General features: G+C 40.5%; 4 protein-coding genes and 1 long non-coding RNA gene across 14 annotated transcripts in view; 1 reads left to right on the forward strand and 4 right to left on the reverse strand.

Moving 5' to 3' along the window:
• Positions 1–1,061, reverse strand: part of LOC123020480 — a 9,401-nt gene extending 8,340 nt beyond the window's left edge. For all 3 annotated transcript variants that reach the window (XR_006414116.1, XR_006414118.1, XR_006414117.1), the window contains exon 1: positions 85–1,061. This is a non-coding gene — a long non-coding RNA (uncharacterized LOC123020480). The remainder of the gene's footprint in view (positions 1–84) is intronic.
• A 1,004-nt stretch (positions 1,062–2,065) lies between these two features.
• Positions 2,066–15,231, reverse strand: PDP1 (pyruvate dehydrogenase phosphatase catalytic subunit 1). Of its 4 annotated transcripts, XM_044424278.1 has the most exons (3): positions 14,684–14,960; positions 12,528–12,562; positions 2,066–6,163 (listed from the first exon to the last, which is right to left on the reverse strand). In XM_044424278.1, the coding sequence occupies exons 2-3, from the start codon at positions 12,556–12,558 to the stop codon at positions 4,509–4,511; spliced, it is 1,686 nt and encodes a 561-aa protein (XP_044280213.1). In that variant the 5' UTR covers positions 12,559–12,562; positions 14,684–14,960; the 3' UTR covers positions 2,066–4,508. The 4 variants fall into 4 exon arrangements, with proteins under 4 accessions (XP_044280213.1, XP_044280211.1, XP_044280214.1 ...); XM_044424276.1 differs by lacking the exons at positions 12,528–12,562; positions 14,684–14,960 and adding an exon at positions 15,142–15,231; XM_044424279.1 differs by lacking the exon at positions 12,528–12,562.
• A 14,267-nt stretch (positions 15,232–29,498) lies between these two features.
• On the reverse strand, positions 29,499–60,247 carry TMEM67 (transmembrane protein 67). Its single transcript, XM_044423772.1, has 28 exons — positions 60,061–60,247; positions 56,389–56,477; positions 56,191–56,284; positions 54,486–54,585; positions 53,705–53,774; positions 53,237–53,311; positions 52,352–52,414; positions 49,751–49,905; positions 49,541–49,649; positions 48,615–48,701; positions 47,453–47,518; positions 46,497–46,656; positions 44,427–44,550; positions 43,821–43,926; positions 43,356–43,412; positions 43,076–43,174; positions 40,642–40,740; positions 40,188–40,274; positions 38,926–39,025; positions 37,970–38,109; positions 36,884–37,024; positions 35,659–35,739; positions 34,803–34,919; positions 33,959–34,075; positions 33,421–33,525; positions 32,710–32,812; positions 31,431–31,573; positions 29,499–29,735 (listed from the first exon to the last, which is right to left on the reverse strand). The coding sequence occupies exons 1-28, from the start codon at positions 60,245–60,247 to the stop codon at positions 29,655–29,657; spliced, it is 2,955 nt and encodes a 984-aa protein (XP_044279707.1). The 3' UTR covers positions 29,499–29,654.
• CIBAR1 (CBY1 interacting BAR domain containing 1) lies at positions 56,246–85,700 on the reverse strand. 5 transcript variants are annotated; one of them, XR_006414042.1, is made up of 10 exons: positions 84,959–85,030; positions 84,489–84,723; positions 81,580–81,648; positions 80,075–80,176; positions 79,736–79,741; positions 78,460–78,564; positions 77,670–77,783; positions 74,936–75,055; positions 56,389–56,477; positions 56,246–56,284 (listed from the first exon to the last, which is right to left on the reverse strand). XR_006414042.1 is itself a non-coding variant. In XM_044423775.1 (10 exons), exons 1-9 carry the CDS (start codon positions 84,991–84,993, stop codon positions 72,265–72,267), a joined length of 891 nt encoding a protein of 296 aa, XP_044279710.1. In that variant the 5' UTR covers positions 84,994–85,013; the 3' UTR covers positions 67,193–67,364; positions 72,254–72,264. The 5 variants fall into 5 exon arrangements, 4 of the variants coding, with proteins under 4 accessions (XP_044279710.1, XP_044279711.1, XP_044279709.1 ...); XM_044423775.1 differs by lacking the exons at positions 56,246–56,284; positions 56,389–56,477 and adding exons at positions 67,193–67,364; positions 72,254–72,369 and having other exon boundaries at positions 84,959–85,013; XM_044423776.1 differs by lacking the exons at positions 56,246–56,284; positions 56,389–56,477; positions 84,959–85,030 and adding exons at positions 69,792–72,369; positions 85,561–85,700.
• On the forward strand, positions 61,824–68,373 carry RBM12B (RNA binding motif protein 12B). Its single transcript, XM_044423773.1, has 3 exons — positions 61,824–62,161; positions 65,017–65,060; positions 65,632–68,373. Exon 3 carries the CDS (start codon positions 65,660–65,662, stop codon positions 67,895–67,897), a length of 2,238 nt encoding a protein of 745 aa, XP_044279708.1. The 5' UTR covers positions 61,824–62,161; positions 65,017–65,060; positions 65,632–65,659; the 3' UTR covers positions 67,898–68,373.
• Positions 85,701–144,179: the final 58,479 nt, after the last annotated feature.

Raw genomic sequence — 144,179 nt, forward strand, 5'->3', positions numbered from 1 at the left:
GTTTTCGAGTAAAATTATTTTACTCTAAGCTCAGAGTGCTCTTTCCATCAATATGATATACTCCAATACAAGAGACATACATACCCAGAAGGACAATACCATTTCCTCCATAATCTGTTTCTCAAATGAGAAGTAAGTAGCCTTCAGTAAAGTCTGGCTTACATAAAACAGTAATTAGATTAGTGGTTGTCATAATAGATAGCATTGTTTACTAACTACAACTTTAGCTTTCCTGTCATCTGATGCACTTGCTGAAGGGTAGGGAGGGGAAGCAGAGCACTACTGTTCCCTCACTGCAATTTATTTTTAGCTATGATATATATCAACTTGCTCATCCAAGGAATCCTGATGGATTAAGTAAGGGTAGCCTTGTAAAATGTCATGTCTGAGCTTATGCATGCAGGAGGCAGGGGGACAATTTCTGTTTGTCCAGAGCAGAATAGAGACCTCCTCATATGTGCCGGAAACTTTTTAAGTGACAGGCAACTTCTAAAGGTGACCCTTTATGGAGATTGGGAAGCCAGAGACTAGTAGGTAAAGCTTGTCTAGTATTCAGTTTTGCTTCAGGCACACAGCAAAGTATGAAGACTAATTACTTGCATATCCTAGGAAAATAACTGAAAAACAGACTTGAACTAGCTTCATCAAATTAAGGCTACAATCCCAAGCACAGATACTTTGGAGTAGAAATACATCTTAATGCAGTAGGTCTAGCTTGCTTTGCAGCAAGCTTACCTTAGTTACATTAAATATTTGGGAATTATACAGAACATTGTTCTGTGAACTAGGACCTGTCTAACAATCACATAAAGCTATTAAAGGAGACTTAGAAAAATTAGAAGCCTTCTGGCATTTTGGTGCTCAGCAAGTTTACAGCAAGTTAACCAATGAGTAACTATTTTTCTACTCCATTTTCCTTCTGGAAAGTAAACAGGAAATTTAGATTAATTTAAACAATGTAACAACAAACACTATTGAAGTTTGCTCTACACTGTATTTGAAATGTAGTGATATTCAGTTTGCACAGAGGAAAAATATGGTCATTTTATATTTACAGTAAGAACATAAATGAAATGGGACAGGCTTTCCTAGTAAAGGAATTAGCCAGGAAGCAGCAATATGGGAGCTCTTTAAGAAACAAACCAGTGTGTATTTTTTCCCTTAAAATGTGTCATAGCTCCACTATGGTTAAATTGTAATACTATTCTATAGATTTAGTACATCTATGGGTGTCCCATTTTTAAAAATGACATCTTTTCAGAATTTTGTTCTAGATATTGGCTCTAAGGAAAATATGTGGAGACAATTTTTACCACTGTGTCAGTTGTGTACACATGCACCTCATCTTAATTTCTCTGATGGGAACAGTGAAGTCTGGTGACTTGTATATCAGTGGGGTTCCTCACCCATTGCAGCTTTTATTCTGAGCTTGATAGAGGTTCATGGTGGTGAACCTATTTTGGTGAGAGTTTAGCATCATGGTTAGCCTCTATGAAGCACAAAATTTAAGTCACAATGGAAAAGGAGCCAAGTTGACACATGAGTCACCAACCTTCCCTGCATGGGAGCCATTGCCCTGAGAAAGTTAATTGTACTGACATGGTTTTAAAACTGAAACAACACTAAAACTACGTATTTGGTTGGGAAATTATGGAGTTTTAATGGTGCAGCAGCAGCAATGGATCTGAAATGTATCAGGCAAAAGCATGTGTCTAATTGGATGGGAAAGTCAGAAAACTGCTCCAAACATTCATCAATATAGTTAAACAGCACAGTCTGATCTAGATTAATAGTTGTCCCAACAGACATTAGTTCTTCTGGGCATTATAAAGAAAGTGGGGACAATGATTTTATCTAATAAATGGAAGATAATTTGCAAACAGAGTTTGTGCGATAGGACACATTCCTCTTACAGCGAATTTGAAGAAAAAAAAAAGAGAATGGAGGAAGCTGAATCAGTGGAGAGAGCAAAAATGATAAAAAAGTATAGTCCATTACTGTCCGTTCACTCTGACACCACTCATTTATTCCAGCTACAAGGCAGGTTGAGCCAGGACACTGTCACTGAATATTTGTAATTCTACACATTTATTTTTCCAATAGTGGATAGAAAACTTCTGGTCAGAGTTAACACATTACCAGACTCACTTCAACAAATGAGAGATAAAATTTCAATGAATCCTACAGAACTCTACAGAATGAATGTCTGTATAATAGATTGTTTTATTGAAGGTTACTAAAAGATATTTGTTCTTAGATAATATCATGTCATGTTCAGAAAGTAACAATACCATTTCACTGCATACATATTTTTGGAGTCTTTCTTAAAAGCCAATATATGTTCATCATTAATTTTACAAAGTTAGCTCCTCAAGTGCTGAACATATAGGACCAGGACCCATTGTGTTTAGTTAATACTAGTACCAAACCAAAATGAGACATTGACATGTTCTATACATTCACAAATACAAGTCTGGATAATGTACAGGAAAGTCTGGTTAATGTAAGTATTTAAATCTATTAAATCAAAAAGGGATATAGCCTAACCAATGAGTTTCAGTCATACTCTGTGTATAAAGGCAATGAACACTAAATTGCTCAATGCTGTGATTAACACAAGAATGAAAATTCAGTTGGGATCTGAAAAAAGTATAGACATAATTACTTTTGTTGCACATAGAGGAAAAATCACCATTCTTGTCAGGGTTTCAAATACCCTAGGATTTCCATGTCAATTTTTGCAGAGAGAGTAGTATATAAAGTAGGAAAATACCTTCTATCAAGCAATTACCTATTTTCTGATACTTGCGTTTCAGTATTTGTTACATTACAGACAAATATAATTACTTGTGAACAGAAAGCAGCAAAGGGAGTATTACTGCTAAGAAACTTAAGTGCTACAACCTATACAATGAAGTGTTCACTACAGGAGTATTCTTGAAATAGCATTCCTTCATTAATTTCAGAAAATGTATGCATATTGTCAAGAACACCGTCATTCTTTTGAAAGTGTCAACTCAAAATTTGGGTTCATATGTAATATGTCCACTGGAGGTTTTTCTTAAAAGTGGAATGTTTAAATAGAGAAGCACAAAAGATTTTGACATTTATCCAGATGGGGTTCATATCTAGACAAGAGCTAGTGGAAGATAGTAAGCTATGATTGAAAACTTGCTTAATATCAATTCAAGAACAGATAAAAACCCATCAGATATAAGCAGTAAGACAATCTATCTTGTTTTACATTTAAGAAGCCTTTCAATTTTACACAATGTTTAAGAACATTCAACTGTGGTTGCCAATAAGTCTTTTTCCTAACTTTGCCTGACAATCCCAGATAAGTATTGCATATAGAAGAGATACAAAGCTCTGAGGTGAGGCATGCAATTTTAGGGGAAGATTTTGAATGTAGGCAACCACAGCAGTAGTGAAATTCTGAAGGAGGTATTAGTTGATGCTGTAGCACCATTAAAAGGATTACGCATACAGCATGCAGACTTTTCTTCATTACTTTACCTATTTAAAAATCTTAATACATTTTCTTCAACAGTCATCATGGCAACCAAGCTAAATGGATATATTTTTGCTTTTTCATACGTAACACATCCAGAGAACAAGACTGAATTTTAATTGAAAATACAACAGATGTGACTGCACTGTTACAAAGTCACTATTAATCTGGGTTCAACACAAGACCAGACTTATGACTAGAAAGAGGTTTGGTACAAGGCAGGATTGTTCCTTGCAAAAAGGGTAAGATTTTGCAAGACAATCTGATTGAAGAGAAGGTCAAGTTCAAAAAAGGTAGAATCACAGCTTCATAATGCAAGCCAAAGGTTTTTTGCATTTCTTCTGCTAGTAAACTAATCTTCCCATCATTTATTGTCCTTTGAACTGTGCAAAATAAAATAAGTCATTTGTTGCAAAATTTTATTCCATTTCTAATACTTCTGGGCAAGCTTGAGATATATATGGCTTTGAGAATACAGTGGTACTCTAGGTATGTATTTTAATGAAGGTATGATCACCTAAGGGGAAATAGCTATGTACTTTATCAAGACATTGTCTAACTTGTTAAAAAATCCCTCCCTTTTCTGAAAGGAAATGCCACTGCTACTTTTCAGATATAAAAGTCATCAGCCCTGTTCAAATTCAGTTGTATAACCATTACTATCCAATGTTTCATATACTTATTTGGTTACCTACCTATACAGATATTTACAAGTGACAAAACACACAATTTCTTCTTCTTTTGCCCTGCAGGACATCGCACTCATGCATATGAAGTGTTTACTTCCCAAATTACAAGCAAATAGATTAGTGCAAGGTTGTTCTGCTTGACCTGTAGATTAAATTAGTTCATTTTTCCTTTGACCATTGTCTCTTATGTTTTGCAAATTAGACTTGTTCCAAGTGTAATTCCAATGACCAGACCAAACCAAACTGTGATACAATCAGTATTGGCCATTGTTCCATGAAAACTTAGGTTCACCACTTCAGTTTAAAATTTAGAACTCTTCATTTTGACAAGCACCTACAACATGGGAATTGAATTGCACTACTATAATTGTAATGTCATCCCTGTACATCCGTGCCAGCTCTTCTGGAAGACTAAGCATCTTGGACAGCCGTTCATGATCAACGGTACCAAACTCATTATTCCCCACAGCGTGGCGTATCAAGTGAGTTGCTGCATTCTGATCTTCAAAGGCAGAAGAAGCTCGGGCTCGCCTTTCCATCAGAAGACCATGCATCTGTCCTAAAGTTACCTTGTAACCTCCAACAGCTATTGGTTCTTGATGGTGTACACCTGTTAGATACTCACCTACAATTCTAACCACATCTTGCCTGTGCATGGTTTCCCACAAGCCATCTGTTGCTAGTATCAGGAATTTGTCCTGAGGTCTTAATTTGTGATGTATCACCTCAGGTTCAGCTGTGAGGTATGGAGGAGTATGATAGTTTGGTGGGATGAACTTCGTATATTCATTGTCATTCAGCTGATCTGGGCCTGACTCTATCACTCTCTTCTGCAATTCAATGCTCCATTTAAACTTGACATCGCCAAAAGCTCTGAAAGGCATCAGTAAGCCTAACAGCCGATCTTGTTTCACAACACTCTTTTCTTCAGACTTTGGGTGTTCCATTCTGAGCCTTTCAATCTCACTTTCATTCTGTGCATTATGGTCATAAGACAAAGCGACAGCAGACCAAGATCCATCCTCTTCTTGAACACCAAGCATGGCCCGGCTGTCACCAGTATTAGCGACATGCAAATCAACACCATCTACATGAGCCACACAGGCAGTTGCACCAGAAAAGGCTACACGTAGCACCAAACAGTTGAGGAAAGAATTTGGATCTCCCACTTGAGCTTCCAAAGAAATGTCATTGTCAAGCCTCTTAAAGGCATTAATTAAAGCCTCTTTTACATCAGTCGTCTCCCCTGTGTTGAGGTCTATGAGTTCCTGCCAGTATGTTCGTAAGCTGTTAAAATATAATTTGGAGGCTTCTTTATTGAAATAGTCATTGGGGTGCTTGTGCCACTGTAAGATTGGCAAAAGGGCTCTACCACTCTCAACAGCATTTTCTATTTCAAGTAATGTCTCATGGGGTAACAGAGAAACTGCAATATAATAAAACAGTCTTTCACTGACAGCTTGTGCACAGGCGCATCCCGCATGGCCGTCAAACACACCAAGAAGCATCCCTCTTGTTTGTAAGCAAGTGGCAGCACTTCTTCGGTCTTCTATCGGTGCATTTGCAGGAAGCTGATTGCTATCAAAACCAAGAACAGAACTTACATTTTTGCCATCAAATTCTGGCACTTTGAAACTGTATTCATTTGCCTTCAGGATGCTATTGACCTGTGGAGGTGTGAGGTAAAATCTCTGTGGCGTGGAGACATAACTCCTTGCTTGAGTGAACTGACTGAAGTTCTCCTTTGGTCTACAGAGCGTTGCAAGCTTCTTCTGTGGAACATAGCTCAAGTGCTTGTGAGTCAAATGAGGAGATAAGCAACACAGATGTTTGTGGTGACAATAACATGCAGTATTGTATATCCTGCCAATCTCACAGCTGCGTATTAATGGAAGCAATAGCTGAGTTGGTGCTGGCATGGCATCAGAGAACAATGGCAACCTGGAGCTTCTGACTGGAATTGCTGGAGGGTGGAGGGGAAACACAAAGGATACGTAGTCTTAGCAAGGATTTTACAGGAGAAGAAAAATAACCTAAGTATTTAAATCAAGACAACAAGTTAGCATGCATGGTCTTTGCCCACACAGCAATTAGTTGTAGAAAACAACGACACATTTCAAAGAGGTTTAACAGAATAATGTAGGGCCAAAATTCTTTAAAGAACATACATCCCAGTTCACATTCTTATACTTGTAGAGAACTGGAAACAGAGTGACCTATATTTAAAGCTCTACTTACTAAATTAACTGGAACTTTAAACTGGGAATGTGGAAGTCAAACTAGGCTTAAACACATGTAACAGAACCAAATCTGCTTGAGGACACCCTTCATCTCTAGACCAGTAGTGCAAAGGAATAGTTAGTTTGCCCTGTCCAAAACAATTATTTATGCTAATATATTTTAATATTTTTTCTTAGGCTACCACCCTTATATTTTGCAATCTTAAGGTAAGAGATATAGAGGTATACAGCTCAAGTCTACATATGTTTACTCAAGCATTAGGCTCCACAGAGTTCAGTGAGATTTAATAACAAGGGGGCAGAGCAGCCTTAATTTCATAAATATGCTATACTCTACCAGCAAACCTTATGAAGTGCTATAGATAAGATGAAGACTGCAGCTGACATCTAAAAGACAGAAAACTTAGAGAGATCATTCTAAACTCAGCCAGTAATTGACTGTGAGATGCGTGAAGTACTATCTTTCCTTCAAGGCTAGATGTTAACAAAGAACAGATTGTTTACTGCAATCACTATTTTGGGTTACTTCATTGCATATGCATACATTTAACAGTATGTAACAGCAGGAGCTCATGAATTCAGCTATCTTGTCCAGTATTAGCACAGTCAATAGCAACTTTTCAAGATCTGAGACAGGAATCTTTCCTGACACTTCTATCCCAAGATCTTTTTTGGCATTGCTAAGGACTGAGCAAAGGTTCTTCTCATACAGTGCATTTAATGTATTACTGATTTATGGCTTCCCCCAATTGAGCAATCTTCTACTTGATATTGTTGCTTTTTTCTGCCTGATTCTTTCTCAGTTTTTTGAGAAACCATTTCTTATTCTTCCTCAGAGCTGTTCCTACCATTAAACTAGGGGAAAATCAAAATTTCAGGATGCTGTTGAAATAAAGCAGTTGGACTATATTACGTTTTCATTATTGTGAGGGATAAAATATTTCTTCCTCAAGCAACAAAGATGTCTCAGGACAATTCTGTCCCAATATTTGCATCCATATTTGGCAAAGTTTCCCAGAAACATCCTGTCAGTCTTGACTGTTCAAGCTTCACTCAGTATTTTGGTGTCCCTGCCTCTTTCAGGATTCATAGATTTCTAATCATCCTTATTAAGCTTAGATGTGAAATATCTACCCTTCCTCCCTCCTTAAAAACACGAAATAGTAAAATAAAACAAAAAATGGTAAGTGCCAATGCTATTTTTTAAAATGTATATTTTCAAAGGATGCCAAGATGTAGTCACTACTGTTGCTTTCAAGTGGTTTGATGGTAGCTAGCAACTCCTTCATGGATCACTGCCTTGTCATGGCGAAGGGGCTTGCGTAGCTCAGTGAAGCTATGAGCTGTGCCGTGCAGGGCCACCCAAGACGGACATGTCATAGCAGAGAGCTCTGACAAAACGTGATCCACTGGAGAAGGAAATGGCAACCCACTCCAGTATCTTTGCCATGAAAACCCCATGGACAGTGCCAAAAGGCAAAAAGATATGATGCCAGAAGATGAGCCCCTCAGGTCAGAAGGTGTCCAATATGCTACTGGGGAAGAGCGGAGGGCTAGTACTAGAAGCGCCAGAAAGAATGAAGCCACTGGGTCAAAGCCGAAAGGACACTCAGCTGCTGATGTATCTGGTGGTGAAAGGAGAGTCTGATGCTGCAAAGATCTATACTCCATAGGAACCCAGAATGTAAGATCCATGAATCAAGGCAAGCTGGATGTGGTCAAACAAGAGATGACAAGATTGAACATTGACATCTTAGGAATCAGTGAACTAAAATGGACAGGAATGGGTGAATTTAATTCAGATGATCATCAGGTATACTACTGAGGGCAAGAATCCCTCAGAGGAAATGGAGTAGCCTTCATAGTCAATAAAAGAGTCGGAAAAGCTGTACTGGGATACAATCTCCAAAATGACAGAATGATCTCAGTGCGAATCCAAGGCAAACCATTCAACATCACAATAGTCCAAATCAATGCCCCAACCACTGGTGCTGAAGAGGCTGAAGTTGACCAGTTCTATGAAGGCCTACAACACCTTCTAGAATTAACACCCCCAAAAATGATGTCTTTATCATCATGGGGGATTAGAATGCTAAAGTAGGAAGCCAAAATATAACTGGAATAACAGGCAAGTTTGGCCTTGGAGTACAAAATGAAGCAGAGCACAGGCTGGTAGAATTTTGTCACGAGAATACATGGTCATAGCAAACACTCTTTTCCAACAACCCAAGAGATGACTCTACACATGGACATCACCAGACGGTCAACACAGAAATCAGATTGACTATATGCTCTGCAGCCAAAGATGGAGAAACTCTATACAGTCAGTAAAAACTAGACCAGGAGCTGACTGTGGCTCCGATCATGAGCTTCTCATTGCAAAATTTAGGCTTAAATTGAAGAAAGTAGGGAAAAGCACTAGGCCACTCAGGTATGACCTAAATCGTATTCCTGATGAATATACAGTGGAGGTGACAAATAGATTTAAGGAATTAGATCTGATAGACAGAGTGCCTGAAGAACTATGGATGGAGGTTCGCAACATTGTACAAGAGGTAGCAACTAAAACCATCCCAAAGAAAAAGAAATGCAAGAAAGCAAAATGGCTGACTGAGGAAGCTTTACAAATAGCTGAAGAAAGAAGGGAAGCAAAAGGCAAAGTGGAAAGAGAAAGATACACCCAATTGAATGCAGAATTCCAAAGAATAGCTAGAAGAGATAAGAATGCCTTCTTAAATGAACAGTGCAAAGAAATAGAAGAAAACAATAGAATAGAAGGACCAGAGCTCTCTTCAAGAAAATTGGAGATGTGAAGGGAATGTTTCATGCAAAGATGGGCATGATAAAGGACCAAAATGGCAGGGACCTAACAGAGGCAGAAGAGATTAAGAAGAGGTGGCAAAATTACACAGAAGAACTATACAAGAAAGAGCTTAACGTCCCTGATAACCACGATGGGGTGGTCACTGACCTCGAGCCAGACATCCTGGAATGTGAAGTCAAATGGGCCTTAGGAAGTCTGAGCAGCAACAAAGCTAGTGGAGGTGACAGCATTCCAGCTGAGCTATTCAAAAACTTAAAAGATGATGCAGTAAAAGTGCTACACTCAATATGCCAGCAAATTTGGAAAACTCAACAGTGGCCACAGGATTGGAAAAGGTCAGTTTACATTCCGATCCCAAAGAAGGGCAATGCCAAAGAATGTTCAAACTACCGCACCATTGCACTCATTTCACATGCTAGCAAAGTGATGCTCAAAATCCTACAAGCTAGGCTCCAGCATTTTGTGGACCGAGAACTACCAGAAGTATAGGCAGGATTTCAAAGAGGGAGAGGAACTAGAGATTAAATTGCCAACATACGCTGGATCATGGAGAAAGCTAGGGAGTTCCAGAAAAACATCTACTTCTGTTTCATTGACTATGCAAAAGTCTTTGTGTGGATCACAACAAATTGTGGTAAGTTCTTAAAGAGATGGGAGTACCTGACCATCTTATTTGTCTCTTGAGAAACCTATATGCGAGTCAAGAAGCAACAGTGAGAACTGGACACGAAACCACTGATTGGTTCAAAATTGAGAAAGAAGTTCGGCAAGGCTGTATATGCAGAGCACATCATGAGAAAGGCGGGACTAGATGAATCACCAGTTGGAATTAAGATTGCTGGGAGAAATATCAACAACCTCAGATATGCAGATAATACCACTCTCATGGCAGAAAGTGAAGAGGAACTAAAGAGCCTCTTGATGCGGGCGAAGGAGGAGAGTGCAAAAGTTGGCCTGAAACTCAACATTAAGAAAACTAAGATCATGGCATCCAGTCCTCTCACTTCCTGGCAAACAGATGGGAAGAAATGGAGGTAGTGACAGATTTTATTTTCCTGGGCTCCAAGATCACCACAGATGGGGACTGCAGCCAAGAAATTAAAAGACGCTTGCTCCTGGGGAGGAAAGCTATGGCAAATCTAGACAGCATACTAAAAAGCAGAGATATCACCCTGCCGACAAAAGTGCGTATAGTCAAGGCTATGGTTTTCCCAGTTGCAATGTATGGCTGTGAAAGCTGGACCTTAAGGAAGGCTGAGTGCTGAAGGATTGAGGCCTTTGAGTTGTGGTGCTGGAGGAGACTCCTGCGAGTCCCTTGGACTGCAAGGCGATCAAACCGGTCAGTCCTAGAGGAGATCAACCCTGACTGCTCTTTAGAAGGCCAGATCCTGAAGATGAAACTCAAATACTTTGGCCACCTAATGAGAAGGAAGGACTCCCTGGAGAAGAGCCTAATGCTGGGAACAATAGATGGCAAAAGAATAGTACGGCAGAGAATGAGGTGGCTAGATGGAGTCACTGAAGCAGTTGGTGTGAGCTTGCGTGGACTCCGGGGGATGGTGGAGGACAGGAAGGCCTGGAGGAATGTTGTCCATGGGGTCGCGATGGGTTGGGCAGGACTTCGTGACTAACAACAATCAACAACTGTCTACTAATACTTCTTTAAAAAGTAAACAAAATATAGGTTTACTCCTATTTTTTGCACTACAGTTAACCTATCCCAACCTTGCAAAGTGACAATATTGCATGCTACTACTTGAATGTGACAACCTAAAAGGTAGAAAGGAAGATTTGCCTCTTTCCACACTAATTCAATCCATAGCTCACTACCATCACTCAGGAATGGGAGTTGTGTTTCAAGCCTTAATAGCTGTGGCACTGTAAATGTAGGAAAACAGTCTGACTCTGCTGAAACTTCAACAGTTGCTCAATTTCCATTCATTTCCCTAGCTATTCTGATTCTGCCCTGCATTGTCTTCCAAGGCTGCTTTTCTATTTTAATCTGTAGTTCTGTCTATAGAAGACTCTCTGAAGGCCAGGGGACCACTAATTCATTTGCCACAGTCACCATGGTCAGTATTCCTCCCAGAGGAGTATGATGCTGAGCATCACAAAGATGAAGTCACTTCCAGCATAGTCAGATCTCACCCCTCCCTGATAGGGATGGAGTTAGTGTCAAGCAAAATTCAGCTGGCAACTAAGGCCAGTCTAACTTTGCAAACCTTTATTTAAGGCATTCAAAGAGCAGCAAAAGAAGCCAGCATCAGCAAAGAAACCACACAAATGAAGATCCACTAAGCATAGGCAGACTTAAAAAACTTGAATACAGCAAAGACAATTTACACAATTATGCATTATTCAAGTATGAGACACTTTGAGTCTGCCAGAAAAGTCCAAATAACATACATATTTTAAAAGTATGTTAGAGATTATCCAATGTGGCTTCTTACCTTGAAGAAATATGGTCATCCAACTAAGCATGTAAGGAACCTGCAAAAGACCTAGACAGCCCATTTCAGTCATCTATGTCTTTTGCCCTAACTGGCAAAGAGGAGGGGCTGAGGCACCAACCAGAATGCCTTATGTCCAGTCGTATCTCACTCTTCCCCTCCTCATCCCCCAGCAGTGGCTCCAAAGTTGCACTTACAAACTCAGCTGGCGCAGAAAGAGCTACGGTGACTGTGAGGGTACTCCATGGTTGGGATTCAAGCTCCAAACTCAGAATGCATTTCTAAGGTTAGAGCTTGGACTTTGACCTTTTCCATCTAGAAAGAATCTAGTGGTCACTGGATCATGCCCTTAAAGACTAAACAGGTTAAGCAATTTATTTTAAGCTTATTTGAGCCAGCCTTCCAACAGAGGATTCTAAAAGCTTCTAAGAAACAATACTGCATATAGGCTATGCTTAATAATGATCTGATTTTTGTAAAAATTCTCTATGAAATTTCCTAGATGCTTATAATGTGTGTAACCCAAGCATGCAGTTCAGTAGTCCATTTATACAAGTTAACATCTTGAATGCATTTGATATTTGAGAAGGAGAAAGGCTTTGTGTGTCTGTACTGTTTTAGATTTGCAACTCATCTTTGTAAGATTCAAATTCAAGCCAAACTGGTTCACAGTGAGCATGAACTAGTGGGACTGAGAAGCAAGTTAAAAGTGACAATTTTACCATTATTACTCGATACATACCCTCATTAACCCATTCCACCCCACTGCTAAATTCCTATTATTCCGAAAACAGGAGCACAAGGTATACATACCAATCCGCCTGGGCCCAGGACACACACACATTCTCCTGTCACAACAAGCCGCCAACATCCACAAAGCAGTAGCCCAGGAAAAGCAAGGCAGAGAGTTTATTAAAGAAGGAGGAAGAGGTCTCCAACATTGAAGGGGGACAGAAAAAGAGACAGAAAGACAAGCAGTTTGTTTGTAGTGACAAGCATCAAGAAGCAACAATTGCAGCACAGCCATCTTTTAGCAGCACTGTCTAATTCTACTGCAGTCCCAACTCACCACTCTCCATCCTTTCTGCTGCACAACATTGCACTCACTTCATGCAAGATTCATCTACTGTCAGCCAAACCTCAAGAGCAACAAGCACACCCATCTTTTTCAAGCAAAGCTGGAGAAATATGTGAAACTGCTAAGCAACAGCTTCAATTATTGGAAGACACCACCAGTTTATAAATACTAGCTCTCTATAGAGCAACGTACATCTTTTACATCTACAGATCAAGGTGCCCAGGATTTTTCCAGCTCTGCTGACTCAACAGGCACAAGTAAGCAACAGACAGGCAGCGGACTTCCACTCTTCTGACCTTTAAAACTACACACACATATTAAGAATATTTGTGAGCGAAACAAACAATATAGACCTTAATCCTCCTGAAAAATATGTGCGCTTATCATGGATAGGGAAAATGTGCATATCAAACAGAGATGGGGTGGATCCTCCTAGGTCAAGAGCAGTTAGTTACCAGCTCCCAATATTTCAACAAAGTGAATTCCCTGTAAGTGTCTTCCCATGTACTCCCAATTCATTAGATGTTTATATACATGTACAGGGCACTTCCAGCACATTGCATTCTGGGGAAATCAGTGTTGCTCAAATAATGAACTTCTGAGCCCTACAATCTATACATGCAAAGTTTTTATGGGAAGTATATCCCACCTCGTGCCAAGAACCTGGGCTGGTCCACTGCTAATTCTGGAACAGATGGGGGCAACTGCAAAACTAGAACGACCATATCAGCTGTTCAGTCTGCTATGATGGCTTTTTGCTTTCATCATACAGGCATCCTGACAGAGAATTAAGAGTCTCCCTTTCCCAGGAAGATCTATAATGCATCACAAGGCAAAAGATCTGGCCCTGAAGCAAATGCTCTGTGGATTAAGTTTAATTTCTCTCCTTAGGCTATGCAGCTGGAGAAATGACAATTAGAGATGCAACAAGTAATTTGTCAAGTTAAAGGGTTTTTTTTAATTAATGTAAGCATTTCTAAAAACTGCAGATGGCAAACAATCCCCTTCCTCTCTCACAAACCCTAAGATGAGGCTTGCTATTACACAAAGCTAAAAATAAAGAAGATATGTTTGTATCTCAAAATAATTTTTAATCTATCAGTTTAAAATTAGAATACTTGACCAAGTTTTCATTAGTAGCAGTTCTATGTCACCTAAGAACCGAAGAAGCCATTTTACAACTACTCGGATTACTGTGCCATCTAGTTCATTGCAAGCTTGCTTACATTGCAAGCAGCTCTCCAAGGTTTCAAGGAGCCCTTCCCAGTCCCTAAGAGGAGATTGAACCTGCAGCATTTCGCAAGTAAAGCAGATGCTCCAGTACCAAACCCTCCCCCGTGTTTACAAAACAAACTACAATTTAGGAGACTAGGGCTGCTCGCACCTACATTAAGACCGACAATGCACATTCCTGTTGTGTGTGCGCGCGGGAGGGGGGCGTTAAATGCAGATCTGCCTGCCCCCTATCCCAATACACTGCAGTTTGGCTTCTGCAGCCCCTCGCAAGTCCCTTTGCGTGCGCGGCTGTGCAGGGGCTCCCAACCGATCTCGTGGGCACAACTACGGCCTGCCCTACGGGAGGTGAAATGATGGGTGAACTTTGGGAATGGGGAGGATCTGGTTTTTACAGGAGTAAACAGGATCCCGAATCTTTTCCGCATCAAGAATCCTGGTTCCGTCCCGGGCATCATCGTCGCTCAGGAGGGAGGCAGCTGCAACAATAGCAGCAGCATCACCACCTCCGCCCACTCGGCGGCCGGTTATAGCCTCAGGCCCGGCAGAGGAAATCTCGCACATTTCGCGCTCTCTCCCTTTGCCCCAGACACGCGCTCCGTGACCCGTCGCCACACCCGCCCGAAGCTATGCCCGGCTTCTCCCCTGAGACACTGACCTGGTCAGATCGGGGAATGGGGAGGGAGGGGGGACGCCGCTCGGACAGCGGGAAACAGGAGAGCGGGGAAGCGGCTCTTCCTCGCTGCCTCTCTCGTCCCTCGGCGCCCGCCGCAGGAGGGAAAACCTCGCTTCCCCACGCCCTCTTCCCACCCACTATCCCGCCGCCGCCGCCGCCGCCGCCGCGGTTGGCAGCGAGCGAACCAGCGCGCGCGCCCGCCTCGGTCTTTCAGAGTGGCAACATCAACCAGCGAGCGCTCCGACGGCTTCCTTGTGTCGTGGGCGGGTATTTTTCTGACGCGCCCCGGATTATAAAGCCTCGGGTCGGCGGGGATTGGCTGAACGCGCGGATGGGTGGTTCGCGTCATCCATGCGCTTGCTTACTGACTCACCCCACATGTCCCACCTCTTCTCCGAGTATGTTCCCCCCGCCCTCTGCCGCTTTAACGGTTTTCTTACCGGCGGAAGGATCTCTCTTCCTCGTCCTCCGCCTATGCATAACGCTTCAGTCTTATTTGTTCCATTGTGGATGCTGCGGCCGCTTCTTTCTTTCTTTCTTTCTTAAAGGGCGGGAGCCAGTGCGGGAGAGAAAGAAGGTGGGCTTGCCAGCGCTGGTGTCCCACCGCTGCTAAGGGAACCCTCCGTCGGGTCACTTGCTCATTCGGTTTTTGGTTTACCCGAGCGCTTGCTAAGGCAGGCGAGTCCCGCATTCCTCCTGAGGAATTTGACGGAGAGGGGCATGTACCAATCAGATGGGTGTCCTTCTTTCTTCACCGCCCTCGGAGGTGTGTGCCTCCAGCAAGGTCATTTGCGACAACGCGGCCGTTCTTTTCCGGCCAAGTTCGTACACGGATACATACACTTCTATTGACCTTTCGATGTTGAGGGAACCTTCCTCAGCCCGATCCCTTTGGATGCGCTTGGCTGCAGTTCTCGGCACCCTCCCACCGGCATAGTAGGGAGTTGTAGTTGAACGAATCTAGAGGGCACCAGGTTGGGGAAGTAGGTGTGGCCCAGTCCATTGAGAGTGCAGGAACGTAACTCTAATAAAATAAGAGGGTTGCAGTCTTCAGTTAATATATTGGTTAGATAAACCAAAGAAAGCCGCCTGGGAGATTGGAAAACGTGCTTCTATTTACTCAGGCAACACATTTCTTATAGTGTACTTATAAAAATGGCAAATGACATTCACAAAAAGAGTGTGCATCTTTTCCTTTACAACTATGCACTTCTGTACAAACCCTGCTATTTGAATCAAAGCTCATTCGTTATTTTGTTAATTGGAAGACTGTCTCTGAGAAAGTTTAAAGATGTATTTTATTTCTTTGTTCTCCCTGTGTTCAAGGAACCTCCTTGGGATATTCTTGGGATATACAATTCAATAACAAGTCTGCCATCATTACAAGTATACCACCCAGTAGCTCCTTGTACAATACATTTGTCCACAATACACCACCCCCAGTGCCCTTCTCCATATCAGTGGTGATCTGTTAATGTATTTTGTGGTTAACTCAGAAAAGGTAAGTTTTTAGTTACATCAGTCTGTTTAATGTATAAATCCATTCAATTTTTATCATGACCTTCCTCCAAGGAACTCAGGGTGCTGCACATGGTTCTCCCCTCTCCTGTTGTTCTGACAACAACCCTGGGAGACAGTGACTGACCCATGGTTACCCAATTACTTGTGGCTGAGAAGAGATTTGAACCTGCATCTCCTTGGTCCTAGTCAAACAAGTCACTATACCGCATTAACCCTCATGACTACAGTGCTGCATTGATTTAGGGTCCATGTCTTTTGAAAGTGCTGAGAAATGGGAAGAGAAAATGGCAGTCTTTTCTGACCTTTATTTTTGCTTGGTCATCTTGCTGCATCTGTTGTGGAACAAAACTGGAGTCTTGTTTGCCACAGTAGATGTAAAAAGGATGGACAAAGGAACTTGCACAGCAATGGGCAAAAAAGTCACTACAGTAGCTTCTACTACCCCCTTGGCATTTCTAAAGTATATGCAACATCTCTGCGTTGCAGGCTGGGAGTGCTCACATATGGGGGATCTTTAACCCCACTGATTTAGGATAAGGCATTTATACTCTTTTCCCGTGTTAGGCTAGTGCAAGGTACTTCTTCCTCATCTTGTGACAGTGAGAAAGGATCATGATTCGTATGGAGAAGGTCCCAGGTTCAAACTCTGGCATAACCATGTAAAAGGACCAGGTAGCCTTTGATGTGAAAGACCCCTCCCTCAGCCCTAGGAAGCTGCTAGAAGTTAGAGCAGAAAGCTGCTCTGCGCCTGCAAAATGCTGTAGCTAGACTGCCGGGTGGAAAGTAGGGTGTGGCCCAATCCACTGAGAATACTTCTGAATGGATTCAACTGAGAATACCTCTGAAACTGCGGTGGTTGTGCCAACATAGGAAACTCTGCATGGCTTGGGATATGGAGACTTGGTGGAGCACTTTCTCCCATAGGTGCCTGCCTGGATACTAAGACTGAATGGGGACAAATTTATTTATTTGTCTTGCATGTTGTCCCATTGGCTATAGGCTGTTCGGGCAGCTCACAACAGACAACATTTTAACAAATTTGTCTGGTGTTTGATATATGAGAATCTGAGAGAGGGCACTCTGCATTCAGGTACCTGATTGTGGAACTCCTTCTCCCAACATAGGCAGTTGGCACTGAGTCTTACAAGCTTTGGGCATCAACTAGAATTTTGATTTATTTCTTCACCTACTCTCCAACTGTGGAGAAGATGGTCAGGAATGCTGGGATTGCAATATTAATTCAAAATATCTAGAGGGCATCAGGTTGGGTAGGAATATCACATGGCCATATTTATCTTGTTAGCAGAGAGACCCTTTCCACTAGTTATTGTGCATGTTCCTTATTCGCTTGTTTAAAAATTCACACAGTCAGATTGCACAATCCAATAAGTGATTCAAGAATTAAATTGGGTGATTATAGGAAACAAGCTGCCCCCCCCCCGCCACATCATTTTTTTCCAGTGGCAAACCTGTGGGACATAGGCAAGAAAAGGAAATCTTGCAGAAACATTGCCAATGCCCTATTTCTTAAGTGAGGGTGCACAGGATGCTGCATATCCTAAAACAATGGTCTTCAACTGGTAGGTCAAAACCCACAAGTGAGTCATATCACCATCTGAGGTGGTTGCACAGTGCTATCAATTTCTCAGGGTTTTTGTAGGATACATTGGACCAGGAGAAGGAGCACACAGCTCTTAAAAAAGAAGCATAATCTTTACATGCATGCAGACGTAAAATGACAGCTATGTTGAGACTGAAGTCGACAGGACTATTCTCTGACTACTGCAATTTCTCTGCCTGTGTTTCAGCAAAGTACTGCTATCAAAGTCATTTCACACTGATCTAAGGAAGTCTACCTCTCTGCTTTGTATGGCACCCAAAAGCATTTTTGTAGACATGTGCAAATGTGCATAAGCAAGAAAGAATTCCCAGCGAAGATGGTAGTTTGCATCTTCTCTCCTATGTGCCTAGATCCCTATTTACATCATGATTACTTAAAACTCAACAGCCTGCAATTTGTCACTTTGATCTTCATGCTACTTAAATCTGGAAGAATTAATCAGTTTAATCATTAATTTGCTTTGTTGTTCCAGAGTGAAGTGATCTGAAGTGGCTTTCTCTGTCTCTCTGAAGCCAGTTCTATGCATCTGTGGGGGACACGTAGAGCTTCATTGGGAAGGGACCTCTCTAGGGGTTTTTGTGGACCTGGTGGGGAAGTTTTGCAGGCCTAATCTGGTCTGCGAGTCCACTCCTACCTTATTTAATTGGGTTTCTCTAAATTAAGTTGCTTTGAGAACAGCGGTATAACATCTTTTATCATGACAGGCAACAGTGTGCCCCAGACACCCTTCTTGTTGGCCACCAAGGTGCCCTATACATTCCATTTTTTTTTCTTTTAAAGTAACACATTTTCTTATAGGCAGCTAGTAGTGCTGCCAAATGGGTTTATGTTGGTGCTGAAAACTATGGTTCAATGAGTCATTAGGATGTTGGGTCTCGAACTCCACCTCTGCCTCGTATTCAGTCTTTTGGGTAAGTTGAGTGTCCTTTGCTATGCCTCCCATGGGACCCATTCTATGGTAATGCCCAAGACAATCTCTTAGATTGCCAAATGCATCCACAATTCAAAGAGTTTGTCTACTCCTATCTTATACATCTCTCTGTTTCTATATCAGTGAACTCATTTTCCAAGTATCCTTACTATTTCTGGGCAAGCAAAATGGGAAAGTATAAAACTGCCACAGTAGCTCAGTGATCCCAAACTCTGTAGCAGGAAACTGCCTCACATTGAGTCAATTAGTCTTTTTCCTCAATACCATCTAAAACAAGGATATAGAGTCCTGAGCACACCAGGGGTTCCAATGTGGTTTTCTGGGATTTCCTAGAGAGCCAGTCTCCTTTCCGAGGACTACCAATAATGTTTCCTTGCTTTTGTCCTGTCCCCCTACCCTCCATTCTAAAATGTTGAAATGGGCTTCCTAAAGCTTGGTTACTGGAAATAAGAGCTTTGGTGATATATAATTAGCCACCCTACATCCAGGATAGGCTGAACCCCATCCAAGCATGGAGCTCTAATAAACAAGAATACCTTTTGTTTGGAATATTTAGTCCCTTCTATTTTCACGAACTCTGACATAGGTGACCTGCCATGTGCAGGGCTGAAACGCTAGAGCATGCTAGATTTGAATGGCGTTGCCATTACTGGGGAAACATGTTGACTGAGGGCCTCGTTTCAAAAGCATCTACACTGCAAGTAAAAAGATATCTCACACTGATTTCCAGTGACATTGTCTCATAGCCAGCAGAGACAATCTGTCAGTAAGTGATCTATTTGTGTGGGATGTCACTACCACCTTCCCCTGCCAAATAAGCGTTCACAGTGCATGACAGCAGCCCAATTCTCTGCATCAAAGGATGTTTCAGTTTTGAAGGAGCACATAGCAAAAGCAAAATATCCTCTGGTGTGTCCTCACTGTATTGGTGGGCCTTTGGCTCAATTTTATCTGAAACTGTTGGCAGTAATTGTAGGAAGTTAAAATGGCTATGCACTCATTCCTCTGCTAGATAAGCCCAGATCTGGACTCTGCCTGGATGTGGCCACCAGTAGTTGCCTAAGGATGCCAAATGCTGAAGCTCTGCTTTCTGTACATGCCAGAAGTTTCTCACAACTGCCTTCTTGAGGAACTAGAAGTCATTCTTTTTTCCCCCTTACAGCTATCATGATGAGATCTATTGCCCATGCATCCCATGTTTCTTGAAGAGGCTTTTGACAACACACTTGAAGTCTCACTGATTCATCACAATGACCATGTGAAGGAACTTATGCTGAAAGATAACCTCAGGCCAGTTAGTGAGCTTCATGACTGAGCAGGGATTTAAATCCAAGTTCTCCCTATTTATGTCACAAAATTACTGGTAATAAAAGTAGGCCCAGTGATGTGCAACAGGAGACATTTTGCTTAACCCAGTATTGTAGATGGGTTAAAGCAGAGGTGGTTTGCTCCTGAGGGTTAAATGTGATGGAGAGTGAGTTAGCAGCTTCACTTGCATTTGCATACACACACATATACATACACAATCTTCCTTCTCACCTTGTCTCATGCACAGGCACCCATCCCATCCTCTGCATCTCAGCATGGGGAAATTTAAATCTCCTTTGTGATAACTTCACACTTTTGGCAGCATAAATCAGCTGAGCAGGAGTGGGGAAAGGGTTGGCATGCAGGGATGACTCCCCTCAATGTACCACCTTTCCCATTTAAATCACCTACCCCAACAACCTGCCAGACAGCTGTTTCACGTACGGTCAGGAGTGCAAATCTATTGGAGAGGCAGCACACTGGGATGACTCTCCCCATGTGCTGTTGACCCCAAGACAATTGTGGTGGCAGTGGTGGTGCTGGTGGCGGCAATGGCAACAGTGGACATGCAGCAGGGTGGGAGTAATTGATGGTGGGTCAACAGCAGCTTAAACATCCAGAAAGCATTACAGAAAGCTGATGGGGTGATGCACAGCCTGCAGGCTTCAGATTTCCCATATGTGAGTTAAGCTGCCAGCCAAAACTAAATTAACTGAAACAACAGATGCACTTGGATAGTTTCCATCTGCTTTTGGTGGGGTGTATTACTAACAAGTGCAAGCATCAGGACATTTAAGGGAATCTTGCAGGAACCTGCTTGTTCTATTGGTCTTATTTGTTTAGGTTTAGGTTGCTATCATATAAACAGGGTTATTTTAAAGTTTGCCCCTGAGAGATGTCAAAAGCTCAGCTGCTGCCACATGTTCTGGTTGTGTGCCCTGAAGACTGACTGAGCAACACTTTGCCTAGAACATTGGTTTGTAATTTTCAGATGCCAGATCTACGTGACACAATTCCAAGCCTGAGCAGTCTTCAGATGGAATGGGAGTTACATAAGCAGCCCTTTGTTTTCATTCACTTTTGCATAAGTTGTCTAAAATTTCAGAGGCTATAAAAGCAAGCCTGAAGCTACTGGAAGAGCTACACTGTTGTACAAGCTGCTGAGCTGCAAAGGTCATGGGAAAGCATATTCCAGAACCTTTTCTATGCTGGGTGCCAACCAGACTAGGGATGATGGAGCTCGAAAGAGACATCTGCATTTTAAGTTTCTGATTGGAGCACAGACTCATCTACAAAAGCCAGCAACAAGTAAAGCTCATTGCTGTTCTTTTAAAAATGAAATCAGATGCTTTACACAGAGGTAGCAAAGGCTAAGCAACATGGCTAGGCAACACACGGCCTGCAGTCTGTATGCAGTCCCGACAGCCACTGACATCTCCCATATTTGTGGGAAGTCAGTCACAAAAAGGCTGTCATGCCAGCAATGTGCAGAGGCCTTCTGAGGGTAGGCTAGTCTAGAAGTGGTGTTAACTCCACCTTCTCTGACAAGTTTTCTGCATGTCTTAAAGAATCCTTGCTCAATTCAGAAGCCCCTGGTTTCTATGTATCCTCCAAGTTCCAAAAGGTCTGGTAAAGTCCCAGAAGATCCTGGAGCAAGAGATAATAGCTGTGTGGATGAAGGCGCCTCCTCTTCCGGGCTAGAGAGGGAATCAGAACCAGAAGGAGACAATCACTTCCACAGAATGCTTAAACGGACATGTCCAGAATCAAGTCTTCTTCCTCACTCTTTAAGTCCAGGAAGAGATGCAGGCCCAGCCAGCTGAGAGCTGCATGTGAATTCATCCCTTAGTCCCTGGCCGGGTGGGAGGGGAAGGCTTTTTAAAAAGTCCCGGCATGGCCTCTGGTGTCCTTGCCTATCCTTTCACTTTCTGCCTATCCTTTTCTTTCCCCCACTTCCTCTCTGTTTGGAAAACTTACTTAGGAATATAGGATATTCTCTTCATACAAGGTCAGCAACTCTCTCCATCGAGCCCAGCACAGTCAACTGTGATTGGCAAGCCTCTTCAGGATTTAATACACATGCCATTTCTTGAGTCTTGCTCCTTTTCCTTGGAGGTACAGTGGTTGAACCTGAGAACTTCTACATGCAAAGCATGCTTTGCACTGCTGAGTTATGACACTTCATCAGTGCACAATGAAAGCACACAGACGAACTATTGGTTGGAGCCAGACTTAGTCATATGGTAGACCAATTAAAGTCAGTGGGACTTACTTAAGACTAATCTATCAATTTCAGTAGTTCTACTTTATAAGTCTGGGTCCAATTCAATGATTAAAGGGTAGTTTCTATAGAATACACACCTCCCAATTGACATTTGAATGGTCAAGCTTTTATAAGCCTTTTTTATATTTGATGATAATATTGCACGGGGGGGGGGGCACTTAAAATTCCAAATGTTTTGACTCTGCAAACAAGTGCTTAGTTCACATTATCTTATTTACATTCCTGGGTCCAGACAGCACATGTTGGAACTGGCAGGATATTACAGACAACACTGGAGATAATGTTTTAAGTAAAGTTTGCTTAATATTCCTAAATACATTCTAGCTTCAGAAGGTAAAAATTTCAGTTAAAAGCAATGATGAGAAGATAAGGAAAAAGTGGGTCACTGTGACTCCACCCTGAATTAAAAATATAGGAATTAGCAAAGTTAGTAATTTCTTTCATTAGTGTCCTTTTATTTTAGTACAGTTGAAATGTAGTGTTTTCTCCTTTCTTTTTGAACAACAGAATGTTCTGGACTGAAAAAAGAAAGAAACCAAGGAAGAAAATTAGACCACAACACAAAACAAAATTTACAATGCAGAAAATCTTCTGTGCCAACCAAACTTGAGGACTCCTTTCTTCATAAACTCAACAAAAGGAGACCATTTTCCAGAAAGTCTCAAAGCATTGTCTGTCTTGCAAAGATTGCTCTTGGGCAAGTTATTTAAGCTTAGATATTACTGTCTTATTTCCTAAAAGGTTCATTTACTGCAGGTTGAGTCCCACATTGAATTCAATGGCACTTCCTCCTAAGAACAGGTAGAATTGCATTGCAGAAAATCATCCTCTTGAAAAAATGCAACTTAGAAACATCTTTTGGTTTTTTATGTCTCACTGAAATATTTGAGATCTGGGAGGAACTCTCAAGCCTGCCTGTGCTGCTATAATTCTGAAAGGCATGAAACAGGAGTTCTTAATTTTTTGTCTTAAAAACAAAAAATGTTTCATAACTTGAGCTTGCTGGGCACAGGAAAAGTGCAACCTTATATTCAGTTCAGACAAACGATAACTGCTAGTCCTTGGAGACCAGAGAAGTGAGTGCAGCAAGCTGCAGAAGCAAGGTATTTTGTTAGATTCTTCCATATTGATGATCAAGTGATATTTTGGAATGCTTTTATTCAACAGAAGCATTATCTTCCCCACTGCCTCTGGTTGTAAGAACAAGGATTGATCTAATTTTATTCTTTACCATACAATGAAGCTGTCTGGACAGTAAACAACAGTTCAGAAATACAATAGGATATAAAAATAGACTAGTTAAAATAATAAAATTACAATAAATTCACATTTTAGCAACAAAATAACTAAAAACAGTCCATACTGCTAGGTCTGCTAAACAAGGAGAAACACCTGGTAGCATCTTTCACCCCATGTTAGGGGTTGGTAAATACCTTGACAAAGAGGGTAGGCTTAGCCTGGCTCTGAAAATACAGTAAGTGCCAGGCAGACTTCAGGGAGGAAATCATTCCATAATTTGGGGGATAGCAAAAAGAAGCCCCTCTTTGCCAACAACTGAATTTTTCTTGAAGGTGGCATTTGGAGAAAGGTCTCAGATGTAGAAAGTACTGTCTGAATACATTGTCTGGGAGAAGTGTTCCCTCAGGTATAGTGGCCACATGCTGCTTATGGCTGTATCGGTTAAAAGCAGCACCATGACTTGCGTTCAGAAGCATATAGACAGCCAATGCAAGTGCACCAGGATTGGTGTTATATGTCCAGACTGTCTGGTCCCAGTTATTAGTCTGGCTGCTGCAGTTTGGACAAGCTGCTGTTTCCAAACTATCTTCAAGGGCAGCCCCGTGAACAGTGCATTGCAGCAAGCAAGTTTAGAGATTACCAAAGCATAGACTGCTGAAACTAGTCTATCCCTGTTCAAATAAGTATATAGCTGAGCTGGTAGAAGACACGCTGTATCACTGAGGCCACCCAAGCCTCAAATACTGAAGATGGATCAAGAAGCACCCCCAAGCTGTAAGAGGAGTGCAACACCATTCAGAGCAATCTGGCTAGAGGAACTACCCACTGCTCAGCCTTGGCTGGAATGAGCTTCAGTTTGTTAGTCTTTATCCAGTCCACTGTCACAGGCAGGCACTGGTTTAGCACATCCACAGCCTAACCTGTTCAAGATGAAAAGGACAGAACTGTGTGTTACCAGCACACAGATGACTGTGCTCCAAGTGACTCCAACTTGACAAGACTGGCTCCTGAGTAACCCTATATTGGAGAGCCCACAGAGCTGAGTAATATCATGCTTGCTGATATCAAAAGCTGTTATCAGTCATACTCCTGTCTCTTTCCCAGCATAAGTCATCACAAAGTGCAGTCAAGGCTATTTCTACACCAAAATCCTGCCTGAACCCCAACCAAAATAGATCCACACAATCGGTTTCATACAAAAGTGTCCGGAATTGGTTGGCTACCACGCTATTTAAGGACTTTGCCCAGGAAGGGTGCATTCACCCTTGACCTAAAACTATTTGGATCTTTAAGGTCCAGCAAGGTTTCTTCAGGACAACTCTTCTTCACTGATTTAACATCACCATCCATGACCCTATAACTCAACACTGCTGTGCTTTATTTGAGGAAGCCTTGAAGGGTGCTTGGAAGCAGCAGTTGTTGCAGAACTTCAGAGCTCCCTTCCCAATAGGCAGGAGCTGCCAGATTCTTGTTAGGGCCTATTTTAATCAATCACTTTATATCCCTCATTTTTTCCATTCAACAAACCTAAAATGGCTTAAACAATTCCCCACCTTTCACAATCTTATCCTCACAACAACCCTGTGAGGTAGGTTGGGCTAAGGGACTCTGACTGGCTCAACATCACCCAGTTATTCCATAGCTGAGTGGGGGCTAGAACCCAGATCTCCCGAGTTTCAGTCCTGTACCCTTAACCACTACATCACACTGGCTCTCTTCTGCTCACCCTTCAAGATGCAGACTTTGACCTATAAGGTCCTGGGGACATGAAAGCTGCAGGGTCTGTTTTGGGTGCCAGGTTTGCACTTGCACCTGACGTACTGGAGTTGTGCCCTCATATCCTTCAATAAACTTGGCAGTGTTTACCTCCCCCCCCCCCACAGAAACAGCTGCGAATTTCAAGGAAGAAATTTAGAAACTTAATACTTTCCCTATTATTTCATAATGCTGTGCCTGTCCTTGCTATGCTGCATTAAAATTTTTATGCCATTTTGAACAGCACTGATTTTAAGAAAACTAAGGGCACTTACAGGTCCTCACCAGCACTGTGATCCTATGATGCCAGTATTCCATCAATGTTTACTTTTTAAATAATGAAAAAGGGTAACAAATATTTTCTGTGACCCTTGCAATTAAATATAGTTTATATGAAACATTCATCATATGTTATGTGATGGCATTTGCCAGACAGATGCCATTATTCAAGAGGCCAGGACTAGAATTCATGGCATTCTGAATTTAATAATCTTGATGACTCACAAAGAAGAATCATTCATAAGTAAAATATGTTTGGAACCCAGCCTGGAGTGCATATAAGGAATATGAAGAGCGGTTCAGTTATTCTTTTGGAATCATTTCTTGAAAGTCACAAGATCATTTAATGGTGAATCTATTCAAAGAAAAGTTTCAGTTCTCTTGCTAAAGATTCAGCTTGTACACAGGTGGAGGTCTCATGAAATGAAACATCATGGTGCTGCTTGAGTAAAGTATCTTCATGTACTTCCTGAAAATTTCATACAGCTGTTATAATACCCTCTGCAGGAGGGATTCACATGCCCATTTCTATATCTGTTACCACGTGCAAATCAAACTTAAGTAATCTGGTTTTGTTTTTGATAAAGCTTATGGGGTAAAATCAGGGTTTTGCATGCTCTCTCCTAAGAGAAAAAATGGGCCAATGTTTGCACTGAGGAAACAATGTCATAACTGGAACACAGTATGTTACTTGTGCAGATTTACATATAACTTCATCACTCTAGCATTAAGATTCAGCCTTTTATTTGTAACTGCAATAAACAACAGAAAGCGGAAGGAAGCTGTAGAGAAAGGAATCAGGAAACAGAAACATGGCATCAAAACCCAGATATGAATCTGTGTATAACTACTATCCATTGAATGGTTTTTGTTCAGGTGAAGTTATGGGAGCTATGCATATATGGGAGAAGAGCACATGGATATCAAACAGTACAGATTTCCAGAGCTTTGCAAGCCTCATTCAGTCTCAACTGCAAGTATTTTTCAGTGCTGCCCCTCACCCCACCCACAGCCACTGAGAACTCATTATTTATTTATTTAAAACATTTCTATGCCACCCCATTGCAATAAGCCTCGGGGCGGCTCACAACATCAAAAAAAGTCAACCATACATTAAAGCCCCCAATACAATAAACCCCCCAGTACCATAAAACCTCAATAAAACCTCAGTGCATTCTCAGCTAAAAAAACCCTAGTTAAATAAATAAATTAACAATTAAAATAAGTTTTAAATAAAAAGGTCTTAGCCTGGCGCCGAAAAGCAAATAATGACGGCGCCAGGCGGACCTCCCTGGGGAGCACATTCCATAAATAGGGCGCCACTGCCGAGAAAGCCCTCCTCCGGGTACTCACCCTCCTGATGTCATTCACAGATGGTTCCTGGAGAAAGGCATCTATATGGGAGTAAGCGTTCCTTTAAGTTCCATTAGACGCCACCAACCCATTTTTAAATGTTTGGAAATTTGCTGTTTGCTCAGTAAAGGCGGAAATGCTTGGAAAAATGAAGCTTTTCTCTGATATCAGACTTCGTCTGCATAGCAGAAAACTCATAGCTGTTAGCACATATTTGAATGTAGTGAAGGGTGATACAAACATGGTAGGTCCCTCGTGAATTGTTCTAGTAGAGAAATTATTACAACCAAATCTTTATTTCTTAATGGCCTACATATCAGTGATTTTCCGTCTCTCCTAGCATGTGATTCTAATTTGATAAGCCCAAAAATGGAAATATAGTGGAGATGCCAATACAACAGGTGAGGCAACTTGTATCCCTCCAGATTTTTCCGCTTATGAATTTCATAAGCCCATGTTTGCGTAGTCAATGGTAAGGCATGATGGGAACTGTAGGTCAAAACATCGGGGGGGGGGGGGCTACAAGTCGCCTATCCCTGCAATTCAAGCTTGAACAGTATTCCTGCAGGTTTGTGGGGATTATTTTCAAAACCTGCAAAGTTGTGAACCAAACAAAAGCTCTCTCTTAGGCTGAGTAATTTAGAACATATATGCATTAGAGGATGCACAGGCACCATGCTCCAGTCCTTGTAGAGTCCTGCTAGCTCTATATGAGTTTTCAGAATGATCCAGTAAGAACCAGGTTACTGCATGACACCACTGTCTGCCTTGTCTTGACAAGCAAGCCGCTTGCCAGAATGATGTGTCTGACAAACACGTTATAAAGGTGACTACCTCCTCCAGTTTTTTGTCACATCTGTAACTGAGTTCCATAATATAATATGGAGAAAAACATTTCCCTTTTCATAAAATTGGCTCATAGCATGCTCAGGAATCTACTACAACATTCATTTTGTGAAGACATCATTGTGCAAAACTAGTTCTGGGAGTCATTAAATAAAAAGTTCTCATTTTAGTAGGTCATGCTATTCTGAAGGGCTAGTTGCTTGTTACTGACCCTGACTCATGCAGTGGAACTGTGGAGCTCTGTTTGCCTCCCAAACCATATCTGCTTTGTTTAATTAGTTCAGCACATTTTTACATGGGTCAGCATTTTTACTCTTGTGGAAGGCTAAACCATGAACTCCTTTGCTTAATGGATCAGCAAAATTGCTAGCTAGAGCACCCAAATTCCAGAATCCTTTTGTTGATGGTTCATGAAAGAGAGGAGGAAAACAAACATGCTTGTTTATAACAAGTAGGGGGACAGAATCTAATTAGTTATGCATACACAAAATGTATTTTTCCATTTCAAAGCTGTTTTTAATAGTCTTTCTGGTCTAATCCATCTGCATACAATTAGTGATATGGTGATAGAGGTTGCACTCATCCATAATAGTTACTTCTTCTTGGAGTCACCAAAACCTGATTTTTTTCTGGAAGTACTTCACATATTCTTGTTTGGACCAGGCTAGGACACAGCTTATCAAATTCTGTGAAATTCATGCCTTGGACCTATTAAATGCTTAGTGGCTGCTACCCTCAGTCTAGAAAAAGTGTTTCAAGTAGCTACCAGTCTTCTGCATGTTTGGAACATTTTATTCCTGACCTATCCACCTCTTTATCATTCCTAGTCCACAAATTGTAAATCATTACTAAAAACCAAACACATATGTTAAACCACAACAGCGATGCAGATACAAATATACAACCCCCATGTCTAAAATTCATGTGATTTAGTTTTATAATATTGACAATGACATCTTTCTGATTCTTAGCATCTTTTTAAGGTGGGCATGGAGAATGCCTGGCTTAGTCTGTGGGGTTTCTCTCTCTGGTCCATCAGCTTCTTCCCCAGGGCCTGTTTCTTTCCCAAAAGCAGAATAAATCTCTTATCTCTGCTCATCAGCTCATCAGAGGCAAGGGCTTTACCCTGCATAGTGCTGAGATAAGGAACCTTTCTCCATGCTTTGCTGTGAGAACACTGCTTTTTCATCCGTTAATCATGGCAAGGTTTAAAGGTTTCTGCCTAAAGCCCTACACCCTACAATAGAATAGACTGGAATCTTCCATACCTCAACTGACTGGTGCAGGTAAGCTGAGAAATAAGACAGCCAATTTTGATTCCCATCATGGAATATTGAATAGAGGTGCTTAAAGCTCCCCACCCAGCATACCATGAAAATGTCCCCACAGCTAAAGTGCAAGGAATAGCTGAGAAAATAATCCCTTCTTTCTCAGATGACTTGCATGGATTAGCTGAAGTGATGGTGATGGGAAGGTGTGTGTGAGGGTCAATGGAAAGAATGGTGTGTGTGTCTGTGCATGAGAGGGAGAGAGAGGGAGACTTGAGTAAGGGTAGGTGCTAGTTGCAGCCCAAGTGGGTATGTGGCCCATGCGTGTTTTCCTAGGATGCAAACAGGTCCTCAAGCTAGAAAAAGTTTTCCATCTATTTTAAGGCATGTAATTCACAAGCCATTACAAGGACTAAACTATTTAATTTATTAAAATGTTTTAGTAAACAGTACGACAGAGAAATACTATACATTCATATTTGCACAGTACTGCAAATGAATCTTCCTTTTGTTTGACTTTTCAGCAGCTTGGGAATGTTCATATGTATTCATATAAGAAATCTTTCATCCACTAAAGTTTTGGATGCCAAATTCTTCTGTCCAAATGTATTACGAATAAACCTAAAAACCTGAAAAGATAAAACCAGTTTCAAATGTTATGGCATAAATTGTACAAAATACTATTTTATAGCAGGAAATTGCTCATAAGATGGCCTGTTGTGCTAATGCTCCATGCTTTTTAATTTCTGCTTAGGTTACTGTCTTGGATTTTCCAAGCGTGATCAAGTCAAACGAAGAATCTCACATAATAAGAGTGAGCATAAAGAGCTGAATGCAAGACTTCATTGTTTTTGTGATCCTAATAGAAACCGTAAAGAAAGCAAATTTTCAAGAGAGTTAGTTATAATACTTTTATCTCCAGAAATCTTGCATTCCCATCATTGAATGACTGTCCTTCCAAAAATGGAATAGCAAATTTAATATAGCAGAGCTTGCTACTAATAATATCATTGTGTTATCAACCCCAGAACAGCAAAGAACTTTATAATGGGTAGTGTAGCAATGAACATATGTGAGAGAAAGAGGGACAAACATGTATTTTTATGATTATATTGCTAAATTATGCTCATAACTTAGGAGAGAGACATCAAAAGCCCAATCCTAACTTCAAGATACAAGACTGCCGCGTCTATGTTCCAACAATAGCAGGAGGATGCAAATGGTTCCATGACCTAGCATAGCCCCCTCAGAATAAGAGTAGCCATCTCTGATGTGCCATGGCAACAAACGTTCCCTTACTCTGAGGGTATTTTGTAAGGATTTGATAAGGCTGGAATTGGGGTCTATGCCACTGCTACATTTACTCTTGTAGCAAGTCTGGGACTCGTAATCATATGAAATGCTGGGTCTAGGACAGACTACAGGTCTAACATTTATCCCTCAGCCAATGAAGCAAGTATTAGCCTCTTGGAAAAATCCTAGAGGCCATGTGGCAAAGCATGCAAACAGCCAGGAGAACTATTGTGGGCTTTCTTGTTTGAGCAATGCAAGTTTTACTGGGAAGTGAGGCAATACTGGATGGTTCTTCACTAATTGCCTAACAGAGACTGCTATTTGACTTTTATAAACTGAATATATATTGTCACCCAGTCCCCCTCCCTTCAGACAGGTAGTAGAAGGACAAGATTCTATACATATATATTACTGGTAAAAAGAAGCCAGCCTGAAGGACAGGCTCAATAGTGCACACACATATCAAACTTACATTAATATTTTAAGGAGTATAACTTTTCACAGAAACAACTAACATATTTTACAGTAGTTCATTTTGCTTTCCTTAATAGTTCATTTTGCTAGTGTGTTTCATCTTTTCCGTTAAACTGTAAAGGAAGTATAATAAAGGAAGCATCACCAGTTCCACTTTTAATTTTTGTAGAATTTGGCAGGTTTAGCTATGAACAATAGTAGTATTCTCTCTTCAGCCTGCAGATAAATGGGAGAGCCACAAAAGGTAGTGGCAGTAACCAACTTGGATGACTATAAAAGGGATTAGGCACATTTTTGGAAGATAAGGCTATCGATTGCTACTAGATAGCATCGGTATGTATTTTTTCCAGTGCTGGAAACAGTGCAACAGCTGATGAGCAGGCGAGTGCTATTACATTCATGTCCTATGAGGCTTCCCACAGGTATTCATTTAGCCACTGTGTGAACAGAATGCTGGACTGGATACATCTTTGGTTTGATTTATCATAGCCCTTATGTTCTTATATATATAAACTGCTATAACCATATCAAAATGACTTTCCAATAAGGAGGCTTACCTCTTGTTGTAAATATGTAAGAACAGCAGCTAAAACAAAACTTTGGGTAGCCATATCCACAATGGCAAAAAACAGCACATCAAAGATGAGAAGCATAGTTTCATTGCCATAGTAAAGAACATCACTAAAAGAGTGCCCTTCATCTGCAAGAAAGAAAATAATCTGTTGATAAATCTGTATAACAAATGAGAAAGCCATCTATGCTCTATGGGTGATTTTTAGTTATGTATCCAATGTAATTGCAAATTTGGAGTTTCTATTAGAGCATTTCAGTGCTTTACAATTTCTTTAATATTCAAATATACATAAAAAATAAAATTTGGAACCTCCAAATCCCAAAGCTTTGCTAGACTAATTCCTTGTATTATGTCAGTAAAGCAACCATGTATTTAACAACTCATTTGTTCACCACTGGTGACCAGAACTTACACACAGGCAAGGGAGTAAGCTTGTGGAGGTAGGATGGATTACTCTATCCTTCCTGGGGCAGCCTGCTTGATTTCTATGCTAGATGTCTTTTCTTCTGCAACTGGCATAGAAATGCAACAGGCTGGATGATAAGAGGTGATGGATTACTTCATTCCACTTGTGTCTGCCCTCTTGGAAAGTTTTTTTGTTTTTTTTTTTAAATTAGACCAATGAAGAGCCACTGTTCTGTAACATTATTTGTGGCCTTATTCATAAACTGCATTGTGTAACTACTTCATCAAGTACTGATGTCTAATTCTATGATTGGCAATCTTCTTTAATTATGCTTGCAAAATGGAGCTCAGGTAGCAACATTCAGGATGACTGTATAAACACAGCAAGTTAGATCACCTCTTCTCTTCCGAACTCTGGAGAGTAGTTTACTCTTTTACAAGTTGACAGCATAGGCTGTGGGAAGCAGTGTACAGTTTCAATGAACAGCTCTTTAGAATCCTAAGCGTAATATTGCAGGAGTTAATGCTGATGAAGCTACAGCAACTTTAGGGGAGTCATTAGCCAGGAGAATTTGTGTAGTAAGCTTTGCTTACCCAGATGCATTGTGATGATCTTTCCTGTTGCAGATATACCATATTTTCTCCTACTACTATGCAATTTATTTATTTGCAGACATATTTATTCCTAGGATATTCATAAAGAAGTTGGAGAGTTTCAATTTTATATGATATCTTTGGTATACTCCTGAGGCATTAAAGCATTCTGTCACAGAAATGCCTAGGGCTCATTCAAATACAAGCTGTTAGGATTCATCTGCTTGCATAAAAGAAAATTCTAAAATCTAGGTTGATAATACCATTATAAAAGATGCTCTTTTCCATTGGTTCCATAAACTCCATTCCAAGGATTCGTTCTAATAACAATTTGTCTTTTACGATGTAATCCATTTCCTTATGAACCTATAAAATTAGAAAACAACATCTCCAAATAAAACTAAAGAACATTTGCATTACAAAACTACTTAGAATAAAAAGCAAGGGCAAAATTTGTGCTCAAGGTGAATCATGTAACAGATTACAAGCCAATTGTTACTGTAACTGTCTGAACACAAGAACAGCAGAATAAAAGCTATGAAAAGAAAACACATTTTGAAAGTGAGCAAAGAATAAGTAAATCACACAAGGATGAGGCCAAAGGCCTAAAGAAACAAAGAGGTTTTCAAAAGGTGACGGGAAACCAATATAATCAAAATAAGGTGGATTTCCAAAGGCAGGTAGTTTTGCTTCATGGACACCACAATAAAGAACACTTTACATACATTACAGAGATGTTAAAAAAGGAATTGCTATAGTATAGTATTCTTGTTGTGAGCCATCCAGAGACGGCAGAGTGATGGATGGCCTAGAAATATCCAAAATAAATAAATAAATATTGATTGCAGGGTAGTAAAATAAAATGCAATCTGATGCTCAGTCTACAGGCTTATTCAAAATAAAGAATAAATCACAAGCTCCTATATCAAAATCATTATTCAATATTTTAACTAAATGTCAGTTGGAATACGTACATGATCAATAAATGAGCCTAGAAATTTATTCATAGTATGGTATGCTTTAGTGCTCTGTTCAAATGTAGTTGCAGAAGAATTCAAAAGCCGACCTGGACCATGTTTCTGGGAAGAAAAAGAGAGGAGTATAAAACATGCATGCCTAGGGATTCTTTTGGAACATGTGGGAAGTCTCTGATGTCCCCACGCTTGGAGAGTGAACACTTGGAATGAAATAACTGATTGCTCCCTTTTAAAAAAAGGAATCATTCTTAAGACAGTATCTTCTGAGATTTTTCTAAATTCCAAGGATCCACTATACCTCAGAGTTCAAGGATGATGCTCCAATGCAGTAGATGCATCTGAGAAGAGAGGAAGTAACCTCTCGCATTACACCAGCTGAGCATGTGGGTGTGGTGCACTTTCCTTATTGCTATGTCAACTGAGTAACTGAACTGGCTGCAATGGATACACCTCTATGACTTCCTTTTTAGGTTCTTTTTAAAAATCACATTTTAAATATATACAACAGAAAACAGTCTACCAAAAACATACATACCCTTGTTAATGTTTCATGAATCCTGTCATATTGCTGCCTCATCTTGCTTGAAACAGAAATTTGAAATGTTTGGCCATCTGTGTTTGGTAGCAAACCTCTTTGACTACACAGATTCTCCTGAGGAATGGCACAAAGTGTAATTGTAATAATGTGCACAAAGATTCAGCTCAAGAATGTATTATCCCTGACACTTTAAGTATAACTGCATTTGTGTAACCTCTGTGTTTGCCTTTTCGTATTGTGGAAAATCAAAATGCCCAAGGCAAAATATTGCTCAATGTTATACAGATGTAAAAGGAATGGATTATGGATGGTGATATTATTGTTACTGTAACTTTTTCTATAGTGAATGGTGAAAAGATTATCTCTAATGGATGCCATGGTATTATCTTTTTATAATGGGCTGTTCACACATAACAAGAAGTCATTGTGAGCAAATTTCCCTGCAGGGCTTCTTCTTGAATTACTGGGTGCCATTTTGAAAAGTCATGCTGTGAGACTTGTATATATATGCCCAAACGAAGTCACGATGGTTTTTTGGAATAGTTAGCAAGTCACCCCAAACCATAAAATGGGGCATGGATTATGGTTGGCTTGTGAGCATGTAAGAAAATGCTCTCCTCCACAGCTTGAATTTTTTAAAATGCAAAATGGCAAGCTCAGGTGAAGAATACACTTGCCATTTTGTATACATTAGAACTTACCCTTGGTAACCTGTTTAGATCTAAACCTAACTAGATCCCAGCTCTTTAGATCTCAACTATACAATTAAGAATGGTTAAGCTCTCACAAACCGTTAATAATAGTGCACCTGTAGTCCCTCATTCCTCGTTTTTTTACATACCGCTTCTCTCTTTAGGTTCATATTCATCTCTTCCATATTGGTGTCTGAATGGCCATGTACAGACCGACCATGAATATAATACCCAAAGCATCTGTGTGACAGCAGAAAGACTGAAATCTATAAAGCAAGGAAAATAAAATTCAGCATCTGAGCACATACAGATTCAGATAACATTATGATTTCAAAATGTTTCTTTTCAATGAGAATTTGAATCCTCTTTGCATAACTCTGGGCTAGTAATGCATTTTGCAACTGCAGTATTTCTCAACACCACCATGCTGCAGCTAGTATGTAACAATACATTCTGAAGTTAGGCAGTAACTTTAGTGTTGTGGCATTTGTGAAATAATATGTGTATTTGTCTGAGAGAGGGAGTGTTTGGTGTGCAGATTACCCTTCCACAATCCCAAGACTGCAGGGTTGAGGGTAGGATGGTAGAAGTTAGAATGATGAAGAATGCAGGTTTGCTTAACTGCAATTGTTCAGATGTCATAAAAAGTCTTTACAATGCTAAAAAATTAACAAAATAGGTTTGTGCTTTTTCTAGCCACTTTCTGAATTCAGGAATTTAGGCTATTGTATTCCCATGAATGAAAACATTCTGACAGTACTATGGAGAACTCTCCCAAGTGTACTAAATCATACATAGGATATTCCTTTTCAAGGATACTGGTCACAGGACGGAGCATTAAATTATACCCTGTTGAGCTTTTGGTGAAGAAGCTGGTAAAGTTTCTTCACAGTTAGGTCTAGTTATCAAGTACGAGAAAATACTAACAAGTAAAGTAAAACTCACCGTAGTTTAAAATGTTAATACTCTTTGTCAAGAAAGCTACCAAGAATAAAAATTACTTACATTACTCATACAGCATAAATCAACAAACTGCCTTATCTTATCTTCTACAAATCTTTCATAAAAGACTGAAAAGTACACAATCTGGGGAAAAAAAGAAACAGTTTACCAATCCATTCATGAAATGTACTTTTTATTTATTTTAGGTGAGCTAATTTTAAAGTGGAAGCCACCAGTTGCCTAATATGCCATTGGTTTGGAAAGTCTCAGGCACTGTCCCTCTGCACCACAGCTCCCCACAAACACTGGGGAAATTCCAGAGAAGTAAAAACCAGGATGTGGTGCATGTATAATTCCCAATGATTTCAGTTACTGGATTTACACAAGACAACAACCTATCATGGGTAACTAGTCCTAGTGGGCTGTCAGGTAATCTGAACTCAGACTGTTTCCTGAATAGTGGTTTATTCTGGGGCAACAAGCCACCCTGACAATTCATAGCTGGTTCTAGTTCAGCTCCACATTGAGCTGCTATATCATCTGAACCCATGATATCCATTTCATTGTGGGTTGCAGGGAATGGTTAATGAGCCAACTGGCAAGTTGCAAAAAGCCTTCTGCTTCACCTGTGGCATGACCAGAGATTGAACCTCTACTGATGTCCAAGAGTCCCTTGTTCACTACCCTAAAACAAAACACAACGCAACGCAACGCAACACAAACAAAGCCTTGTCCCCAGAAAATTGTGCAAATGTGCTTATAATATGTGCTGTCATGTGCAAATGTGTCTGATATGTGTGGTTATGTCTGGACAATTTCTTTATCTGTTTGGCTGTCAAAATGGAGCAGTGAAATGAAGCAGATTAACATGCAAGGACAATGACATTTGGCTAACTGGCATAAAGTTGCCAGCACAAATGAAGGAGGAAAAGTAGCAAATGCAAGTATACCAAAAGTATGTGTGGGGATAATATCAAGCCCTGCTTAGCAATGCAATTTTCTCAATTTTAAGTGCTGAGGACATTTTTCAGTGACCTCCACCTTTTTACCACTTCCCCGAGTCTCCAACTGGTCTAGAAAGTGGAGATATTGGCTTCTCCCATTTTCCTGAGTTCTTTTCGTAGTCCTTACTGTTGCAGTTACTGCAGTTCCCTGACAGGCACACAAATTTCATCCCATTTACTTCCCAGCCCTTAAATTAATGCAAATCTCCCTTCCATTTACTTCCAGGCTGTTAAATTGCCATATATTTCTGTAGGTTTTTAAAAAAAATAATGCAAAGTTTTACCTGTATTATGGCAATAACTAACCAAAGTGCAGCAGACACGCCATATCTCAGAATACGGCTCCAGGGTGCTATGTAACTTTCAGGGCTTCTAGTAAGACTAGAAGAAGGATCCATTAAGGCCAGATTTGAAAATCCCACAACCTGAAAGGAGAATTTTACAAAAACCCATTTTAGAGAATGTATTAGTGATGGTCATTAGAAAAATATTCTCTACCTGGCAGTGATTATGTATGCCACTGCCTTTAGTGTGTATCTCAGTGCTCAAAACAGAAGATAATACTTTGCCAACATCCATTTTTATTTAAATAATTCTATACATTACTATGATATAGAAGGTTTGCAGTTATGATGCAGATGTGCTTAGTTGTGATAGATGAATTCAGAAGACAATATTTTAAATTCCTCCATCAAAATCAGCAGCACCATTTTAGTAAGACTTAGTAAAAAAATCCCAGTGCTGTATATTTTTATCCTTGGAACTTAAAGATTTGACAATTCAGATGAATAAACACTGATTGCAATCCTTTGTGATGTCAAGTATTTAACTGTGCAACTTGTTTCACTTCCCGATACATAAATATCATTTAGCAGTCAAGACTCAAAGCTGCAAAGGGATTTATGGGCAGTCTAATTCAAAGTGAAAGCAGTGATGCATATTAACTGAGATGCATATTACAAAGAAATATCTTCAAAGCAGAGCTTTTTAATAATAAATGCATGAAGTAAGTAGGCCTCCCCTGCCTCTCAGAATGTGCTAAAGATAAAGCATCTACTAACCATTTTATTTACTTTTATTGAACTAGAGCACAAATACTTTTTAGCTGCAAGTGCATTTTGCATACATTAAAAAGGACTGATGTCTACTTATCGCATTCCCTTTGTCTTTAACATGCAGCTGTGATAACAGACCTTATCTGTGAGTTTTATATTTGATTAATAGAAATAAAACAGCATACAGTTCCACCTTAAACTATTATACTAATATTTTCTCATCAGCTTCCCCCAACTAAATTTTAGCATATTGTCTACATACTAAGTTTAGAAACTTCCAACAGCAAACAGATGATGATGAAATGTGAAAATCACCTCTAAAAAGAAGAGAACAGCAAACACTTGAAAGAGCGGATTTATTTTCCTGATGGTCTGAATTTCATTCCACTCATTTGCTATGAAATATGTTCTCCATATGCTGACTGGTGCCGAAATGCTTCTTATGCCATTTTCTCCTATGAAACAGCAAATTAAAATTGGAAAAAATTTTAAAGTATAGCATCATCAATACAAGCACAGGAGCATTACCCTTTATTAGTGAGGGCACATGGTCCCATACAAACTTAATTGACTATAGCTGGGATATGGGAATTCCTTGTTTCCTGGGACTACTTTTTGCATTCCAATAGAAGCAGGTTCTTGTTGAAGATCTGACTTACATGTAACTTTCCCCAGGCTTCTATACTTGGTAGCTTCCAGATATTTTGGACCACAACTCTTAGCATTCCTAACAACTGACTATGCAGGCTGGGGCTAGTGGGCAGTTGAAGTACACAGTATTTGGGGAGTACCAGGCTGGGGAAGGCTGCCCTACCTTTGAAATATAAAATGGTTCTGTGTCTTATCTTTATCACATGGACACTATAGAAACATGTGCTTCTAAGCTTGGACCCATCAAAGCCTACCTCAGAAGAAAGGTTTCTATAAAGCAAAGGTGATTTGCTTATGGTTCTGTAAATGTTCTATCACAGCCAACAGTAATGGATAATGGGAGTTGGAGGGCAAAATATTGGGAAGGCCACAAGTTGACCATTCCTGTGGTAATAATGTTATGTTATAGGAAAAGGATATATAGTTGCTCCACGTATGATATACAGAAACAGGTACATGTTATTTTACTAGGGACATTTTTGCCAGTTAAGTGAAACACAAAAAAGAGAGAATTGTAAAAATAATTTTCTTGCAGGCTGCAAGTTAATCAGCCCATTGAAAAGATATATAGTAATAACTTAATTGCTCTGGTTGTATACAAACAGATGCTTTTCAAATACCTTCAACTGCCTTAAGTACTTTTCCTTTTGGACGCTCCCAGTCAATGAAAAAAATATCTATTGTAAGTTGGGAAACAAGCAGATGCAGAAATTCCAGAGCCTAAGGAAATTATTTAATGAAAGAAAAATAAGTGAAATTAGGAAAACAACTAATAAAAACAAGCAGTCAGCATTCAGAATCACACAAAGAAAAGCATTTCCAGTGCTATCTAGTACAGCTGGATACAGAAATGGAAAAAGCCAGTAGTTTTCTCTAGTGCAATAGTGTATTGTTTGAAAGTGTAGGACTCCTTTTCAGAGCAAGATGGAAAATTCCTTGGTTTCCCATCAGCACCATAAAGACCTGTCTTCTTCTGCACTCCACAACATATAGTAGTACAAAATGAAGAAATGTCCTATTCAGACTATATATAAGGGTTTCTAAAGGCTGTTCCTCAGGACATGTGTAAATTTTCCTGTGCAGCAGATTTAATTCATTCACTGAATAAATCTCACTTATATGGGAAGGGGACTTTGGAGGCTAGCAGGATGACCCACTACAAGAAGTGCCTTGCCACCAGCAGAGAAGTCCATGTGCTGTCAGGCTGGTGCTTCTTGTTGAAGCAGGAAGGATAATGGTATTCCCATCAAAGAGGCTCCTTTCTTTCTCCAGATGAACAAAAATGTATTGAAGTTTGGTAATACTGCTTTTAAATGTTGAGGGTTCATCTGCTTTTTATTTCTGATAAATAAAGGCATAACTGAGAGTTTAAAAAGAAATGGAAAAAGTCTGTTTCTGTTCTACATCTATCAACAATCTGTGTGTATTTCTGTGTATCATATGCATATACTTTCTGTGACTCTGACTGAATATATTGAGGGGACAGCAAGAGGCATGTGGAGAAGGCATACAGGTCAGTTCATGGGCTGTATGCCATCTCCATCAGGATGAGAAGTGGCACATACAGCTGACCTGTGGGGAAAGGAAGAGGCATGTGAATGAGGCATCCAACTCAGCTGGAATGATGAAGTGGCAGAATCCTTTTCTCTGTGCTTTTGGCAGCGAAGAGAAAGGCAAAACAGGTGATGGAGCTACGCTATCATGAATGCTCACAGATGTTATCTAGCCTGTAGAAGGCCTGATGGGTGGCCCATCCCCTATTCTGATCTCCACCCCTGCCTTAGTGAACTCTCACTGTTTTCAATTTAGCATCGATAAGCTATAGCAGTTTTGCATCTGGAAAACAAGTATAGCTGTCATACTGGAAAGGCAGTTTGCTTACCTTCAGAGCAAAAGCACATCCGACATAAGAAACAAAATAATCTTCTTGTCTTGGCAGGGGTAAGAGCACAGATACAAATTGCTGAGCCTGTGGAGTGAAGCAGCCTGTAACTACATGCATGTTTAATCATATACCAACTTCTAGAACTAGTTGTAAAATAGTGACTGCAAAATAACTTATTTTGCAAAATAGTTATCACAGCCTAAATAAAGCTAGGATTTATAGTATGTTAACAAGCCCTGTTTACTACTGCAAGCACATTTAAAGTGTAAGGAAGAGGTGAATGGAAAGTGTAAGGACAAACACGCCAAATATTTTACACATACAACTTGCCTTAATGGTCTGATAAGAAAAGCCAAAAAGGAAAATAAGCACATAAACTTTCAGATGCCATATACATGCACATAATTTATTCATTTTACTTCCCACTCTACTAAAAACACAAAACACTTACTTTGAAGAATATAAGCCAATAAATCCCTGTTCCCACTGTGATGATGAAGAAAACATTTGCAAGGTCTCCAGCGTAGAACAGCAAGAACTTCAAAACAGTCTATAACGTCAGATGATATATTTATTACACACAAGGAGGAAATCATTTCAAAAAGAGACAGAAAGAAATACTACTTTCAGAAAAGGTTGCACTGACATAGAAATACTTGGGATAATTAGCAGCTTCATGGCTGAGTTTCAGAGAATTGGGCAAAGCCTTGGGAGCGGGGGGGAGGGGAGGGCAACAGAATTCAGCACCTGAATTTGGATCTGTATTTGGACAACACTTCTGCATATTTTACTGATGCATGTATTCAAACAGCCAAGCTAATGTATGGTGGCAGTGCTACTCTCACCATGTTGTTTCATCACCTTCGGTCATCCTCTAATCAACCGGGGCTGCGTTTTGACCTTGTAGGGATAGGGCAGGAGCATTGCTTTTAAAAAGGCATTAAAATACACCCTTAAATAATAGGTCTGGGGTCTTTAACCTTTTTTGGTTGGTGGGTGAATCTAGCGCTCTGAGAGTATTGTGGGTGCTCCCATACAAAGGATGCCATTATGGGGGATTGCCTGTTCATAATATGGCTGATATGATGTGTGTGGCTGGTCTCAACATTTCATTTTTCAGAAGGCAAGCTGTTGAGATTGAAAGAAAAGTAAATTGCCTAGGAACATAATTATAAGGCAAAGGAGCGGGTGGGTCTAAGCTTCAAAACATATCATTTATCTTTTTAATTAAAAAAAGGCTCTGGAGAATAGCAACCTGATTTGCATCATATCAGCTTCCCATTTTTAAGTTTTAATTTTCAAAGAACTTAAGAAATATTTTTTCAATTTGTTTGGAAGAAATACTATTTCTTAGGAACAGTGAAAGAATACTGTTCACGAAAGTGGGTGTATCTTGCTAGGGGAATGGGGCATATCAACAATTTCTCAGCATGTCCCTTGAACCCCTAATGACACCCACTTTGTTGGAACAGCTCTGTGGTAGTGCTGGAGCTACATGGGAAACTGGAGAAAACCACCATTGTGCCCTGTTCCTCATGTGTGAGCAGAGCTCCACTGTGCGCAAGTCTTTTTGGTTACAGAGTTTCTCATTATTTAATAAATTCATCTGAAACAAAAATACAAGCTGATCTATATCTGTATGTATGGCAATTATTTACAAATAAAGAAAGGAACCAATAATGTAGATCATTCTTGATTAGTTTTGAACTCTACAATCTGTTATCATCTTGTAGTTATAAAAAGAGCAAGAAAGGGAAGGCAACATGACTGAACCCTCCTTGAAGAGGTAAAATTTTCAAGGTCAGGCTCAGTTCTTGACTCAAACTCTACCCTAGGTTTTTCAGTTTTAATTCCCTCCCTGTGTGTACCTAGTTTAAGTGTACATGCTTTGCATGCACAAAGTCCCTATTTCAGCCCCAGGATCTGAGAAATACTTTGATCCAAGTTGCTACTGCCAATCATTGTAATCAATACTGAGTTAGTTGAACTTGTTTTTACTTGGTATAAGGCAATGATTTCCCATGTTCCTTGATTTTTCCCCACTCATCAGTCTCTGCTACCTTAGACTGTTCACCTGTAACTTTGTCTCAATTCATTTCTAGCTCTCCCTCATATTAGCAGGATCCTGGAACATCTTATGGGTTCAATAATTCTGGCTTTTGTTGACAATACCCTCTGTAAAAATTCTTGGGGATTCACACATGACACTGTCTCAGTTAATCCTGCACACCACTATCTCCCTAGGTCCAGAAAGACAAAAGGCCATCTCTTTATGCAGGATTGTTTCAATAGTTACTCAGACTGATCATTCACAATCAACTCCTGATACTTCCCTCAACATGATACGTGAAGGATATACTGGAAAGTTGAACCCGAACAGAAAACTGCTAAACTGTGTACTTTGGTCATTAACACACTGGGTAGATTTGAGGAGGCTTCTGTGTAATTAGCTTTTTTCTCCCACCCATCATTTGTGGCTAAACGTCCTGGGCAATCTACAGAGTTGCTATAAAGATCATTGAGATAAAATATCGTGTTCTGAATACCCCAAGAATGCTACATAAATTATTTAATTAGTTGAGATCTTAGTGTACTTTTATAGACTGCATGAGCACAGCTGCTTATGTCAGTCCGGTCCTGCCTACACCATTCACGGGTGACTATGGCTACAATCCTAGCATAGATATATGCCAGCAAATCCCACAGAACTTTATTCTGGGTCTTATGTTTGAGCAAACAAGTTCACATTTGACCAGTCTGACTACAGAAGCATAGCTTGGAGATTTAGCAAACAGAATCTGTATTACAGAAAATGGGAAGACATGTGCATAGGCTGTGTACATTTAAGATTTGTTATGTAAGGTAGGACTATCCATCATTCATACCTGCAAGTCAATCATAGGGCTCCCTATGCGTCTCTTCCAGCCAGCAGTCTTGAGAAGGGACCATAAAACTGCCAGACCACCCAGAACACCTAGTGCTATCTGAAGGAAGAGAAAAACAAACTTGTGGTTGTATCTGTGCCTACTCTGAAGTACACCCCACAAATTTCAACAAGGCTTACTCCAAGTAAGTGTATATAGGATCATAGCCAAATGATTACGGTGCTTTTTCTGGGTTACAAATTGTAAAGGCATTAAACATTTGGGAGGAAAAAGAACTTACATCAGTCTGAATACGAGCTTCTGACTGGTTCATTTCATAGTTGATGGCGAATGAAACCTCAAGAACAAAATAATTATTTTAACATATTAATAAAATCAACTTTACTGAAATTCCATATCCCGTACTTTATTAATTCACAGTACATAAAATGTAAAAAAGTGATAGTCAGTGTAAGTTATGGGGTTGCTAATCTGATGTGCTAGAGACTTTAAAGTTTTGTTTCACAGGGCTCTTCAGCTGTAGCCATGGACCTTATTGAGAGGAACTAATGGTGACTGACAAGAGATAGGCCATCAGGAGCCCTCAAGATACCCTGGCTTTGCACGCTGATACAATGATATCTATGGTCCACACACAGAATCTGGACTCTGGAAGATTATAACATTATATAACCTATGCAATAGAACTACTGTTAAATGAAGCCCGGAAAATTCAAGTCAATATAGGATCTAAGTAAGGACTTACCATTACATTTTCAGTATCAGGATTTTGGACCAGTATATCACTGTAGGCAATTGTTATCAGAGGAGGGTAGATGGCTCCTCTCTGTGTGTTAGGCACAAGACGAATACTGCAAAAAGATACAGTACAGAATGTTAGCTAAGAAAAATCTGTTCTGACAATAACAGTTTATTATGTAGTTATTTTTTTAAAAAAATATTGGCCACTGAATAACCTGACCAAGGCTCTCTAAACCGCATATGGCAATATAAGACATAGATTACTATACATAACAATAACATATAATTACAGTTGCCATAGATCAAACATCATGGAAAACTTAAGCTGTACTTATGTTCTTACTTACATATACATTAGGTTCTTTGGATTGAGGCCATAAGTTGATCATTTCACATAATATATTATCCTATGCACACTTAGCTGGAAAGAAGTAGTCCCACTGAACTCAGTGAAGCTCATTTCTGAGCAGGCATGTATAGAATCGCGCTGTTAGTGTACACATTTTTTTGGTTTTCTCTCACAACATAGTTGGATCATGCTAATGTCAAAATTATAGCTGGGGAAACTGGAACTGAGGTAGTGCCTTGTTCACCTTTCAGATGTACTTACCTTATTGTTATATCACTAGCAATTCTGATGACCCTTGGCTGCTTTCCCAAGTCATTTTCTCTCCCGCTCAAAGTATCCACCAAAAACATTCTACGTGTCAAAAGCCAGTTGTTCATATTGTTGCCTTTGAAAAGTAAGTTGCAAAATTACATTATTTAAAGTAAAGCAATACACAATTAAAGGGAATGATTTAACAAGGAGACATGGATATAGTAGTATGCAGCAATGGGCACATTTGCACAACTCAATACAACACTCAATGCTAGGTTTCTTCTTTGGCCTGCCATCTGAATGCTGTTATGGTATTTCAGCATGGTACATTTGGTTTAGAGAAAGCACAAACAGAAAACAACAGTCCGTTCTATAGTTTCTTGGTACCATGATCACTTGCTGTGTTGTCTGAAGCTAAAAACATAGCCTCCTGCGGTACTGAAGCTGGACCATGGAAAGAGAGACCCATTGCTGCTGATGCCAAGCAACTAACCAGAGAGCACCACTGACAGCACCATTTAGCAAACCTGTCTGAGGCAACCCTGCTCCTCCTACCCTAAAGATCTTCTTTGAACCAGGAGTGAAAGGTCAGCTGGTCACTTAACTGATCCCCCTAATGCAGCAAGAATCTTCTGGGCAGTGGTGCCAGGCTGGAGACTACATGCTGCAGTGGATTCCCCCTCTTGCATGAACAGTAGGCAAGAAACAGCTGGGTGATGATGCCCACTTGGGAACTGTGCTGCCCCTTTGCAGTGATGCTCATTGTGTTGCATCAGCAGCAGGGATGAGAATCCAATGGGGAGTGCTGCAGAAAGGGGCAGTGCTACTCAGGCCCTCCCAAAATAGTCTGTCCTTGACGGCCCTGCTCAGCTCTTGTAAATTAAAGCTGTCGCTTCCTTTATGGAAGCAAGCCATCCTTCCATCCATTATAGAAGGAAGCCATAGTTGGTCTTCCTTGTCTTCATCTGCCTCCAACTTTTCCTAGCATTATTGCTTTTTCCAGTGAGTCTTATCTTCTCATGATGCAGATTCAGTTATCAAAATCTGATAGCTTCAGTTCATCATTTTTGATTCCAGGGAAAGTTCTAGCTTGATTTCACGAGAACCTACTTGTTTGTTTTCTATTCAGGGTATTCACAAAACTTTCTTCCAGCACCATGTCAATTTTCTTCCTGTCAGCTTTCATCATTGTCCATACAAAGTGATCATGTGGATGATCCTGGCCTTGGTCTCTCGTGAAACATTCTCACACCTGATGATCTTTTCTAGTTCCTTCACTGCAGCCTTTCTAAGTCTGTCTTCTAATTTCTTGGCTGTAATTGCCATTTGAACCAAGTATGCAAAATCTTTCACACTTTCAATTTTTTTATTGTTGACAGTAAAGTCCTGTAATTCTTCAGAAGTCATGACTTTTGTTTTCTTAAGGTTCAGCTGCTGTCCTGCTTTTGCATTTCTACTTTCACTTACAGTTGTTTCAATTCATTGCAACTCTCTGCCAGTAATATGGTACCATCTGCATATTTTAATGACTGAGATATCTTCTGCTAATTTTCCTTTCTTCCCTTGATCCTAATCCAGCTTTTCTTATGGCTTAGTGCTATTTATATGAGCACATGCACCCCTTCCTGTCCTCTACTAGTATGGTCACAAAAGGATCAGAAGCTTCTGCTTTTCTTTTCTTTCTTTTTTTAGCTTTAGCTGTTCTTCATTCACAGTTTAGTATTATGACAAAGTCACGGCTTATGACGCTGGCTCATTTCAGGAATAATTCACAGTTGAGGCTTCAAATGCTAAACTGTAGTTAAGTGTACCCCAAATGAAGAATTTTCTCTTCTCCTCATTGCTGAGGAGGAAAAGGAACAGCGAAATGCATGATGCTAAGGCTCATTCATGTAGTACTAGACATAGATTAGTATTATGTCTAAAAGTGTTCACTGCACACAAGAGAAGATTGGGGTGGCATCAGATTATAAATATAGTTACAGAATGAATTGACAGCTTTAGATTATCAAGTAACTGAATGTATATAACCTAAATAAACTCAGTGAGAACACATTTAGATCAATAGAATATTCATACCTTGGTTCACAAACATTTCATTATACTGAAGATTTAAATTTAACACCGGCACTGCCCAAAGGTATTGTTGTCTATCTTCTTCATCATAATACTCAAGGAACACATCATAAAACACTGGATCAGAATAATCCTTTAAAATCTTGGAAACTGAAACTGTACACTGTAAAAAGCCCCCAAAAGTTAAAATAGAACAAAACATATACGATGGATATTCTAATAATATCTTCGAAAAACAAAGAAGTTGCAAATAACCTGATGAATTAGTTATTAACAACATTTATTCATGAATAGATGCTTTCCTTTCACAAAATGCAAAAATATACAAGCTATTACATTCCAGCAATCAACATTATGGATGGGAGAAAAGATACTAACTGCTTATCATCTGAAAACAAAGTAACATATCTGAGGCCTGGCTTTATCAATGCCAGTGGAAGGTACCTGCTTTGACAGCACACACTTAGCAGGACAATGACTAAGCAAGGTGTCAAATTCTAGGCAGTCAGAGTGATGCCCTTACACAACTCTGAACTACCAACATTAAAAAATAAAATAAAATGCCAACACCATCTGTACACATTTTCAGCACAAACCAACAAACATACGTGGTGCTTAAGTAGTACTAGCTCTTTGGGCAGTACAAGAAACAGCACAAGGAAAAAGGGGAAATCTGGGGAGAGGATCAAAATGGGTTCTGTTGTTCAGGTCCCAGGGATACCTGCAAGAGCAATGAGGCAGAAGATAGGGGGACAACCCACCTGTGACAACAGCAAAGTTTAGTCACTAGGAGAGCTGCCATGTCATGTGCAATCACCCAATAAGAGCTTGAAAAGTAATTTCACATATTGGTAGCTGGTAATCTTCTAAGATTATTTATTTTTCTCTTTAATAATATATGAAATGTATTAATTTCCATTTAAATGAAAACATTTTAAACTATTTCAGATTATGCTTACTTTTTGTTGGTATGTTGTTCCAAAAACATAAGCAGCATTCAATCTAGTCAGTGTATCTGGGCACAGCTGCAATAAAAGAAAGGGTTCTCATGAAATATTTGGCATCCTTCAGTGCATTCCTCTCAAACAACAAAATAAAAATGGTTGCACCATCATGTTTTTAAAGGTAGAGATGTTTTTCAAGTAACAAGCAGAGAATACAATCTTTAGACAACAGCTGGTCCAGTTAATCTGACTTCTGCTTGTGGAACATTGCCCTCCATCAAAGCAAATTAACTTGACATATTACGGAAATAAACCCCCAGGAAAGGTAGTTCTAAGTATACCATATGTGAATAGCAACCTCAGTCAACTCAAGTCTATCTGCTAACTGCATGTGCAAATGATGGGGAAAGCAAACTGGTTACATAAATACAAGAACCACACACTTGTAGCATACAAACATCATGTCAAATAGTCATACTATCCTCCACCCAGTGGCTCTAGAAAGCATTGTATACTCAAAACACGAGAAAGTAGCTAATATTGGCAGCACTTGTAGGAGTGCAGTGGCAACCTAGTAACACCCAAAGACATTTAAAAAAAATGAAGAAACACTTGTTTCTGGAATGGTGCATGCCAGCAGGGGTCACAAAAGGAAGTTCCACTGGCTTGTCCAGTTCTGGCAATAAGTGTTTGTGCTTGCTTCCATGATTTCTTTAGAAAGTGCTAAGTTCTGTTGCTCTCTCAGTGGGTTCAACAAGCATAATGGAACCAGAGAAGAACAGTGACAATGTTGAAAGTTGCCCGTTGTGTGGACAAGGACTACTCCAATTGTTTCAATATTTCAGAAAAGTCATGCACAAAATGTTTGTCCAGGCACTGAAGTATCCAGGGATTGTTTATGCGGATCCCTGCATGCTCATCAGAGTCATACATAGAATCATATCAAGCCAGTTCTTCCTTCTTCTGACCAACATGAATCACGATCAGTGAAGCAACAGAAAGACAAACTACTTTTTAGCTCCAGATTCCCGATGCCTTGAAAGTACACTCATGCAGCACAAAAGGCAAGCTAACACACTAGTTTACATTCTTATCCTTTTTCTCTTTGTCCTAAATCTAGTTCACCTTGTAAGCAATATAACATGCATCATATCAATTAAACTTGAGTTTATCTTACCTGTAAAATGCCACCTTCTAAATTCTGCCATTTTAAAAAATTTCCTTCTACATCATATGAAGCTGCAATAAATTGCAATTTTATGTTCTGTGAACAAAAAGTATAAATATAATTCTGCATATCTTATTTGTAACATCTACAAAATCTAGAATGTTGTTATTATTTCACTGCTTCCTCTGAAATTTGGAAAACAAGTTTCCCAAGTAATTCAAATATACAATATAAATCCCTCCATTTACTGTCTACCTAACTCACTATATACGAGCAGCATCATGAAGACTGAAACAGTGTTGTTATTCTCAAAATGTTCTTGGTGAACTGTGGCCATAATTTTAACAGAAAAAAATGTATCAATGGAAAGGAAGTAGGCAGGTTGAATAAGAAAGATCTAACCTAGTTCTGAAGGTGTAAGATGGGTGTTTTGCTTCAACAAAACAGGTATTATTGAGGACATGTTAATTTCTAGATCATAACCAAAACAGTAACAGTTATTTAACAGCTTATGTTACACCTAAAAATACAACTGCCTACCATCAACCTGCTAGCTACTAGCTGACCTGCTCTGAATCTATACAATGTTTACATAAACTCAGCAACAGAGTATTACATTCAAATTTTGTAAGGAAAATGAATGTTCATATGCTATGCTGGCACAGAATGGATCAGACTGTCCATGCTCTTCAAGACATCGGGCATTTTTCTACTTTAGCTGTAGAAAACCCAACACACAGTTGTAGAATAGATCTTCCTATGTTATTACTGTCATGATAAAGTTTATATTACAAGAAATGACATGCCCTGCAAGGCAAAAAAATGCATGAAAATGTTAAAATGGATCCCTTGCACATGTCTATCATAATAATGGTATCATAGTAAGAATAAGCCTGGATGCAAAGGAGTTATAATTTTTATTCTGGGGAACCCACCTTGTTTGTTCCTTTAAAAGTGAAACTGGTAGGAAACTGGGTTGTGTCAAGAACCTGTGATGCTAATCCTGGCTGGTCACCATAGTAGAGCCAGGGAAGATTCTGTCTCCTGAAACAGTTACAGGATACTTATTGCAGCCTACTTTTAGCGATTAACTTCTATAAAACATACAACACATATGAGTCAAATGAATAGCAAAGGCTACATACCAAAATGATATTGAATGAACTGTACCAAGTCCAGCAGTATTTGCATAGACATACTGAAACAGACCACATGCATCAGTGCTAGCAGAGCTCAAACTATTCATGTTCATCACACACATATTTCCTAGGGCTTGGCAAGATGTAAGGTTGGAGTATAGCTGCAAGGAGATAGAACAATTATTACCAGATTGTAAAAGTTTTTCTATGTGAAACAAATGTATAATCTTAGTATTGTATCCAATAGTGTATTTCAGCAAGTGCAATCTCTGCTGCTCAAAGAAACACCATTTCTATCCTTCTGCAAGGGTCATTACTTTGATTCCACTCATGAAACTCTTGACTTCATTAAGCTAGTTCTTATGATAATGGCTGAGCACACCAACCCCAGTATTTTTCACTAGCATAACATTGGACATAATTTTTTGAAAAGCATGTCTGATACTCTTCAGCTTTGTTGTTATGCATTATGTGTGAGTTAAACTTCCACTGAACAATCTATTCTGGAATGGCACAATCTGGCCAGAATTAAATACTCTGGTGTCCCTTTTATGTGTATGGACAAATAAGTGGCTGCTTCTCTCACACACTCTTAAAATAATAGATCTCCAAAGTGTACTTAACTTTGGCCGCTTTATGCTCTAGATATCTGGAGGCAGCTAGGGGACCTGTGCTCTTCCAGATCTTGAACTGTAACCCCCAGCATCTCTGACCACAGACCATGCTGACCAGGACTGACTGGAACTGAAAACTGACAACAGTGGAAGGCCACTTCCGACCCATTCTTGGCATAACATCCCAACTGCTTCCATTTCCTTTTTGCTCCTTCTTTGCTCTTATCCCCTTTTTGTTTTGTGTTGTAAGCCTGTGGACCAGTACTGTTTTGCTTTTGATTTCTCCTAAATGCCAGTCAGGGAGACTATTTGGCTGACAAGCAGGGCAAATGAAGGAAATAAAGAAGGTGGCTAATAGGGGAGAAGCCTTTTTGGCTCTGGTGCCTGCCTGTGGAATCAGCTCCCCAAGGAAGTGAGCCTGGCACCCACTCTTTATTTTTTCAGTGCCAGGTAAAAACCTTTTACTTCACCTAATATTTTAACAGTTGAATAAAAATCTTTTAATCTGTTTATAACAATCTTTTTATCTTGTTTATATTACATTTTACTGGTTTTTCTTGTAGCTGTATCCTTGGACTAACTTGAGTGAGACTGTGGTGGGCTCATTGTAGCCATTCCAGTGTTGCTATTTTATTGCTGTTTTATTGATTTGTTGTTGTATATTGCATTTGTTTGTGTCATTTGATCTTGTGAACCACCCAGAGAACCATCTTGGTAAATGGGTTGTATAGAAATCAAATAAATACTTAATAAATAAAAATGCATTCAATGAATAAATAAATCGTTGACTATCTTGCTACTGTAATGGAAGGTCAGGAAAGTCCTCCTCTAACCTGCCATTGCAGGTCTAAACCTGCCCAGCACCTAAGCTCAGCTCCTATGGTCTAGACAACAAATTTAGCACTATAACTCACCCAAACTCAAAATCAGCTTAAAAGCAGGTTTATTAAAACAAATAAGAAAGGGGAACTGGAGTACAGAAAAGAAGAGGGAATATGACTCAGACGATCTGGGTTCTAGTCCCCGCTCAGCCATGGAGCCAACTGGGTGACTATGGGCCAGTCACAGACTCTCAGCCCAACCTACCTCACAGGGTTGTTGTTGTGGGGATAAGATGGAGGAGGAGAATGATGTAAGCTGCCTTGAGCTCTTTGTAGGAAAAAGGCAGGATATAAATCCATAAATAAAAAATAAAAAATAAAATAAAAGGGACAGAAGCAATAAAACACAAGGACCAAGGCTGTCTAGTGTCCCAATCACAGGCATCTGGACTCCTTGGTGAACCACTGGAATGAACAGGAAACTAGCCCTTCTCATCAGTTACCTAGCACAGCAATGGTCTGAAAAACTGGTCAGGGAAAGGTACTTCTGGCAAAGTTAGAATCCAGCTGAAGACAGCTCTCCCAGGGCAGAGTTTTTTTAGCCCTCTTTTAAAGCCTTCTTTGCTAGGTAATGGAGTTATGCCTGATGGCCAATCTGAGAAGGCCTCTCCTTCCATTGCCCCCCTCCAGTTGCCAGCAATTTTGAAGGTCAGGGTAATAACACGTTGGCATGAGCTCATCCTTGCCATAAGTCCTGATAGGTGAAGTATTCCTTTTTCCCTGATGCCTGGTACACCTTTTGAACCAACTATTTCATTAACCCTTCTCTATCTTCTGAGACCACCACCATGATTACATTCCATTTTATAAAAGGTTAAACAATGTTTGCAAAACACTGAATCCAAAACTATACATTCTGTGGCTACCTCATGTATCAAACTGCAGCCAATTTCTTTCCTTTGCAAAGCAACATTGGGAAGATGTATTCTGCAATACAGGAGAAGCAAACATGAAAGAATGATGTACTCAGTGTCTAAAACCGTTACTTTGTAGAGGAAAAGCTGCAGCCACTTCAGAGGAGAATGTAGGCTAATATAGAAGGTTAAAACTCAGTTATACAGTAGATGTATTGGGAATATCTTTTGAAGAGAAAACTTTTCTCCAAAACTTACCCAGCAAGCCGCTGCTGATGCTTGCAGATTTTTTAGAAACCATGTTGACATCAAGGTAATGCCCTATAAATAAGAATAAAACACAGCATTACAGCAGTGCAATCTTATACATTTCTTCATGCATACTTTTTTATTCAGAAGCCCCATTGTGTTCAACTGGATTAACTCCCAGATAAGTGTGTACAGGATTGCATCTTAAATGCTGCTTACACATGGACCATATGTGCAGTGTTAATTATGTTAATTGACAGAAAGCGACTGAATATTTTTGTTTTTAGAGGAGATTGATTTGCTACCATACATATTTCTTGCCTGAAATCTAAAACTTCTTCCTTTGTAAATAATACAAAGCATCTTAAGTAAGCATTAGAGTACTGTAGCTTAAACTGTCTGTCTCTTGCAGAGGAAGTCTCCTTATGACATTTTCTGAAAACACTTGTGGTACAGGCAGATTAATTTCTTCAGAACAAATTTACTTAACCTCTTGAGAGCCCTATGGGGAGAGGATGCACCTCAGTTGCAAGTAGTGCTTGATTTCCTTTCTCTTCCTAAGTAGATTAGGGCAGGTCTGGTCCATAGTGAGTAGCCCAGGTTCATTCTAGAAGGCTTTATTACAAGGAGATTTACATTCTCTTTCTAATGTCACTGGGTTCATTGAAAGCTTTGCATGTGAATGAATTAATTATATTTTGCACACTGTGGAACTTTGCCTATTTTAGATTTTTTGTCATTTGAAACTTTATTCTGCTTTTGGAATAAACTGTGGCTAGAGATTGGTGAGTAAGGTTTAAAGGCTTCTATACACCTTTTCTAGATGATGCATGCTGCCTTGTATGTAACAGCTGAAAAAAAACACAGTTAAATAAAGTTATGACTATAACTTACTAGTTTTCCAAAACGCACAGTTGCAATTCCCTTTGGAGGGAAATTACCAGTGCTGCTGAAACACAAGCCTCCTGTCTGAAAAGACAAACATTTTTAAAAACAAATTATATCTATGCTGGGGTGGAGGTGGAGTGGGCTGTGGGGTGGGAGACTTGGATCCAGAGTGGCCCTCCTGCAACCATAATGGCATTTTTCATGGTGCGTGGTCAAAAAAGGACTGGGGAACTGGATGGGGCCTCCTCCCCTTATAGCTGGACTCCAGGGGGATGGACAGCCCTGCCCACTCCGTGATGCTGAGCTGTAGAAGTTTCTTCCAACCTAGGCCTTCCGCTGTCGCTTAAGCCCATATATGTGTGATGCACAGAGACCACGACAAAGATCTGAGTGCAGGCAGCTTGTCTGATCAAACCTCTCAGTACATGATATAATCCACATTATTTCTCTTACATACTGTTGTGTTGTACTTACTAAAATATTTGGCTCAGAACAGCTACATGACTTGTTTACACTGATGAATGTTGGTTCACATCTTATACACCTGCAAAAGATAAAATAAAACATAATGGCCCTACTACTGAAAATTATTAATAACATTGTTATAATATCAGAATTGATATTAAACATTTGAGCCTGTGTTTCAAGTCCATTTTCACAAGATGCAGTGGCTGCTATAGCAACATGCATGTTGAGTGCATCATGAGACACTTGCATGATGGTTAACTTACACATTGACTAGCATGATTAAGTGCTAGAGTATCAAGAATAGCCCACATTCAAAAATGATGTAGCTGTACCATAGCAATGCTGTTGCATGACACAGAATTGGTCAGGAGAAAAGCTAGTACATTTGGAGATGAATCACCTACCAAAATCCCCAACCTTTTGAGGTAATCTGGCAGGCAAGTGCCTCCTTTTCAGGTGTATTGCTTCACCAGTTTATATGGCATGACATTAGCATACCACAGGAAGAGAAGGGAACTGGAAATATACAAATGTGACATTTGTTCCCATCCTAACAGACTGTGGTATTATAAGTAGAGAATGTTATGCAGGATAATCAGCATAATATCTTTTTAAACACAAGGGCACATGGAAGTCTTGATATTATTACTGCATTTTTTGCTAAATTTTATCAAATTACTCTTACTTCTAGTTTCATATATTTGAGTGGGAATGAGTAAGAAAATTTAAAAATGTTACTTATATTAATGTTATACCAGTAAACAGATACATACACACATGCACTTACATGTTACTTAATGCATTTGAAGTAGCAAATGACTGCTCCTTTCCATCACACTGAATGCATAATGCAACTTTCAATAATTCACCATTAGTGTTTCTTTCCACTAAATTAAAAAAGAATGTGAACAGAAACAGCAACATTACATTCAGTATCACATTATAATTGTGCACGAATGGCATGCTTTGCCCAATACTAATACATTTAGAAATCTTGGCTATGATCCAAAGAACATTCTGTACAGATGTTGGGGTTTTCCAAGATGCCCTTCATTCCATAATCTCTGGCAGATACTGAAAACTACTCTAAAATATGTGAAGACTCTCTGAGTGGTATTCTACATGGCATGAAAGCCTGGAGATGACATGGAAAGTTAGTTGCCTCCCCAGGAAAGCACAGAAATATTTTGTATACATACAAGGGATGTGTTAGTCCCAGCAATTACGTAACAGGATAAGTGATGATGGCAAGTCTCTCAACACAGTTCTATGCTACAGTCTACATCCTCAGTGGGAACCACGACAACATAGTGTTCTATGCATGGGCTGGGGGAATGGAGGACAATGACTGGATTTACACATGATAGACCATGGGGGCTTATAAACCATGGATTGTTTGTTGTTAATTGAACCCACCTAGATTAGGAAACCATACCCTTGGCTTCAGAACAAGTCACCCTTGGCTTTTAAACCACCATGGTTTATTGGTTCTATGACTCCATTCTATAGATAGAAGGAACAGTATATCCTTTATTTATTAGAGTCATATCCTGCTTTTTTCTTATGAACTCAAAGCAGTTTACATCGTTCTCCTTCTCCTGCTCTCAATCTTATCCCCACAACAACCCTGTGGAGTAGCTTGGACTCAAGAATCTGTGACTGGTCCAAAGTCACCCAGTTGGTTCCATGGCCAAACAGGTCTAGAATCCAGGTCACCCAAATCCCAGTCCCATGCTCTTAACACTACACCACACTGGCTCTCTGCAGGTTCCAGTTTCAATTCTTGGCATGTTCAAGGATTAAAACAAGAGTGGAGAACCTCGGGCCATCCAGATGTTTTTACAAAAAACTACCATCATTCTTCACTGTTGGCCATACTGGCTGGTGCTGATGGGAACTGAAAGCCCAAGAACGTTTTAAAGACCATAGGTTCCCCACTCTGGATAAAAGAACTGCAGGAAATAGAGAAGCCTTGGAAAGCTACTCCAATCAGACTACTCAGTGCTGAGTCAGATAGACCAGTTGCCTGGGTAACATAAAGCAGCTTAACATGCAATCCTATGTGTTTAGATGAAAAATTGCCCTAAAACTCCCAGCATATCCCAGCTAGTATGATTGGCTGGAGCATACCAAGAGTTCTAGGATTATTTTCAGTTATGCGTCTCCTATACTGCATTATAAGAAAATTCTTCATGAAAGTTTTCATTTAAGTTGAGATACCAAAAGCATAATAATCATAACAACTATATGCCCCCAAATAAAGTATGACATTTGGTGTAAGGGGATATGTTTTTGCTACATTTTCTCCTCAGAAATGCAACAAAAAGATCGAAGACCCCTTCTGTGTAGGCAACTCTCCATTTCTGAAGAGAAGTTTCCTCTGTGCACAGAAAAAAAAGGTTGGATACAACCTATATAAAATGTCAAATTGGCTTTCTTTTCTAGAAAAATCATATTTTATGACACAATGAATAACTTCACAGAAGTCTTACCCAAGATCTCATTAATAGCACATCTGCATTTTCCTTCAGCTGTTAAACCCTTAGGGCAAGTTATGCAGTTCCATCCATCTTGGGTAACACCATTCTAATCAAAACATTAAGATAATTCAAAGATCACTATAGCATAAGAGAAAGATGCACCTGTACATTATTTAAAACAGAAGCCACTTAGCTTTATATAATAATTACCATGCTGTCTGGACATTTTTCACATGTGATCGATGTTCCACCATTATCAGAAACTAGCTTGAAACCTGGTAGACAAGCACATGAAGTACCTGAAAGATATAAAATAACTTGTTATAGACGCCATAATCTGAGTTTTAACAGAGCTATCTCTCTTTTGTATGTCCTAAATGACTGACTTTAATGACTTTTATAGATTTTCATGAAATTTCCAAAGTTCCTGACAGTTCTGGGTAGTCCAGTGGTTTGTGCTGGACTCTTTATTGGGAAGACTCAAGTTCAAAAGCCCCGCCTCAGCTATTAAGTTAACTCTGTGATCCTGGACCAGTTACACACCCAGTCTAACTTACTGAACAGTGCTGCTGTGATAATAAAGTAAGTGGGAACCAGGGGGACATGTAAGCTTCTTGACAGAGCAGTATATTAAAAAATGTGGAGATAAGGATATAGAGTATTTAAAAGCATTATTACCACCACCACTATTACATACAACTTTCAAGATGGGCTTTGACTTACTTTGGTTTCATGTGCCTTAAGGGTTTTGACTTTTGCTGGTGACTTGTTTTTGTTTTGATTCTGATTTTAACTTAGTGTACCCTCCCAAACTAAGTCATGGGGCAGGTTAGAAGTTGAATACATTAATTTCTGCCACCATGCCATTCTGACATTGATGTTCTACAGCAGTTTTCAAAAGGCAGGAGCATACCTGATTGAGGGAGGCAAACATAAGGGAGCAATCCCAAACACTAGAAACAGGGTGTAGATAGTGACTGTCCCTTACAGTGCTATTGGCATTCACCTGCACAAGCAGTTACTGCCTAAACATACCTGCCCTTCCAGGCAGTGCAGCAATTTGGAGTGCTGTGGCTTCCTACTGCACTGACCCGATGGAGAGCATGGGTGAGGTGCTTCTGTGCAGACACTGCAAACCTCCACTTGCTTTTTCATCTGCTCTCTTTCTCTAAACTATCCAAGATATGTGAGTTGCTAGGGCCAAAGGAAGAAATCCCGTCAAGTAATGACTGGATTATTGTAAATTGCCAGCAAGCTGTGGAATGGTATAGATATGAAATTAATAATAGGAAGAGGTGGTGTTTACCAGAGAACATCAGCAGTCCTGTTCACTGACCTGCACCCAGCCCCTAGGCAGCTAAAAGTGAGAACTGATGGGCCTGCTAGGCAACCAGTGCTCTGTCCAGAACAGGTAGGGTGGTAAAGAGGTGAGAAACCAGCAGAGGCTAGAAAAAGCCCCTGTATTGCAACCAGAACCTGCCACATGTCCCAGGGAGCATGCCTCCAATCACATACAGCCAGCAAGTCCACTGGAGCTGAGCAGGGTCTGTAGGTCACCTTCTCTACCTGACCCCTCTCCCTCTGGGCTGCAGTGAATATTGCGACAAGGCAGCTGAATTCACCTTTGGGAACTGAACTGGCCAGGACTTTAAACTACAGCTAGTGAACATACCTATTGTGTGGTACCTGGGGCTGCATCAGTCTCAGCTGCCATGCTATATACAGGTAGAAGGGAGCTGAGTGACTATGGAGTAGCAATGACTCCTTGCTTGTTCATCCGGAGTAGTAAATAGCAAAGATGTCTGCTTGCCAGGCAACAACATTGCTGTGCCCGGCACTCAATGCTACCCAGAAGGAAAAGGTCCACTGAGGGCAGGTGAGCACTGATGGCAGCAAGCAGCAGTCCTCTCTAAAACATCGAGAGAACACTGCCACCTAGCCAAAATATACAGAACAGAAACAACTGCAGAACCTTCCCGTTTACGTCTGCCTTCCCTTTCCTCTCTGTTACTTCATAAATATGAAGTATAATAAATATGAAGTACAATATAACTATTATAAAAATAATCCTGGTCTGAGTGATCAGAAGTAGCTTTACTTTAGCATTTGGAGCAACCACAGCCACTTAATCTCCTACTGTGCTTATTCACTCTCTCTTTGGGGTACTTTGAGATAAGCTGATTGTCCTGTCTCATTTAGAGAATTTTGAGCACACCCATATATGGATGATCACTCAGAATCTTCCCTTGCTTTCCCACTGCTTTTTCCATCTTTTTTCCTCCTGCAAAATATGTTAAGATAAAAAAGATGGAATTGTTGCATGTTGCTGATTAGTTTCATCTGAAAGCCTCCTCTGGGTAGCCAGATGGCAAAAAGCAGCCATCTGTCCATGTGGGTTGCAATGCCTGCATAGAACAGGGCAGGTGACAGACCAAACTGGCTGCTCCTTGAAACTGTCATTTATCCGTTTCAGGAGGAGCTAGTAAAGCTTCAGTCCTTATATAGATGTACTTGGAAGTGAAGACACACCGGATACGGTAAGATTCCAAGTCAACATGGAAAAGCTTGGGAAACCACACCGGTCAACTAGTTTCTCCTTCAGAGTATACTTGCTTCTCTTACAAGCCAAGAAAAGCTGTTGATCACAGACAAGTGCTTTCCCTAATAGGAAGAGGTCAGGGACCAAGGAGGAAGCTGCTGAGCCAGTCCTGCTTCTCTTTGAGTAGACATGCAGAGGATTGCCCTGTTTGTTTGCAGACATGTATTTATTTCTATATATGGGTAAATATGCATAGACTTGGCTTTTATTGATTTATTCCTGCTTAAAGCATACAAACATAAGCCAGGCTCTTGAGAGTAGACATACTGCCCATATTTACTATTGAGCAAACATGCAGAAGTTTTCCCGCTTACATCTGAATTGACTTAAAATCAGAAACACATTTTGTCCCCAACCACAGAACTAATGCACACTCCCCCATAGTGCTGTATGCAGATATGAACTTTGCAGCAAAAGTCCAGGTGGCCAGCAGCCTAGGAGTCTTCCAAATGACCCTCAAGAGGATGAGGCATCAGCACCTAGACAAGCATGGGCTTGTTGAAATCCCACAGCTAAAATCCAGCACAGCATCCTTTCTAAAATGGGTCAGGCAACATATATACAAAGATGATAATTTTAGGATTTTAGTTATACTTTAAAATGTAGCATCTCTTTTTACAACAGCAGCAGCAGCAACAAATCTTGTTCCCAAATAAATACATTTACCAGAGCAAACTCATGCAGTCACGCTGTTTTAAAGGGAGTTTAAAAGTGCAAAGCTGTACATGCATAGAAGATTTTTCTTTAAAAAAAATCACGGTTGCATACAGAATGTTTTATTTTAATTTTATTGCTTATGTACGATTTGTTCTAACATATCAAAAACACAGAATCCGTTGTTAAGCACAGAACCCTGCTGTATATACGCGAGTGCGTGGGCAAAAATAGAAATGTCCGTTATGATCTTCTCAACTGAAATAATACACATCTTTGCCTAAACTGCTGCCTTCCCAACCTAAAATCACTAAGTCCAGAGTCTAAAATTACCTGCTACCCGTTCCAACCTTTCCCGGATTGAAATTCGGTCTTCGAACTAAAAAGGGTCGCCCCACCCAGGTCTCTGATGGCACTGAGCGCAAGCCAGGTCTGCACGGCCTCCCGCTGACTCTGAGGAGGAGGAGGAGCGGGATAAGGGTCTGAATCTCCGGAGCCTTCTTCCACCGGCACTGGTGACCGGGGCTGCTCCTCCTCCTCCTCCTCCTCCTCCTCCTCAGAAGCAGCTAGTAAGAGGTCAGAGCCGGCGGCCCCTCCTGGAGGATTAGCTTGAGTCGCGGTCGCCTCACCCCGAGCACTTTTTCTCTGGAAGGCTCCGCACTGTCCGCAAGCCAAACTAGCGATATTGAAGTAATGAGACCCATCGCAGCCCTGTGGCCGGTGCAAGGGGAGGTAGAAGCCTTGCCCGTCCGAAAGTCCCGCGCTTAAGAACAGCAAAAGGAGCGCCATGCCAACACGGCACCTTGGCATCACCATGGCTACTGAAGCCTCAATCCCGCCCCCTAGTGCAGTGACGCAGCCACTAGCTTCTTCGGCATCCTATGGCAACTCAGAAGGTTCAAAATAAGCAAGGAAAGACTGTCTTAATTCGCTTGGTTAAAAAGATATCGGAAGAAATGAAGAACACGCCTCAATTATATGTACAATGTAATCTTCAAAATAATACCTTCAACTAAGGTTTCTGGACACGAAGGTCTGTTATGCATTTGTTGATATTTAAAGCGATAAGGTGACTCCATTTGAAAATGTATATTCCCAAGCAATCAATTCACAGTGCAATCCTCTGTATGTCTACTCAGAACTAAATCGCCACTTAATTCAATTGGGATCACTCTCAGTTTATTGTATAGTGTTGCAACTCTAATCGCTTTATAATTATCCACATCAGAACGGAAATCATAGGACTGGATTAAATTTCGAGATGGATATTTCACACCAAGCCATAAACACACCTACGTAAAAACAAAGCTCACTTGACATTATTGCAGATATATGATCAATCACAGTTTATCTGAGAGATGCTAGTTATAAATTACTTTTAAAGGAATGATAAAGGATACCAAAAAGAAGATGCACAAATAATAGGATCTGAAACCTCTTTTCATTTTTTATTCCTTTAAGTTAGCATGTCAAGTCACCTTTGCTAAACTGGAAAAGTACAGGTCTGCAGCCAGATGGGTGGCCAAAAGTGGAAGTGAAGCAGGGGATTCGACTACCTTCCTTTTACAAATAGAAACACTGTACGTTGTCTATGGTAAAGACAAGGCCAAATAGCCACTTATATTTATTTCGCATTTAAGAAAACTGTCTAACTTTTCACAGTCTTGATATACAAATCAATAGGTATAACTTACACAGGTATAATCATGCAACCATTGACACATAACCAATCCAGAAAAAAAAACACTTTCCTAGAAATCAGCATGTGTGCATCCTTGAAATGTAGCTGACACTAACCAGGCACCATTTCAGAGAAAGCTAGTTGGCACTTGACAGATAACAGCAGCTCTAAAAAAGGGCAATTCAACCAGCCCACCTTATCGTCTTCCTCTTCTGTGTAATAGCATCCCATCCTCCCCCCTCCTTTGGAGCATCTTCTTTTGTATGCAAGTGGAAAATATCATGCCAATATAACTTTGTACTTCTCTAACCCATTGGCAGGTGTTAACTTTAATGATCAATGCATAAAAGTGCTCAGTGAGGATTGCTCAGGTGCGCCATCTGGAACGATTCGTTAGTAGCCGGTTATTTTCGAGAATACATCCTTTATTCCTTCCTCTGTTGTATATTTTGGGCATACACACATCAGGACACGGACCATTTGGTCAACAATCCCACTATGAAGACACAGCACAGATCCTATTCCTAGGAAAGTCAATCAGAAAAAAAAATCTCCATTCGTTCCGATGAACCAATCTGCAAACCTTCAATTTTGCCTCCTCCTTGCACGCATGCCTAGTTGTTACCGGAAGATACCGGGACAAAGGCGAAGGATTGGCAAGTTCTTGAGCTTCCGTTATCGCGCACGCATGCGTGTTTCGGGTCGTCTGAGCCTTTGTGGGTGTGCGCGAAGCAAGCTGTCGTCCGTTGCTCTCTGGAGTTGGTCTCGGAGAGCTGTCGGAGCCAGGCTGCCATTTTGTCACTGGCGGACATTGTGCTTGTAAACTGGAGCGCGGAGCGAGTACGCCCTGTTGCTTGCGGGCGGGACGCGACGCCTCTGCCCTAGAGCCGCCGTTGCCCTTTGGGCGGATCCGGCGAGGAAAGGGAAAAGCCCCTGGGAAGAGGCCGCGGAGTTCGCCTGACGACCTTAGATAGATGCGCGGTGTGTTTCCTCTCCTCCCCTGAGAAGCCGAGTCGCTCTCGCAGGTTCATGCGCCTCAGACGGGCCTGGTTAGTAGAAGTGAACTGTTGCAGTGTTGATGCGCGCGTGCGTGCGTTTACGAGTGTAAGATGAGGCGAGGCTGGCTTTGGTGGTGGCCCTCTCGGCTGCAGGAATCTCCCGCGCTCTCCTCAGATTACCTACGATGCCTGCTACTGCTGTGTAGCATGTTTGGGCCGAGGGATATTCTGGTGGGTGGTATTTGAAGGTCGATTAATTTTGGAGTGATCGGTACCAGGGTGACACTGGTGACCGTCGGAGGAAAGGTCGAGCACATCTGTTTCTCTTTGGCTTATACATACATATATACAAGGTGATTATTTTGCGCGTGCCTTCCAAGTCGTGGTGATGAGTCCGCCAGTGGAAGAGAAGAATTGCATCTCTATTTAAGGTTGTTGGTTTGATCAGTTACTCTGTATCCGGTGAAGGTAATCTCGGACTTGGAACTTATTTTCTTTTGTTCTCCAAGGCACAACATTTCTTATATCACGTCTGCTTGGTTGATTGGGTTAATTACAGTATCTTGGAGCGCACTGGACCATTCTGAATCCGTTTTCACTAGGAGAGTTGTGGAATTTTACAGGAACGGGCATGTGAAGACTACACTGGACTAAGAAAAATCTGCTCTTATTCACATCTTATTTTATCAAGTGATTTTGTCTCCTGGTGGCTGCCTTGAAGCTATTACATGATTGGTTGCTCTGATAGGCACCCATTGACTCGGGGGCAGGAAATGAAAAAAATATTTGCTGCTCAAAAGGACATATTTTACCTACTTCTGACATACAGTGAATGATATTCCTGACATGGTTGTTGAAGTCAGCATACCTGATATCTCAGAATTGTCCTATGTTCATTATTCTACAAATGAACAAATTGACAAATCATCTCAGGAGGAGCAGAGCAGAAACTTTTCTGATAGCGATGACATGAAGAAATAGTTCAAGTAGAGGCGAATACATGGAACTTTTAACAGGAAATGATACTGTAGCTTCCTCTTAACTTCCTCACAATTATACAAGAATAAAATGCGCAAGGTTTTTTTTTTTTTTTTTTGACTGGGACTGACCATTCTGCATCTATTCCATCTCCTCCATGGAAACACTTAAACATCTGTGTACATTGGATAATATAATATGTTTTTTCTCTTTTTCCTTTGGAAGCTACTTAGATCTTCCATAAACTCACAAGTTAGTGTTTGAAGTGCTGCTTTGGAGATTGGTAGTGCTGTTCTTCTGAGAAGGATGTCTTTGCAGTGGGACTTAGACTTGGGGAAGCGTGCCTTGGATAGTAGCTTCACAGTGCAATTCCATACATGGCAACTCAGAAGTAAGACCTACTGAGTTCAGGTGGAGTTAGTCCCAGTTAAGTGGTATAAGATGTAGCCTTAACTACTTATTGGATGTTACATATCTTTATCTCTTCTATGTTACTCATCTAAATCATTACATGCCTTATCTATACTCGATAGCTAGGAGTTGCTGCATAGTCAACTTCTAACCTTGGATCTTGTTCAGTTAAGGCCTCAGATCTACTAAAACTTGCCTTATATACATCTTAGCTGCCATGGAGGTCCTTGTTGAAACTGGGAGGCAAGGTATATTTTGATCATTAAATATAATTGGTTCTTTGTGGTTGCCAATGAAACTTTTAGAATAGTTGTCACTGGTTCCTCAGCAGGAGTTTTTATGTAGTTTATGCCTCAGAATATGAAATTGCTGCATTGAGCCTGTGGGTAATGGATTGTTTTCCATCTCCATTAATATCAATGGGAATATGGCCATTGATTTCTCTGTGATATGGGTATCTCTGCTAGAGCACACAGATCAGTCTTCTCAGAATAAAAGATGTTTTGATAGAACAGCTCAGATTGTATTTAGTGCTTTTGTGTGAATGAAAGGTTGGTTCTTGACTTATTTTTGGAATTGGTTGAGAGTGAGAAGTTTCAGTCTTTGACCTTTTTGGTCCTGCAAATTAGTCACAGATGACTTGACTTCTAGTAATAATGATTTGTTAGAAGAACATTTAAAATTGACTGTGTTCCTGTGTTAAAGTATTAGACTGTAGGTTGTTTTGTCACTAATTAGGCCTGCAGTTTTGTGTATGCTTATTTCTGAGTAAGATCTGGTGAATTCATTGGAACTTATTACCAGGTTAATTTACGCAGGATTGAGCTGCATAATTTTCTGTTACTTTCTCCTTTTACATAGCTTATGGAAAGATTGACTTGGCAAGGTCACACACAGATTTTTCTGGAGGTAGTCAACACATTGTGAACTTTAAATTTTGCAGTTTATTCATGTTCATATTCTAAACTACAGAGATATTATATTGGATTTTTCTGGACATGATGTGGTGACATGCATCTGTGGAAGAACTAGAATGAAACATTTTCTTGGAATTTCTGATTTTTGGATTTATTTTTCTTAAAACGATCGTATTTGCATTGCGAAATTCACTCACTGGTGAACATCTTGCCACACTTTGGAGGAAAAAAAGATTTCAGAAGAACTGGATGCCTCTATTTTTGTGTGAGACTTCATCTTTCAAGGCCTACAGACATTAAGGAGAGGTTTTATATACATGTTCATCTCTTGAAGATTAATCTTTTCATTGTGTGCTGAAATCAGTTTAATCAGAATGTAAGAACATCCTCCTAAAATGGATACACAAGCCAAGATCCTATTCAATTGAAATTGGTTATTCATAATTATTTTCTGCATCTCTGGAATGGAAAAGGACCATCACTTTTTATTTCTTACTGACTTATTAATGTTGACCATGGTTATGGATACTCCACAGTAATGTGGCATAATTTGTAAAGCTAGTTCTTAGCCATTAATTATGTTTCATTTTCTTTCCACAGTTAAGTTGATTTCACAGACTTTATCATCTTCCAGGAAGAAACAGGTAAGCTTCTAAAAGGTTAATGCTTCTGTTGTCCAAGATTTTTTCTTCCAAATGTATGGATGGAAAGGAAGATATGCATTTGGATTCCCTATTCACAAGAAAAGGATTTCTGAATTTGCTTCATTGAGGTGGGCTAGTCTGCTGATAGAACGTGATGGCTAAATCTAATAGACGTCAGTATGAGTTGCTTGGAAGTGATAAGAAAACTTTTGACATAGATCTTTCTAGTTGTTTGATATCAGATGGCATGGGACCGCCTTGATCTGTCATTTGAAGTCTTCATAGCAATTCGAATGGACTGCGATATATTCTGTGAAAATTTTGATATGTTTTGACCAATAGGGCTTTTATGACTGGGAACGTTTGTGGAACTGTTGACGATTTCAGTTTGCTATGTTTGCAAGCTTTCAGATTAAAATAGGCTTCCTATTATTCCAAATGATGGAATTATTTTTTGTTTTCATATACCTGGATCAAGGCAGGGCTTTTTGTTTTAAAATCTATAGCTTGAGGTATAGCACTTTCCCTGTGTACTAAAGGCTTGCTATCATGTATACCTTTTTGTCCACAGGTGATTATTGCTGTGGGTTGAGCTCAGAATGGCTGTAGTCATCCGTTTACAGGGGCTTCCTGTTGTTGCGGGTTCTGCAGATATTCGCCGTTTCTTCTCAGGATTGAATATTCCTGATGGAGGTGTACATATCATTGGAGGAGAAAAGGGGGAAGCTTTTATTATATTTTCAACAGATGAAGATGCACGACAAGCAATGAGCTATTCAGGAGGATATATTAAAAATTCACGTATAGAATTTTTTCTCAGCAGCAAGACAGAAATGCAGAATATAATAGAAATTAATAGGAAAAGATTTGATCGTGGTGGAAGAGAGACACTAACTGGGTCAAGGCGAATAGCTTCCAGCAACTCAGGAGCATCTGGAGTTGGCAACCTTTCAAATTTAGTTGCAGCTATTAAGAAAGGAATTAGTAAATCAAGGTATGATTCTATGGATCCTGTGGAGCGTGACTTTCATTCAAATGGCTCTCGACACAGCAATATGGATGTTTCAAAATCAAATTATAATCAGCCCAGGGGAGAGTCAGACAATGTTTACGTATTTATACGTGGCATGCCTTATTCTTCAACAGAAGATGATGTGTTCACTTTCTTCTCTGGATTACAAGTGGAGGAAGTGATCCTGCTACAGAGCAATGGTCGAAACAATGGAGATGGTGTGGTAAAATTTGCTACGTCAAATGATGCCAGAAAAGGGCTACAACGTAATAGGGAGTATATGGGTGCAAGATTTATAGAAGTGCACCCCTCTAATGAAGGAACATGGATTAAATATGGTGGAAGACTGCATGAAAAGATGGATTATTCTTTCAACACTGAACATTTTGATCACAAACTGAATAAAGAATTCTATTCTTCAAGCAGAGAACACTCAAGAAGAGAATCAAGCTACTCATCCTCAAGAAAACGCACACGTTCACGGTCTCCTCCAAGGAGGATTATGTCACATACCCATTCACAGTCTCCAACAAGGAGAGTTATGTCACGTACTCATTCACGGTCTCCGCCAAGGAGAGTTACATCACGCACCCATTCACGGTCTCCTCTAAGGAGAGTTACAACACGCACCCATTTGCGGTCACCTCCAAGGAGGGTAAAAACACGTTCTCGTTCACCTTTCTGTGAATCAAACCGATCTTATTCACCTCATAACAGAGAGTATTATATACATATTAAAAATCTGTCTGCTGCTGTTGAGAAGAGAGATTTGATGGTATTCTTTGGAGACTCAAATGTAACTAGCAACCAGATTACATTCTTAAAGCCACATGATAATGAAACACGTAACAAGGATGCAGTTGTGATGTTCAAATCAGAGAAAGCCTATCAGGCTGCTTTAAGTCTTCATAAGCATGGACTTTTTGGTCGACAAGTGCACATTTTCCCAATTTCCAAAACAACGGTGTATCAGTTAACTGGATCTTCCGTAACTAAAAGATCACCAGAAAGACATCACCATGTAAAGGAAAAAAGTAATCGTGATGGGTATTCTGTTTCAAAAACATGTGTATATGTAAGAAACTTTCCATTTGATGTGACAAATGTTGAAGTACAGAAGTTCTTTGCAGGATTTAATATTGATGATAGAAATATTTATTTACTTTATGATGACAAAGGAATTGGACTGGGAGAAGCATTGGTCAAATTCAGATCTGAAGATGAAGCACGGAAGGCTGAAAGCTTAAATCGTCGGCGGTTTTTGGGAACAGAGGTACTCCTAAGATGTATACCTGAGGAGCAAATGCAAGAGTTTGGTATTAATGTTTCACTGATGTCAGATGAAAAGATGCAGAGTCATCTTCATGCATATGAAAAAGATGAACACTTCTACTCAGCTGGCTCACCAGAACCGTCCACTCAGAGTAACTTAAAGCATGATTATAGATGCCCATCGGATGAATTTATCTATTCTCCTGATAATTTTAGAGGCCCTCCCCCATTTACAGAGTTTGGCGAAGGTATTCCTGGAAGTTTTCCGGATAGGCACTTTATGTCTGACTCTAATTTCAGAGGTGGCTCAGATCATGTCACACTGATTAAATTAAAGAATATACCATTTCGAGCTTCTCCTAATGAAATTTTGGATTTTTTCCATGGCTATAAGATCATACCAGAATCTCTTTCTGTGAATGAGAATGAATATGGTATGTCTTCTGGTGAAGCTGTTATTGCCCTGATAAATTATAATGAGGCAGTAGCTGCTGTTAATGAACTAAACGATAGGCCAATTGGCCAACGTAAAGTCAGGTTAAGTTTGGTGTAGATGAGAAGATGCCTAGGAGACAAAGTGAAGACCTTTATAGTATTAATACACGCAAAATAACAGCAACATTTTTACTTGGAAAATGAAAGAAGTCACATTGAGCTGTTTGTAATTAGTTCAGTCCAATTTTAAAGTTTCAGCAGACTTTTTAGAGTTGAATCAGGGCTTTAAAGATCATATTGGATCATCTTCACAGTTCTGCAAGGTGTTGCCTTGCAGTATGCATATTTTAATATAAAAATATGGCATTGCATGCATTTTGTTCATTCCATAGCTGCATGCACATTTAGTTTGTCTAAATGAATTGACACAGTTCAGAGCTATTACAAAGCATAGATTGTGTCACCCATGTATATACTAACAAGGTGATCCACAGATTTTGGATTTTTGCCCACTGTCATATTCTGTGGTATCTGGAATACTTTTTGTTAATATCAGCTCGACATTCCTTTTGAAATAAAAGCACATAAACTGTACTATGTGAATTATTACTTCTGTGTTGCCTATTCATATCCAATAACATTCGAGAGTCCAGATAAAACTAATGCTACACTTTGCCAGAAAATAAATGTAGACTGTATCTGCACCTCTAAAGTTTACAGATTATGTGCAATCAAAGATAACATGTTGATAATACTAGAAGAGGACTACTACTTTTTAAAACCAGTTCGTAGATGTGGTCTATGGAACTCAAAACATTAAGTTTGCTGATAACCAGAAATATTCAAGTTAGGTAGTACAAGTCAACTTATTTCCTAAGAATAGCAATCTTTATGGCTATTGGTTAGAATGGCCTAAGCTAAGAACATAACAGGGATGCTGGATCAGACTGCTCTGATTTAGCCCAACAGTGAATTTGCATTGCTGCCAGTCATGACTATGGAAGACACATAAGCGGGACATCAGTGCAACAATATTCTTCAGCTTACATTCCTAGAAACTGGCATGTGGAGGCATATTAATCTGATACTGGAAACATTGTGATTAGTAATTATTGATCGTTCATGTCAATTCCGAGGCTTCCCAAATTTTAGAGCAATGGTAGTTGACATTGCCAACCTGCTTGTGTGTTAACAAGTGGAGTGTTTCTAAAAGGCAGATAAGAGAAACAGGAGGTACAGGAAAGATCTGTGGAGAAAGGAACTGCAAGAGGAACGGACTGCTAGGATGGTAATAGTTATAAAGGATTTAGGAGTATAATGAAGAGTTGGATTTCCCACATGATCTTCGGTACTCCACAGCCTTTGTATTGGTAAGCCTCCTGATTCATCTCTTAAGCAGATTTACCATTCCTTTTCTTCTCCTCTCTGCACCACAGGGTGGGGGCTTTTGTTAGATACCAGTGTTACTAGAAACACAAAGGAGTGTTAGATGAAATAACATCTTAAAAAGTGGAAGAACTTGTAAAAGTGTTGTGAGGACTTGCTTCTTTGAGTATCTGCATCTTCAGAATCATTCCAGAAAGCTTAGCGTCTTGCTTGCAGTGGTGTAGAGACAGAACTCTATGGAATTACAAGAACAGGTGATCCAAACAGGAATGTGCAGAGAAGCACTAGGTTATCAGGGAAGTGCAAGGAGCTTTCTGTGCAGAGTGGTACACATTGTTCCAGCAACGTGGCTAGAAATGAAAGCTTTAAAGCCTGAGTACTGAGCCCTACGTAGAGCACACCTGCAGGCCTTCTGTGTCACCTGATAATTCTCATACTTGTGAGCACTTGCTACTCATGAGTATAGTTTTACTCAGTAGCTTATTCCCCAGATGAGGACTTCTGCATCTGGCTGATCCTCAACCTTAAGATGCCTGCATCCTCTGATGCTAGGTGGTCATCTGGTGTGTGAGAAGGATCTGATTTGTTTGCAAGATGTAAGATTGAAGGTTTTTTTTTTTTTTTTGAAGGGCCAGGATCCCTCTGTACTGCCCCAAGATTTCAAGTCACAGGCAGTCTCTGCAACATTTCCCAAGGCAATCCAGGCACTCTGAAGATGATTCCCCCAGAGCAGGTATAGCCCGTAGTTGCACAGGCTAGTTGGGAGGTACCCTTGTACAGTGTGCTTTAAACCTGGAGTACAGAATGTGAATGCATTGCATGTGGCCTGCAAAACTGGCAGAGGTGTGCCCAGTTTTCCCTGTAGCCTAGCTGATGAAGTGGGCAAAAGGAAAAATGCTGGACAGCAATCTTCATAGGGATTACTGGGTGCAAGATGAGTGGGATAGAAGCTTTTATTTAATCCCTCAGTGGGCAGGGAGAGGAGGTTCAAGTCTTCCAGTCCCTGTCTGTTGAGTGTGCAAGCAACATGTGGGCCTCAACTGAACGCCAACATTGGATGCAGTACCTGATGCTACAAAATTTGTGGATCCCTGCACTTACTGTCTTGAGCAGGAAATTCCTACCTTACATACCAAAGAGTAAACACTGGGCAGTGAGCAAAATAGAGTACAACTTTGCTGGGTTAGCAGACAAGGGCATCCTGCCACTATCCAAGCAGACTTCTTGAGTTATTTCTGAATTCAACAAGAGCTCTCCACAAAACCAAGGCATTTGACTCTGTTTTCCTGTGTAGATGAAAAAAGTTAAAGGGGCAGTTTGGTCTGTAGAGATGATTAGGGGGTACACTTCATCTAATGCCTTGCTATGGAAAAATGGCTTAGTGATCCATTTTTAACTCCTGATTTTAATAAAACAGAGTCCTAGGGCAGTATTCAGCACTACTGTTCAGCTTATGCTACTGATGTAGACATTCATATAAATGACTTCCAGCAAATGCCAATACCTTGTGCTGGAATATTGTGCTTCTCTGGAAAACATAGTGCATATAATATACTGTGTTATTAAAGCTTGTCAAACTTGATTATTGTATTACACAGCAATGTACTGTTGGCAGCATAGTGTTAATTCTTAATGTGGATTTATCTACAACTGGAAGCCCACCAACGACTGCAGCTCAGTATAATGCTTAATTTTCTGATATTACTAATACCACTGCTTCTTAACCTTTAATGTATTGCAGACCTTTGTTTTAGTTTGCTGTTCTTCAGACAACTGTATTTCTTTATGATTTATACCTTATAGGAATAGATGCTTCTTCTGAAATGAGTCAACTACAGTCAAGTACATCTGTCTAGATTATGTGAGGAGAAAGGTAAGGGGAAGCATTTCTAGGTATAGAAATGAATTTGAGCCATTTGGTTCAGAGCTTTTGCTTCCCCTTTAACCTGCATGTTCATTACAGTTCCATCAAGGGTACATTTAATATTTGTCACTTATTCTGGAAAAAGCTTTCAGCTTTCCCTCAATCCCATGATTTTGAGTTTACCTCAGTGTATTGAGGATCACAGTTTAAGAATCAATGAGACTGAGGAAAGTTACTACTTTATGAATACTTATTAATACAAGAGAATTTATTTTTATTATTTCCAAATGGCTTAGATATTCCATAATAGAAGTCTCAAGCAAATTTGAAACTCATGCAGAAATACTGGCATCTGTAATACTGATAATACATGCAGACATTTTCATATAAAGAGATACTGCAAGGAGAATACATCCCAAATATCACCATTTTCTATATTGTATCTATATCTAAATTTCAATAAAATATAAGTTGTTAGAAGTTATGCTTCTGGAAGGCACTTCTAGTGAGGGTACTGAAGCTCAATGGAGAACAGTTTAGTTCTCAGTTTAATTGCATTGTTTCTGTTTCAAATCAAGTGTAAAGGAGATTCAACTACATTAAAGATTAAAACAGCTGTTAGAAAAGACCTTTAGTAGGAGCAGGCACAGATATCTGCTTGCTGGCCATTGCCAGCACCCCTCAGTATATGGCATGTTGCAGAATGAGGTTGTGCTAGGGTTCTGTGACAAATATCTTTCTAATACTTGCATTTTAGAATTATAGACAGTTGTATTCTGAAAATTTCACCAGCAGCTAAATTGCTTCCACAATCAATCTGCACAGCTTGTGAGAATGAAGATGAATTTGGTTACTATGATCTAGTAATTAAACCAGAAAATTTGTTCCCTTGTGGTTGCAAATGTTTTTTCTAAGAAGACATTCTAAAAAGATAGCATGGTTTCTGGAATGTATGAAACCCACACAAAATTCATTGAAACTTACTGAATTCCTCACATACATATACAGAACTAAACTAATTGGCATAACCTTCATTTTGTGTCTACTGAAAGAGCCTATTGTTAGAAGACATTTAAATTTCACACTCTCAAGAATACATAAGATAGGTAACAAATACCATTTTGTTTTAAATGATCAAATCATCCTTTACTGCAATGTCAATGGATAGTCTTAACATCTAGGATTAACCATCAACACAAGGAAAAATGTTTAAAGAAAAATTACGGCTTCAAAAGCTATCTTTCTTCTTTGGTGGTTTCTAATTCCTCATCTTCATCTTCTTCCTCCTCATCATCCTCTTCCTCCTCCTCCTCCTCTTTCAATCGATTCCTAGAAATGTGCTACCACAGAATATAACAAATCATAGACTTATGGATAAACCTGAGTTGGAATTGAAGAATAGTTTGCATTTTAAATATTACCTTTTTTAAAAACAGTATTTCTTGTAAAAATTGTGCATTGTTTGTAGGTGATAATATACAGCAGTGGTAGGATACCAATGATAGGAATTTGTGGCTTGTGACTGAATGATCTTCATATGGCCCATGGTATTTATGCTCAGCCTTTCAGGGAGCAGCCCCTGTTCCATCTGGAAGAGCAGAATGCATCTGAAATGCATTTGAATGCCTTCTAGCACTATGTGGAGAGAAAAAATAGTGGTCGCAAAAGTGGGGGTTTGGCTTTGTCCAGTTTTTTCTCTAGACATGCCCTCTGTTGGATGCAGTTCTTAGTGATTTTTTCCTGCTTCACAGGGGGGAAAAAGATGCCCACAATTCAAGTTATATTCAAACAACTGTTACCACTGTACTTCTACCACTGAGTTGTATACACTTAACAGGTAGCCTAATGTTAAATTGCTGCTGGAGAATTTAGTAGTAGTTTATTGTTGCTGCTGCTTGGCTGAGTGAAAAAAAGTGATGCAAGTGCTTTGAGGGTATTCAACAGCAGACAGAACTGACCACTTTTTTTGTTACCATGATTGTTGTATTACTGTTAATGGAGATACTATTCTGTCAGGCCTGAGGAAGGTAGTAACCTTTTCCACTTCAGAATTTGGGTAGGACCTTGTACAACTTTCATTGCCACAGAATACCAAGGAAGATACCAATATTTTTCAGCTGGATTTACAGAATGATACCTCCCGCAACAGTTTACCATCCTGTAACACCCTGTGAAACCTGTTGCACCAGTAAACAGCATTGTACCAGAGACTGCTTATGCTATTGCAAGATAGCATAATTTATCTTAGCAGCAGTATTAAATACTGCCCAGGAAGATCAGAAGGTACAGGTTCTTACAAGAATATATACACAAATTTTCCCATGCGCACTTCCAAATTTGAATCCAATACATGCTACTCGGTGGTACTTATCTTGCCACTTTCTCCTTTGCTCTGAATAATTTTGATATTTCAGAGCATATTACTAAACTGGCAGTCGGTTAACATCTAGAAGGAAATACTATGATTGGCAGGCACTAGCATAGGTTTATCAAGAATAAATCATTCCTGTGAAAATACTTGTTGACAATCTGATAAATTATGTGCTGACAGAGACTTCTGGTAGGTAGATCTTGGGACTTAGGGCTGTAGAGGGGATATGACATAATGTTGGGAGGGATAGCCAACACTGTAGAAGTCAGAATCAAGATTTGAACCATCCTGAAAGTCTGGAACATTGAACTAGAACCAACAGAGATAAATGTACAGCCATTTATTTCAATGAATAAAATTAAAGGAACAGAGACCTGGCTTGGTGGCAGTAGATGGGAAAATGATGTAGATGTCTTTATTAATCAGAAGCTCAACATAGGCCAACAGTGTGATGCAGCTGCTAAAAGATTTGATGCAATCTTAGATCTTAAGCTGCATTAACAAAAGTACAGTATCCAGGTAACTGGTCCATTATATTCTGCAGTAAGACTGCAACAGGAATATAGCATCCACTTCTGGATGCAGGATTTTAAAGGCCAGGACAAACAGTACTAAGTCTAGGTTTGTAAGGGGTCAAGAAACAAAAGTTCTTGGAACAATGGTTCAAAAAGCTTGGTGTGTTAATCCTTTAGGGGAGATGACAGATTCTTCAAATATCTAGAGTAGATTTGTTCTCTGCTGTTCCAGAGGGCAAGTGTAAGGGTAGACATTTTCAGGGGAGTACATTTTAGTTGAAGAGAAGTACAAACTCTGTTCTGAACCAATGGAAGTATTAGGACCATATTGTCTTGCTTGACAAATAAAGGGGGAAAACAGTGAAGTGATAATACCTATTGAGCTATTAGATGGGATCGGGTAAAGCTATAGATTTCCAGGTACATCAAGGAATGCAGATTCAGAGCATGGTAGGGTTAAGGCTCGCTTTTCAAGATACTTCGACAGTATAATCATGGTTTCTATATTCAGCCAGTCTTCTCACAAGTTATGTTCCCCAAATGAGAAATGTGTCATATCAAACACAATTTGAAATTTACTTTTAGGTTCTTTCCTGTTTGATCAAAAGTCAGCTTCTAATCCTAATGTTTAAAAATGAACTGTGTATGACTTTTTCCATACAACTGGTGTAAAGTGTATGCCAGTTTTACCAATATTTGAGAGTGATAGTTCTACTGTCAAAACAAAAAAATTAAAGAACTTTCAATATATCCTTCCTAATACAAGATTGTGAGTGTAGGGAAACATGCTTCACACCTTGTACAGAAAAGACTTTTTAAATCAATACATGTAGGTTTTTATATCTTGTAAATAATTTGTAACATCTTGCACATTTGAAATTAGGCAAAGTAGGTATTCAAAGGAACAAAAAACCTGACATGATTTTTTTCAGCTGTGACAGAACAGGAGATGAATGGAAAACATTCTAGAAACATTTCCTAGAATTTTGCTGAAGAACACATTCGCTCTTTTTGTCCTACCTGAACCATTCCAGCACAAGTTCTGGGTGAACCAGTTCTATGAAGGGGTGACTTTGAATTTGCACGGACAATGTCCAAACGTGACTGATGGTCTGGTGGATAAAGTGAACTCCGAAACACCTGTCAAATAAGCTACTGTTCAGGATATATACTAGTAGGTGGTGGTTTTCAAACTTTCTATGAACTTTTTCTACACTGATTTGTTTCTTAGAGAATCAATGCATGTCTGCCTCAGCATATTGTATACTCATATGAGGTTCTGACCAGACCTCTTATGCTTCACTCTTCCAGTCTATGGAAGTCAGTGTGACCCAATCAATATACATCCAGTACTTTCCTGAAGCCACATTTTTAAGGGAGGGCAAGTTTCCATGGTAGCCTCTCCATCTTTACTGAGTTTTTAACTGAGGACCATGGTATTTATAGTACAGCAGGACCCCTTATCTGTGCAGATCAGTTCCAAGCCCCCCAGCAGATGCCTGAAACTGCAGAGAATAGCAAACACTGTATTATACTATATATACATTTCTTTTTTCACAATTTTATTTGTGAAACGGCATACAGGTTTTTCTTTTCTTAAATAAAGAATTTTCCCTTACAGGAAGCACTTTACAATTTCTCTCTAGCACTTTGGAACTTCTCTTTTGGTCCAAAGGCAGCTGCAGTTAACTGAAAACATGGTAACTGAGCCAATGAATATGGAGGTCCTGCTGTATGTCTTAAGAAAATGGCACAGTACAGCAGCCCCAGGATTTTTTGGCTTAATTTAAATTCTTGGTTTAATTTGATTTAATTTAACTCGAAGTCTGAGATAGCATTTGTTGATACACATTATTCTAAATGAGGTTATTTTTAAAATATCAAGACTTCTTATCTGAAACATTTCTAGAAAATATTCTAGCAAGGTATGTGATATTCATTTTTAATATCAAGGGTTGTTTCCCAATAGGTTTCTCCTGCCTGCAGAACAGCTTCCTTTGATGGGATGGACTGATTCCTCCAGCAGCCTCTCCAATTTTCTCTGGAAAAATGGGGGATTCTCTGGAATAGGTTTGGAGGGAGAGAGGAGAATGGGAAAGTTCTGCTGAATAAGTGGACATCTGCTAGATTGAACACTTACTTTGTGATTTGAATCATGTAACTCTAAGACTGGGTTCACACAGCATGGCAATCCATTGTGGGTGAGTTGTGAGCCATGGTGAGTAATTGTGTTGTGTGAACCTGGATTGCTTCTTGCAAGGCAGCTTGTTCATAGGCAAGAAGCCATCCTGACAACCCATGGCTTGTTGTAGGAGCTTTTCCCAGGTTGCCAAGTTATCTGAACCCAGACAACTAACACTGTTGTGGATACAGGAAAAACAGTGAGCAAATTGCTTGGCAGGGGCAGCAGAGTCCTCTTGCTGCTTTTTCCAAATATTCCTGGGCCGCTGCTAGTCAGCCTACCAGTGGCATCATGAAGCAACAGTCATTGGCTCGGTGTTCTCTGCACCAGTCACAAGCTCTTTTGCACTCATTGCTGCTCCCTCCAACCTCTTTACAAAAGATTACTCTTTGCAATCTCAGAGGTGGTAGCCCTCCCAAAGTGCCCAAGAAGCATAACAGAGAGGCTGTCACTGACCCCCTCCACACTTTCAAAATAAGTTTAAGCACAAGAAATTTGCACGCACGTGTTACTTTTTTAATGATTTTAAGTCAGTCTTGCACAAACAGGAAGTCATTCCTGGGCATTGCTGACCATGGATTTTTACATAGAGATGCTGTAAATATGTTCGCTTTCTACTTTGCACTTGCCTGACAGGTGTCAATAAACAAGTTGCCAAGACTCATGAAAAAGGGGCGGAGACATTTTCTCCTTTCTTCATGAAATAGTTCCCATTGTCCCCACTTTTTCATCCTTTGCCAAGACTCTTTTAAGTGCTCAGGAAAGGAGGATACCCTACTCCATTTTTTTTACCACTGTCAAAAGCTAAAACTTCCTTTTAAAATGGGGATTTAAGCAGTGCTAACAAATTGTTTTGAAAAGAAACATTCATGGACAATCTATATATCTGCATCTGTACACCTGTGCAAGACAGACTAATTTTCTTTCTTAAAAATCATCTAAAATACTTGGGCAATTTTTTGTACTTAAAAATAATTTTTAAAGGGTGGTGAACCAGTGACAACACTCCCATGTGCTGCTTGGGCACTTGGAAGGCTGTAAGCTTGGGGATCATGAAAAAAATCTCTGGAGGGAGAAAAGGGGGAGAAAAAGTAAGCACAAAGTAAAAGGGCTTGTGTTCACAGTAGGGAGAGAAAAGAAAGTGGCTTTAGGCACCAAGTCCCTTGGGATACTAGGTGGAAGACTGAGGAAGAAGTAGCAGGAAGGAGGAGAAGCAATCCACACTGAGTTGGGCACAATGTGGGCTGCTCCATGAAAACTCCAAACTCTCTAGATTATTTGCAGAGTATTTATTAAAAGCTTTTGTATGCCGTCCTTTATATAAATGTCTCAGAGTAGTTTAATGTGTTGTGTGAACTCATCCTAGTAGAACTATCATGTGTGAGTTCATCATTAGGCATTTTTTAATATTGTCAGTGAGATGTAGGTAGGTCAATAGCATAAGAACTAGAAAAACTTAGCACTAAGGTTTGGGTGCAATTAAACATGCTGAAATTTTGGTTTGGCTGTTGTCATTTTGTTTTACAAAAAATGTTAACTATCTTCCTGCAAATGATCAATCTCGTTTCTTACCTCTAAGTCTTCATTCTCATCAATATTTTGTATACTTTGGAAGGCAGCAGTATAAATCTCTAAGGCTTTTCCATGGAATAGCATTTCAATTGTTATAAATTCAGAAAATATGTCCTAAAAACCAAATAAGATGAAAAGTGTTACATTCATACTTCAGTTTTTTTATCTCTAGCCTAAAACCAGACAATGTCACTGTTCACAGGCTTTTTTTTTTTTTACTGTGTGTCAGCATGTTAGCACATGCAGCTTGAATGTTTCTGCAACTCTTTGTCCCAGCAAGAGTAGGTAAACAAAGCAAGGATGCACAATCTCTGGATTCGTTAATATTATGTCCAAACTCAGAACTCTAGCTTGTCCTTCCTTCAGTTGTAACCCAAGTTGTGCTAATTCTATGCACTGTATGCCTCAAATGTTTAAAAATCCTCAATTCCGATACTTTGGTTTGAACTGGCATATCAACAGTCTGGACTCTACACATGAACCCTGCCACACGTTAGGGAACGCCCAGAGAGATAAGGCCCCACAACACAGCCCATATCAGAACTGCATGCTGCCTTTCCCTTCACTTAATATTCTAAAGATTTCTCCATGAGTACAGATGTACACAAGAGCTCTCTCATGTAAAGATACTAAGCCATGTGGTCTTGGAAACCCCTTAGCATATTAATTTAATGTTTGGATGGCTCATGTGAAGACCCTTTTCTGATGCCATTATAGAAGTCGTCTGAATAATTTCTTAATCTCAAAATGCTTCAAAGACTGATGCATTATACTACAACAACATACCCACCTTTATATCTTTTATTTTTTGTTTTTCAAAGTTGTCAATGGTTTCCTGCAACTGCTGACTTGTTCGGCTAGCATCCAGTGAAGCTCTCTGTAATTCACTTTCAGCCTTAAAATATAAATAATGATTAATTATACCACAAATAGATGTCATCCTTTAACTTTTTATTTAGAATTATTAGGCTGCCCTCTAAAGGCAAATGACTATGGCTGTAGCTCCTAAAATAGCATTAATCAATTGACACGTACGATTCCACGTTTCAGAAAGTATAACAGGTCTTATGGAATACATTCAAAGCTAGTTATACTACAGATTTATTACTACTTCGAGAGAATTGTAAACTGTGCTTATAGAACAACTTTGTGAAAAATGTTCTGGAGGTAATAGTAATGACCATTTGTCTAACAGGTTAACTGTTTTAGGATGCAGTCTTGTGCATGTTTAGACAGAAAAAAGGAAACTGTAGAAATCTTTCTACCAAAACATGTATAGGATTACATTCTAAAATATAAAAGAATCACATCTGTTTGTTCTTGATTAACACATTGAGAAAATGCAATTTCTCAAATGTTATAAATTAGTTTCTGTTTGAATTAATCTACTACTATATTATATGAATATTAATTGAAAGGGGAAATATCTGTCTTGGAACCCTTTTAGGACAGAAAATGGAAGTATGGTAAAATTAACTTCATGTTAAGTAGTCTTAAATTTGAAAATCAATGGGACAAGTAGCTGTACAGAAGAGGAACTGTCAGTGGAGAACTCAAAGCTGAAGCACTGTTTAGCTCACTGTGGAATACTAGGAGTTGTAGTACTTTTTTGAGGGGGGGGGGTCTAAACTTGTATAGGATTATATTGTTTTTCCCATACAATATAAGAGAGAATTTCAAAGTAAAATGAGTTGACATAATGTGGATCCTTTAAGATGTGGTGGGCAATCTGTAGTTCTCCAGACGATGTTGACTGCATCTCCCATCACCACTCATCATTGACTATGTTGGCTAGGGCTGATCAAAGCTGCAGTCTAGCAGTATTTTGAGGGCTGCAGGTTGTCCACTTCTGCCGTAAGCAGTATGAAAATGGAATCAGTTTCAGTCTCTACTTTTAAAAATTTTGTTTCACCAAAGAAATGATAGTATCTGCTGGGTGCACTAGAGTTTATAATAAAGATGAGTTACAGTTAAGTTACCAACGAGACATTATCTTCTATTTCACAAATATGCAAAAAAACCCCACAGCATAACTTTCAATAGATTTTATTTAATGAAAGCCTCACCTGTGACTGAGATTAGCAATAAAGGAAACATTACCAAGTTATGGAAAATGCTAAAACTGCTTGTGATAGTCACTGCACTTAAAGGCACATTTATATAAAGAAACTGAACAGGCTCTAGTCTTTAATAGCCATTCATGGAATTAAGACAGGGTTTGGTAAATCTTTAATCTCTTTCAGTGTAAGAACAGAAAGAAGCAGCTCTCAAGCACAACATTTTAGGGAGACAATGGGTGGCAGACATTGCCTTAGGGAGGCTTTTTACACTTACTGCCATCTTTGTAAATTGTCTAACAGTGCAAATAACACTATTTTAGTAGAGTTAATAGCTGTAAAGGATACAATAATATGCCGATCTGATGGATTTCGTTGGCGTGTCCTTTCAAGCTGAGACAACTGTTTTGCTTCTCGGTTCTTTGCTGTTAAAGCTAGTTTGAGGTCCTCCTGTAATTATATAGACACTTTGAAAGACTAAATATATTTAAAAACAAGCTTTTACTAATTAAAGTTTTTAATAGCTAATCTGCAAGTACAAATATTGATAGCATTCAGGGCATGTATTCATCAGAACCAGTTAATGCATTAGAATAAAAAACTGTACCACTTTTCTCCAATCTTTAAAAAACATCAATAGGTAAAATGAAATTACTTTTATTCTCAAGTTAATAGTAGGCTTATTATAGGAGAGATCAGCTTCACCAGAGGAATACTTGAATCCTGTATAAGTTTTGTTACTGTGTTAGGCTGCTTGAGCTTTACTGACATACTACTGATATATTTCTTTCAATAAAATCATGACTTTTTGTTGATTTGTAAAATTGTAAACTACCTGCTAATTTTATTAAGAAATGATATATACTTTTTGGTATTGGTTGGCCACTGATGTGGCCTTTTAAAAACAAGATAGGATTAGCCAAATGTAACCATTGCATATTTAGCTCAAGAAGTTGCTGCCACAACATGTGTACCCAGGCATGATTGACTACTGTTGTGGGAACAGGCTGCTGGGCTAGATAGGCCTTTGGTCTGATCCCTCATGGCTTTCCTTATGTTCTAAGAATAAAAGGAATCAATTTCAAGACTAAGTGGCATGGGATATCCAAATGCCCTGGGACTTCCACGAGCAGCACCTGAGAGCAATACCATTTTCTGGCTGTTGGTTTCCTAGCAACTAGAATTTCTGGAGGTAGCCTACAGCTATCATGATTAGTAGCAATGATAACATTATCCTCCATGGATTTAACACAATCTAAAGTGATGGCTTTTACATCTTGCAGCAGCAGTTTCCATAAATGAAATATGCACCCGTTGTATTTGGATGATCCAATCTCACTTTAATAACCAAAAACAGGAACAAGCAGCCCCCACCCCCACCACACAGTCCCTTTGAACTTCCCCTGGTGGTGTAAGCAAAGAAACTAGAAAATCTCAACGGTGATGACAGATTTCTGTTTTGTGTGAACTGGGAAACCAGGTTGCCTGTATCCAAACAGATCAGAATGTTAAAACATAGTTTGAAATTGGATTCATATTCTTGTGTATTATGAGGTTGGTAACTAGAGTTTCCAAGTTTGGATGATAATGTGGCATCTATGTTAATTAAGTTCACACTGAATAGGCTTCATGCAGGAGCTTCATTCATGTTTATTAAGCTGAAATAAGACCATCTGAATGCAGCTACTGTGTGAAAATGTATTTTTGTCATGAACCTTCTGCCATTGGATTTCATTAGACATTTGAAATTTTTAATTCTCATATTACATACCTGCTTTGCAAGATTATATTACTGAAATAAGTTATGAGGAAATGCCTTAAACATGCAATGGAAAATAAAATCCATCACTTACTCTTTTAAGTTTTATGATTGTCCCATAACATTTCAGTGGTTCTACTACTTTGGCTTCAAGTCTTTCCACCTAAAAAGAGAATTAAAAATCTTTTTAATGACACCATTATTTTTTTTAATCCTGGAGAGAATGAACAGGCACGGCTTTGCATTCATCACTATGTAGCCCTCCCCTTGCCCCCACTTTGGATTTCTTAATCAGTTAACCAAGAACTATTTACATAGACACAGACATTTACAGACAATCTAGACATGTCCAACTTACAAGTAATCTCTAATCAAGTTCAGTGGGGCATACTGTCATGCAAGTAGGTACAGGATTGCAGCCTTAATCTTAAAAATGTTAAACAATGGTTATTTCTGCAAAAATCTGGGTAGTGGATGATGGAGAAGGGGGCGTATATAGCAAGGAAATGGCACAGAGATTGGTTTACCTATAAAATGCAATTAGTAGCTGTTTGAAAAAAGGTGAAACAGCTAGGCTTTTTCCATTAGCCTGCATGGACTAACTAACTTGGCTGTACTTGTGCAGTTGCTGCTACATAAATTCATTATGCAGCAAGTGCTACTCAAGAGCTTCTTCACCTCCCCTCCCCCTTTGTTTCTTTTTCTGTTGTGTCTAGAGTATACAAGCTGGTGCTTGTATGTTACGCTTTTCATACAGTGCTTTGTCAACACATTATACGTAGTAGTAATCAATGAAATATAAAACAAGAAGGAGAAGCAATAGTTAAGGAAGCAATATTGGGATCTATCAATATTTGGATCTATCAATTTAAAACTTTTTTTCCCCTCTTGATCACATTAGGTTACCAATTCATTAGTTTTCTTTCTAAGTAGCAATGACAACATCTCCTGTTTGTACTAATCTTAGCGCTGCTAAACATAGGCCAGAGCTGAGAAAAGATTCATGAGAACCAGATAGCCAGTCTGGAATTAGATAGAGAAGCAGAAGTCTACTCATAGCAGGTCAGGGCACTAGGGAGGTGATGCAATGGGGAAAGAAAACCATCAGCATATGAAGTTACCCCCCTCGTCCAATAGAGTATTTGCAAAGTTGCCTGTTTCTGAGCAGGCACTACACAATGCTCACCTTTTTCAAAACTTGCTTCCACAATCATGCTAAAATTGCCAGGCATTTGTTATATATATGAAATATTTTGAGATTGTCATGCATCAAAATTTCATGTAGATACTGCAGATGCTCAGTTTGAAAACTTCTGTCATTTATAAGTGAAAGTGCAATTTCTGTGTCTACAACATTTATTTGGTTTGCTCTGTTATAGATTCTCTGGTTTCCATGGGTTGATTCTAGGGCAACATAAGATTTATTTAGGTTTCACTAAAATCAGTGTGAAAAGCTAGCCATAACTAACAAGTCCTATTTGCATGATACTCAGTAGTGATCATCTGCCAATGCAGTGGCATCCTCTAGAGCTCAAACTCTTCTAGAGAGTTGGAGAACCATTTGGAGCAGTTTCTGGATATGTGTAGGGTACTGTTGCAGGTGAAGGAGGAGAGCACAAAAGTTGGCTTGAAACTCAACATTAAGAAAACTAAGATCATGGCATCCGGTCCTATCACTTCCTGGCAAACAGATAGGGAAGAAATGGAGGTAGTGACAGATTTTACTTTCCTTGGCTCCGGGATCACCACAGATGGCGACTGCAGCCAAGAAATTAAAAGACGCTTGCTCCTTAGGGGAAAAGCTATGGCAAATCTAGACAGCATACTAAAAAGCAGCGATATCACCCTGCCAACAAAAGTGCATATAGTCAAGGCTATGGTTTTCTCAGTTGCAATGTATGACTGTGAAAGTTGGACTATAAGGAAGGCTGAGCGCTGAAGGATTGAGGCCTTTGAATTGTGGTGCTGGAGGATACTCCTGCGAGTCCCTTGGACCGCAAGGCGACCAAACCGGTCAGTCCTAGAGATCAATCCTGACTGCTCTTTAGAAGGTCAGATCCTGAAGATGAAACTCAAATACTTTGGCCACCTAATGAGAAGGAAGGACTCACTGGAGAAGAGCTGAATGCTGGGAACAATAGATGGCAAAAGAAGAAGGGGATGGCAGAAAATGAGGTGGCTAGATGGAGTCACTGAAGCAGTTGGTGTGAGCTTAAGTGGAGTTCGGGGGATGGTGGACAGGAGGAATGTTGTCCATGGGGTCGCAATGGGTTGGACACGACTTTGTGACTAACAACAACAACAACAGGGCACTGCAGGGTGAAAAGAGAATAGAGTTCTTCTGCACAAATGGAAGCCTGCTCACAAGTGTAGTCCATAGATTTCAATGGAATCAAAGTACATCGAACAGTGCAAAGTTATGCACATTTCTGAAAGAAGTCCCAGTGAGTTCAGTGGGATTTAATTCCAGGTAAATGTGTATAGGATTGCAGCTTAATTTATTCTGTAGCCAACCCTTCATGCCCAAGGGCATAAAACTATTCTGTGAAAATGATAAAGGACATGAAATGTGCAGTCCTACCACTCCTGTCCTAGATGCTCATAAGCTTCCAGAGATTTATGTGCATCCAATGGCTGAAGTGAGACACAGTTGAAGTAGTCTTTGCCATTGCTCTGCCTTGTCCATGGATTTTACACAGATGTCTGTTTCTGGCTATCTGCAAAAAGTACCAGGGAGAGGAAGGAAAGAAAGCTGTGGTACAGATAGGAATCAACATAGGTAGACAGCCCCAGCCTTTCTGGCTCCCTCTCTCCTAAGCTGTATTTCTATTCTTGGAGAAGAAGCTGACAATATTCTTTCTGGGCTGGCTGCAGAATGGCAGTGGGGGGCTTGGCAGTTGGAGTCAATTCTCTGAAGAATCCTATGCCCTTTCCCGACAATGTCAGAAAGCCACAGGATTGTGCCCTAATTTGACAACAAGGTGCATGAACTTAATTGTATACCTCTGCCTGCCGATAATCCTGAAGTTTGGAAAATTCATTTGCAAAATTTTTCAATCCAAGCTTTAAATTTGGAGTTTCTGTAGCTGCATAAGCATGTATTTCATTTACTAGAAGATCTGCTTTGTCTCGTAGCCTGGCAGTCTTTCGCACATATGCTGCAAATATTTGGCACAATTCACCAAAGTGTTTTTCCACATTTGACACAGCTTCTCTTATTTGTTTAGTCTGATTATCCCTAAGAGAAAGAAAATAAAGAGTAAGGTCATACAATGTTCAAAATAAGATAAAATAATCTGACACTACTACTGCAATTATTTTAATCTCAATTCATTTAAAGCAAACAAAGACCAACCATATTTAGATTTAAAATGTGTCTGATATATAAAGAATTTTGAATGGCCAACAGCCTGTATAAACACCAAATGTTAATGTAAAATAACAACAAGGGTACTTTTGCAAGTGACACCTACCTCCAATAAGCTTCAGGTCGCAGCCACATAAGCATTTATTGTCTCCTTACTATCAGAAGCATTAAGATAGGCTGGAAAAACCTTAGAACAGATTTAAACAAAAGGTCCCATGCCCACGTATAGAGCACCATTTCTTTGAGGAGTGAACACCTTCTCACCCTCACCTGGTGTCCTCCAGATGTTTTGAACTACAGCTTCTGGAATTCCTGACCAATGAGCATGCTGGCTGGGGCCGATGGGAGCTGACGTCCCAATCTTCTGCAGAGTACCACCCTGGGGATGGCTGGCATATACCGACATAAGGGTTTGCTCATTGGCGTGGGTCTTCAGCGGTCGACCCCAGCACGGTACTCTTTGCGGCTGTCGAAGCCGAGTCCCGATTCCTTCGCCGCAACAGCCCCTTCCCCCCTGCCCCGGCAGCCCCGACTGTGGCAAAAGCGGCGCGCATCCCTCCAGCCAGCCTCCTCCCTCTCCTCCGAAGCCAGCATTCCCGGCGACTCCTTGCTCGGCAGCCGACAGCGCAGGAGACCCCCAGAAGCGAGCGAAGGAAGTGCCAGCTGCCCGCCCGAGGCCTGGCCCTTCTCCCGCTAGCCCTCCGTTACCTGGGATCCAGCCCACGGCCCAGCATGAACATGGCGGCGGAAGCGAGAGCAGCCGCGCGCACCGGCCGGTTGGTGGGAGGAGCGGGTGCCCGGCCGGTTCCCGTGGAAACCGAGCGCCGCCCACCCGGCTGGCGGCCTGGCTCAGCGGCCCCCTGGGAGAAGGCGAGCCGAAGCTCCTCGGCCTGCAATGAGGGCGAGCGCACTCCTGTGGGCGGGGCGGGCTTCGTGTCTGCCGCTTTCCCCGCGGAGAACCAACGCTTGCGTGTTTTGCCGGGGCCGCAGTCGCTGTGGCCGTCCTCCTCGCACCTCACGTCAGCGCCGCGGCAGCGGAGTCCCCTTGGAGCCTTTCCCGATCCCCGCAGGCCCTTACGCCCCTTATGGCCGCTCCCTCTTCCTCTTTCTAGGAACTAGCCGAACAGCTTATACTCAAGCGGGAGCCGGCAGGCCTCTGGATGACTGCAGATGCCACCTTCATTTTTTTCCTTAAACGTAAACATTTTTTCCAGCAGCGCATGTGGCTGCAGGGCGCCGTCTTTGCCTGCGGTCGTTTGCTGTGCTTGTTCTCTTGAAGCTGTGCAACCGTCAGGCTCTTGCGTGAGCAGGAGAGAAATGAGTGTGGGAAGTAGTGGAGGCGGCAGGAAGCTTACTCTCTGCATATAGTCCGGCTGCCAACTTCCTATCGTGGGAGGTGGTGATGGCCGCCAGTTTAGATGGCTTTAAATTCATGGAGGAGGAGGCTATCCGTGCCTAGCAGCCTTGCTGGTTATGAGCTGTCTTCATTACCAGAGGCAACATGTCTGCATGCACCAGTTGCTGAGGAGCTTGGGCAGGCAGAGGTCTTACACATAGCCACTTTGAGGGATACTGTGGACAGCTGCTTTGGCAGCATGTGAATGGGGTGCTGGATGGGATCCAGTATGGCGCTTCTTACCTTCTTGCTCCTTCCCTCTGGCTGATGCAGTAAGATGCTGCATTGAAGCCCACAGGAAGTTGTAGCAGAGTGGAGGTCCATGAGCAAGATACTTGGTGGCATCCTCCATTCATTTCCTAGTCTTTCCCCGTGGGCAGACCACAGATTGAGAGGAGGTGCATTCACTAGGTCTGGACAGGGCAGCAGTTTGGACTGGACCTAGTGAGGGTGCCTTACAAAGGTTGCCTAGGATTACATTTGAGTGAGCCTAATCCCAGGTGCTATACTTTATAGAGGAAGAAGGTACATTAAGTGATGGAGCTGAGGTGTTGGTTTATGTAGTTATTTAAATGATTTAAAAGATTCTCTTCAGGGGTAGAACATTCTGAAGGTGCTATATAAAATGAAAAAAATACAAAACAATTAGAAAAGTAATGTGTATTTTCTAAAATATGATAAAACACTGTCAAAACACCCAATAAGATCTAACTATTTGAGTGACTCAAGTGAAATATTGTGAAAACCTCTAAAAGAATTTTTCCAAACAGGAGAACAGAGATCAAAATGGCAAGTGCAGTTCAATGTAAGCAAGTGTAAAGTAATGCACAATGGGCAAAAATACTGAATTGCATGCATATGCTGATGGGATTTGAGCAGGCTGTGACTGATGAAGAGATTTTAGGATTGTGGTAGCCAGTTCAATGAACATATCAATCCAGTGTGCAGCTGCTGTCAAAATGGTAAATCTACCTTAAGCATACAAATACAAAACAAAAGTGCCAATGTCATAGTGCCATTATGTAAATCTGTTGTGTGACCACACTTGGAATATGGTTCTAGTCATTGCACTAGATTGCACTAAAAGGGATTGCTAGAAAGGTGCATAAAAGGAATAACTTAGAGACAGAGCTAGTGTGGTGTGTAAGACTGCAGAACTTGGAGAGCCAGACTGTAGTCCAGGAGTGGCCAGACTTGCTCAATGGATGAGTCACATATGGTAAATGTCAGATATGTGAGAGCAGCGAGTGGGTGCCTGCAGGTGGTGGCAACAGGTGACAAACTGTAAGCCACAAAATAAAGAGCGGTGTGCTGCTCCCAAGTCTCAGTTTGGCCACTCCTGCATCCCTGCTTTGCCATGAAGCTCACTGGCTGACTTGGTGACACTCACTCATTCTCAGCCTAACCCACCTAATAGGGTTGTTGTGATCATAAAATGGAGCTATGTAAGCCTTCTTGAGTTCCTTAGAAGAGGAAAAAAGTTGGGATATAAATGCTCTGTAATAATATATGAGGAAATGCTACAATCTCTGGGGCTATTAAAGATGAATAAGGGGAAACATTACTGAGGTTTACAAAATTATGCTTGCTGTGGACAAAGTGTATAGGGAGACATGTTTACCCTCTCTTAATATCAGAGCCAAGGGTCATCTCATGAAGCTGATGGGTGGAAGAGTCCGACTGGAAGTAATAGTTCATACAATAAATCATTAATAACACCTCGAGATGCAGTGATGGCCACAGTTTGGATGGCAAGAGCATTAGACACATTTTTAAAGCTCTCCTAGTTATCCAGGGGTCTGAGGGGATTTTCCTGGTAATTCTTGCTGGGTCTTTTATTGTATCTTATTGTGTTTTAAAACTATTTTAAATTAATTTTAACTGCTTTACATAGCTCTTTTTATGTTGTTTGTATTGTGTTTGTTTTATACTTTGTTGTAAATAGTCCAGAGAACTTTGACTACAGGCCAGTATGGAAATGAAATAAAGAAAGAAATAATAAAATTTTTGGATGATGAGGCCATGCATGGCTAGTCCTGCTGGCCAGATGCCATTTAAAGTATACAAGATGGTATGCCTTTGTACACCTGTTGCTGGAGTATATGAACAAGAGAGTCCTGCTTGTGGAGTTCCAGAAGCAGCTGGTTGGCCGCTCTGTGAATAGAAGGGAGGGACATTGGTCTGATTCAGCATAGCTCTTATGTGAACTGCCCCTTGCTTTAGGAAGTAAGCAATGGCAGTGCTGTTTCCACACTTGCTTAGAGGCATGGGTGGAATGGTTTTGGCACAGAGAAGCAAAGAGAAGGGGGCTCCATCTATTCAAATGGGGAGGCAGGGTCATCTCATGGTGACTCTGCTGGCAGTGGTGCTTGGCTGCTCCTCTGCTGAACCTGGGTAGAGGTCGGCACCAGTTGGCCTTTCTGAGGAGCTGTGGCCTCACTGCTGCCTACCAGTGCCAGGGACTAATACTGGCCTTGATAACACTTAACAAATACTATGAATCTTACTATCACCATTCACAACACCTCTCTAAAGAAGGTATTAGCATATTGCAGTATTATCATATCAAGAGGCACCAAGACTGGGAAAGGATTGATGGCTTCTCTTAAGTTACTCAGTCAGTCTATGACAGGCAGCTTTCGAACCAAAGATAATAGTAGCTGAGTTCTCACAATCACTGAGGCTTGAACAAAGTTCAAATAACCCATGGCCAGTTTATTGTAAGAACTAGGTCATTAGGGTATGATGCTATGCATGTTAAGGTAGTACAAATTCCTGCAACTCGGAACATTGCCCAGCCAAAATGGCTGGCTGAATGACACTGGGATATGTAGGACCTTTTTTATTCAAACGTGCAGAGGTTTGCACACTGAGTTTCTTTGGATTCTAGCAATTCTTGGAGCTTTCTAACTATTCCTTTGCAAGCTTCTAAAACAGAATATTGCTTGAAGACCTTCCAAATCTCTGGTCCTCAGGGCACTTAATTGCTGCATCCATTATCAGATGTTGAACCTGTGTGGTGATACTGCACAGATATAAGGGCTGGGGACCCATCAACTGTAGAAACTACTGTGTTTCGCAAGATAGGCCAATAGCTATATTTCTCTATTACACATTCACAAGCACCCTCACAATCCACACAGGGTTGAGTCAGATGTCAGGAAGACAGTCTTCATGGGACCACTACAGAAAGCATGTGGGCTTTCACATAGTCCAGCTACATGGTCTGGGAATTAGGGAACTGCAGTCTAACACATCTGGAGGGCACTAGGTTGATGAAGACTGATACAGCAGAAAGACTGCTCACATTGAAAAACACCCTACTTATGATTTCTTTTATCTGTCGTGCTAGCTTTGCATGTACAGGGAGTTTGAGGGCTACCCTTATAAGGCTTGAATACAGTTTAGATAAATGAATAGATGTCTATCCTTGTTTATTACTCATGATAGCAAAGTATCCTTATACAGAGGTGGAGAGCTGCAGCATATCCTTCTATGGATTTTCTGAAAGCATCTGGTTTGCTGCTTTAGGAACCAAGATGGTGGACTAGATGGACCTTTAGCCTACTCTGAGAAGTCTTTTATGTTTTTATGGAAACACGTAGTCCAGGTACAAATGATAATTTATGTGGGAGATCTAGAATTAGATCTCTTGACATTTGTCAGTGGATCTAGTCACAGATCTTCCAAATAAAATATACTTGGGTCCCCAGTATCCTTGAACTGAGATAATTTGATATCACATGCCTTGAACTCCTAGTATTTGGGCAATGCACGTGTCAACAAACATTCTTATGCGTAGCACACTGCTAAAGATATGAATAGTCTGAATACTTGTGATAATTCTAATTGTGGATGCCAAAGCTGAATCCTGCATGGCAGCATGGTGCTCAGACAGACCAGGCACTCGTATACCCCAGGCTTGCAAACACTTCCCCTTCCTTCAGCTGCAGATGCCTAGTGCTCCTACAATAATCACATTCTTCCTCTGGAAAACTGCCAAATGTTGAACCTGGGCAGTTTCCTGAAGTTTTACAAGATTGTTCAGTCTGAATTAGATCACTGTGGTTAGGGATAGGCAAACAGTAGGTGGATTTAATTTAGAATATAGTTTTTTTAATTGTATGGATTTCTTTGCTATTGCTTACAAATTAATTTGTTTTATAATATTTAATTCATCCTGATCACTCAGATTCAGGCAAGGGAAAAATCTATATGGAGAGAATAAAAAAGGAGAAATGAATACAATTTTTTCATTTTTTCCTCTACTTGAATGAGAATAGGACCCAGGAGTTCTAAATTTTCAGTCCCAAGCCCAGATGGTGTATGACTTGTTCACAAATTTTTGAAATAGTGTTTTTATTTTACTGACTTTAATAGTTCTCCCTTGCAAAAATACATATTAGCACAATGTATAGCCTTAATTTTACTTAATTATCAGACTATATCATGTCAATATTTAAAACTATACAGATGGAAAATGGTAAGTTTAGCCAGTTGTTTAATTAGAACATCATGAATACATTGGAACCAGCAAATCAGAATTCATATTTATACACTGGGTGTGTGATTGTGTGTGTGTGTGTGTGTGTGTGTGTGTGTGAGCGAGAGAGAGAGAGAGAGAGAGAGAGAGAGAGAGAGAGAGAGAGAGACTGTAAGAGAGTGCACAATAAGACCCAGTGAGTTGTGAGACTTCTTTATGTTGGCATGGCTTAATATGATATATGAACCAGGCATAGATGATTCAGCATGGTGTGTTAGCCACCGACAAACCACCCTGAGGGCCCATGACTTCCTTTTGGGCTACTGAAGGTGGTCTTAGGATGGTTCTAACATCCAAGAGTGGCTGGCAAATGCTTTGCTGGAAAGGGTTATAGAGGTATCTGGCAAGAGTGGGGAAAAGCCCAGTCACTCCTTCTCTTCTCTCTAATCTCTCCTCCAGCACTCTGCTTCACTCAGCAGGGATGTCCATCTCTGCTGATACGGAAATGGTACTTGGGAATATTCTGAATATGTTCACCACTCTCCCTGCCTCTGCCAATGGTGCGAAAGTGGGCAAATGTGTCAATTTTAAAAATTATTTCCCCTGGTTATTTGCAGGTGTGCCAGTACACAGAATTGCCTGTTTGTGTTGTACATTCTACAGTAGTGTATTTGTTTTGTCAATATTCTTGTGAATTACCCACCACACTTTCTAGTTTGCTGTCCATGGAAGCAAATATACATGGCAAGCATAGTACTTCAGAATGCACGTTGCAGACAGGTGAATCTGCACTCTTGCAAAGACCTGGAGGAAAATAATAAAGGGATTTTAAAATATGAGGGTATTATCCATTTGAAGGGGAAAAGGCTTATCAATAAAGTAATTGCTCAAGAAGGGGTGGAGGAACCAATGAAGTCTGTCTTGTCAATTGCATCCTCTCACTTCCTTTCAGCTCTTAAGTGTATGTGTGGGGAAGAGGTGAGGAAAACTGTTAACTGTCTTTTCAAGCTGTGAGAAGATGAAATTGATGACTGCGGTTTCAATGCTAAGGTGATTATCCTGATAATTCTTCTTGCTGAGTCTTTTATGATATTTTATTGTGCTTTTAAGCTACTTTAAATTAATTTTAACTCTTTTAACATAGTTGTTTTTTATGTTGTTTGTACTGTATTTTGTTTCATAACAAAAGCTGTTGTAAATGTCCAGAGAGCTTTGGCTAGAGGACAGTATAAAAATGAAATAAATGAATAAATATACTTTCAAAGCAGCTGCTGCTGATGGTGTTGATGGTGTCATGAATGGAAAAATTTCAGTGAAGTGGAATAGTGATCAATAATGGGGCAGAATGTTAGAAATGTTTTCTTCTGGACAACTGAGGGTAAGAGATGGGTTGTACTGTGAAAAACCATGGGAAACATTCAGGAAATGAGCTGGTGGACTAAGGAGAAAACAAGCCAGGACAAGCTCACAAACTCCTGATTGTCTCTTAGGAACAATGTGGGTAAGCAAGCAAGCAACCCATTCATGGCTTATTTTCAGGGTCACTCACTGTGGCATATGAACTGTCCCTGGAGTATGTGTATTTCAGAGATTATTTCAGAGGTATTCCAGTATGCTGGCCTCTTCCAATCTGGCACCTCCAGATGTGCTGGATTACAACTTCCATCATTTACAGCCAGAAATATAGTTCGTATAGTTCTGGCAGTGCCTGGCATCCTTATTACTGATTACAATCCTTTTATGTGCTCTGAAAGTGTATGTGTGAGTCTTTTTAAAAAGTTAGTCTCCACAGCAAGGAAAGCACAAGCTTAATATGACAAGGAACGTAACTGCATCTACAAGCCTGGAGCATTTGAGAGGCTTGCAGTAGCTGGTGAATATTTTGCTATCACATGTAATGTAAATAAGGGCAGGAGACATTGCTTGAGGATTTTATTTTGGGTACGTTCCACAAATAAGTATGAAAAGGTCATTCTGTGTAGCAGAGACAGGGAGCCCTTTCAGCCTGAGGGTTAGTCCAATTTTGGATACAGTATTGAAGGACCACATTCAAGTGGCAGTTGGGACCAAAGACAAAAGGGTAAGGCCAAACATACCAAAAAATGCCAGCATATTTTAACTTTACAACCTTTTAGAATGTGTGTGTTGGGGCAAGGAGGGGGGCTATGAAGCTGGAAAACCACTTCATGATCATCTTCCAGGGAGAAAGGACATGCCCTCAGGGGAAACATGGAAAGTCCGACTGGGATCTCGGGAGGGCTGGATTTGGCTGGCAGGCATGAGGTTCCTCACCTCTGCTCTGTGATAGTAACTATTACACTGTGATTTTGAGATCCACCAGGACACTGGGCCTGGACATGAGTAATGAAAACTTGATTCAGTTACTCCTATGTGATGCTTTGTACAATGGTATTAATGCACCCCTGCCATTGCTAGACGTGCCAATTCTACTGAATTCCAACCCAAAGCCCGCTTTGCCTTTTTGGTGGTTCTATCACCAACCATCTTGAGAGTGACCAGAATGCATTCATTTATTTATTTATTGCAGTTCTGTGCTTCTCAATAACTGGCATTCTCTGGGCAGTTCACAACAATTTGGAATGTAAAATACAACATAGCATACACTATCAACATTCTCAAATCCTTCCCTTCCAACCTATCTGGCTGCAGTTGGAGTCAGTGTGGGAACAGACTGCTAGTGCTGCTGCATGGCAGTGTAGGGGATTTTCACACCTGGGGCTGAAACCATCTTCGAACCTCCCTTGCACTTGATACCTGCACTTACAATCATTGTTGATGCAGAACAGAGAAATAGGAGAAAGGCAAATGCGCCTTCTGGGTAGTGCATGCTTTATTTCCACATTACAAAGAGGTGGAAGCAAGAACCACTTCAGGATGAATGCATGAACATGCACCTAGAATATGATCTGTGAGCCAGGACATTTCAGCAGCAAACTCACAAAATGGCCTTAGCAAGCCACTTTTCTCAGCCTCAGCCCTTTCTCTAAATTCTGGTTTAGACCATGTTAATGCTTACTAGCGAAATATATTGGAAGCCATTCTGAACACTTGAAATGCCTTTTATAAATAACTGTTGCTTTCAGTTCACTTTATATGTTTGTAATTGAATAAGTGATTTAAACAACATTAAAGTCAAAAGCACCCTTCTCCACCAGTCTGAGCAACTCCAAAAGGCCTGACTGGGACTCCAGAGGGCTGGATTTGGTCTCACAGCCTGAGGTTGTCCACTCCAGCTTCACTGCATTTCCAGCAATTATATATATGTGAACTGATTCCACAAGGTTTTCCCTTAAAACAGAGGCATGCACAATTCTCAGCTTCCATGAAAATCTTTGATAACACTATTCTTATTTGTAGCTTGTCCTCAATAAATCTGTGGATAGATTACACGCTTATCCAAAACACATTGCACATAATCCAATACTTGGTCAGCAAATTGAAAACTATTTTGGAACTTATTTCCACTTCTTTTTTTTTTTTTTTTTACAGTACTGGAGTATTCAGCATCGTGATTGGAATTATATTATTTATCTGAAATTTTTTATACCAGTTTTCTGTCAAAATATTTCACATGATGGCAAACATGCAAGCAAAAATTAATAATCAAAATCAAAGTATCACATCAAGATTATATTAAACAGAATGAAACTGAATAGCAGATGATAAAGTATGAAGGCATAACTTAGCTACATTAAATTACTCATGGCTGCTTGTGAAATGGCAGTGAAACCATTTTTTGACCTTGCTTGATTGGTTAAAAAGATTAAATTGTTTGTATTGACATGAAGTTTCTCTAGGTTTAATTTGACTGCAGGTGGCACTAGATGGTGCTGTTGCATAAGGTCTCTCAAGGCTCCTCATCAGCTGAGCAAATATTCAATGTTGTTGTTAGTTTGAAGTTTCACAGAGAGAGAGAGAAGAAAGAAAGAGAGGAGTGGTGCTTTTGGGAGCAGCAAGAGAGCTTGTCTTGGCTTCTCATCAGAGTAAAGTTTGAGGAACAGTCACACACCAGTACTGCTGTGAGGCTGAGTTTCCTGAAGGAAAGATGCATGTGTGCTCTTTGTTTTATCCTTTTTTGTTCTAACTTCCAAAACTAGTCTATAGACTTAGGCAGCATCTGTTACTCTTGCATCCTGCCCACTGTTGGTATCACATCTGTACCTTCTGTTGAAGGGCAGAGCACTTGCAACTAATTCAGAATTTAACATATAAGCATCCTGAGGTTGGATGTGGTGCCCATAGTAATACGTGTCCTTTTCTGACCATCTCTTTTTCTGGTTGTACAAAATGTCTAATATGAGAGCTCTGATCCTAAGATGGTAAAAGTATGAACAGAAACACCCTTGTTAGGGTATATAATGCCTTGTGTCTTGCATACCTTGAGGACTATCATGGCTTTTGTCACTTTTAGACACCTGGCTGTAACACAGTCAGGTAACTTGGGTCCTATTTGAAGTTCTCTTTTATTCCCCTGCATCCTGGTATTGGACCCTTTGTTTTGCTTCATAGTAAGTTCACCCAAGGTCATTAAGCTTGGACTTTGGACTTGGACACAAAATTCTGTTCTTTGATCTTGGGCCTCAGTTTGGAGAGAGGCTGCTGCACAGCTCCAAGAATTGCCTTGGGTTCAAAAGACTCTTTGACTGATTCCTTATTAGCTCATCTTTTTTAGCACCTCTCCTTTCTTACTTGGGCATCTAGATCATGTCTGCAGGGCCAGCGTTGTTATTGATATTAGACAAAAAATCCACTTACACAAAGTGGCTTAAACAGAATTCACAATTAAAACAATAACAGAACTATACAAAGGTTAAAATAGAAAAAGTAAGTCAGATACAATATTAAAATAACACGCAAAAATTAAAGCATCAGTAAAAACAATAAAAACAACAGAGCTAGTCCAATGCAATCTCACTGACTATTCCCAAAGACCTGCTGGAAAAGAAAAGCTTTTGTCTATCTCCAGAAACACAACAGGGCGAGCACCAGTCTAGCCTCGCTGGGAAGAGAGTACCAGATCCTTGCTGAAGCCACCAGGAAAGGCTTGGCTGTGGAAGCATGACTGTGACCAAGTGAAGGGAGGGTCTTCTTCCTCTCTCTTCTCTGTGGGCCCTTAGGCTGCCCAAATAGATTGATTCCGGAGAGAGCTTCATGCCCTGATGAAGCAACCATTGCAACTCTTTAGTCAGTTTCCATCTGCAATGACTATACTGTGTGTTCAGCACCTGTACAAGTGGACAGCTGTGCCCTGCAGGAGGCTATGTCACATCTTGAAGCTGCAACTCTAAGCTTAGCCCAGATGCTTATTTGTCTGGTGGACAAGCTGGAGCTTAGGACATTGGGTTGAAAGATTTCAGGGTCTGCAGTCAAGCACAACCACCTTGGCCTTTTACCCTGCATTCCCTCCTTCCTCTGAGGTCCCCCTGCCTCTCTCTCCATTATGTTATTTCCCTTGGAATACTCTGGGTTCAAAGGGTCACCTTATTTTTAGGCTGCCCATATCAAAGCCCATTTTTGCATTCCAAGAGGTTTGGCAGTGCTGAATAATGGCTTAGCTAGCCATTTGATCTCCCAGTCATAGGTGGTGCTGGTCTTTGTCCAAGAAGAAAAAGCACAGAGTATAGGTTATTTTTATATCAAAGAATATCAGAGATTGGAGCCTGGAGCAGCTGCCCCATTTTGTATTTGAGACCAGAGGTCTGTGGACCAGATGGTAGCTTGTGCTCTCTCTGGATTTTCAAGTGGCCATGTGACCAACAAGGATGTGAGGTACTTGAGGTTCTCCTTATGTTGAAACTAGGTAAATATACTTGCTTTGGCTTGATTTCTTTCTTTCTTTCTTGCTTTGCTGATATTCTTCTGGATCCATCCATTCTGCCTCTTACAGGGCTCACCTGATGTCACTGCCCTTCAAAAACAGCATTCATTCTTGCAAGCCCTACCTCACAAGTTCCCCAATGCCCTCACATCTCCTTATTTGGCATGCTTGAATTTTCTGTCCCTGTCTTTTTCTACCTGTGGTATCGCTGTTAAAAATAGTGCATTTGACCAAGTGCATTCTTCTCTAAAATATTGGTATAAAGTAAGTTTAGAATGATTTTCCCATTCATTTTGAACTGGTGTCATTATGTATGCCTTCACAAACCTAGTTCGCCATTATGTAATCACATGTGCACATCATGTACCCACATATATTTTTGTGTGTCCACTGAAAATGAATGCCAAGATTAAATTAAACAGTAGCATTATGTTCTGAGATTTTACATACACACACACAGGAGAAACATTTGAATGGTTTTCTCTTGAGCTAATTTTCCCAGTTTGTTGTACAGTGTATGATCTGTTGTGTATGCACTACACTTCTGTAAAGTTTCATTATAGTGTGAGGTTCAGTGGGCACACATGTGCACATAAGGGTACACACAAATGAAAATGTAAGTGCCCAACGTGAATTAGGACATGTGGTAACACATAGACTGACAGCAGGACAAATGTATGCAAGATTAACTTAAATGGTAGCGCTATTTCTGATACTTTAAAAACCCCCTCCCTTTGGAAGGCATGTCGGACCAGCAAATGCATTTTTATAAAAGAAGGTTTCTACTGCTATTCCATTTCAGCTTCAGAACTCTTGATATTATGCTGGCATTGTAAGAGAGACGCCAGTGTAAATACTGAGAACGGGGGAAACAGGCTATAGCCATAAGAACAAAAAAAGCCATGCTGGATCAGACCAATGGTCCATCCAGTCCAGCACCAGTTCATAATGTGGCAAACTAGCTGTCCGCAGGCTCCATCAAGCAGGATGGGTGCAAGAGTTCCACCTGCCCCAGCTTTTTAGCAGTGTATGCAGACATGTTGCCTCTGATGATGGAGGTGGCACATAGCCAGCAAGGCTAGTAGTCATTCACAGCCTCTTCCTCCATGCACAAGCCCCTTTAAGCCATCCAAATTAGTGGCTCTCGCTACAGAATGGTGGATATTTCTGAAAGCACACAAACTCCTTGAAATCAGTGGCCATTGTATGTAAAGCAACATGTGTGGAATTGCATGCTTTAACTAACATTGCATCAGGATTGCAAATTTTTTATTGTCACAGGTCAGCAGAGTGAAATGCACTCAAGCATTCATGGGCTTGGATGAGCTTTATTTTGGATTTGACTGTGGAAGATGTTCTTTTTGAGCAAGATGTGTTCATGAATCTGCTTCTAGAGGGCAGCAAAAGACTGTAGTATAGGTACTGTGCTTATGCAGAACACTCAGTTCATTGGACTTATCCTTCCCATCCAGCTACAGTGATACTATGCATGATGGAAAAGAATCATGTCATTTTCTTCAAAGGTTTCTTTCTCTCACTATTAATTCACTGTCTCCCCCTTTAAAAAATTGCCTAGTACTCTGGATAGAATAAATTGGTCTCCTTTTATTAATCTTATTGTTTCTTAAATTGAGTGAAATGGACTATGGATACAAATCTCATTCTTCTGATTATTATATGAGGACTCAATCGAGTTGATGGAGGGGGGACGGTATGTCATGTATCAATTAGAAATTAGAATGCATGCAAAAAGTGTTCATTCTTTCATTATATGCAGATGAATACAAACAGTTTCTATCTACACACTGTGATTTTAAAGACCAGTATGCTTGGGGCAATACATAGATACTTAGATGATTTTTTTAATGTCTGTGTTGTGGCAGGCACACCTTGGAAAGTAATCCAAGTTTCACAAACAAACAAGTCTTTTGGTTTCAGTAGAGGGACAGTTTCTTACAGCCTAGGTTATCTGCTTCTCTTCCCTTTGCTACAAATCATGAGATCTGACTCACCAATGCTACCAAACACCAATCCAAATATATACCAATTCTGGGGTTTGTTTGGGAGTAGGAGGATTGAACTGTTCCTGCATTAATAACTCTAATAAATGTCTGAATTGCTCCAGTGTTTGGTGCTGAGGGTGCTACCCTATTGTACTCACACCTGCACCACTTAAGTTTCATTAAAGCTCTTCTTATTAAGAGCTAAACTAGAACATGATGTTAATTTTGTGAATGCAATTAATACACACATTTTATGTAATTATCACCCCCAAGGAAGTCTGAGATGTCTTGAGGCCATGGAAGGTGGGGAGCAGAAGTTTAATTCTTTCTGTTCCTGACTACCATGGTCCCAACAAAAATCAGCTCTCGGCACATTACAAGGGAATTTTGCACTGGAACCAGTGGAAGCTTGCTTGAAACACAAACAGCAGCTTTGGAGAAGTGAGGGTATGGCTAAGGCAGATCCAGCTTCTCTGGAAGCTGCTGTTTACATAATGAACAAAATAGTGCATCTAGTTTGGCTCTATGTATATGGACATGATGTACTCTAAAAACAAGATTGTTTTGACGGACCTCATTACCAAAGGGCCTCTACACCAACCATCTTCTGGTTCAAAGCTTTTTGTAGGCAGACTAAGGAGAAGAAACTTAGGAAAGTTGTTGAAGAAAAACCAGAAGGATGGGGAAAGAAAGGACAAAAGCAAAGAGAGCAGACACTTTCAATGTGGAAAAAAACAACCTGGCAATCTGAAAAGGATGATGAAAGAAAGTGTAATCTGACTAGCAGCATTTAGCTCACACCATGCAACATGCTCACCAATGGTCTGGATCACTTGTATTTTGTTGCTGATTAACTGTAATACTAGTTAGTTAATTTGTTGGCTGTATTTATAGATAAGATGAAGAAATATTGTTCCTGTTCCTTAGACTCCAGAATAATTGTCTGTTCATCTGTAATTGAGAACTGTGCATGTTAGAATCAGCACAATCCAAGAAGCTGCCTCAAAGCCTTCCTCTGAAATCGGAGGATTATAGGCATCCTGTGCATGTTGGGAAGAGCATGGAGGCAAAGGTCACCTCTGCACTCCTCCTGCTGTGCAAAGGACTTTGACAACTGATTTTAGCTAAGTGTTTTGCCCCAGAGTGTGAGAAGAGCAGGCTGAGGGATCACCAGGATCCTATGTATGCTAGTGAAGACACCTCCTCTCTCTGCCCTCCAGAATGCCTGCAAAATTCTGTCTCTGAGGTTGCTTTTGCAGCTTAGGAGCTGGAGCCCACATGGTTGTTTCTGTGCATGTTGTGAGGGGAGGATGAATCCCATGTCCAACCTCAGAGCAGGTTTCTTCATACTGTGGCCATTGAGACTCTGCCCAATGGCTGTAGGAATGTATCCAACATGATTTCCTATGCAAAACTCACATTATTTGAAACATCAGTCCTATGTTCCATTCCTGTGCAATCAGTATTGCATGAGGGAAAGTGGCAGGGTGCACATCAGTCCCAACTCTGTCACCACTGTACAATGCATAACTGCAGCAGAGAGTCTGCTCTGTATATGAAGGGGCTGCACCACGTGATGATGTAGTCAGAATGTGGTTCTTCTCTGGATTTTACATGTCTCCAAATTTTGCAGTGCAGTTCTCAGCTTAAAGTAGCTTATAAAATACATATTATGAGACAAAATAATGTTAGAAATGCATATTTAGAACTAAAATTTTGTAAAATGCATATTAGATAAGAAAATTAAAATGCAAAATTCAATGAGGATTTTGAAAATGACAGCTTAAAGCATCATGAACAAAAAGCGAGACAGCATGGAAAAAGACTGATGTGCCCATCTTTACCTGTTACTTTTGTCTTCTATACTTTTAATTTAGAGTGCATTAACCTTTCCGCTGCTATAATTATAGCAGCCTTCCTTAACCTGGAGCCTTTCCCACGCATTGGACTACAACTCCCATAGCTCCCATTGCTATGGGGATTATACTCCAATGCATCTGGAGGGATCAGGTTAGGGAAGAAATGGTATTGTCCTATTTAAGCCATTTCATGTTCACCCCTCCAGTCCCTTCAACAGCATTTGCAGAATCTCAACACTGCAGGATCTGATGCTAATTGGACTAGAAGATGAAATTCTACAAGCACTGATGGTTCATGTGCTAGTATTTCATTGACTTCTGGGGATGATCCGCATCAAGGAACTCACCAGAATGAAGCTCAGCTTGGGCTAACAAAGAAAGGGGAAGATATATATGTAAAGCTGGGGAAACAAAGTGGCTTGGAATGGCAAGCATTTATAACCCAGAGATGTGACACTGATACACAGTAAAAGGTAGCAGCATGAAAATGAATTAAATTGTGTATTCCCATCTTTTTCTTAGTATCAGTGTGGTTGGTATAACCTGCAAAAGAAAGCTTGTTTTTCCAGATTTGTAATTCTCTACAAAATATGACATCTTTGGGGCTCATTAGAAATAAGAAGAGAGGAACAGCTTTGCTGCATCTAAATATTGTTAGCAGTCATGCTGCCCTGCTTAGTGGCTTCTTGGCTATTAACAATGAATGCTAATTAATAGGCAATCAAGGTTAGCTTGTAATGCAGGTCACACTTACTTGCCAGGGAGCTGAGCATAATCTTCTTCCTGGGAGGGTGCATGCCATGAAAAGGTACTAAAAAGAATCTTTTTGTTTTACTGAGGAATGAGAAGGTATTTTTGTTCTTGAAGCTGGTTGGTAAAAAGCACTCTTGGGTGTGGTGGGGTTTGCTTCTGCCCACTGATGCTCTTTCAAGAACTAGGCACTACCAGTGTGCCTGTCTGCTTCCCATCAGCTCAGCCTGTGCATGGGAACTGTTTATCATAAAAAAAGACACAGCTAATATTTACCCTATGTCTGTAAAACTGACTATGTCAAAGAAGGAGGAGAAGGAGAAGCAGCAGCCAGTGCTAAGTAGTGGTTAGAGTGCCAGGTTTTGGAGTGGGATTGGAGGGGCTTGGGTTTAAATTCCCGTGTAGCCATGAAGATTACTGCATGACCTTGGGCCAGTAAGCTGATCTCAGATAACCCCTATGGAGGAATGGTGGGATAGAAATGTAATACTTAAAGAAAAATAAAGGCAGTGGGAAGGCTTTATCGTCTTCTTTGTCACAGGCAGATTGTTACCTGGCAAATGTGGATCTAACGGGAATTGCTAACCAGTTAAAATGATCAGCCCTCAAAGGCTTCTGGTGCTTAGGGACGCGTAGGATTCTTCAGAGGAGAACCCAGCCATTGTGTACTAGTTGACATGCTCATATTATGGAGGCGGCATGACTGGCTACCAGGCTCTTCTGCCCAGTAACACCAAATGGTCTAGGCTTGGGATAGCAGGGAATGCCTATTCACATATGAACTTCCCGTTAAGAGCTTTAAGATCCATTAAAGAGACCTGCCTCCACTGAAATCAGAGGCCAAAATAGTTTCCATATGGAGATATGCTTTCTTGAGTGCTTGTCTGGAACTGTGGACAACCCTTCTAAGGACTTCACCTTCTTTTCCTTTCAGCAAGCAAGTTACAGTGTGCTCACGCATGGAAATATAGATCATGAATATGAGCTCCAACCTCTTCTTGACTAACCAGTGTCCCCCATCCTTCTCTTCACATCAGATTGGGATCCACACTGTATACTTTGGTACCTTGTGTAAGTCGATCTATCATCCATCATCATCATCATTATCATCATCCTGATTCATCATTGTTTTGGTCTGTTTATTCTCTTTTACAGCTTCAGGGTTCATGATGAGTTTCCCTTTAGTGATCCCTGTAGAATCTCTTTCACCACGGCTGGAAGGCAAGCCCAACTCCATTGGTCCATGCAGTGTGTACCATTCCAGGAAGTGAGTTCTAGCCTTGCGGCAATTTGATTGGCTCAAGGTCACACTGCTATGAGGCAGAAGGGGACATAATGGGTCTCATGAGAAGATGATAAAACTATTTTCCCTGTTGTTTTCTTTGCAATGCTCTTTAAAAAACAGTATGTCATCTCCTCCTTATCCTGCACCACTACCATCTTCATCTTCATCATCTTTGAGATTGAATTTCCTCAAGGCAAGGCATTTGGATTTATTGTGGTTTCTTTAAAATATATATTTATGTGCTGCATTTCTAGCCTACTCTTTAAGAGCTAACAAGAAATATATATCTTATATTAGCTTTAGAACCACTCCTGAGGAATAAGTACATGTGATCTGTACGGTGAGATGGGGTGGAGGAGGAGAACTTCTGAACTTCCTGTGCAGGCTGCTCAGGTCCAGACCACACTGGATCCAATGTGGAATTCCCAATAACTTGCCTTAAGCCAGGGTCCATCTCAGGAACTGCATTCTAGTTCAACCACTTGCCAAGACTCACACACTCTAGCATGGGGATCTTCTCTGCAGTGGCGCCCAACCTATGGAATTCACTCCCCAAAGAGGTCCGCCTGGCACCGTCGTTACTGGTTTTTCGGCGCCAGGTAAAGACCTTTTTATTTAAACATCATTTTAATTGTTAAAATATATGATCTGGCCAGGGCAACTTCTTCCTTCTCTTTTCTCCTCCTATATTCTTTATTTACTTATTTTATATTGTTACTTTTAATTTTATATTATTATGTTTGTATCTCAGTGTATTTTTTGTATTTTTGTATTCAGTGGTAATTTATTATGTTCTATTGTATTTCAATGTATTTTATTGTGTTGTAAGCCGCCCCGAGGCTTCGGCAAGGGGCGGCATAGAAATGTAACAATAATAATAATAATAATAATAATAATAATAATAATAATAATAATAATCTTCTGCCAAACTGCAGAGGTCCCTGATCCTGCTGCCTCTTCTCATGGTAGTTGCCTGTTTGTCAGATTCTACTTTACTGCCCCCTTTGACAGCTGAATCAGGCATGGAAATTGACCAGGAAAGACTTCACAGATCAGAAAGCTGTAAGAATGCATCAGCAAAAGACCAGCACCACCAATAATAAATTACGAATACAATGGTGTGATTTGCAGGGAGGAGGGGAAGCATCATCACCCAGTTGTGCTTTTCTGAGGCTCTGGAACATCATTGTCATCATCAACAACAGATTAGTGGTGAATAAAAAGTAGTAACAATTGGAATGGGAAGATGGATACAAGATGGGGTCTGCCATGGAAGACACTGAGAGTTGTACTGGAACTGGATGGAGGAACGAGGGGGAGAACAACAGACAGCAAGCTCGATCATGCATTGATTATGCATTAGGCATACTGTGGGTTGTTCAGTGAACAAGCACCCTGCTGTGGCTTATTTGCAGGGTGGTTTTGTGTAGCACATGAATTCACCAGTATATACATGGCTCAGGGTTATTGAGTTGGTTTTGTTCCTTTCTCTCATCTGTTTTGGCTCTGCAACCCTTATTTTTGACCCTGACTTAAATGTTGAAGTCTCCTCTGGCTGATAGAAGCTATTTTTTTTTTTAAAGTTGTGATTATTGTGGGTTGCAGTGATGATCATTTGTATTTTAGACAACTGAGAGAACATCATTTTGAGTGCTTAGCAAGTATGCTAATCTTATTTGTCCTACCACTAATTTTGTTTCAGGGCTGGCATGAGAAATTACATTCTCACATTTTAAATGCATTGTTATAATTTGGCATAAATTATCAAAATTAATTTATGTCAGTGCTTCTGTGATATCTAATAACTTGCAGAACAATCCAAAGCAGGCCTTGTGAAGCCCAGAGGGGCACATCCCCTGATGACTCCTGGTCCCGGCTGCCTCACTCTGGCTAGTGCAGAAGGTGCAATATGCATGTGCTTTAACTGGGGTTTACAGTTCTGTGGGTCTTCGCCTTTCAATTCCCCCTTGGCAGCAGAGTGGGTGTGGTGGGGGGATAATCAGCTGTGCCACTCCCAGGGCTGGTGTAGCTGCCAGTCCTGGACCACAGCGATTGGGAGAATGAAATGATGTTGGATCCTGAAGTTCCAAACTGCCTCTTTCCCCTGGAAGACTGTGCTTAGAGGCTTTCTGCTAGTGGGACCATGCAGACTTTTGGTCCAGCAGGGCAGGGAAGGTGCCTCCACTGCAGTAGAGCCTGCCTCTGATAGCCCTTCTCTGTGCCAGCTGCCAGAGCCGGCAACACATATCCTAACCGTTTGGGTCTGTGAGCTGCGTTTGCACTCTTAATGCCTATGTGTCTCTAACATTAATTGCTGGCCTAATATATTAGCTGTCTGAGTCAAAGAAGCAAGTGATGTTGCTTCAAGTCAGAGTGCATAGTTATCCATAGGCCACAAAATTATTGTGTACATGTGGCAGAAGATGCTACAGAGACCTCTGCCTCTGCAAGGCAGTAGAAATACAATAGCAACAAGGTAGATAACTAATAATTAATTGCTTTTTAAGACACCTAGCATTTGCCGCCTAAAGTCAATTGCCTCACTCTACCTCATGGTAGCTATGGCCCTGCTAATTTTAGTTTTTCATAAACATATTTCATTCCAGCTCAGTCTCTTTTTCCCATAGTTTCTGCATTGTTCTACTGTTTTAATTTTCAGTTTCTGTGTGACTAGTGTGGAAACCCTCATTTTTTAACTGAAATAAGTACTGGAAGGTACATCAGGTTGCATCTTATTTGGTAAAAAAACTAATAATGAACTGGAAAGTGGATGGGGATGTGGTAGTAGGGACTTGAAAGAAACTGCTGCAACACCCATTTTAGACTCCATCTTCAGCTCTACTGTAGCAAGGAGTTACAAGATGCTGCCTGAGGCAAACTATCCCCTTGTTAAGAAATCCGCAAGCTCTGTTAAGCAACCAGCTGGTTTTCTTAAAGAACCATACCTAATTTTGAAGGCGATGAAATTTTTGCTGGTGTTTAGAATGAGCAGACAGATTTAACAAAGAAAAGGTTTTTAAAGAAATCTGAAACACACATACAAGTCAATTCACAGTGAGAAGGATTTCATAGCAGGAACACAAAATGCATTCAAGCTTTTAAAATGAGATTTTGGAGGGGGCACACAATTGATTGCAATGTGCAAATGAATTGATGGCATGAGGAGAAGCTGTGGAGGAAGGCGATAATGATCACTTGACCAACTTTTCTAATAAACCTACTGGGGAAGATATTGCATTAACACTACCCAGCTGTGAGCAGGAGAGCAAAGGTTAGGGAGCTTCCTCTGTTTCCAAAATCCCAGAAAAACAGAATAGCAGAAAAAGGGGGAAGTTGATAAAGATTGCCGTGCTAAGAATTAATAGTGGAATATGGGTTAAGAGGTATATAGCACAAGATCTCACTGCTGGAGCAAAGGTGGCTCCAAGGATCCTGACTTGGTATGTTCCCAGGGAGCCCCAACAGCAAGAGAGTGTCCCACAAAAGTCAGCACCGATTGCAAGGATGCCATAAATGTACTTAACACCTCTGGGAATGTTAACTCTCTGGATAAGCAACCGGAGTAAGGAAAGAAGAGTGGAACTGGGGAGAAGCTAAAGCTTGTAAATCTCTTACGTTTTCCATAAGCTGGTCCTATCATTTTGGGGCAGGGTGAAATCAGTCCGGGGTCATCACTGGGAGAGGAATCTCAATTGGCTAGTCTATGTAGTAGCTCTATCTGAAAAGGTTTATTCGCACATTACATCTGCCTCCTTTTACCACAGCAAGTACCCTCTGCCGTCTTGTAATTCTCCGTGGTAAATCACTTCTGTTTTGCATCAGTATTGATTCTGAAAAGATTTAGGGAATGCAAGCTCCCCGCACTCTGTCCCTTTAGTATGCTCACGTATGTTTTAGCTTGTCCCTTGCACCTGTTATTACCTATCCATGCAGTGAATATGCTTCTCTAGATGTGTTCAAGTTGCAACTACCCCGTAACAGGTCCAACTAAATCAACTGGGAAATTAAAGATTCCATTAAATTTTCTTAGAATGAAAAGGGGGAACTCATGACTGGTATACAATCCCATGGAAGATAAGCCTATAAAGTTATTACATTAATTCCAGGAGCAGCTCAAGATCCTAATTTCTGGGGGACCAACCATGGGGGAAAAGTTTGCATGAGCTGCATGTGGACTTTTCAGGGGCATTGACTGGCAAAGTTGGAAACAGGGTGCCAGAACAGATATTCTTTTGCTTTGATCCAGCAGGTCTCTTCATATTTTCTTAGAAGAACTGGCTCAGCTCAACAGTGGCTCTACTTATTCCACATTGCCTGACCCTGACACAAGAGAACGGTCACTTTGTGTGCTGTTTGCCCCCCAAAGAGGACAAGCCGTTGTGCGTGTTCCATACAATCTCACAGAGTTGCTGGGACTTTTGCGCATGTACCATGTATATGTGTGCAAGGTGCTTGCATCTTCCTCTTCTCTTTCCCCTGTTTCAATTCCTCTCTGAAATTCACCTTGGGGAAACAGAATGCAGAGCGGCTTCAGCCTTGTATGCTCCCGTCCATCTGAGAAGGATGGCTTAACTAGGAGTCTGCACTGAGCAGGGGGCTGGACCAGATAGCTTTCTTGGCTCCTTCCAACTCTGCTATTATGATTCTCTGATTCTATGACACAGCCTAGGGGTGGAATAAAGCTATAGGCCCTGGCCTCTCTGCCCTCAAAGCTTCTGCTGCTGCATGAAAGCACTTGGAGGCTTTGGGGCTCAAGCTGTAGCCACTGTCTTCTGCAGGTGATGATTCCCTCAGAATTGGCTCACAAAATGCTTCTCCTTGGAATCTCCTATGGCACTTTATGTAAAAGCCAAACTCCTATGCCAGTTTAGAGAGGAAAAATGCTAGTTGGGATATGCTGGGAGTTCTATGCCTTTCTCGGTCTAAACTCGTGTAGGGCTGCTCCTCTCATAATGGGGATTCCTAGACTGAAGGATCTTTTCCTGCTGTGGGCTGCACAGGGCTTACAAGTCCTAGCATCCTCACTGGGAAAACAGCACTGTTCCAAGTGAGTCCCACTCAGGGACCTCAGCAGGGACAAAAGGTTTACGTCCTTGAATCCTCCCCCTTCCCTTTGTGGTGCTGCTTTTGCTCAGCTCCCACTGCATCATCTCTACATTTATTCATCGTTGGAGAAAAACACCACTGCACGTGCCAAATGATGTGAACCATGTCCTGCCTAGATTGGCTCTAATGCATTCCCTAAAACAATATTTTACAGCAGGGGTTGGCAACTTGGGCCCATATGCTTGCATACAGACCTTGACCTGATGACAAAAGTGCTCTGTGTGCAATCCATTCAGACCACTGACAAGGACGATCAGTACCTGAGCTGGTGGGAAGGGAGAAAATGGCATGGCAGAAAGAGAAAAGGGGTAACCTAAATTTTGACTCTGGCATGTCCCTGCTGACATATAGCCCACAGGCAGATTATCCAGGAGGGACATTCTTGAACAGAAAAAAGCTAGCCCAACATGGTTTTAAAGGTAGCTCAGTTTGCAGAAAAAAGGACAAAACATATTAAGGTGTTATGTTTCATACTCCATACTGCAAGTTCACCTGTCCTTAAATAAAGCATACAGAGTCACTAACTCACTTCCATTCTTTTTTTCCTCTCTTGCCTTATTTTGAGCTTTCCCTATCTCAGACCTTGGGGGTGGAGGAAATCGCTGAAAAAATAATTGCAAATGGTGTTTGATTCTTTGTATTATCTTGTGCAAATCAACATACAGGAGATGTCTCCCTCTCGTTAATTCTATTTTCTTTACAAAGCTCTATGTTTGAAATGAATGTGAATTTTGTCTCATCGAACTATAATTATTTAAGCCTTAACAACAAATCTATTCTTACAATTGCTTTTGTGCTGGGTTTGAATTCCTTGCCGTTAAATGAATTGCTTATCATCTTTCTTTCCTTCTTTCTTTCTTGTTTTTTGAAAATCATATATGCACTGTTACCAGCCTCCTGTCTATTAATTGGTGGAACTGAAATCTGAATGCAGATGGTAAGCCTATTAATAAGTGATGGTTCAGGAAATATATATTGATTCGTAGAGGAAAAAATATATGTACATGGTCCTGCGTAGTTTTAGATAAGGTGAGATTTTCATCCTTCAATGGTTTTTCTTTACTTGCAAATTAGATTTATGATGTAATCCTATGCAAGTCTACACCTGCATAGAATTGGACCTTTAATATGTTTATTAACTGAGCACTAGGTTGAAATGTCTCAGATTTTGAGAAATAAAGCCTACTAGGAAAGGTTTCATTACATATGTCAATTAACAGCAAGTTCAAGTACTTTTTGATGATTGTACTGTTGAGGATGTACATTGGGGGTGTTCATGGTAAAATTTAGTTTCCCTAGTTTTCCTGAATGGCCATGTCCCCTTTCCCAGGCTATTGATCATTTCATGGTATCTTTGAAACAAGGCATGGTATCAAATTTTAGTCCTATATAGTGTAGACCTCTTGAAATGAATTGAACTTTTGTTAGCCATAATTAACTTTTATTCATTTCAATGGGTCTGCTCTGCATAGGACTAATCTTGCATGCTGTCTGAGATCATATTGTCACTGGACATAATTTCATTTTTGTTACTCATGTGAGGCCAGTCATAGAATGAAGCAATTTTTATCTCTTTCTGGTTCAAATACTGAATCGAAGAAAATAACTGAGTGTGGGAGAGAGTTCAGCTGTTAAAATTAGACAGTTTCCAATCTTGGTGCCCCATAATCTTGATGCCCCTTGCTGTGGATTTTGTCATATGATACCGGCAAAGAGATGGACTGGACTTAAGGCTAAACCAGAGTTTCTTAAATGTCTGGACCAATACTGTCTGGCAAACCATGGCTTGAGGCTGGCCAGCATGCAGGATCTGTAACTATGGCTTCAAGCTTGTTTGGTATTAGTTCCAAATAAACCAACCTAGAGCCCATAGTTTGGGGATAACATTCAGCAAAGGGATTTGGAATAGGGAAAACTGTGCATACAAAACTCACAAAGCATGTTTTTTCTCTAGAAAACAAAGCATAGTTTGGCGTCCTAAATACTGTCACTGCAAATTCTAGTTTGGCATTGCATCTGAACCAACCCAGACATTTTCAAAGGGCACAGTTCAGTGAATCTGCTCAGTTATTGGTGTGATCCGCACTATGAAAACGTAAAATATGAGATTTGTGCCACTGAGCTCCAGTGCTTTTCGAACAAGATTAGCTTTTTAAATGAGATAAGCAGTGTTATAACTGATCCTGCCTGCAAAGTAAAGATATCCTTTCTGAAGCTGCATGCTTTCAGAATGTATGTAGAAGTCTCATGTTAGAGCTGTAGAAACCCCTGGAAATGACATATCTTGGCTCTAGAAATGCTGTGGCCATTTATCCGACTCATTCCTTATAGTGCTCCCCACTCCCTGCATTCATCCCCTACAATTGTACGGACCTTTATGAGCTGAATCACTTTGTGTATATTTAGCCCAATGGTCAAAATATTTGTTTAGTGGACGATGAGGTGATGTTACTACTTAGTAAATGCCTGCTTAATGACAGCACTTCCATACCCCCATGTTATTTCCCAAAGAGGCAGCACCAGGTTACGTTGTGCACTGCCATAATTCATTTTCACGGTAAAGTTGTGAAGATGTTCCTTTTAATTATCTTCTCAGTAAATATAAAACTATAACTTCTTGGCTGTAAGGATCTGCTCCTACTGATGAAAAAAGCAAATTGGTAAAGTTATAGTATGTAGCAATTTAGTGGATTTTATTAGCATAATCAATCATAATTGATCGCAATTCTTCTATACCCACCATTGCCAAAATACCTGTGAAGTCACTTGATTATCACCACCAAGCAACAATGTTTGTTGGAACATTGTAGGCCTACTGGGAGTATGTGCTCATGTCTCTCTCTCCCTCTCTCTCATTCTCATAGTAGGTACACTGTGAAGGAAAGCACTGGTCAAAACTACAAGCTGCCTGCAGTCTTCTTCCCCCCATGATGCCTCTGGGCCCTGATGTAGAAGATGGTGGGAGATTGAAGAGTCACCTGTACAGCACATTTAAATAGGGAACTTACTGGCTGGCATCACCCTAGTAAGTTCCCTGGGGAGCATGATTTTGATATTTGCTCAAATATGCTTGGTGTCCAGTTAAGCCCTAGAGCAGAAGGTTAACAGCTTGTGGCATTTCAGGTATTTTGGCTTACAATTCTTTTAATTCTGCACCATTGGCTACACTAGTTAGGACTGGTGGTGGTTGTAGATCAGAAAGCAACACATTGACCATCTTGTGCCTAGAGAATAAATCCTATTAATTTTAATGGAACAATTAAACAGTTAACCCACTATTCACAGTGGGATGAATGATATGGTTCTGAGAATTTCAAGAATACATATTATATGAGAATATGTTGCATGAAGACTGACTGAGTCAAATCTGTCCTCAGCCATGAATCTTTCACATCATCTTTGGGAAAAAATATCCCCAATATTAAAAATATTAATATTCTTCTTATTAAGGTGAAGACAAGAAAATGGGCCTAAATCACAAGTTGTGACAAATATTAATCAAATAAGTATGTAAAGCACTATATAACGCATCCCAGTGTTTTGCAGAGTGGGAGTAGTGTGGAGGCAACCTTCACCTGCACACTTTTCCTGCCCTCAATAGATGTCTGCAGTCCTCCAACTCAGAGGATCCACACTGGATGCTGCTGCTCATAGGAGAAGTGCTGGACATCTTGTTACAGGCTCCCCATTTCCCCAGGTTGTGGAAGGTTCAGGTTTGCAGCATTTGAGAGGGTTTCACTTCTTTTTAAAAAGGATTTGGACTGGACAGCTCTTCAAACTGAGGGCTTTCTTCAGAAAAAGTAGGGCACATGGCAAGCCTATCTCCACTTGAAGACATCCCCTGTTTGAAGAGCCATCTGGTCTAAGTCTGGCTGAAAAAGAAAGAACCATTAAAAAGGAAGAGTGAAGTTGCCCATCAACTGCTTGCACCTGGACAGTGGACAGAGCAGCCACACATATTACTTGGTTTCTCCTACTCCGATGAGATACATCAAACATTTCCATTTTAATTATATTACTTTTTCCAAATCTGCACCCATACATATAAATTATGTTGCCGTTGTAGTCATGTGCCATCAAATCATCTCTTGCTTATGGGGGTCCCATAAATGAAAGCCCTCCCAAATGTCCTGTTCATAGCATGCCTGCCCAGCTGTTCTAATTTCAAGGCTGTGTCTTCCTTGATGGAGTCAACCCATCTCTCATTTGGTCTTCCTTGTCTTCTTCTGCTTTCAACCTTCCCTAGCATGATTGTCTTCTCCAGTAGTCCAGCTTTCCGATGATGCATCCAGAGTATAACAGCTTCAGTTTTGTCATTTTTTAAGGAAAGTTCTGGCTTGAGGCATATAAATCAATGCATGCAGATTTGATGCAAATGTATGTCCTTTATTGTCCCGCATTTTTGCTGATGTACTTCCTCTCTGTTGGCATTTCTTGTGAGCAACCTGATCACAAGCAGTAACATTAAATTGGACACCAGTTATACTATTTGCTGCAGATTAGCTCTGGACCCTGTGCTGCCATACTGGCCACCATACTGAGGTTTCTTAAGTCTGTGGTGCTTTTATTGGAGCTTCAGACTTTAAGGGAAAGGGAGGATGTTGCATAACCATTGCATAACTGCATGCAGTTGGTGTGTGAGAATGGGTGAAACAGCTGGGATTTGTAACAGAACCTTTGCAATCCTGCTGTGATCATCTTCTATGTGGAATTTTATAATTGGAATTGGAGGAAAAACATAAATTAAAATGATGATAAATGATTCACCTTTTATGTTGCTGCTTCCTGGAGTTTTATTTCATGGCTGTGCAAAAATCTCTATTTACTAAACAGTGGGTAGCCCACTCCCATTAAAAGTAATAATCCTATGTATTTTATTTTTGTTAAAAATTTAATTTTCTCTCATGAAATTGCAGCCCTTGCATGGTAAGAATATGACCTTTTTAAATCAAGCTGTTCCTACGTTTTTCTTTCCTTTTTTTAGTTCTTTGAATTTCCATTTTCAGTTTTCTATGGAATCACTAATCTTAATTTTGAATTCTGGTAAATATGAACTGTGTAATGTAAATGTGTGAGTTACTGTAATAAGTAGATCAAAGGTAGGACAAAGAATTATGAATACTGTATGCTAGAAATTACTATGAGCGTCTCACATGCCAGCTGGCAAACAGAATGTCCCTGATCTGCTTTTGCAAGGAGAACTGAAATTTGAAGAAGTCATTTTACAGAAGCCCATCTTTGCCGGGGACAAAATCGATCCCCCAAGGGGATACTGTGCTTTAGTGCTGAGAGAGGAGAGAAAAATCCTTCATACAAAAAAGAAATTACATATGAGTAAGATATAATAAAACATGGCACAAGATTCTTTGATCTGTTGTTAGGGCAAGTATTTCTGCTTGAAGAGTTATTTCTATGCTGGAAGAATAATTCCAGGCCTTTCTTTTCTTTTCTTTTCTTTTCTTTTCTTTTCTTTTCTTTTCTTTTCTTTTCTTTTCAAGGCTTTGCTGTAAAGGTACAAAGGTGATTGGTTGTCTTGACTCTGTAATTACTAAATAGGTCCATTGGACATTACATTTGCAGCATCTTGAATTTCTGCCAAAACTGAGTTTTTATAATTCTTTAATGTCTACAGTGCAGCTGGATAATGTTAGGTTTACACATACCCAGAGTCTAATGCATTTATCTGTTCCAAAATTGATTCTCATTTTTGCCATTACTCTTATTGGACTGTGTTAAATAATAAACAGCCAGGTGCCAGCAATCTGAACAATGATGCCCCTGCTAAATCTTCTGTGGATGGAGGTGCACCTGCCAGACATATTTCCAAGAAGACACATTAATTTATTCAGGTTAAATTGCTCCTATACAGCTCTAATTAGATGCATAAAGAAAAGGATGCTGCGATTTGCACTGTTTGTGGCAGTTTGGAATCCAGCTTCCCATGCATGTGTTTGTAACTGCATGGCAACTCTCGCCTTTCCCCAGAAGATGTGTGTAAACTCTGGGCACACCATGGTTCAAATGTCAGCATTGACTCTAAACTTTATTCAAATAATGGTTTTGATTTGGATTGTTGTGCTCCATGCCAAACATCAGCAAGAATTTACATTGGCTGGGATAGAAACTGGCAATGAATATGTGCTGGGCAGTCTCCACCACCTATTTTCTGAGATCACCTTTGCACAGCTGAGTGAGTGGAAACTCACAGGTGCTTCCACACATCAGTGGAAGCTTACAGGGGCCATATGTATATTTGGCTCGAGAGGACAAACCTCAACTGCATAGAGTGGCCATATGTCCTCTGTCCTCTTCTACAGAGAACAGCCTTCTCTTGGAAGGGCTGCCTGAGATCCATTCTCTATTTGTCCTGTTCAGTTAAACAGCAATAGTCTTCAATACTGTGCTCAGCAAGAATTGGCACCGGGACAGCAAATTGGCTGGGAGGGCACACTAAGCACCCGGCCACCGTGTTCTACACCATGGAGGGATATGCTGTATTTCTGGTTAAGGTAAACTATTTCCAAATGTGCATCTAGACATGTAAATTAGCAGATGCACACTGTGTGCAAGCCAGTGACCTGTGTGTGTGTAGTGAAAAGAACATAAGAAAACCCATGCTGGAGCAGACCTTCCCATCTAGCACTCCCTTTACATGGTGGCAACCCAGCTGCCCATGGGATCCCTCAGGCAGGAGGGGTACAAGACCTATGCCTGCCCAAGCTCCTTAGCACGCATGCCTGTGTATGCCACTCTGGCATGCCACTCTGCTGAAGGAGGTAGTTCCCAGGCACCAAGGTTAGTCACCATTCACGAATTACTCCAATCCAAATTGGTGGCCATCGCCACTTTCCATGGCAGCGAATGCCATAGTTTAACTATGCATTTAACCTTTTTGAGGAGTCATATATGGCCACCCTACTATTCTCAGATGGGGGTTTCTGGAAGTAGTTGTTTAAACTGGGTTTAGTGAACTGCTCTATGCATGCTCAGAGATACATTATGTGGAGATTATGTTTTTAAGTTATCCTTTGGTGAATAAGGAATCTTTTTGCAAATATATGTTTGAAGAGAGGAAAACTGAGCACATGGCAGCTTATGGGAATGCACTTCAAAAGAAAAGTTCCCTTGATCCCCACTGGAAGGGTCTATACCAATTTCTCCTAAGAACTAATGCAGTCATGAATTAGTAGATCTATGCCTCCCATTACAAATCTGTTATTGATCCTGCTGTCAACAAGTTCCTGGACTTAGGTTCAGATCTTGCTAAAGGAACATGAAGCAAGGTGCTAAACCACCAGACAAATAGTTGCCCTATAAGAGACTTGAAAGCCCCTTTAGCAATTTGAAGGTGCAGACCTAAAGAGCACTAAAACCAAGACAGCTCCATTTTAAAGTTCCCAAGCATTTTGTTTTGCAACTAAGACAACCAGCCTCCACTGTGGTTAATATTGGGCTTCAAAAGAAATAAGAAGAGTCTTCGTAAAAAAGGATCTTTCCTCATTTTAGTGGTCTCAACCAAGACAGGAAAGATGATCCTGAGAAGATAAAGCTTTTCACTAGAGATCCAGGGGACAGAGGAACTGGATCAACACTTGTATGAAGAGCTACAATTGATGCTAAATTAACAAATTACAACTAAGGGCTTGGTGTAAAGTGATGGAAACCAAACCTCGTGCTGTTTTTTTTTTTTTTAAATCATTGTAAAAAAAGTTTGCTCTTTGATCATAGAATGCCTGTAATTGAGAAAAAAGCTTGAGCAAGTGGTGAACAAACTAGAAGAAATGCAATGAAAGTGGTACAGAAAATAATGACTTCGCAACTTGAAAGAGAAAATTGTGATTATGGGAACAACTTGGATCATCTAGAAGGAGATATGAAGAGTCACATCTGAATGGTGAGGCTGTTTGCCTCAAATGAGGAATGAAAGTCCTGACATTTCTTCCAGAGTAATGAAATATAGATAAATGCAATGTTAACAATTAGGTGTGTGATAAGATCCATCCCTCTATCTTTTGTGGAATTCATTACCTGCTCAGCCCTGTCTTAAAAAGCAAGCTGAGCTGAGGAGAAGTCCACAAATGCTCATGGAACAAAGGTTGTGGAACTGACACCCTTCGTAAGCGTTGCACACCACACCACGTGACGCACAAATGAGGGCTGCTGTGCCTGATGCGGAAAAGGGACATCATCTGCAAACGCAGTTGCACGGGGATCAGTTCCTGGTGACAAAGAGCCAAGCCCAGGGAATCCAACGGATTCCCACTCCCAAAATGGATTCCTTCTGCATCACTACTAACAGTAACCATGCTGAAGTTTGAAATACGTTGGGGCACACAGAGATGGGAGGGACAAGGAGTACTTCTAAAAAAATTGTTGAGGTGTAGCTACAGAGAAGTTGCTATGTGCAAACTTATTAAATATATTATTATTTATTAAATTATTAAATATTATTGTGAGCCGCCCTGAGGCTTCGGCAAATGGGGCGGCATAGAAGCCTTCTAAATAAATAAATAAATAAATATATCATGAGATACTGACTTGCCTGTCTCTATAAGCCATTGCCCTATATCAAATGTTACTTTGGCTTTTGTACTTTTCCAAATAACTGTCCATGTTTATAGAAAAGCTTCTGCTCTACTTGGGAGGTGTAACAAGCTTTCTAGATCAATTCAAAGAGTCATGTTAGGGTTCGGGTTGTGCAAACTTGGTTTTCTGTTTCTTTCCAGAGTCCAGAACTTGATTAAGCAGAAAAAGTGGACAATCAGCAAGAACAGCCTTCCAGAACAGCCTTGTGTATCTTGTCTGAGTTTATATAGATTGTACCTAAGTGTTTGGGTTTGGGTCAAGCTTCAGGTTAGGGGTAGGGGAAGGAAAACCTGGGTCCTGTGCATGTTCAGGATCATCCTCATTGAGGTATAAAGAGCAGCTGCATCATAGCATCATAGAACTGCAGAGTTGGAAGGGGCCAAGAAGGCTATCAGGTCCTGCTATTGCAGGACACCAATTTATACCATCACACACAGATGACTATCAAAAATGTGCTGAGTGCTGTCCTTGTGAATATTGTTGGAATGTATAGGGATTATACCTGGCTGTCAGATTTTTGTTAGCTTCCAGGTTAGTGATAGTTTTAGGTATATGAGCATCCTTCTTCATGTTCATGTTTAGGCTGAATGAGTGACAAGAATAACCCTGAGAGCTGCCTTTGTGCATGTTATCTGAATGTATAGGGATTATATCTGGGCGTTAGTGTTGTGGTTAAGGTGTTCAAGCTGGAAAATCTGGCTTCTTTGAGCCCAATGGATATCCTGCCCACCTCTATTTGATTCTGAGGCTTTTTCCCCATGGAGTTCCATGCAGCACAATTTCTGCACACCTTTTTACAATCACTGATAAAATGTAAGCAAATATGCACCCCAAAGGCATGTGACTTTAGCCTGATTTGCATAGAATCAGCACCAGCACAGGACTAATGCACCAGAATCTGTGGAAGTGGGGATTGTGGAAATCAGTCAGATAGCACCCCCTTTTCCAGATTCCTCACACATCCATTGCTTTGCATTTATTCACAATTCCTCTCCATACTACAGTGCCACCTTCTGCTTGAGTAATGGAACACAGGAACATAGAGAGAGGCAGAAAAGAAAAACTTCCAGAAAAAAATCCCCACACATTCTTCCTCCCTCAAAGGAAAGGAGCACTGGCAAAGCACCAAGTGAAATGCCTCATGTAGAGAAGTCCCATGCCTGCAATTATGCATCAGTTCTTTGTGAATGTTCCTCTGGAATGGTAGATTGAATCTAGCCAGCTTTGAAAGCAAAAGGTCATTGCCTTGGGTCATATGCATATATCCCTATAAATGTACAAGATCTTGAGAGTTTCAAGTTAAGTGGGCTTAAGAGACTTCTCTATTACAAATTAATGCTCACTGTCATACTTGTAGCCCAGAGAAGTTGGATTCTGCCAGAGAGACTCCAGGGGGATTGGCAGAGAAATTAACTGTGACTCAGATGGATGGGGGATTGCCCTACCTTGAGTTGTTTGTTGCTAGAAGAAAGGACAAAGACATTTGAAGCTGAAGAACAGCATAGCCCAAAGTCTAACATGCTTTATAAGCAGGAGGGAATCTTTGGACCCACTGCCTAACGTAATCTGGGATTGCTTCCGCATCCATCTCAGAAATGTCCTTTACCCCTTTTGATGCAAAATCATGACCAGCAGTCAGTAGGAGGATGAGCAGAACAAGATGAATAAGGGGCTTGCTGGAGGCACACATTTCAATCCCTTCTGTGTTTCTTATAGGCACAAGTGATTGAAAATCAGGTCGCCTTCTTTCTTGGCCTCCTCTCTCTGAAGCTGCTTGGAAAAGGGCATAAATGCAGGATGACAGAGTAAGGCACAAACAATATGAAATGCCTTGGATTGGTCTTAAGCAATATGGAAAAACACAAGGGACCAGGGCACTGAAATCCTGAGGCGTTCACAAATCATAGCAAGGGACAGAGATTGCTTATACATTGTAAGATATCTCATCTTCTTAGCTGATCTGGAGAATTCCAAACTGACTGGTGCCACATTGATTATCTATCTACTTATTGTCTAATAATGAAAGCATAATTCTCTGCCATTTGTGGCTGGAGGAAAAGAAAGGGGAAAAATCCATTCAGTCTGCATTTTGATGCAAACTGACCTAATTTTGCACTTTTGAACTATTGTGCAACCCAAAACTCTGTCATCCAGGAAGACAGCAGGAGGTGATCCACATGTGGACTAAAAACCAAACCAAACCAAACCCCACCCCTCAAACCAACCCAACCTCCCCCCCCACTAATTTAGAGGGATCAGATGCAACAGAGATATTCAGGGGCACCCTACCTTTACTCAAGCAAGTGTCCATGGACAGCAAGGTGGTGGGGCAGAATGCCTCCTAGAAATTCTTTGGAGTATAGCCCTAGTAGTCTCCCCACAGCTTTGCCTCTGATTTCAGTGGAGTTCTCCAATTAAAAATGTGTATGCAAATGTCTATGTTAGGAAAAATAACCTTGAAATATATTACATTAGGAAAAATGTTTGCATAATGTATAGTAGGCAATGTATAGTAGGCCAATTTCTCCTACCTGCCTTAGGAGAAATGTGTACAAAAAGCTTATACATTTTCATGAGAACTTACAAAAAACATCTGAACACTGTACGTGCAACTGGAGAAATGTTCAGAGTGTGAGATGAACCAAATTTAAGATGAGAGCTATGAGAAACAGAGAGAAACTGACTAGCTGGAGCTGCCTTTTATGCTGCATTAGATAGTTTTGGTGTGCATATTGAAGCTCCTCTTCTTCCTTGAACATCAGTTCATGCTATTAAAATATCCCTGATTTCACATATCACTAATTGTGTGTGTGTGTGTGTGTGTGTGTGTGTGTGTGGAGGAGAAGGGAGAAGCCAAGTGATTAATATCAAGTTACAAATGCCTAGTCTGGATTTATTTAAGATCCAAGTGGAAAAAGCATAGTGGTTTGTGTACATCTTAATAAAAAGAGAAATCCTAAGGAATAATGTTTTGAATATTTCTAAATGATACTTCTGACATTCCTTTGGCCTGTTCTTTGGGTGGGAAAGGGCTGGGAAGTGCTGGTTTGTTCACACCTCTGTGCCATCTCAAAATGATGCTCAAGGCTTTGGAAGGCAGTATTGGAAGCTGCATGTACACATGACTTTCTTAGTTTGTCTGCGGGCTTCGTGGTCAGCTCACTTCATCTGAGTCTGTATTCAAAGCACATCCAATAGACTGGGGTGAAGAAGCCATTGCAATTGACTCCAGTGCCAGATTGATTCATCTGCTGATCATGCCATGCACTCCAACCAGCGCTGGTTCTGAAAGCATCAGGTCTCACCCTGGCATCTCAGATGCCTATGGCCCTGCCACATCTCTAGATCCCACTGAGTCAATTGCTCTGGAACCTGGAATAGTTTGGCCTGCTGGATCATAACCAGGGTGGCCATTGCATACTCCTGCAACAGGAAATATGATACATGGTCTGTTTGAAGAGCTACTAGATGTCAACCCTCTGTTAGAAGGTGACCTCTGTTTGAGGGGCTTTTCAGTCCAATTTTGTTTGAAAAATAGAGTCCTAAGAAGGGACAGCAGCAGGATCCTTGCAATTGCCCACAACAGCCAGCACCCAGACAGGAGACTGAGCAGGTGTGGAGGTCACCCAGTCTTGGTCTTCCCCAATATGGTGAGATGTTTGGCACTTATATTTATATTATAGTCCTTATTTCAAAATGCAAGTCCCAACAGTGCCAGACAGGATGGCCAATGGACAGGGATGATAGGATTTGTGGTCTGAAATGCATGGAAGGCACTAGGTTGCCTGCTCCTGCACAGGAATTATGATATATAGTCAAAGAACACGGGTTTACACAGACATGGTGATGATGATGGCTGAGAATAACAATAACAATCATGACAATCATCCTGATCATTCTGGCTTCCTTCCTGAACAATATCTATCAGCATTTGACCTCCTCATGACCTCAGGTTCATGTGCTTCACCTCTAAAAGCAAATGAAGCGATAACTGTAGCTGCCCAATAATCCTGGATTTAACTGGCCCAAGGGATGCTAACATTAGTGTCCTGTGGGTGATATCTAAATTAGATGGCAGTCAGGTATGTGTACACTGGTGCGGTCATTAGAGTGGGCAGATGTGCACAGCTAATGGTTTACAGAGAGGATTGCTACAGGGGGAATTCCTCAAGAAGGAGAGGAGGGGTAAAAGCGCCCAGCTTCAGCGAATCATACAGGAAGGTGCTTTTCTCAAAGTGTCATTTAATGGCAACAAAACACACAGCTGAATTGTAACAATAATATAAAACCTAAACAAATTCCAGCACCATAGGATTTCTTTCTTAGATGTGGTTTTTATCTCGATGGAGGCCCCCTGGGTTGGAAGGCCATCTGAAAATGAGCGGGGTGTTTCTTCTTCTTTTACCCACACAGCCAAATGTTGAGGGCTCAGACCGTGAGTATACTGCAGGGCCCTATTCGCAGTTGCTCTAGCACTTTACATGTGTAAGCAGAAATGCCTATAGTCTCATTAGAACACTGAAAACTCACCACAGTCACAAAGAAAAACTAAATGCACTGGTGACCAGCATGCCAGTATCTATGCAAATCTAGGGCAGAAGCTGAGATTTATATATGCTTTACATACCCCTGAGGAAATACCTATTTTATAGCACTGATGGAGCAGATGTAGTTTTCTCTGTGAAATGTGAGTGGAATCTAATCAATGTGTGCATGTGTGTATGCAGGGCGAAATGCTCTATGTATTCAAAACAAGCAGATACATACGCTACCCCTTAAACCTGCTGGCACATCGGAATGGATAGAAATGCCATCTCTGAACTAATTAGGCACTTTATTGTATGCCACGACTATATATTTGCATGTCTGCATTAGCAGAATCTTACTCCCTTCCAGCTGTACTGAAAAGACAAAAATAAATCTTACATTTTGATTATATAATTGACAACATGACAAAGTTTCTGACAGGAGATGACACAGTCCTACAGTCCCTTTAGGAATGCTTAAAAATGGTGGTTCAGGAAGTTTTTCCACAACAATTTTATTTTACAGTGATGGAAGTGGAGAGAGAGTGAGAGTGTGTGTGAGAGAGAGAGAGAGAGTGAGCGAGCGAGCAAGCAAGCAAGATGGCTTTGGGAAAAATCCATCGCTAATAGAGCCTGTTAGAGCAATCAACAGTCTGCTATTGCTGGGATACATCTGTGCATTTTGCAATGGGAAAGTGATTATTATGCCTGAGATTCTGAACTTGCGGACTTCTGTTTAACTTATTTTATTGTCATGCTATCAAAAATCCACGGTACCTGGCATAGTTAATGTCTGAGCAATCCTACACAATCTAAAATTAGATGTATATTCAGGAGGTATTTGAATAGCTCCTGTAGCACAGGCATGAGCAATTATCTATAGATCCATGAATAAAACATTTTGGGAGGGCATAAACAGAGAAGAAGCATCAGTAAAAAGAACAGAACATGTGCAATAATGAATCAAGAAGGAAATGCATCCCTTAATTTACACGACACGTAGGATCATAGCACTTCTGAGTGAGGCAGAATTATCCACAGCAACACCTAGAGAAGGGCCTACATATGAAAATATACCACCCATGTGCTGCATAATAAAGTTTTTTAGGCAACTTGTAGAGGGATAAATAGTAAGTCACCCGAGGGGATCCAAGAAGAAGATGTCCGAGGGCTTATGCTGACAGTCCGTTCAAGTATGCCACTGTGGCATTTCAGGCAAACTTGTTCTCGTCAATGCTACTGCATTTCAGCTCCTGCGAGCTCCTACATTTTGAAGACTAAACACTGGTGTCCAGCATGGTGCATGTTCACAGCCAGAGCTGTGCAGCCCTTTGTCACTGGGGGAAGAGCTGTATCTCAGGGGAGAGCACATACTTTGCATGCAATTCAGTTTCCTGCATCCGCAGATGGAACAGGGAAAATTCCTGCTGGAAGTCTTGAGGAGTGCTGCCAGGCAGCGTGGCAATACTGAACTAAATGGATCAGGGTTCTGCTCCACATAAAGCACTTTCCTATGGTCTGTGTCCACTGATGTTACAGCCACTGACAAATAGAGTTCTGGGGAACATATGCAAGCATGTGCTTTTTATTTTATTTTTATATTTTATTTTACTTTATTTTTATATTTTATTTTTTACTTTATTTTATTTCTATACCACCCCTTAGTTAAGACAACTCTCTGGGCAGTTTACACGTGTTGATGTACTGTTTATTTTATTGTCATGAAGTCTCTTTGAGGCCTACCCTGGAGGTGCTTATTGGGCTGAAGGGTGGGATAATGAGGGAAAAATAAATCAAATGCATACATAAGAGAGTACACTAAAGCATTTGTATTGGATGCTGTTAATCTCTGCCAACTGCGTATTGGTGGGCCAGGGAGGAGAGTAGGTCAGAAGCTCTGGCATTCTTTCACTGACTGGGTTCAGGCAGCTAAATAATCACACTGGGCAAGCTGAGAATGGGTTGAGTGTAATATTGCTGTTGAATTGTGGTTGATGTTGAACCATGTTTATTGCATTGTTTGAACCCAGCTGCACTAACAAGCCATGGCTTATTAATCAGGAGAACCCCATGAGGAAAAGTCATGGTTTGTTTTTGGTTTATGCATAATGGTGTTTATAGTTCACAAACCTTGTTTTGTTATCTGAGCCGTTATTTCAAGCAACATGTTAACCCAGCAGCAACCCACGGGTCAAAGACAATCTGTGCTGAGTCCCTACTCAGCACTTGAATGTGGGTTATTATTGTCTAAACAGATTCACTGAGGTGCTTTAAAAAACAGACTAAGACAGCATCCAGTCCAACAGACACCTGCCAAATATCTGCTCAAATAAAAATGTCTTTGCCTGCTGGCAGAAGGGCAACGGAGAGGAAGCCATCCAAACCACCCTGATCAGCGAGATCCAAAACCTGGGAACAGCCACCAAGCAGGCTGCCTTTTGCATTGACATCAAAGGCACCTCTGAAGATGGTGGTTGAAGGTTATTTTCTGCGAATACTCACACTTTTTGTGTGTGCATTCTTTGTTTGCAAAATTGGGAGAAGTCCAAATATGCAATTTGGTTCATAGAGTCATTATGCAAAATTAGGTCACATTAAGATGTGAACTGAATCAATTTCTCCCCCTTCCTACCCTTGACATTCCCATATAGAGTAGCAAGATTAGAAGTGGGATTCTAAGCATATTTAGCTAAATATGTCTAGAATCCCCTTGTCAACAAGGAACTGGGGTCAGGCAGTGTTCATGAACACAGGGAGGACTCAGAGTGTGCAGCCAAACACATGAAGAATCTGGGCTTTTCCACCTGCCATAGGAAGGTTGGGGGTGGGGGGGGTGCCAGTGCATGTGGGGACATTGGAGGTGTGGCCATGAGTTCAGGCAATAATGTCTGAATACTGCTTTTCTTTATTGCAAAATTAATTTCCTTTAGTCTACAAACACTGAAGCTGAGGGATTTTCTTACAAAATATGCAATATTTAAGGTTTGATAGTGACGCATAACTTTAGCACTTGCTTTGTTGCACACCTTTCTCATTAATTTGGCTACTTGCCAAGGGAATCAAGTATGTTCTACATTATCTGTTGGCGACTGCATAGAATACCAATGCAAAGGTATGGGATGGGGGATACACGCACACGGCTGAAGACTGCTTTCTTCTTCTCCCTCCTATTATGTCTACTGGAAAGGTATCGGGACTTGGCTTTGATCCAGCTTGCATTCTGATCTGACACTGCCTCCATCTTTATTTCTCCTATAATTAATCTCACTGAGAGGTGAACTAGCCTAGCCTTGTACACTTAAAGATACTGAGATGAGAGAGTCTCTCTGGGTGCAATACTGTGAAAAGTTTCTTTTGCTCAGGGTAGGAAGAAAAGAAGCCAGCTCTTACACATGGCATCCATGGAAATATGATCTGAATTATAATTTTACATGACCACACACAGAGAATTTAAAAATAAAAGAACAATCTTAGCTGGAATCAACAAAACTAGTTCTACATTTGGGCAGACTGTGCAAGGAGTGTACTTGGAAAATGTTAATTAAAAAAGAAGACATGCAGATCTCGAACTCTTCTAATTTATTGTGCTTGGAAGGCTGGCCAACAGCAATCCTTGTGTCTGCATAGGGTCTTTCTCTCTCTCTGTCTCTTTAAGTTAGAGGGAGAATCTGTCAAACTTCATCTCTCCTTCTTTGATAACTTAGCTGCCAGGCAAGACAATACCCCCTGCCCCCGCCCCAGTGTTGTGCTCCTATCACAATATTCATTTCAACATCTAAAATATCTTTGAGACAATCTGGCTTCATTTGCTTTAGCCAATCTCAAGCCTGTGGCTGCCATCCGAGAGTAACTTATACAGTTGCATTTAAGATAGTTTAGGGTTCTGAGGTCTCTCTCTCTTTCCCCACCCTCTGCTCTCTTAAAGAAGAACCTTGCTGAACTAGAGCAAAGGGCAGAGGAGGGCAGAAGGTAGATGAGGATCTCCTGGAAGATTTCTGAGGAATTTGTTGTAGATCATCAAGGAAGGTATACCTGTACCTGTACCTATATAATCTACATCGGCACCTGCAGATGCATCTATCAACAATGCTCACATTTTAAAAAGCATTACACTTGAGCTCCCTGGAGGTGGAGGAGGAGACCAGGAATGGTTATGAAGCTCCATAGATATCTTCAGGTCAATCATAATCTCTCAGCCTAGCATTCCCTCTTAAGGTGGTTGTGATGCCAAAAGGAAGGGAGGTCCCATATTCTGCCTGATTTCTGAAAATAGGACTGTTGAGGCTCTGGGGTTCCCCACTCACTTTGGAATCACCAGGTGGAAATACTGCCCAGCTTTTCAGATTTTACCTTATTTGTTCCTCATTCCAAATGTATGAAATAGCCTTTTTAAGGCTTGGTTGCTAGCAGTAAGAGCCTCAAATATGCTTTTTGGGGGAATTTTGGCCTTTTTACTTTTGGCCTTTTCCCTTTGATTTGCCTTTGACCTCCCTTCAGTAGAATGTGGCCCTAGTAGCTTCTCTAAAATTCAATTTGGCCCTTGGTTGGCAGAGGCTAAACCCTGATGTCCTAAGAGAAGGGTTTAAGATAACAAGGTAATAAAGAAGCAATATGGACAACTTCCAGAGAGCTATTCATAACAATCTGTCACAGTAAAAAGAACAAAAGAACATTGTGCTACCTTAACATTGTGGTCCTTAATGGAAGCCTGTGTTTTTCCAGCCTGGAGCTTGATAAATTTTTCACAGTACACCAAGTTGCCCAGGAATAATCTCAATTGAAAGCAGTAGATGTATTTCTAAATAGGGAAGAATAGGATTGTGCTGTAAGAAACTTAGCAGTAATGGGGGGCTAAATAAATAAATAAATGGATAGCCATGGCCAACTCTTATGGAGTGATAGCCTATGCTTCATTCATTAGCCCTTATATTGTAACATTTTTCAGTTTCTTCCCAGCTTGGATAGCAATCTAGTGATGAAAGGCATTATACTTTTTAACAATCTTGCAATCCACTCTGTCCTCCATTTGTGAAAGATTTTGACTAAAACATGATTTGCCTAAATTAAAAAAAAGGAATGAAGTAGAATTACACTGTCATTTGAAGTTTCATTACAATGCTATTTTCTTGAGCACCATTGATTGACCCAATGACGTCTTTGTCTAATTTCTGTAGAGTTGTTATTAGAGCAATTTATTAAAATTGCATGCATTGATTGGAGCCACAAATGATTTCTTGCTGATTATGCAGACGATGTATGAAGCTCATTTCAAATTCCTTTTTCGAACTTCATTTCAGAGAACAAAAAAATGTCAAAACTAACATATGCTTGTGCTGTCAAAGGCAGAAGAAGACCACATATTAGTGACATACCTTTGGTCTACAGGACTCTATAAACACACACTCACACACACAAACCCCATCTTCTACTTTATGGATTCCTTGAACCATTTTAACATAATATTGTTAATATTTTAATGCAAATTGGCCTACCCTGGTGAAATTGAGATTTGTCTTAGAACAATAGAGAAAATCAGGGAAAGAATTTGAAATCCTACCATGAATCTTCAGATTTTTCAACTCTAATTTCCACATAATTATGTGTAAAGAAAAAGAACTTCATTATCTTCCAAAAGTAAAGTAAGAGTGCAGAACTACATATAATCTCATGACATGTCGGTATCACTCAAGAGAGGATGCTCCCATCTCTCCCTCCCTCCGTCCCTCCCTCTGTAGCAATTAGGACTCATTGTTTTGTTTGCAATCCTGTACATGCTTATTTCAGAGGAATTCCCATTAAATGCTGGGACTAACTTCTGCGTAGAGATGTTTTGAATTATGCTACTAGTGGCCTAATCATATATGAATTGGTTAAAACATTTTAATCTACTAAAATATCCTGATTAATTAGTCAGTGAATTTCTAAATCCTTTTTTTAATGCAGTTACTTATAAACTGGGTGTAGGAAACTACTGGTCCATCAGTCTAACACAGCCATGGTGCTTCCCCATCTCCAAGCTCCACCCCTTGAAGGCTAAGAGTGTGTTAGGGAAGGGGTAATGGTCACAATTCTTTGGTTAAAAGCTGTCAGTAAATATGGAAATAACTATCTTAAAACAGGTATTATTTTTTGTGTGACCAAGGGAGAATGACTCTTCTAAGATAATGCATACTGCAACATTTACATATGTTATCTAAAAAACAAAGAAAACATGCTTTAAAAATGATTAGGTTTAGGACCTTCACATGTATGCAGATTTAAGCAACTAATAACAGATTGATTAAAATTCATACACAAGGGTGCAATCCTGTGCATGTTGCAATAGAAAAATGTCCCACAATTCCCAGCATCCCTCTAGCCAGTCAAATTGCTTGCGGCATGCTAAACTTTGTATGACTTCTTTCTGTCTAAACAAGCATAGGACTGTGTACTTATAGAGAAATTCTATGCCTGTTAGCAAGCACAGCTTTCGCCTTGCTTGGTTCCCCAGCTCTGAGCTTAGAAAATTGCTCTGACCTCATAGCTGGGAGCTCAAATCCCCTCTCTTTGCAACTCCTAGGGAAGGAAGCAAGGCAGCTGAATCTTGATTGCGCATGGTGGGCATGTCGTGAGTGGAGCCAGCTGGAGCTGGGGGTCAGACTAGATGGCCCGGGAGACCCCTTCTGACTCGCTCTGTTTCTATGTTTCTATGATTGGTTTCCCCATCCAAATCTGGTGAAAGACAAAGAACCAGAGGAAGTGCAGCCAATCAACAAAGTTGCTTGAGCAGGTAGCCTCACAGGTCACCTGCTTCGTTTTCTGCACTATGATAAGATGCACTATATTTCTATTTAAATGGCAGCAATTATTTCTAATTTGCACCCCCAGATAGAAATTAGAGCATGCAAATTTTCTGCAAGTTGCTGTCTTTTGTCTTAGTTTGGTAAAACATTTCCTCTGTTTTGTGGTTCATAAGTGGCCACCCTAGTCCACATGTTAATATAGATCTGAGACAAGGAATCCTCTCTACTGGATCTCTATGTACATGGGCTTTCCCATGTTCTGAGTGTACCAGAGTTCCACGATCAGGATCATCAGCATGAGGTTTATGCATGCTGACTTCACCTGCCCAGCTCCGTGACAGCTGGCTATTGGGCCTAGATTTTTTTTCTAATGACTGACAGAGTTCAGCTCTGGAGAAACAATAAAGCAGAATGTATCCTGGAAATTCTTTTCTTCTTCAACATCATCAGTGGTTTCCAGAGCTGAATTCTAGCAAGAAAAACAGATTCTGGGACTAAGGTCGATCTTGCCTCATATTAATCCATTGTGTCTTTTAACTTCAGTTCCTCACTGGTGGGCAAAGCAGCAATAAAAAGAATACCCCAGTTCAGGGCATTGTTCTGTAGTGAATGTCAGAAAGATAGGACATGACAGAGACCACTAGAACCTGTTATATAAATGATCCGTAATGATGCAATTTAAGATGGTACTCCCAGAATAGTATACACTCAGTGGCCAAGGTACCAGAGTGACACTTCACATTGCCAAGTCAAATAAGTCCCCTCTCCCCGCCAGAAAAAAAAGTAATACAGAAGGAAAATACAAGGAGCCCATGCGGCTAAAATGGCAATACCCTCAGACATACATTTTTGTCATTCCTTAAGCTTCCCATGTCCTCTTGTAAATCTGGCAGAGCTGCAGAAAGGCGTGAAGGGGTTAATTGCCTGGTTTTGCTTAAAAATTCCAAACCACGATGAAAACATTTTAGCACCTAAGAGCAAAGATTGTGGGTGAAAAAAAAAACCCTGAAGATACATGATTTATCACTCCCCTCACAAATAAAATTTATTCATTGCATCCACCAGCCATCACACAGATGGTCAGAAAATTGGCTTTGTGTAGAGATGTGGATTCAGGCATGAATATTAATATGAGACAGATGTAAACGCATATTAATATGCACTTGCTTTGCATGGACTGACATTACAATATTTTCATTAAAGAAACTGCATTTGAAATGGAAAGTGTAGGTCACCTTTTTATACAACATAAAATGGTACAGTACAATGTATTTATCATTTCCTGAAACAGCAATGGAAAACAAACAGATTAAAAGTAGCTGCTATAATTTAGTGAATGCGATGCAAAAATGGATAGAAAAGAAAGCTCTTGATTTGTACTTAAATTATTTTTCATGGTCCTTTTTCCCCCTATACGGAGTATATTTCCTGAACACTAATCAGCAAAATAGTGCTTAAATGATATGGGCTGACTCAAAGGTACATCACTTGAACATATGCATGTATACACATGCACGTAAATATGGTACCGGATGACTACATCCTATTTCTGGTTTCAGTCTGTGTGTCTGTGCATGCAGTACATCATATTTAAACAACAGGGAGCTCAATGGGACTGGGAATGAATGTGCACCAGGAATGCAAGTCTTCTTTCAGCTGGAAAACTGTAGTGCATTTTGGAGAAGCCCCACCCACCATTCCAGTGGTGGGTGGGGCTTAAAACATAGGAGATGGGGCAGAATGACACTTCACATTGCCAAGTCAAATAAATACCCCCGCCAAAAAAAGTAATACAGAAGGATAATACCTCTCAGACAAATACGACAGGATCAAAACACCAGCATGTTTTAGATTAAAACTCTTCCTCCCAGTAATTAAGCCCTGGGTGACACATTTCAGCCTTGCTCGTAGAATGAGCTGGTAAACCACCACGCAGTGGGTGGCTGGGGAAAGGGGATGAGACTAGCGGAAGGAACACGCCTATCTGAGGGCTGAATTTAGCCCTTGACCTGAGGTTCCTCTGACTAGACGGAGGGTGTTCATCCTGTTGTAGATGGGGTTGCACTTCCCCTGAAGGGGCAGGTTTGCAGCTTCAGGATTCTTCCTGATCTGTCCTGAGGTTCGGGTAGCCTCAGAGGTTCTGCATGCCTTGTACAAGCTTCAGTTGGTGGCCCAGGGATGCCCCTATCTGGGCAGGGATGAGCTGACTTCAGGAATCTATGCTCTGGTGATCTTTAAGTTAAAGTACTGCAGTGTATTCTATGTGGTGCTGCCCTTGATGACTGTTCACAAGCTGCAGCCCATGCAGAATGCAGCAGCCAGAATAATAGCTGGGTCTTGTAGATCAAAACACACAAGACTAGTTCTGTTCCACTTGCATTGGCTGCCTGGATGCCTCTGGGCCCATTTCAAGGTGCGGTTTTTCACCTAAAAATTCTTACATGGGTTGGGACCGCCATACCTGTCAGAGTGCCCCTTCCAAGCCCTCCTATTGAAACACTGCACCCAACCTCTGGGGCCTTCCAATGAGTGCCAGCCCCAAGGGAAGTCCAGGGGGTTGCCACAAGGGAGGGGGTTTTCTCTGGGGTGGCCCTCAATCTATGGAACAGTCTCCCCACTGCAGCCTTCATGGTGCCAACCTTGCCATCTTTTCAGTGCCAGGTGAAGGTGGCCCTTTATGCTGATGCTTTTAAAGATTTACTTAACTACCAGGGGCTGGAGAGGATTATCCATCCCAGATGTTTTTCCTTTACAGGGTCAATTTTTACTGTATGTTTTATCTGCCTTAAATTATTAATCCATCTTTAATTTATGGTATTTGTATTGCATTTTATTGTCTTGCTTTTTGGGTAGCTGTAAACTGTCCAGACAGCTTTGGCTATGGGGCACTTTGGAAATCAGACAACAACAACTAGACACTGGTAATAGTTCACTAAGGAGGGATTAATTGTGGTAAAGAAGCACTTTTTCCTCACCACCATAGCATCCTGTTATCATCCAGGGGAGCATTTTTGAGTAAACCAGGTCTTGCAAAATCTAGCCCTAGTGGTGCTCCTGAGGAATTGTATCATGCCTGAAAATATCTTTGTGGGCAGAAATGTTTCTGTCTGCCAGTAACACAGATTGTGCAGTCGGTACATGGAAGTGCCTAGGGCACTTTCTGGTCCTTCACTGCAAATGACATTCAAAGGTGTGGGCAAGAGGCTCAGGCAGGTTTGGATGTGCATATTTGCATGAGTCTTTCCTCATAGAGTCTACTTTAAAAGAGGCAGCACACTTAGTCTTTTAAAAGAAGGCAATATGTGACCACTAAAAAGATTTGAATAGATACAGACCTATGGGAAATGTCCCTTTCTTGGGAAAAGGTGGTCAAACATATGGTAGCTGATGCGATCTAGGCACTCTTGCATGACACTGATTTTCTGAGTCCATTTCAATGTGGATCAGGTTGGATTTTGATACCAAATCAGCCTTGGTTATCTCACGCAATACCCTTTGCCGGGAGAATGAGAAGGGAGTAGAGTCCTCTTGACTTCTGGAACTTGTGGTGGTTTCAGTACTAACAACCATGCCATCTTTCCATGGTAAGATGGGGCACACAATATTTGTGGTGCTGAGGGCCACATTGCACAACTTCTTTGGCAGCGGCTGCCCATACTTGTGTGCATCTATTTACACACATCTACTGCCAGATTCCTCAAACACAGATCACTTCCTCAAACCCTAATAGCAGACCCCAGCCTTCGACTTGTACAATACACTTGTGATTTGATATGATCTTGCAGCAACATGATCACTATATTTAGGTAAGGAAGGAAATTGCCCTAAGAACATAGAGCAGAACATGGAGTGCCCTAGGAAAGAGACAAGAACCCTTAACAATGTTTTCTTGGGAAGCTCAGGAAGAAGTTTCCCTTTCTGCAGCAGGAACCAAAGTGCCTGTTCTTAGGCTGGTCTCCTGCTTTTTCAGTGATGGCAAATGCTGAAGATCTGGAGGCCACCAGATAGGACTTGGATGCCATGCTTTTCCCATCCCTGACCTACAGCTATCAGGCCTGTTCTCAAACAGGAAAAAAAAGGTTGTAGGTGAAATGAAAAATCTCTTCCTGATATCTTAGAGAACCATGGTCTCTTCAGAATAGACAATATTGGCTAGATTGGCCAATTGGTGACTGGTTTGCATGACGCAATAAGCCATGGTGGGTTGTTAGCCATGTTTGTTTCTGGTGGCTTGCTGTGTTGTCCAGACACAGCAGCATTGTTTGTTAACTGAACACAAACCATGCTGGTCAGGTTTAGACCATCACAAACAAACAAGAATTCATCTTGTGTGAATTCATTCTATATATGGCAGCTGTACATGTTCCCCACCCCGTCCTTTTGTGCTTTCTCATCTAAATCCATTCACATAAAATTGACTGGTTCCTCATAATCTTTGCTGTCTGAAACCTCATTGTCTCCATTTTACCTGATGAACAGATCTACAGACTCTTTTGAAAATACTTTCTTCTCACTCCTATTTAATATCTGTGATTATACATTACCCTGATATTGATCTATTGTTTGCTTCTGTAAGTGTGTTTAAATGGCAACAACAACAATATTCCTATTGTTTTTAGTGCCTTGAGGGCACACTGAATGCCTAAACAAAATGACAGCAATAATAATCAGCATTTCAATGCTAGATTAAATTCAGCTCTCTGATTCAAATTCAGATACAATTTCAAGCAGATATTCCCCAGGGGGTTCTGAGTGCTATGTTGGGTTAGTGAAAATATTTTTCAGGATGCTGTTTGTAAATTCCTGGTATCTTGAGATTTATTATTTCTATGCAGCCTTTTTTCCCCTCTCTCTTCTCCCCACCACCCTTTCATCTCATCATTCATGGAGAAACTACAAGGGTGTGAATGCTGACTGAATTATGAACGTCAAATGTAAAATATAATTAAGACAGACAGACGCTTACTGCCTGTGACTATATGGAACATTTCTTTTCCTCACCACCAATGATGCTTTGTAAAAGAGCCCCGCTCCATATTTAAACATTGTTAGTGTATAGGGAGTTCTCTGGCCAACCCTGGAGTTATTCAGGAAGCAATTTTAGAGGAGTTGTTGTTTTTTTATTAGCTGGTAGGCTCTGGAATTTGTGTCAACATCCTATTCCCCTGAATTCTTACATGACTGAAGCTGACATATTTTCCATAACCATAAATATTGCTGAAGCTACTCTTGTGTGCAGGTGAGCATTTTACTATGAGAAATTAATGACAAATAGCATTTTTTATTTGATCAAAGGGGAAGTTATACAAAACAGAATACCCAGATCATAAATTTTGCATTGATGTGTCAGTGAGGGTAAACATATCTCATGGAAAAGAAAGAAAGAAAGAAAGAAAGAAAGAAAGAAAGAAAGAAAGAAAGAGAAAGGCAGGCAGGCAGGCAGGCAGGCAGGCAGGCAATAAAAACATTCTGAAGTATGTATGAACTTGTTTTCAGATGCAAATAGATAATAAATGAAATAGAAAATAGTCAACTATTGATTTGTATGAATCATCAGCATCATCTATTTTAATGGACATTATAGTAATCAAATATTTAAAAATGTGTAATCTATTGTTGTGAGCCAGGCTGTTTGGTGATGCATCCTCTCTAGACATGATGGGTTTTGCTCACTGACACTGAATGCTCCAATGGAAAATTTACTGTTCTCAAGAAGATAGAATGAAAGTTATATCCACCTGCCAAAGTCAGGTCTCAAACCACTCCTGCAAAGGATCTTGCATGTGTGTTTTGTGATAGGAGGCAGCAGTGTGTGCGCACACTCATACATGTGCCAAGTGGTTAAGAGTACGGGACTGGGAGTTAGGAGATCTGCATTCTGCCCCCCACTCAGCCATGGAACTCACTGGGTGACTCTGAGCCAGTCAGAGACTTTCAACCCAACAGGGTTGCTGTTGTTCAGATAAGAGGAGAGGAAGAGGAGGAGATTTATGTAGACTGCCTTGAGTTCCTTGGAAGGAAAAAAGGTTGCATATAAATATAATAAATAAACCTTGTTGTGGTGATTCTACAGACACTTTGCTTTCATAGCTTAGACCACCAACTTCTATGATTGGTGGTATTGTGCCCATACCAGTGGAACATGCTCCCTGACCTTTTAGGCCCATATATGATGTAGCTTAAAACTGCAACAGTTTGCATTGATGGATATGATTGAGGGAATGCACTAACTGATCATTTTTAAAATGCAAGATAATGTATTTTTAAAAGTTGTGAGCCAGCTTGTTTTCTTTAGAGAAGCAATTAAATGAAGAAGTAAAATGTAGCAATGGTACTCCCCTTCTCTTCATTCCATGTTTCCTAGTTCTTTCCTTTTCCTTCAGTAGTGCGTGGAACAGATCTAATTATAGGAGACAGGGAGAGACCACAGAGGCATGCATGAGTAAGAGAAGACGAGTCTCTGCCTCTTTCCTTATGTCCTTCCTGTTTCAGGAAGCACAGGAAGAGAATTCAGTTTGGATTTAGCTGGTCTAGTTTGGATTTGGCTGGCCAGATTCCCAGTTTGCTAGTTCCTAAGAGAGAGATTGCCAAACATACAGGAAGTGTCTTCTCTAATCCCTTGCTTGAGGGATCCTGCTGTAATCCCATTTAGGTCTCAGGTGAAACTTTTCCTCTGCAAGATAAAATATGGCTGTTTTATCTTCTGCTGAACTGGGAAGAGAGTAGTAAAATTAGTGCTGGAGAAAAGAATAGAATCAACTAAAATTAATTATGTCCAGAGTGGAGCGGAACAAAAATCTTGCCTAAACCAATCTAAGATAAACAGATGTTGGATTTGGAAATAAAATTGCAAATCAGTTACTGCATTATATGGGTTATGTAAAGAGTTGGTATTATGGTAAACAGCAGAGAAGACTCTTTGAAAGGCTATATAAAAATAGAATTTAAGGGAAAACACTGGTCATAGGTGAAATAATTTTCTCATGGAATTTTAACCACCTAATTCTGGATTGCCCATAACGTGCCATCTTCTGGATTCTCCTGCCCCAGGCTCTTTGCATCGGCTCCTTTTCAAGATAAATACATGCTCCTGATTGTTAGGGCCTGTGCTCTTCCATAATTAAGTTACCCTCATAAAACAGCTACAATTGGTAACTTGAAGGAACCCAAGTGAATGAACCACTTTTCCAAATCTGCATGACAATATTGAAAATTAAACCCAGTTAATAGAAAAAAAGCTAAATCAATTGCCATAAAATTTAATGGGTTTATAGCAGTCTTAACTCAGTAGGACTGAATTATCATGTTAATTTAATTTCCATTTCTAAATGAACCAGAAGGCACAATAAAGGTCAATTAACCAACTACCTTCTCTATCTTCTTTTTCTTTTACTGCCAGTTTTAAATCACAGGAAGCCCCAAAGCTCTTTGAAGAAACTCATTAGTTTGCTCTTAGAGAGTCAACAAAAACTAGCTCTAAACCACGTGCTGAGAGTCAGCCCGTGATTGCATCACAAATGCTGCAGCTCCACAAGTCGGTGCACACAGCTGCACAGGGCTGATTTCAGGGCTCAAGCACATCGTCCCACAAAGTCTGCGTGTGTCCTGGGGCTTCACGCTGCTGGCAGAAGAAACTGCAAGACCAGGGGGCCTCTCCTCCCTTCTGTGTTGATTCCCCTCTATCAACATCCAGCTTTTACCAAAGTAACATCCAGCACTAGCTTTTTTTACTGATCTGGGGGCCAAAGTTGCTCCCAGAGACATGTGAGATAGGGCAAAAGTTACACAAAGTTTTCACGGGGGAATTTGCAGGGGACATTCTCTGCAAAAAAGAGGATATTTCCCCTATTTATTCTATTATTCTATTATTTAATTGTTTAATGGAAGTTTAGCTATCCCACCCTTCAAGGTGTTTATCCTCACAGGGCAACTTCTACTCATTAATAACAATGAAAACAATTAAATGAAAACAATCATATAAAGTAACATACAAAAATAATACCAGATAAAGTAATTTTAAAATAAACCCTAAGATCATCCAAAAGCTGGCCAGAACAATAAAAAAATCCACGGATGCAGTGGTATAGTGGAGCCACAGCTTGTATGCCAAAGTCCCATGGCTCTTGGATGAGCTATGGCGAAGGTATCTGCCACCTCCCTCAGGCTTCCCTCTCCTTCAGCTGCAGTTTCCACAGGGGAAATAGAGTTTCCCCACAAGAACCTATTGTTGTATACTGTTATAATGCAAAATATTTTGCCATGGCCAAAGTATGGGATGAACAAGTAAGATCCATGAATGTTGTGAAAGCCCTGGTCCTGATGGAGGCGAAAATGGCTAGAACTGGTCTGCTGACCCAGAGATCATGCTAGGCTTGCATGATCATGGGGAGGAGATAATCCACAATTTGCAGTCCATGAACGTACAAGTTGTGTAGTGGAAGATTAGCATATGGGCAGTACAGCAAATAGTGTCAGCTTTGTTGCTGAGGGTAAGAGGCCACCCAGAACCCCACATGGATATCTAAACCAAAGAATGTCAGAAGAACCTGCTGGGTTGGACTAAAGTCCATCTAATTCAACATCCTCCTTCCTACTACCTAACCAGGTAGCTCCAGGAGACCTCTGGCCCTCTCCCAAAACTTGTCATCCCAGGTGGTATCCAGTGATATGCCGTAACATGGAGATTCAGTTTAGCCACCATGATTAATAGCCATTAACATACTAATCTCTTATTAATGTATCTGATCCTCCTTTAAATCTGTCCAAGCTGCTACTTATGGGAGGTATGTAGACCTCTCTATATGCCACTTGTTGGGAGATCTGATTGTGCCTTCACATCTTGCTTGTGGTCTTTCCATAGACATATTATTGGTCTTTGTAAGAATGGAATACATGTCTCATCAGCCCCAGCCAGCATGGCCAGTGGTCAGGGCTTATTGGATATGCCAGTCAAAACATCTGGAGGGCACCAAGCTGGAGATTGCTGCTCTACCAAATTTCCTTTAGTCATCTAGTGATTAAATTCCCTCTACAGAAGAATCCACTTGATTGCTGTCCATAAAGAGAGCCCAAAGATCAGAAACTGTTATATGCACTACTGGCAATTTTGTTCACCCTTTTAGTCTTTAAAAAAGCAAGGAGAATTCATGGGATGGGGGACATTTATAGTAGGGCCCCTTTCATTAGGGAGTATTTATGCAAAATGAATTTAGCACTATTGGACACATACTAATGAATATAACATGCTGCTCACTGTGTTGAAAATATGTTCTTTTGTCACATACGAATGCAATTGTGGGGGAAGTATGAAGAACTGGAAAGGGGATGTGTACAAGCCAATGGCTCTTGGGAAAAAAACCCAGTTTTTCTTAAGCTGTTCTCCCTCCATCCATTAACCACATGAAAGTAGGGATTTTTTTTAAAGGGGAAGATTAGCAGCTTCTTCCACTTCCTCTCAACAAATCATAGAGAAGGGAAAAAGGGATGGAGAGAGAAGAGTGGGAGGCTGTGGTTCTACTTGCTGCCAATCTCCCACCTTTCATGGTGTCAGGCTGGTGGGGTCAGTCCCTCTCCTCACAAAAGCAATTCCGAAAGCTAAATGCATCTTCCATCCTGACTTTCAAAGAATAAGAGCCATTGAAACCAATCTTCTGAGTAAGCACCAATGAAGTCAATGTGATTTACTTTTGAGCAGGCATGTATGTATGTACTAGTGAAGAGAAATGGATTCACTTCTGATTAAATGCCACCAATTAAAATGTTATTTACTTCTGAGTAGACATAATTATTCCCTACAAGGGAGGAAAGGAAGAAAGCAGCATTGCATTTAATCTCCAGTTCACTGAGCAAGTCAGAAAGAGAGAGAAGGCATTGGTGGGGGCATTGGTGGAGAAATTGAAGGCTGAAGGGGCTTTGGGTTTATCACTTTCTCAGAGTTACTGATGTTTTGTCAAAGCCAGATACAGCATTTCTTTCTTGCAGAACCACGTCACCCCAGCCCACCAGCCTGCTAAAGCCACTCCTCCTTTCCCTGGAACAGTACCACAAGTTTAGCACACACTGAAATATATATCATAGGGGAAAAACTTATAAAACTTGACACAAAGCTGTGATATAATAGGTCTGGAGAAATCTGGGATATAATGGCAGAAATAGCATGAAGAGGACACTATGATATGCCAATGAGTCAGGCATGCCAATGCTGGTAAGAATGCATTGAATTCAAATTACTACATTCAAATGACTACCTTGGAAAAGGATGAATTTCTCAGAGCCCCTATTCCTTTGTGAACATCATGGCTGGCTATTGTTACCACAAGAGCATATGAATTCCTATTCACACGCCATCTCCTCATGCCTTCTCCAAGTGTGAGGACCCCACTGATGAAGCATCAGCCCACAAGCAAGTCGAACAACAGAGCAAGTTTGGCAACAGGGCAAGGAGGCTGGGGCACGGGAGTCTGATGTCATCTCTAGTCAGGAGGTTAAAGTGCAAGTAACTGCTGAAAAGTAAACCCACCACTCCCTCCCAGCAAAATAAATAAAGAGACTTAATAAAAACTCAGATCCCCTAGGTTCTTCAGAAAAACAAACCCACTTATACCAATTAAAGCAATTGTGAAGGTAGAAAGCCAGCAGGGTGTGGGGGCTATCCATGGTATTTCACTGAGTGCCGTGTGTATGACTGTCTCCCGACTGGAAAGAAGTTATGGGTGTGTGCTTGGTATAATGAGCTCCAGGCTCTCAGGGAACATATTAGAGAAGCAAAGAGAACTTCAGATGACTCAGTGCAATTCTGGATGCATGGGGTTTTCCTGAAAAACTGGAAATTTAGAAGAGTGAATGAAGAAGAAGGAAATGAAAGAATAAATGCTATGCAGCCGTGGTGCTAGTGGAGGGATGCACTAGTTGAGATATAGAGTTGTTTTTCATATTTGCTTTGTTATATTTTAGTAAATGAAATAAAATTATTTTTAAAAAAAAAGAAGCAAAGAGAGGAAGACAGGCTGGATGATGAGACCCCTCTGGGGACCAATTAGCAGGGTCCCAACTCCTGGGTCATGAAGAAAGAGAGCCTCTGAAAAAGACGGAAACAATCCCCTAGAAGGGATCCATTCCTTGGAAGGCAAGCATGTATCCTCTTGCACTGAGGATATCCCTTCAGGGCATGGGAGGCTTCTGGTAGTGCGATATTTGATCAGTAGAAACATAGATTGGTGGATTGCATGGTGAATAGCCTGCCTGGTGTGAAGGTTGCAGTTATCAGACCCCATCTAGATAGCTTCAAAGCATGGTGGGGTAGACAATGGCATGATCCATGTTGGTACCAGTGGCAAGGGGAAATGTAGTTGTGAGGTCCCGGGAGCCATATTTAGGTTGCGAGGTAGAAGGTTGAAATCCAGGACCTCCGAGTTGGCTTTCTCTGAAATCCTACTGGCTCTACATGCAGAACCAGCTAGACAGGTGCTGCTGAAAAGTCTCAATGCATGAATGAGACAGTGATATAGAGAGAAGGTTTTCATATTTGTTAGGCACTGGGGGCATTTTGGGACAAGCTGGGCTTGAACAGGAGGGAGGGACTCCACTTGAACCAGAATGGGACTAGACTGCTGGCACGTAACATAAAAAAGACGGCAGAGAAGCTTTTAAATTGAACCCTGGGGGAAAGTTGACTGGAGCTGGGAAGCATCCCTTGTGGGTGATGGTGAGGAAGTTTCAAATTGCCCAAACGTTGAGACTGCTCGAGAGGTTGCATTTGACTTTAAAAGAAGACACTTTTCAAAAATGAGGGAAGAATGGGTTCAAGAAGTGGAACACTTTTGCCTGGAGCACCTTTATCAGCTTAGGATGATATCTATGTCCATTTCTGGATGGAGTTAGTCCAGCTACAGTTATCTATGCTCTTGATTATAGCAATATATTATATCTGGGGCTGCCTTTGAAAATGATCTGTAAACTTCAGCTGGTCCAAAACAGGGCAGCAACATTGTTAATGGGGACTGGCCAAAGTGCTCATAGGCCAGTACCTTTCCATCTGTACTGCCAGCCAATTCTTTTCTAAATGGCCCAAGGGCAAGGTACCTGTAGGTTACCTTCCCTTATAGGTCCCTTCCAGCTCTTCTGTTCTATGAGTCTATTATTGTTTACTTCCATATATGCCTGCCTGGACCTTAAGAGAGTCCACAGATGTCCTTTTCTAGGAGCCCCTGGCAGAGGAACTGAGGTGGCTAGCTGCTAAGAAGAGGGATTCTTCTGATGTGGCACCCGGGTTTTGGAATGAGCTGCCACGAGAGGCTCACCTGGCACTCACATTATACTCATTCCAACTCCAGATGAAAAGCTTTGTTTCTCCCTGAAATTTTCAGTTTCTGTTCTTTTGAAGCTTTTAATATGTATTAAATCTTTGTACTGCTGCTAGTTTTTGCTTTGGTGTTTACGTCCATTTTATACAGTAATTTAAAACTTTTAAACATTCATAGTGCTTGCTATGTTTTATTTTATTGTTCTAGTTGCCAGCTACCCAGAGAGTTTTGACTGGTGGGCAGCATAGACATGTAATAAACATGTAAATAAAGAAATATTATATACCACAGTCAGATTTTTGAGTTCCTACTGTCACCAATTTATCTGGTCATGGTCCTTCTTCTCTTTTTGTTTCCCCTTCCTGCATTGACACAGGAGAATGAAAGCAAGAGCAAATGCAGGTCGTTTATTTGTCAAATGCAGGAGCTTGGAAAAGTGGCATGTCCCTGCCACATGGCAGCTGGAGCACCCTCAGATTGGGGTATGGCCTGTGGTGACTCCCATGTTCTGCATTCAGAGGCCTGGCAGTCAAGTTGGACTCTGGTCTGGGGGTTCCAGTACCACAATGTACAATGCACCAGTATGTACTACCACTAAGCATCACCACCATATTGGTAAGAGAAGTGTTCTTCCATGGTATGACTCTAATGTGCTTGAGAATATCAAACCTGCTAGGCAAAGCCAAAAATGTGGAGTTACTCTCCATCTGGCTTTGTATTGCATTGCACTGTATCTTTTATATATTGGATTTCTGTAGCATTCGGTAGCTACCTGGATGGTCCCTAGCAGTTAAAACCATAAAATATAAGAGCTAGCTAAAACACAATTTAAAATGTTTAAAAGTTCAACATGGCAGTATAAAACCAAAGTAAAACCAACTAGCAATGTAAAAATGTAAAAATATAACACCACAATTAGAAATGACAAAAACCAAAGGACTAAAATCCTTGGGAGAATGGAAAGGCCTTCACCTGGTACCAAAAATACTTCAATGGAAGTGCCAGGCTTCGAGGACTGCATTTGCCCAACACTGGAAGAGTGAAGAACCACCTTCTGATGAACTGATGCTAAAAAAGATTTTGGACTGTGCAGAAATGGATAGACTGACTTTGCCTCTGAGGGAGAAAGAAGATACAGACTTCTATCAAACCTGGGATTCTTTTTATTATTGGCTAGAGAAACAGGACTATGCATAGACTTAAACATGTTTATAGTTTAACATAAAAAGAAAAAATGTGGGGAGCTGACCCAGTAGGTCTGATGTTTTCGATGATTGATGCTTTTTAGTTTTTCTTGTTAGGTATATTAAGAATAAAACTTATTAAAAAAAAAAAAAGGACGTGACAGGCTAACCTTTTTGTGGAGGGCATTCCACAACCAGGTTGCCCTGAATGAAACCTCCTTTTAGTAGTTCATCCCTCCTCTTCCCTGCTAGGGTGGGAAAGTCCTTCAGGGCTCCAGCAGTTTTTAGAAGGCTGGGATGTTGTCGCAAAGAAGGCATAGCTGCTAAAACTTTAAGGGCAAGTACAAAAGACAGAACAAAACAAAACTCTTGCCAGGATTATAGGTTCGGGGCTGCCACCTTATGCATCCTTACCTGGTAGTAAGTCCAACTGATAGTACTGTGATGTAATTCTGCGTACATGTGTATAGGGTTGCACTGTAGGTATCCTTACTTCATCCATCACTAATCACTGACAAATATTTCCAAATTCTCAAAATAAATTACTCAGCTTGCAAAACCATTCCTGAAGGTATTTGAGCTCAAAAAATTTAAGAGTACATTTTAGTGCAACTTTCTAGAAAATACCGAGAGCACCGTATGTTCATTTGCCTTTGCTTCTTGAAAGAATCTCCTGGTTTTATTATGTTTTTGAGACAAGTGCAAAGTAATGTATGTGTGGATATGTGTTCATTTTCATTTATGTCTGTCAGGAAAAGCTGGAGAAAGATGCTTCTCATTACCCAGTAAGGAACATCTGTCCATTTTTCAGTGTACAGCTTTCTTCAGGCACAGTATTTAATATTACATTTACACATCCAATAAAACCAGAAAAAGGTTTACAAGGAAGGAACTAAACTGTTACAACTGTTGCCTAAAAGTGTAAACAAAAATGTGTACCTAATGAAGAAATATGCCAGATTGATGCTTCTTGGCTTGGAATCAGGACAGGAGCCTGCCTGTTGGCAACACTGCTGAGACATTAAGTGGGAAGTGGGAACATTTTCTTTACTAGGGGTCAGCAAATGTAAGTCCTTGGGTGAACTCTGGCTCCCTGAGGAGGTCTATACGGACCACCCAGTTGTCTTCCCAAAGGTAAGATTTGTGGATGGGCCAAGGAGACTTCCTGGCAACCTATTTTGGGAGATGGCACCAAGTTCTGTTCAGTCTGGTGATGGTTGTGCTGTGTTTCTCTTCTCCTTCTTCTCCTTCAGAAAGCAAGATTTGAGCCTACCTGACTGCATCGGATAGTTTTAAACGGGTGACAGAATTGGTTGGTAAAAGCATGGAGTTTATGCCTACCAGAAAATCTATTTCAGATTCCAGTTTAGTGAATTGAAAAACAGCCCAATTCACTTTGAGCTGACTTAAAAACCACCTGATTTGGGTCAGACTGAATCAAAAGCTTTATGCCTTGTTCTGATCCAGCCTGGCTGTTCTTATGTTTGTTTGTTCTAGGCCTCCAAATGACAGTCCCTGGAAATCAGGAGATAGTGGGATTCTCTGAGTAGATGAAACCACCCAGATCTCAAATAGGTGCAGAAGTTCTAGGTTCTGTAATATGACTAGATAAAGATATGAAGTGCTGCTAACTTTTTAAAAAATATCTCTGCGGAACTGGGAGACATTTTCATGTGTAGTTCCTCCTTCTGAGAGCATGTAGCCCACCAAGTGTCAGATGACAAAAGGAAATGTGGTTTGTGAAAGAGCAGTCTCTTCAGTTTGGGGCTTTTGATAAAGGGCTGCTCTTATTTTGCTAGACTTTGTGTGGTGGTGAAATTACATGCAAATAATACAAGTTAAAGTGGTGGTACCATGAAACTCCAAAATTAGTTCCAACTGAAGCTGGAGGTCCTTTCAAAGTTGAAGTATTTGCCACACAAAAATAGTAAGAGGAAGCATTTTGCTTGCAAGAAGTTAAACCAGTAGGAGGGAATAACAAGAACAATGTAAAATGTAACACTTTTTATATATTTTTGGCATACTCTCTTTATCCTGCCTGGTTAACAGTTTAACTACAAAAGAGACTTGTTTTGCTTATATACTGTAGTGTGACAAAGAATATTTACATTGTTTCTTTGGAGCACAAAGAAGTTGACATTTCTTGATACCCATCTCATGGTTACAAACAAACACACTTCAAAACTCTATTCTTATTTATGTGTCAGCAGGTACATTCTTTAACATTTTCTCTGTTGAAATTAAAATTTTCTTGTTTAACTCTTTCCTTGACATTTCCCCCTTTTTCAATATTCAAAAGCAGTGGTACTTCTTCAGATTTTTTGTATATTATTTTTATTTCTGTTAACACCATGGGTTTTACTTGTGCAACACTCATGCGTTGCCCAGTTTTTCATATGACACAGCTGCCCAATATTGAAGGTACAGCATATAGTAATAGCATTTATTATTATTGTAATTACCATAATTGATACAACAATTCAGTTGCGCAAACTTAGTCAGTATCTAATCATTGAGTGGGGCACTGTTCCCCTAATGCCACTGTCCTAAAGCAGTGAAACCACATGAATACAATCTCCAAGCATGTTAGCAGTCAAATGGCAGAGAGCAGTATAGTGTTTTCAATCCCTGACTAGATTCACATGGCTGTGTTTGATCATGGTGAATTCACAATAAATTGGCCTTTGGGAAGATTCTGATTAAGATGCCATGCAAATCATCGAACACATGTCAAGATGATCATGGCTGCCAGTCCTTTGCTTCCTTTCCATTGCTGCTTTGTCTATCTAGAAGGCTGTACAAGGACAATGCCTTGGACATTCTGGAGAATATCTAGTATGCTACTGGCACTAATAAGTATGAAACTGGTAGCAGTTGTAGAACAGCCTTGTCCAACATGATGGTCTCCACAGTAGACCGAGTCAGGATGACCGATGCCATCAGCTGAGCCCAAAATGACTGGAGGACACCTGGATGGAGAAGGCAGCACTGCTAGGACACTAGTCCTGAAAGCAAATCTCAAAGTTGCAAGAACTTCAATCCTGGCATGTGTTGAGCCCTCATTAAACAAATTCACCTCACTAGAATCCTCTACAGAACCTGTGATTATTTTACCATGTGAATATTTACTCTTGTCAGAAAAGAATTTATTGTTTCATATTTTCCTCTCCCAAATGGCATGGTAGATCTTTACCACGGTAAAGGCATGGAGATGAAAGGCACTGTA

The sequence above is a fragment of the Varanus komodoensis genome, unplaced genomic scaffold (genome assembly GCF_004798865.1).
Source record: "Varanus komodoensis strain SLA01 unplaced genomic scaffold, ASM479886v1 scaffold14_1, whole genome shotgun sequence".
NCBI classification, from domain to species: domain Eukaryota; kingdom Metazoa; phylum Chordata; class Lepidosauria; order Squamata; family Varanidae; genus Varanus; species Varanus komodoensis.

Coding starts and splice junctions, on each gene's coding strand:
- PDP1 (XM_044424275.1), bottom strand. CDS start 12,741: ATGGCTGTGCTGCAATTGTTGCTTCTTGATGCTTGTCACTACAAACAA. Junction 6,164..12,527: donor TCCTGGGCCCAGGCGGATTG/GTATGTATACCT, acceptor TCCACCCTCCAG/CAATTCCAGTCAGAAGCTCC.
- TMEM67 (XM_044423772.1), bottom strand. CDS start 60,247: ATGGTGATGCCAAGGTGCCGTGTTGGCATGGCGCTCCTTTTGCTGTTC. Junction 47,519..48,614: donor TAGAAGGTGGCATTTTACAG/GTAAGATAAACT, acceptor CTTTTATTGCAG/CTGTGCCCAGATACACTGAC. Junction 39,026..40,187: donor GATGTGCTTTTGCTCTGAAG/GTAAGCAAACTG, acceptor TAATTTCCTTAG/GCTCTGGAATTTCTGCATCT.
- RBM12B (XM_044423773.1), top strand. CDS start 65,660: ATGGCTGTAGTCATCCGTTTACAGGGGCTTCCTGTTGTTGCGGGTTCT.
- CIBAR1 (XM_044423775.1), bottom strand. CDS start 84,993: ATGCTTATGTGGCTGCGACCTGAAGCTTATTGGAG. Junction 81,649..84,488: donor AGGATTATCGGCAGGCAGAG/GTATACAATTAA, acceptor TTCTCTTTTTAG/GTGGAAAGACTTGAAGCCAA. Junction 80,177..81,579: donor CAATCATAAAACTTAAAAGA/GTAAGTGATGGA, acceptor ATATAATTACAG/GAGGACCTCAAACTAGCTTT.